Genomic DNA, 144,179 nt, shown 5'->3' with positions numbered 1-144,179 from the left:
GTTAACACTCTATATGAGTCATATTAACATTAACAATTTTATTGTATTTTGTTTATCACAATCCTAAATTCACATGCTCTAAACGATGTACTTTGCCCTTAACCTGGCCATTTTTCGGATTGTTAATTTACTGTAGATTTTACTGTAGATACATGGATGGCACGTTCATCCTCTGTAAAGATAATACGTCACCGCAAGAGGTTCTTCGGCGATTTAATGAAGTGCATCCAGCCATTCAGTTTATATCTGAAGAAGTGTGATGGCCGAATAGATTTTTGGACGTTCTCTTGACCAAGAGAGCGGATGGATCGTTAAAAAGGAACTTAAACAGAAAAAATACATAAACTGGGCAGTATACGAATTTCCTGAGCATTGTACCTCTACAGTACAAACTAAACTTGATCAAAACCCTTAGTTACCATATACGCGCTATATGTTCTGCTGATATAGTTGAACAAGAGCTTAACAGCTTGCATAATACTCTCAGGGAGAACGGCTACCTTAGAAAGTTTACAATTAAATATATGGTAACAAAAGCGAAAATAAGCGAAGTACAAACAGTGAAGAAGAAATCCCTGTTCATGAGTCTACAATTCAGAGACGATGCGGCTACTTACTTACTTACTTACTTACTTACTACTTACTTACTTACTTACTTACTTACTTACTTACTTACTTACTTACTTACTTACTACTCACTACTACTTACTCACTCTCACTCACTACTCACTCACTCACTCACTCACTCACTCACTCACTCACTCACTCACTCACTCACTCACTCACTCACTCACTCACTCACTCACTCACTCACTCACTCACTCACTCACTTCACTCACTCACTCACTCACTACCACTCACTCACTCACTCACTCACTCACTCACTCACTCACTACTCACTCACTCACTTCACTCACTCACTCACTCACTCACTTCTACTCACTCACTCACTCACTACTCACTTCACTTCACTTCACTCACTCACTCCTCACTCACTCTACACTCACTCACTCACTCACTCACTTCACTCACTCACTCACCACTCACTCACTCACTCACTCACTCACTCACTCACTCACTCACTCACTTCACTACTCTACTACTCACTACTTACTTACTTACTTACTTACTTACTTACTTACTTACTTACTTACTTACTTACTTACTTACTTACTTACTTACTTACTTACTTACTTACTTACTTACGCCTGTTACTCCTCGTGAAGGATCATAGGCCGCTCACCAGCATTCTCCATCCAACCCTGTCCAGGGCAATCCTTTCTAGCTCCGTCCAGTTGTAATTCATCTTTTTCATATCTGCTTCTATTATCCGACGCAATGTGTTCTTTGGCCTTCCTCTTTTTCGCTTCCCTTCAGGATTCCAAGTTAGAGTTTGCCTCGTGATGCAGTTTGACGATTTGCGTAATGTATGTCCTATCCATTTCCATCGTTTTTTCCTAATTTCTTCTTCAGCTGGAAGTTGGTTTGTTCTCTCCCACAGAAGGCTATTGCTGATGGTATCCGGCCAATAGATGTTGAGTATCTTGCGTAGACAGTTATTTATAAATACTTGTACTTTCTTGATTGTGGTTGTTGTAGTTCTCCAAGTTTCAGCTCCGTACAGTAGAACTGCCTCGACATTCGTATTGAAGATTCTGACTTTGATATTGGTTGAAAGTTGTTTTGAGTTCCATATGTTCTTCAATTGTAGGAAAGCGGCCCTTGCTTTGCCGATCCTCGCCTTTACGTCTGCATCGGATCCTCCTTGTTCATCGATGATGCTTCCCAGGTATGTGAAGGACTCTACATCTTCCAGAGTTTCGCCATCAAGTGTGATTGGATTGCTGTTCTCAGCTTTGAATTTGAGGACCTTAGTTTTCCCTTTGTGTATTCTGAGGCCTACTGATGCAGAGACTGCTGCTACACTGGCTGTCTTCATCTGCATCTGTTCGTGTGTACGTGATAGGAGGGCTAGGTCATCTGCGAAGTCCAAATCGTCTAATTTATTCTGAGCTGTCCATTGTATTCCGTGTTTTCCTTCAGATGTTGAGGTCTTCATAATCCAGTCGACCACCGGAAGAAAGAGGAAGGGAGAGAGTAAACAGCCTTGTCTGACTCCGGTCCTTACTTGGAATGCATCTGTCAGCTGTCCTCCATGCACTACTTTGCACTGTAGTCCGTCGTATGAGTTCCGGATAATATTGACAATCTTTTCAGGAACTCCGTAGTGTCGAAGAAGTTTCCATAATGTCCTCCTATCTACACTGTCGAATGCCTTTTCATAATCAATGAAGTTGATGTATAGTGATGAGTTCCACTCAACTGATTGTTCGACGATGATCCGTAGTGTTGCAATTTGGTCTGTGCACGACCGATCCTTACGGAATCCAGCTTGTTGATCTCGAAGTTGGGCGTCTACTGCATCCTTCATCCGGTTCAGCAACAATCTGTTGAAGACTTTCCCTGGTATTGACAGTAGTGTTATGCCTCTGTAGTTTTCACATTTGCTCAGATCTCCTTTCTTTGGAATCTTGACGAGGTGTCCTTCTTTCCAGTCCATCGGCACTTGTTCCTCCTTCCAAATCTTTTTGAATAGAAGATAAAGCATGCTTGTGGTTGCTTCGATGTCTGATTTCAGTGCTTCAGCTGGTATGTTGTCGGGTCCCGCTGCTTTCCCGGTCTTGATTTGTCTGACGGCCATTCTAATTTCTTCCGTAGTTGGTGGATTGACATCTATAGGAAGATCTATGTGTGCTGCTTCGATGTTCGGTGGATTCAGGATGCGGCTAGTGAAATATTAATTCAGAGATTACTTAGGGAAATACAAAAATCTTTTAACGCCGGAGAACTACGATTAGTATTTTCTACGCGCTCAATATTTACACCGAGGCTCAAAGATGAATTACCTAGAATGACCACCTCATTTTGTATTTATCAGTTCGACTGCTCCTGTGGAGCGAGTTATATTGGTCGAAGTTCTAGGAATTCACATTTTCGTGCTCGTGAACACTTTCCAGCGTGGGTAAACAAAGGTTTGATAAAGAAAGTGAACGGTTCAATATTGGCCCATTTAGTACAAACCGGTCACAGTGCCAGTATAAACCAATCTTTTTCAATTAATTATAAGGTCAGTAATTTTTGCCAAAACTAGTCTGACTTAAAGTCCTTCAAACGGCTGAAGCAGTAGCCATCGGGATGAAGAAACCGGAGCTATGCGTACAGAAGAAATATTTCTAACCACTCCTCCTCCCCTGGCTAATATCAGCGCCAATTAATCAATCGTAATCTTAACTATTGAATGATCTAATTTGACTACTACCTTCCGCAGTCAATTGTAATTGTCTCTGTTATCTTTTTTCATAAATCTTTGTATTATTATTATTATTATTATTATTATTATTATTATTATTATTATTATTATTATTGGTTAAACATCATTAATCTCCCCTATACATGATTCATTCACTTCGCATTCATCCCTCCGTATTACGTCTTACTTATTTGATCGAATTGTAATTGCACCATTATTTCTCTCTCACCCTATTTGACCCATATTTATTCTGATCATGGATCTTAAAATTTCACTTAATATATACGCAGATTCAAGTTAACACTCTATATGAGTCATATTAACATTAACAATTTTATTGTATTTTGTTTATCACAATCCTAAATTCACATGCTCTAAACGATGTATTTTGCCCTTAACCTGGCCATTTTTTCGGATTATTAATTTGGATATATAACTGTAGAACCTGATAAGAATTTATCGAAAAGAATATTCTTCGTTCAAATACTAGTCCTTTAATATACGAAATTATTAAACCAATCAAGGTAGTTTATGAGTCAATGATAACAATGGAAATTACATAATATTAAAGATTTCCATTGTGAAAATTAGAACAACACATATAAGCGAACAATCGTTTTCAATTAGATCGTCATCAGGCTTTACTCTAATATACATGATAAGTGAAAAGTACAAATTGATAGTGTGATGACAAGTGTACTAGTTTTTATAAGAATAATAAAGGCTTGAATCAATGTTACATAATCGGAAATAGGTCAACGATCAGAACAATATAGATAGTGAGATAACATTTATAAAAATTATAAGATAAGGTAACAAGAAGTGTCCAGAAGATTATACCGTGGAGCGTATATTTAAGAAAAAGACATTTTTGTGTTGTATGTATTACTCATGAGTTCAGTGCTTGTTATTCGTTCTTCCAGGCTACTTATAGAATTATATCTTTTCCCGTTGACTCGGTCTTCTTCCTCTAATTAGCAGGGCAGGACCTCAGAAGAATAGCCTAGCTTCGTCCTGTTATTGTGTTGCTTGTACCAAGGTTATAAGATAATATTTCAAACACAGCAATCAAGTACATCTTTATATTAGATAGATGAATATAATATTAATAGAACCATATTAGCTGCTACAATTTGTGTAAAACATTTGCCTCCTTTTAACAAACTATTCTAAAGTGGATTGAAAAAATACGGACCAGTTGAGTCTTTAATGAATGTCTTAAGTTTATTGTGTTCATTGTAAAGATTGATGATTTTCAATGTGTAGTATACTTCGAAGTATCGAAATAAGACGAGACAACTCTCTGATACTTTATGGAATTTGAGTGTTTTCTAAGTGTGCATTTATGCTACTAGTCTATTAAATGTCTCATTATTACGAATACATTACATTGTAGCGTGGTGTCGAGTTGAGGTTAACTATGAATACCGCTACCAAGAAACACGTGCCAAATAAATCAGAAGGCGAAGGTTGGACGTAACCAAGTAGATCCATAAAAATCCCCGAGAAGCCAAATATCAGAAGGCAATTAATGGACCAAGTCGAGGTTTATTAGCTGGCGATCTCGTGGCATCGAAAGGATACCGAGATCGTGCCAGGATACAACCTTGGTTACAGAAGATAACCGAATTCGCGCGAAGTTACAATCAAAGTGTAAGTATAAGAATGGAAGCACAAAATAGCTGTCATTAGCACAGTCAAACAAAAGCACATTAAAACAGTCACTGGTACACTTGGTTATAATAATAAGCGTTTTTATTAAACCAGTCGTGTTCTCGTGGTAAATGTGAGTCACTACAACATGTTCAGTTAACATCGAAGATAAAATTACTCGTCCTAATGTTCTTCTATCTAAATTATTTTGTGTTGTGCACTTAGTATTGATATTGTACTGTAAAGAAGAGTGTTGTCTCTTTATTTTTAATAAAATGTCTGCTATATTGTGTTGTTCGTACCTCTTAATTACCAGTGCTGGTCAGCATTATAATCACTTTTTATCCAGACCACATCATAAGCAAATGCATACGTGTTTACTCATAACAATTGATCATAACTTCAATTTAGTACTATTCATGTTGCATTCATCATCCAGTTTTATATTACATGACAAGACTCTTCTTTCACTCCACCTACAAACAACTACTGGTGAACAATAAATGTTTGCCTGTTTATATACATTTGTTTGATCTAGTTATAATTAGGATTTACGTCATTATCTTCTATTTGATATGCATGTTTTGAATTTACCTATCTCTAATTCTCCCGAAATACATATTTTGTATTAACGAGTACTTTTCGTTTATCATAATCCTTCAACCTTATTACATCTTAAATGACAGACTGTTCGATAAAACCAAAATCCATTATGAGTCATGAAATTAAAATTTTGCTCTAGACAACGTACAAACTACGATTCATATCAATTTTAAACTTAGTTTTTTATCAAGCCTAGGCGAGCCCATCGAATAATATTTATTAACAGTGGTGTCTAGATGAAATTTTATGGTAAAGTGATCTGACCAATCTACATGACTGTGTATACGTTTTTTGGCAGAGTATTCACATCTGACACTTTTAAGCATAGTCTAGGGAAAATCGTATTCACAATTCGTCCCGAGTGTTTTAAACTAATGCCAAAATAAAGTGTTAAACGCTTTTATTGGTGAGATTCTAACACAGCTAGTGTTAGAATGCTCATATTCAGTCTATCTTTTAGTCATTTTCAGACGACCTTGAATATATCATTCTGTACAGTCAATTATAACCCAACAACACAGGTCATCTATAATTAAGAGGCCAATTAACCGAAACCAAATGCTAACTTATTTAATATTTAATACGTTTGGCTTAGCACCGAGTAGTGAACTATGAGTATTGCGAAAATCATTTTTATGAATTGAAGGCAGTTTTCCTCACAATCAGACAGATATTTTGGCAGTTTATGACTATGGATTAGAAGTTTCTTAATTGGCTACTAACCACATATATTAGTAAAGTTTGATTATTAGAATTCATTTTATGTTAGGATAGTTTGAAACAAGGGGCCTTGTGGATATATATTAGCTAATACTTTATATACCAAGGCATATATTCAATTTCGAAAGAACTGGGAGTACCAAAGAGGACGGAATCCGTGTCTTTCAAATATCCAATGTAAGGGATATTAACATCGAGTTACTGTGGTCTCAAATGACATCTTGCAAAACTAGGATGTTTACACTGATCTATTTGTGGGTAGTGATCAACATCCAGCGATTTAGTCCTTAGTAGAGATCTAAATAAGTAGATAAATAAAAACAATACGCTATGACGGTAAATCGTTTAAATTGATAGCTATATTGTAACTTGGTCAATAGAATACGACCAACAGTTCGGAGTAGATAACATTGTTTATTATTCAGTAATATATCTATTTGAATTTGTGTTCTAGTCCAATTGTGTTGCAATTTGTTTGGTTTGATTCTTTTCATTTAGTTACAAATCTACTCTGTCCATTACAAATTCCAGTCAATACATTTATAAAACTTGTGTAGGTAGAACGAAATATTTATCCAGGTATCTGTGGTATAGAGAAACTATGTAGTATAATACTGAAGATAAATTTATTTGTTCACCGATGAGAACCTTGAGCTAAGGGTCGTCCACTGCATGAACATGTAAATTAACTTGAGTTTATTCCTTAATTTTGTTCATTCACTTGTCAGCTGAAACTGAATATTTCTTAAATATGCATTTGTTTAAATGATTGAAAAATTATGAATAATCACTGTTTTTCATACAGTATTTATAGTGTCATTATTTCATGCGCAGTTTTAATCGTCATAATTAAACTTATTAGACAGTAATCGGTTACAACATGAATTATCACAAATACACAAACAGCTATCCGTTCGTCAAATTACGTATACTATGGATACGGGTTCTGTTACTGCATTCGTTCCATATTATTTATATAATTATTCATATTCTTACCTTCTCAAATATCCAGTCAGAAAAACAAGAGGTTGGTTGAGTGGGTTGCAGCTGTTATTTAATATTTAAACTGACTAGTAGTTAACCAAGTAAAAAATCATGGTAAAATGAAGGGTAAAACTACATGAAGCTGTATAGAAGTACCACTAAATCAAAGGTATATAAACTAGCTTATCAAAGGCATATAAACAAGTTTATCAAAGGAATAAATACCAAAATTTCAAAACATAATCTTTTTTGACTCTTCTCAGAAGTCATTACCATTATTGATTAGCATTATGTTGTTACTCTGTCGTAAATTTTTAAATTTAAAAATGTAGATTAGCGAATCCTAAGTTGATGGTTTAGGGTAAGATTTAGAAGTTGTGTCATTAGTCCCTAACGAAATCGCGTTACTCGTTGTTATGATGGCCAGTAACTTCCCAACTGGTGTCGACCTCAGCACAAACCTTTCAATTTTAACATTCCAACAATTATTTCAACAGTCAAAATACTTTTCCATAACTATAAACAGATGTTCTCAGAAAAAATATTTCAAGGAATGTTAAACATAGGGGAGATGATCACGAGATCAACTGCTGTGCTTACATCTGTTTGTGGCATTAAACAAGAACGTACAAATTTCAGTATGGGGTATAATAATAATAATAATAATAATAATAATAATAATAATAACCTTTAAGTGGGGGAATAACTAAATATTAATCGAAATATTTAATAGGTGATAATGACTACTTATTATCAAAGGATTATTTTAAAATTTTATTTTTTTTTCATCTAATTTTGTTCTGATTGTCGTGTGAATAGTTAATTTCAACTTTAAACACTTTAAGTGGCTTAATAATAAGTTGATAAATTAGTTGTCACTAATGAAAGTCATCGAAACTGACTAGTGAACACTTGAGATACACATTTCCCAAATGAATTGCAAACTTCCCTAATTCTTGACTATCTAACAATAAAGAAGTAGACAATGACAGATTGAAGATTAACAATAACCGATGAAGATCGAGGTCGATAGGACAAGCTACGAATCATATGTGGAGAAATTTAAACACTTCACTTCTACCTGAAGTTTGGGCTGGTAATGTCGTTCAGAAGAACGGCGAAAGTTCAACAACCACATCATCCAACTAAGAGGACGAAACTTCACCGAAATCACCCTCCAGAGCTACAAATCTTCTCCAGCACCTTAAAAAGTCAATGATTATACAACTGGAGCCTTATACTTTAAAGTTATTAAAAAAAACTAAAGCATACCTATACATTTGCAAATGAGTTTGATGTTTTGAAATTTTCCACTAAAAATATTAAGATTGTTAGAGATTTATATATTTGATCATTCAATCTAGGTAGAAATGACACACAATGCATGCTAATTTTCAAGATTTGCCGGGATTATTAACAATCATCCACAGTAGTCATCAGCTAAATATATATACTCTTCAATTACTTTTTTGAAGATGAGATTTTCTAAAAGGAAATTTATCCAGTGTTGTCACATATTCAATAAAGATTTAACTGAATTAATTCATTAATACTGATTGTTGAATTTGATTATGTAGCGTGAGTCTATTACACTTTTGTGTTTCAGTTATTAGTCGAAGAGCTGATGTCAGCTGGATAGCACTGAATTACTGAAAGGTCATAACGCTAGCATTACGCAGATTTGTTTTCATATGATATCAATTCCTTACATAATGTATTGTTAGAAATAATTATTTTTAAGTGGGCCTCAAGTAGATATTTATCGAAGTAATAAAAAGTGATCTTACCTACTGAAAATGAAGGAAATCATAGAATAGTTGTAAAATAAACTTATACAAATCTAGAGGTAGGGGAATCGACAAATGAACTATTCGGGTTTAATCAGTTTGAACAAATATTGACAATATGATTACTGTATAAAGTATTGAACATTAAACTGCATTAATAATAACATGAGGAGCAGCATTAGTAGTGTCAGTTAGTCATCCATTAGTTCGTCCGGGCGGTAATTCAATCAGAGGAAATGAAGGACTTAGTATAAATGAGAATCTGTCCAATCTGCCATACCAAATCCCCATAAAGAGACCAAATTAGCAGGCTGAATATAATTAATGGTAAACTAAGGTTTAAGAAGATCAGGGAAGAAAGAATAAATTCGTGGAATAAAACTTACTAAATGATATAATGAAAGTATAGTTTATGCTATGCCACCCAACTTCTGCAACCATTGACAACCATTGTTAACGTTATTGACGGTAGTTGTTATTACATTCTGAAGTGAATAATCATTAACTATCTTGTAACTGTTATTTTCATTCATGATTATCTATCCATTAACTGAGAATTTGCGTATAGTCACGTTGATTCCCTTAAATATTCTGTACATAAATAACGGCTTTCATTTTTGTAGCATAATGATTCTGTTTTTTTGTAGCTTATTCAAATAAAATTTGACTATCTGTCGCATGAATAAATTGTGAACGTAACTGTTTTATTGGTATTGGTTTGTCACCAAATAGACTGATTTTTTAAAACCATTGTATATACAGTAGTCGTTGTAATTAAATTCTACTGAGTGGTGGGGGATATTGCAAATCTTACTACAAATTAGTGTTGTTATTGCTTCCAACCTCATTTAAAATTATGGTATCGTTTATTATCAGCAACATTGTTATTATCGCCAGAAAACTATGATGGTAATCATATTTTACAGACTAAGTTGGAATGTTTTGGTATAATCTAAATGAACAGAGTGACTGTGTACCATATGGTCAACTTTATCATAGAATTTTCTACCATAAGTGTACACTTATACTCCAAACAAAGAATATATTATTGTTATTACTGTCATTGAGGTTGTAAATTACTCCTTCTTCTGCTACAATTATAAGTACTAATGCACTAATATCCATGTTTTGTTACATCTGTTCATTGTAACTGGAAACGAACAAACGATAATTAACAGCTGTCTTAAATTTTCAATCTTTACAGTGGATGAATATCTTTATAAGTAATTTTCGGGTAAAAGAAAACAAAACTGGAAAATAGATCGCTTAAAAGCACAGTCATTCAGCAAGCAACATATTATCACTTCATAGCTGGTACTTTCATAGTACTTTAAAATCAAAATGAAAAGGTTAATTTATCCTCTAAAGTTAATAATATCCACCCACCTACTACGCTTTAGGGAGAACGGAGCAACAGCGTATCATTCCCAGATGCCTGACTAACAAGAAGATTAGATCAAACAGCAAATAGAAGGATACGTAGAAAATCCATAACCCGATAATCTATTCATTTCTATGGTTCTGTACCAATCAAAATCCCAAAAGAAATTCCAACTGACTATGCCTAGATGATTTACTCTAACGATTTGTTGAAGATGAATTAATAATAGTCTCAACGTTCTTAGTAGAAATGGATAACCAACTTAATTCATCAGCAAACACATAAGTGAAACGAAAATGAAACGAAAGGTAACAATAGCTACTCTTCTTGAAGTTACAGTAGCTAAATGACTCGACCGACGAAATAATAACACTAAGATTAGAGAAAATACTCACCGGGGCCAAACTGAGTGCGGTTCTCTATAATCGTCCGATAATGAGAACCGCCAATAAAACCAGACTTCCTACATTCACCAAATGCACGTGCATTTGTCAATCCAACAATTTCTGTGGAGGTGTTAACATAGGACACATGGTTCGAAAAGTTCGTCATTGTTTAGCAGAATACCATTCATCTTAGATCAGCAAAGTACAGGTAGGAGTGTCTAGAATATTTATTCTTGCTCACTAGCTGGACACAGAATATCAGTTTGACTAGAATAAAGCTTTTAAAGTGATCCACGATATCACATTAAATGTCCCACATGATTTATAAGTTCGTCTTTTGCACACCACCGAAGTTACCGCAATCCACATGCAGAAGCCCAACCTCTTTACTCCAAAAGAGTTTGTACAACCCCTCTCTCTTTTTCGGTCATTACAATAAAAATTTGTTTTAGCTGCTTTAAATTCTTATGAATAATTACTTGGATTATTATAATTCTCCTTCTTCGAATTACTCAATCAATCATTTGATATCATTTTTATGATCGTTTTGAAATTATATCATTATTATGTCACACCACTACTCCATTAGTATTAGTTTATTGTAGTAAGTCGTATATGTATCAGAAACCAATTGAAAAGAAAAGAAAAAAATAATGTCTTGTTGTTATCGTTGTAATATGCTTCTCATCATGAACATTACAATGACTGATACACTTGCAATTAAACTATCATTTATTTGAAAAGAATTCATTTATTGAACATCGACAAGTTTCTGTTTCAAGTTGTTCATTATGTATATAAAAATTGTTAGTGTTTACTTTGTCGCTTAAAAAATTTAACTACTACACAAAATCAATATAAAATAGCTTTTTTGGTGAATCAGTGATGAATCACTGAAAAAAGTCCTCGTAAATCGTGTTCACTTCGTATCAGTCATTTTAAGGATATAAGAGATTAATAACAGGAGGGGTTTTTGTGGATATTATAGTAATTTCAGTAGTTGAGATCATGAGTCAATTGAAGCTAGACCACAATGGAAAACCTGGAAGCAGTGGACGACCGTTCTGTCCTATTGTGGGACTCCTCAGCAGTGCATATCCTCGATCCCGCACGCGTGACTCGAACACAGGACCTTCGATCTCGCGAGTGAACGCTCAACTGTGTTAATGTCCATCCACCATTGTCTTCAGCGACTAGCTGCCTCTATAAAAGACACGGTTGAACTAACACTGTTGGATCCCGGCTCAGTGGTCTAGAGTTTAAGAGTTGACCCGCGAGAACGAAGGTCTGTGTTTGAGTCACGCGTGCGGGGTTGTGGATGCGCACTGCTGAGGAGTTCCACACTAGGACGAAACGGTCGTCCAGTGCTTCTAGGTTTTCAATGGTCGTTTAACATTCATCTACTCATGACATTAATTAAAACTCAACAATCTCCATCACCCCATAAAATTGTCCAAGGTCATCCTGCTTCTAATCGCAGACCAATCAATCTTTAGTAATCAGTTATTATATTTCGTTGCTCTGTTTTTCACTGTAGTTTTCTATAAGAATGAATATTTATATAAATTTTGTGATATTAAAGAAGTACATTTTTCCAATTGATACTTTATTCATAATGCATTTATAATACATTTTCACAATTAGTTTGTTCAATAAACGAAACAGTTGATACTATTGAAACTGTACAAAATTTATTCAGGTGAACAAATTCAGATTATGAGAATTAATTCACTGATATGTAATTGTAGGTTTTTGAAAGTCTAAAAATTCAACATAGGATAAAGATCTAGCTCGATCACTAATATGTAATATTCTTTAAAATGTATTGAAATAGCCTTGGTATACCATGAAAAGTGGCTTTGATAGGCTAAATTCATCCTATCAAAATGACATATGTTTGTATCATATTAACTGAAAACATTGTGAATAATACTCTTACCATTGCAATATTAACTACTATAACTACTATTACTACTACATCACCTTAAAAAAAACATAATGAAGTGATAGTTATGTTGTCATACAGGTGTGGTCGATTTCGAGGACTTTCTCACGCCAGTCTTAGTTCTCGTCTTTTCTCCGTCCCCATCCCCCATCTCTATATTTTTTTGGTGAATACAGAAAAGGACATTACCTCTTGGGAAAAAAGGTGTAAATTTTGAAAAGAAATAAAATATTTTTTTCTTATCACATCAACGTGGATATAAATATTTCTTTTCTTGTCCAATTTTGTTTTACAATGAGAAAATTAGTAAAGACTTGATCACATGTTGTGAATTTCGACACGTGTGTTTGTATGGTGATGAAAATGATTATTATTATTATGATGATGATGTTGATGTTGAAGGATAAATTAAGCAGAATAAAAAAGTATCACAATGATGTAGTTGTTTAAGTAGAGTATTGAAACTATGCTCCTTGTTTCCTTCACTCTGTTTTCTCACTAGTCACTTACGCACAGTATATCCCTTTCTCTTTCTCACTCTTTCACTCTAACTTCATTACCCTTGTCTATTTGGTAACTAAACATAAATAACAGTAATGGCAAAAATGATAATTGCACCAGCTGTTGGTCAGGATTATTGGATCCCAGGCTTAATTTGACCACTATACCGGATCACATTTTTAATCGGGCAAAATAAGTATTCATTTTTTCATGTCTATATGCGTGCACAATGATAAAGAATTATACAGCTGCATGTAGATGTATAAAATTCCCGTCTTAACAACAACTAAAACAGAAAATAAACTAAAATTGTCAGAGCTAACAAAATTATGCTTTACTAGTAAATTATTTTTATGTTCACTTTCGTTTTCCCCCTTCCTTACCCTTGGTTTTCCTTTTACCTAAACTATCACATAACAACTGATCTATGTAACCATGATGCAACAATACCCAAAATACTAGTAGTCTGTACTACGTATTTATCTACTCTGTGTGTTTGTGTGAGAGCAAATGTGTAAAGCATGAAAACACCTGAATATATGTTTGAAGGTAATAATAATAATAATAATAATGATAATAATAATAATAATAATAATAATAATAATAATTCTTGTCAGTCAGATGAATGGATCTCAAAGAAGGTGTGAAGATGAAATACATTTCAATAGGGAAAAAAGTGGGAAAACTAATGAATTAAGGTAGATGTAAATAAAAAAGTTTATGGGAATAAATTTTAAGCTGAACAGAAGATAAGATAAACTGAATCAGTCTTTGCATATTTCATGAGCAATCTAACTTCAACTAAAAATATTCTACCGTTCCAATGAGTTTTATACAACACTTATTTCAGTTAGATAATCGTTGAATTATTATTAGATAATGGGTTTTGTCCAGCAAGCTATATTCTATGACATTTATCTGTTGACAGCAATTATAACTGTCTTATTCCTAGAACCTTGACAATTATGCTCAAAGTCACTGGTCTACAATTAATTATACTATCGGAATGGAATGTTTATGACTGGTGCCTAAAAACTATTATAATATTGAATAACACTTTATAATATGCGATTGTAATTCTTATGATAATTTTGTTTAATGTTTAAAATAATAAAACCATGTATTTAGTTTAGTAATGTCTAAAGTAAGATATAATTATACCATGTAAAACTGACCAGTCACACCGATTTGTGTTCGAAATGTTCCTGTCATACATTTCCTCAAGGCAGTAAGTATTCATTTTGGTCTTTTTTTTAAAAATTGTATACCTCGTTTGCACCAGATCGTTCCATCACGGAGCTTACACTGCCTTCATGTAAGATCTCATAACAACATTGACATTCTCAACCATCCTCCGGTTTCTGTTATACGAATCATCTTTAAATCACTGTTGTCCTATGTATCTAATTGTTGTAGATTGCTCCCATAAAAGTATCTTATATGATTACTGAAACATCAGTTCACTTTTCCCCCTGATACGCTCTCAGAAACACTTATCTTCACACTTACCCCATCAATTCAAGCAGATCTTCAGACCAGACTCAAACTCATCTAAAAATGAACGTTAAAATACGGCCTTTTTAAATATTCTGTATACCAGGTTAAGAACAGTTTGTAATTAAACTGTGAAAATACTTTTTACTCTCCATTTTGATACTCATTATTATGTTGGATAACGGCTAAAGTTTACATTTAAAATGCAGATTCTGAATTTCCTGCTATGATTTTCTTACTAGTCTATAATATCCTAATTGTTGACTGATATGAGCTACTGGGCGGGAGTTCTTAAACTGCTACAGTGTGCCTGCTGATTACTTTCAGGTTTTTTCCTTTATATTTCCAGATGATATCAGTCAGTGAGTGACAATAACTATCTTCAAATTAAAGAAACGTGATCATGTCAGCATGTAATTAGTGATAAATAAGTTGCAAAGAGATAGAATTTATTGAGTTATTCGGGGAAACATCATGCATCAGTTTAGTGTCATTTGTTAGAGCTACATAGTTGTATTAATAGATATTTGTCTAGTTCTGTAGGTCGCCTCGTTGTATTTTTACGTACCACACACATACTTGCTTTATTGCTCTTGTTTCATAGAAATCAAATCCTTAGATGACCGATACGCTTTTCCATAAGAGTTTATTTAGTATTTTCATTACCTATAATAATTTAATAAACTTATAACCGTAACACTTAACGTTTCAAAATTAACTGTTACGTTACTATGATGACTTTCAACTTTTACGATAACATGCTTCATATTCGAGTTGATAAACATTATCAAATTAGATTACCTTGAATGAAAATAAATATTGATTCGGTTACACAAAACCCAAGATTTTATTTAATAAAACATTAGTTTATATATGACCGAACATTAGTGGGTAATTCATTTTGAGTCTAAACTTAATTATGACTAATCGAGTTTAATTTTGGTTAAGTTTATTCAGGAGGTGGAGGAACAAATTTCAACCGATAATTTTCTTCAATAATATACAGAGGTAAGAAGTGACTCAAATATAATTCAATTTGTTTATATTCATTGGTTGTAAAAAAGCTAGTCGTTCAATCTATCACTCTATAAGTGAATTAATTGTAGAGTAAGGAATGTTGCTTAACTTAATTACAATGATTGGAAGAAATATCTTATGATAAACATTATACAGATTAATAATTAAAGCGAGCGTGCACTTATGGTCAATGTGATATAGTTGGAAATACTTTAAAGTGAACATAAACAAAATTTCACATGCTCATCCTAGCCTGAAGTTAACCCACAAAAAAAATTCATTTGAAAAATGTATTGGATGATGAAGTTTGAATTATCATAAGGGGTTTGTGGAGATTTTTAGAAATTTCACAGATCCTGGGTTCGAATCTCGAGGGGTGCGGGATCGTGGATTCGCATTGCTGAGGAGTCCCATACTAGGACGAAACGATCGTCCAGTGCTTCCAGGTTTTCCATGGTGGTCTGGCTTTAATTGACTCATGATTTCAATCTGTGAAGTTTGAATTGACAAAAAGACTCCCAAATTTAAAAAAAACATTGTTGGAAGCACGTGAAAGGAGTATTAATTGAAGTTTAGCTGTAACGTCAAAAGCGAATAAAACACATCAAGGAGATAATGATATTTCTGATATGTCTCAGTATAGATGGATTCCATAGTTCACAGCTCACCGACTAATGTTTGTCAACTTCCTATAGAATGCCTGAACTTTGAATTAATTGGTATAACATGTGATATGATAACAAAGTTTCAATCAACCTTGATTTTTGATTCATACTTTAATTACCAAGTAATAAGTGATAGTAGTCCACACTATAAAGGTCAATCAAATCCAGATAAATCTATTAAGTGAAATGACTTCTTTTATCATATTTTTGACCAGTCAACATAGAAGTTTCGATGACATGTATTAGTCCTAATGAAGGAATTTAACTCAACTGACTAAATGTGTATATAAAGTTTTCCCCCTTTTTATGCATGCTCATTAGCTTTTCGTCCTTAAACAGACGACAAATGCTGACATATTGCCCATGATATCACGAATAAATAATCTGGATATTGTGATCAAGTTATCTTGAATACTTCGGTATAATATGGACAATGAATTTAGTTCAAATAATCCAAGACCATGCTAGGATTTGAAAGTTTCTGGAATCTGTTCAGTGACGGTTTTTGCTGTAACCATTTTCCAGAACTTTATTTTTGATATAATATTTTCAGAAAATATTTTGGAAATATGAATCGGAATTCATGAACGAATGTTCAGTTATTCTCATGATTAATCTGTTCACATGTAACATCACTTTATGATAAAAACTAAATACGAAATATAGGAGTTTCATTAATGACACATCAGAAATGGATTTCTAAAATCTCTAATTCGTGACCTTAAAACTAATAAAGCTGGAAGTAAGGTAGTAATGATCGCTGAACTTTACACTTTCTATGACATTTGAAGCTAATAGGTTCATTTCCTCACTAATTCACAGGTGTGTATTGCTCATAAGTTTTGAATTTGGGATATATTTCTCTACATCACTCCTTAAATTTACGTGGTTTACTGGCTGATGAAATTTTGTATTGAAAGTTATCTCAATAGTAACTGGAAATCTGATGTATCTGGTTCAGTTTTAGTTCTAGTTAGTGTTTTAGAAAAAAATTCTGACCTAACAGAAACCCATGTGTGCATGCAACTGAAAATTTTTAGAATACAATGATAATATATATAATAATGTGTGGATTCACATGTGTTATATGTTATTCACTTTCTGACTGAATTTTTGTAGGAACCATATACAGACTCACTAGTAACCTCAGATAATCGATCTTAAAGAAACTTTCTATTTATATACCTAAGGATTGATAGACAGTAAATGTATAGCAACTCATTTAGGTGGTGTGTCAACAATTTTCTAACTAAAAAATAGTTTGGAAGCCCTCTCAAATGTGTTATTATTATCTTCTGTACAGAATCAACACAGGTGAAGGATTTTACTGACTGATCATAACTGATATTAAATAAATGTAACTTGGACACAGAAAAATGTTAACGTAGTTGTCCTGAGGCCTAGAAATACTTGAATTGTGTTCGAGGATGAACATATTTGATTAGATGAATTATAACGAAACAGGTGTGTTGTACAATTTGGTAGCCTGTTGTTCCTTATCTCTTATGTCAGTCTTAAATGTATAGTTGACGATGATTTAACAGGTGTTATAAATTCTTGAGGAAATTTTAAACTTCAAGTATTTTTATTTTAAAAAACCACACCTGTTTTAGTGAACTAATGTCAAGTTCAGTTGGTTAAATCAGACCTTCACTGGTGTACACACATAACATATGACATATTGATTAACGTCATCTTATCATTGTGATTACTTATGATAGATATGAAATCGTTTTGTGATCTATAATCACCTACACACATACATACCCAACACATATACAAATGAATTAAATCGTGTTTAAATGTATGGAATCTGAAAATGTCATAATCACTACAGGAAACATTATTTAATACAAAGTACCATTCATGTACACGTCAGAAAAATGTAAAGTATGGATCTCTCTATTTTACAAACATACAAGCACAGAATGAGTCTTGTTATTCACAAACATTGTAAATGGTTATGTTTTTGCAAAAAATCAATCGACGAAATAAAGTTTTACTTTTCGAATAAAAATTCGCATTTTTTAATGTAGTTCAAGTGTCTACTAGAACACTTGAATGAAATACGAACAAATTTCAGTTTATGATTCCTAATTTTAATGTAATATAGTGTAGTTGGCTGATGATTTAGAATCATTGGCTTCATGCGTCAAAACTTTTCATTTTATATTAAAGAGATAAAAAGTCTCTGACTGTATAACACGAAAATTCATAGTTTGAACTGTTTGTGGATTAGTAAATGAACACTACTAACGTTTACTGATAAACAGTTGTATGTAATACTGTTTAGGGATCTCGCAACAGTGAGCATGTAGTAATGAAGTACCTAGATGATCTAATCATAGGCCTCCCACCAGGATTCCTCATCGAATTTTGTCCTGGACAAGGCAGATTTATTATCATTCAAAAAGTGTAAAATAGGGAAAAGAAGTTTTATTGTTGTTCTTCTCTAGTAATCAAATATTAATGATCGAATGTAAAACACAAAACATCGATTTACTGAATAATGCATCAACAGTTATATTATTATTTTAAACAATTAAATATTTTTAGAATTACAATACACTTGAGAATGGATGATTCGCATTTACATACATCTGATTTTGTTTCGTTTGTGAAAAAAACTCTCAAGGGGAATGAATTTACTTAAGATTAATTTCTAATCTTAGGACTAAAGAATGAAAAATCATTGAATCTTAATGAGTATTATATATATAAACGGTAGAAAAAATTACGGTGGTTAATAAATCAAACAAGAGTTCCGAATTAGGACAGTATCAAGGTTTTATAAACCAATTTTTTAATGAACACACATTGTATATATAGATATATATACTGAATTCCAAGGGAATGTTTCAAGATTCCACGTTTTCACCCGTTTTACTCGGTCTTAATACAAACAAATTCGATTTTTCTCCTCAAATTAGCACTATTTAAAGGTGACTATCAGGTAAAAGCACACGACTTTTAAATAAATGAGTCACATGCTCAAATCCAGCTTCATCAAATTTGATTTTAAGTAGGTGAGTTCTGTCAAAATCTCTAGCTTCCAAAACGTGTCACTGTAATATGGGTTCACAAACAATATACCCTTGAACTAGCAAACTGTAAAATTACATCTAGGTTTTTTGAATAGTATTAACTATCTAAATGATATTTCAAATAATTCGAATAAAGAATACTTGATTGATTCTTAAAAAAAACTAGGTAATTTTCCTATTTTTTACAATCATCAATTCGTACTTAATACATTCACCATTCGCTAATGTTAAATAATTTATTCTAACGATATTAAATGTTGTGTTGTACTTTAAAAAAATTATTATTTCCTTTTCTAATCTCGATTGTCATACTATCTGGATTACACATTTGAGCAGTCATTCATATATATATCTGTTTTACATGATATATTTTGAGTAAATCCTGTAGGCATATTGAATCGTCGGTTTAGATTTACTCTTGTTCTTGTGTGTTTTGAATTTTTGAATGTATACATTTCATTACATTCCTCTTGAGCTAACAACAATATCTATCCAAGCTAATATGAATACCTATTAACAACTCAATGAACTTCAATTATGCAAATAAATGAGGTCTAGTATATCACTGTATTTATCACTGTCTCTTCTCTCGTATTAATAACACCTCCTTAATGATTTAATCTTATTTCATTTTTTAAAAAAATTCATATTAAAAAGGATTTTCACCACGAGTTGATATCAAATGGAAAATAATTGAAAATTAAACCGTTGAAGTTAAGCTATTCAAAATAGAATGAATTAACTTACTGGTCTTTAATGATTTTTGATTTTAAGTTAATTTACAATAAAATTTATCTGAGAAAACTAAGAGGATTTTGGTCTATTGGTTTCAGATTCGACTCCTGTTTCATCCATTTTGGTTTAGGGTCACAACTAATATCACAAGCCATTTCACACAAATAGTCTTCATATTTCAGAGATTAAATTGGAACTGAAAAGATAAAATCATGGAATCGACTAAATTGCTCATTCTTTCGGGTTGACATTTAGACGATTATGCTTTAATTGGTGTACCCCTACTGATGAATTTTAGGAGAACAATGATCAATATTCCAAAAATGGTGTATGGTAATTCTCACAAGAGTTTTGTCTGGAAATTATAAATCACTATCAAATTCTTCTTTATGTTACATCCTTAATCATTTTCTTATTGGGTATATTCATAGGCGATGAATAAAAAGATCTAGTTGAAATAGATATGAACAATTACCAGTGAGATATTCTTTGGACCTTGAAATTAACAGTTTGTCAGTAATCCCAGTCATCATCGTTCACTTTTACGAACAAACTTTTTATCAGTGAAGTTGTATTATGGCCGATTTCATAATAGTCGAAGTTATATATATACATATCAATTGTCATAGTGTCTAATCCAATTTACTACTGAATTTCTACCAGTCTAATTGTATGAAATCAATGAATTGTTTTATAACGCGAAATTTGTTTTTTAAAAGTTCTCTTTCATGTTGGAAATACGTCTACCTGGTGAGTATAAGTGGAAATATCCATCTGTTGCTTGGAATAATACAAATTTAAACGTACAATTCACTCTTCATAGTTGAAATCACGAGTCGATCTAAGCTAAACTACTACTGAAAACCTGGGAGCATTGAACTGCCGTTTCGTCCTAGTATGGGAGTCCACAAGTGTGAGTATCTACTACCCCACGCCCGGGACTCCAACTCAGAACTTTCAGTGTTGCGCGCGAACGCCTACTCTTTAGACCACTGGATCGGCATTCAACCGTAGCTTAGATTAACTTGCGACTTTAACTGTAAAAATACTACAATCGTCACAAATCTCTCATACATAATACACTATTGAGCCGGATCATTCAGAGAAATAATCAAATTTCGAAATCTATTTTGAGTTCTATAAATAAACTTGATGTAAGTCTCTAACTAGTTCACGTAAACGGTATTTGATCACATTTTTCTGCATAAGAATTGTCTATCCTTTTTGGCTGCCCAAGACCTAAGTAAGTTTATCAGGATTAGGAACTGTGATCAGATAGTGTCAATGACTTAAAACCTTTGTTAAACTACTGCTTCCCAATTACAACTTATTTACTTACGCCTGTTACCTCTCGTGGAGAAGCATAGGCAGCCCACCAGCACTTATCATCCAACTCTATCCTGGATGATCATTTCCAGTTCTTTTCAGTTACTATTTATCCTTTTCAAGTCTGCTTCCAATTCTTGACGCAATCTGTTCTTTGTTCTCCTTTTTCTCAGTTTCCCTTCGGAATTCCAAGTTAGTGCTTGCCTCGTGATGCAGCTTGGTGATTTCCATAATGCATGTCCTATGCACGTACCAAGTCTTTTCTTAATTCCCTCTTCAGTCGGAAGCCGATCCAATTACAAGTGATGCACTTATTTCACACTATTTCATTCTGATATATCCTATTAATAAATATTTAGTATAAGATTTGCTTAAAATCTTTAGTATGAAATCAAGGATTTGAGACGGAACAATGCTAAAACATACAGGGAATTTTCTTTTTGGGATTAAAATTCGATTAGTTTCTGTTTCGAAAAATCGGTCTAATATAATTTTATCTACCTAAGGCTATATTATTATTATTATTATTATTATTATTATTATTATTATTATTATTATTATTATTATTATTAAACTAGAGGCTTGTCCAATGTGTGCTAATCAATCACTTCAAATATTTGCACATAATTACTGACAAACAGAGTGGAGCTATGGTCTTAAGTGGTGGGGTAGACTGGACATGTGATGAGTGGGATAAAAAGAAAACTATTACAGAATAATTCATACTCGTATTTTGCTGTTGTTGTAAGTACTTCTTTTCATTTAGCTATTCTTATGCTTCTTCCATTATAGACTAGGTTTATATTCTTAGGATTCGTTCCCTTTTTTCTTAGAGATGGAGAGGAAAATGTGGCTAATTTATTTTTCGGAAAAAAACATTTCATATTTTTTGTACATATTCTACTCAATAGACTGAATGGATTAGAGAAAAAAAATCTCAAATTTCCAATAAGACATTGATATTTGAAAGATGGTTGAATAATGCAATGACTCATCCAAGCATAATAAATAATGGTAGTAGACAGATACATAATGTAATCTGAAGTTACTTAATAATTTTGCCTTCCTCTCCATTTCTCATTTCACTGTCCAACAGGTGTTAACACTTGACAATTTAACCGCTTCAATATAACCGCTCCAAGTATTTATGTAGTTTTTTTTGGACGAAGAAGGGATTGGATGTGCACATATAACCATATTTCAACAATTTTTAAAGTCATTATTTGTGATGATCATTATACTGATGATGATGTTTGTCTTTTCAACTTCGTTTTATTCGTTAATGTTTAGAATTATTGCCAAAAGAGATTGGACTTTAACTTCATCCTCATTTCATAATTATAATTGTTAATATGTTTATGATTAGTCAGAGATTTGGCGAAACTTTAGTCACTTATCGAATATACTAGTCATTTTGAAAACTTCATGTATATGTGAAACATTTTAAATAACCACAGACAAACTAATTAATACTCGAAGCCATTGAACAGATGTTTCTCCACAGTTTTAAAATTATATTAATGACCAGAATCTATCACAAAATTATGTGATAGGTACTGTAATATAAAAACACCGCACTAAATTTCATTGGTTAGTCATTAATATTTCGTTGTCTGGTCTTCATGTATTCTGATGTCAGGATGTTCTAGTTACAGTTCACTCTAAGAGTATAAAAACTTAAGGAAGAAGACATAAAATATGCCGATAACTCAGTATAGTATTTACAGATTAATGAATTTCCAATTTATTTTCGATAGGGAACTTCTTTTCTTTCAGATATAGTGTACTCCATAACTGATAGGTTTTTAGTTTAACATTACATTATTGGTTTATCGGACATTACTGCACGACTAATGATCAATAGATATGAAATTATTTATCTGATATGCCTACAGTCTTTAGTAAAATACTGGTTATAATAAAACTTTAAACATGACATTTTAGTCTTGTAAATCTATGTATGAATTCTATGTATAGCTTACACACAGTTATTGAGTTTATATCTATGATGAATAACTTTTAACCATTAGACCCTTTAATTACTTCCTTATAGTTTATTTCAGTTTTCGATATATATAAGTCAGAAGGGGTTTTGTGGAGATTTTAATAATTTCAATTATTGAAATCATGAGTCAATTGAAGCTAGACCACCACTGAAGATCTAGAAGCACGGGACGACCGTTTCGTTCGAGTATGGGACTTCTCAACAGTGCGCACCCACGATCCCACGTGCAGGCCTCAAACCCAGGGCCTTCGGTCTCGCGCGCGAGCGCTTAACCTCAAGACCACTGAGCCGGTATCTAATGGTGTTAATGTTTAAATTCAGCTGGTCCACGATCTTTCATAACCATTCATCCATTGTCTGAGGTAGATACCTGTCTCTACCCGACATACAAGAGTGTAGTTTTTACTGGAGATTTCACTTCAAGCCATAACTTCATTTTATTTGCTTTTTTTCATCCGGTAATTTCGGATGCCTTATAGTGAGTTGTTTTTGGAGGATGTTTGTGGATACCTTCAGTTAATTGAAATGAAATCTCCTGGAAAAAATTATACTCTTCTATAGAGTACTAAATAAATAAATAAATAAATTCTAGCAAATGCTAGGTTTTGCACTTTCATTAAACACTAGAAAAAGAATCACTAGCCTCACAATGAATAAAAATAAAGTGTTTATATATTTATTTATCTTCATAAATTGTTCAGTAAATAATACTTATCTTCCTTCTGAATTCATTTATAGTTGTGGGTCATCTAAGTTGTTGTGATATTGGTCAAATACTGGTGCCGATCTATCATTAACAATAACCTTCTTCATACACATAGTTCCCTTCATCATTTTAAATAGAGCAAGGACAAAGGTTTGAGTAGAATAAAATGAATTCATTTTATTTCGTTAGGTTCTAATCAGCTACTTACAACCTATCATATCTAATGATCAAAATCGGTTTAAACTACTAACATGAAACAGTTTAATTGGAAGTCACTTAATAGATACATCAGTATAGTATGGCAAAGGTGTAAATACATTTAATAATCTGAATAAAATATTGTATATATATATATCTTATATAAAAGAACATTAAAAAACATTGATAGTAAAAAAAATTCAAGGGTCTGGAAACTTGGTTGCGTAATGAATAACCGCTGATAATGAGTGAGAATAAAATGAATAAAGCTCAGTTAACAAAATAAAATTACTAATCTCGAAGATAGTTGAAATAAAAAGACTTAACGATGTAACTTGTTGAAAGGAATAGTTGAACAAAAATTTTATGATGTAATGAAAGAATATGTGTCACAAAGGCAAAGGAAGATTAACAACCATTCCTTTTTTTAACATAAATCAGGTTTCTGTCGCCTAAAAGCAAGTTTCAGCAAACTTCAGAAAACTGGAGCTTGAATGCTTATTAATCACCTTGAAAGATTTCAAGGCATTGACCCAAGGTCCTGTATACGAGAATTGTTTAGTAATTGGGCTTTTTGGAGCGCGTCCAAAAATCTAAGATATGTCTTCTGTTTTGCCAATGTAACTTCTTTGTTAGGTACACGTAAATTTATAAATATATTAATTTATAAACTCAGTTTTCCTAACCGAATTTCTGGAATTTTTAAATTTTATATAGTATGTAAAACCAAATAAGTTTTTAGTTTTAACGTGTCTAATTTATGATTTTTTTAATTCTTATTGCTGAGATGAGTACAGAAATATTCACAATGACCCTTTTCTCAAGCACAATATCGACTACATGGTCAGTCATGTTAGAACATGTAGTTTTTTTCCATTTTTGGATTTGAGATTATTTCTCAAATACGTGACTGGCTTGATTATTATAATGATTATATATATATATATATATATATAATGATTGAAATAAACTGTAAGTCATCTCTGTTCTGTTTGAAAAGTTGTATGGACACAGGTGTATTATGTATGTATATTTATACATTCATGTATTGTATGTGAACAAAAAGTGGTGTATTCCACTTATCGTCAAAACATCAATGAGACGCTTTGTTTTTGATTAGACCGGTATGTATATCAAATGTTTAACATAAAATCAATTTGTTTAGCACGTTCCCATTAATTTAACGTCATTGTTTTTATTTATTTATTCAATCATAATGATTTATTGGATACTTATATTACCAATATGAGAAGTAGGTTTTTTCAAATAGTGATTAATCGAGTTAATGTTTAAGAGTTGTACAATTTTTTACTGTCATGATTATTCAGTCTTTTATATGTATATTTATATGTATTTAGAAAAGATTGTCTAATGTCAGTTGTTAAATAGTAAATGACAGTTGTTGATTTCCTCATTCATATACAAACATCTATGTTGTATATCTTTTTGATTTTAATAAACAGTAAACAACATGAATTAGCTCCATCTTTCATTTTCGTCTATTGTTTTAATCAGAATACTGTGCTTTGTACATTCATATATACCTAGTTCATGTCATACTTGTCAAAAGATCGTGTTGTTGTTAAACAAAGGCTCAGATTTAATGAAGATCAATTTTTCATTTTCTGTTCTGCATAATATTTACAATTTTTTTTTTTCTTTTCTTTTCTTTTTTTTGCTAATGAATGACTTATTAAATGATACTCCATTTTAAGTACGAAATTAGAATGAATGAGAATGAACTCAAGTTTAATCTATATTTATCGATTATTAATTAATGACAAGTCATTCAGATCATACATTGAATATATTGTGAGGTCTCTTCACTTGATTTAATTGATTTTAAATATTGTAATTATGTAGTCTACATACTATTTATTACTGGTGTATATCTTGTATATATTGACAAATTTGCCTAAACAATTGAAAATATACCTTAGCAGGTGTTGTTTATTATTGTGTAGAGCTAATCGAAATAGTAGTACTGACTGGAAGAAGGGGATGGATAAACAATCACCAATTTTACAAAAAAAAATATGTTAATTTCTTACCTCTCCGTCTAATGTATATATGTTCATTGTATACTCAGGATGATAATCTAAGGTTAAAACAATTCGATTTATTATTGTCCTTCTGTGATTCATACTTAACGTGTTTATAGATATTCCCAAGATGACTATGATTCACCTCTTTTTTTTGTTTACTTTTCAAGTTTTACTCGTTTATTTTGTCAGATTGTTATTCTTTAAACTTTTTTTCATCTATGCAATTCATGACAAAATCTGTTTGTAAGAAGACAGTAGTATGGCAAATCAATTCTTATAAAATGAAGTAGATTGATAAATAGTCGCATCAAATTTTTTGTCCTGGATAAACAGCACAAATATTTTAAAGGTGATTGCTTAAAGAATCTTTGAAAATTAATATCTCTGCACTTATGTTTTTTTGTGCCTTGTTAAATCCAACTTCCATCATTCAATCTTTAAGGCAAGTAGGAGTACTCTGCAAACTATTGAATCAGATTTGTTTCAAGATTTTGCATACTAATTATCTAACTTCATAAATAGGTGCTCGTTACCATCACACACGACTTGGTCAAATAAACAAATGATGATATTTCATTAAGATTCCTAAGATACATATTTTGAAGTACTGCGTTATTAATAAATGAAGTGATTCGTGAATATTAAATAAGTACTTTGTAGAAGAATTGAAGACAAAACAGAGATTTTCAATTCACTTGGTATTGTTTATTTGTATCTTCCTACTGTTATTTAGAACTGCAATTGATCAGTCTCTTACTGGCATATGTGCATCCTGTGAGTATTGCCTCTATATTGCCTTAGTTTGCAAGCATTATAAAGAAAGATGATGGTGGCTAGCAGTGGAATACAAGACGCATTTTCGTCCTACTTGGGACTCCTCAGGTGGATGCACATGCATCTCTGGACTCGAACCCAGTACCGTTCGCTTCAAACGCCATCGCGTTATCCACTTAGCTTGTGAATTGAGGCAATATCGATGTAATACACAGAGTATGCACATATGCCAATAAGGAACTGATCAGTTGCAGTCCTAAACATCAATGAGAAGATTTAAGTAAACAATACCAAGTGAATTTAAACTTCACCCAATCGCACAAACAAGTGTCTATCAGGACTCAGTAGCTAAGTGGATAACACGACGGTGTGTGAAGCGAACACCACTGGTTTCAAGTCTCGGAGTGAACATCAACTCTGAGATGCAGGTACATCCATCTGACGAGTCCTAAATAAGACGAAACACGCTCCTTGGATTCCACTGTTAGCCACTATCCATCCTTGCTTATAGAGATTTTCTTTTTGAATTAAAATGTACAACCTTATTTATAATGATTTAATAAACACATTAGCCTATAAATGAATAGAAAGAAATTGAATCATATAAATGTTCAGAGATTTCATGTATTACGATAAGGTCGTTGAATGCTCTGTAGTTTAAAGACAAACAGTAACACGAGGATCATTTACGGATCAGACATGAGAGACAATTGTACACTTGATAGATATGAAGAAAAAAATGAAGAATACGGAGGTGATAGTAGTAACTGAATAGTACTCACTAAAAATTAGAAGAGGATAATAACAAATATTTACTGAATTAAAATAAAAATCTAACTAGAAGGGGTGTTCGGGTTATGGAAGAATGAGAAGTTGTACGTGGTGGTTCTTCATTCAGAATTCAGTCTTAAATCTCTGAATTGTGAGTCTTTGCGGTAGATAGTTTAGGATTTAACCTACTGTGAGTTAGCCTGCTTGACTGCAGATTATTTTGAAAGACGATTCTGGTAAGGTAATGTGACTAAAATTGATATGTTGCTGTATTAAGCAGCTGATTGTTTTCCATTCATTTTATGTATTCACTAGGAAATCCATTTCGTTGATATATTTATTTAGAGTAATTCAATTCAAAGATCTATTTACTTTTCGATAATGCAATGAGAAGACGAAGTTTATCAAAATTATGTAATATATTTGCGCAATACATTTCGAACAATCTGATCACACATATACTTGTTAATCACATTTGTATGTGAAAATTAAAAGGTCAACTAGACAGGTTAAGGGTAAGTCATAACAAATCGATACCAACCAGAGAGCCACTGGAAACCAAGTAGTGACTTTTTATTAGTCTCGGATCCCTCAAAAAATAGACTCACAATTTTATGGTGGACCAAGTTCATGGTTCTACTGGTCTCGTTATGAGCATGATATTATTTAGATCACCAAGTTAAAGTTCAACAGTTGGTTAGTTCGCTATGCAAACTACAAATGCACCGGTCTCCGCATATCTTCTCCATTCATATAGAAATAATGATCATAATTCAGTTTTAAATTTTCAAGTTGATAGAAACATGATATTAATTCACTTTATAAATCTATCATCATATCGACTCCAGATAAAACTTTAGAATAGATAAATACATAGTTAAAATTGACTAATCTTTTAATTTGTGCAATCCTTTACTATTAACTGTAAATTATGACGACGGAGTCGTGGTTATTTATTAGTACTCTAGATATATAATAACAGATAAATAATAATATTTCCAAGTTGTATAAAATTTTCACAAAACCATTTCAGTAAATCTACTATTGTAATCATTATAGCTGCAATAACGAGTTTGTCTTAACAATTACCAACACTAACAATAGCCATTTTGACCTTCAATATGTACTAATAACATTTGTAAATAATTTATCTTATGTATATTCGCTACTGACTATGTATGACATTTAGTTTGTACTTTTTACAACCTAAATTTATGGTAACTGATGACTTAAGTAGCACCTGTTTTAAGGTCATTGAAAAAGAACTATGATTGAACTTTAATAAAATTGGTGACAAATACATGTCATTTTTGTCAACATGATAGCTGATTAAACTTTTGAAATATTCCCATATTGTAAATTTAGAATAACATAACAATATTAAACTTTTGACAAACCACTTTCCATATCATTCATATTTTATGTAAAGAGTAGTATTAACTTTGTACTATAACGGTGAATAACTCGGTAAAATAAGTAGGTTTGTCGACATAAAACATAGATGTTGACCTTACTAATTTAATGAATACCATTAACGAAAGGCATTTTTCTAAACTGTCCTCTGAAGAAAGGCTGGAAAGCCCTAATCTATTCCCACTATCTAACCATAGGTTAAGAGGTGGTCTGATACTAGTTTCCGATATAATAAGTAATGATTTTAATATTAATAATATCGATTTCTTCCGTCTAGGATTAATCATCTGAGACAGAGTGGGTTGGAGAATGCTGGTCGGCGGAATAAGTAAGTAAGTATGCTATCTAAATGTAAGACGAAATGCAGGTTTCTTTCTTGGACTAAAAAGTGGAATTTCTCAAGTGGAATTCATCACCATTATTTATAATTAATGAACCAAAAATATCTGAATCTCTTTATTAACAAATGACAGGACTCTTGACATGTGAAAGGCTGCTCAAAAGTTTGAAGAATCTGTATTCTGACTGTGCGAACCTTTCTTTTTTAAATTTCCCAGGAATGAATAATTATGAACTCTATATGTACTCGAGATCTGCTACCACAAATTATTACTAAAATCCAGTAAATCAACTGGTTATCAACCAGTTGGTTTATTCTCATTCCGTTACCTAGCAAATATCTAAAGATAGTAATGATTATTATAGAGGACTGTTCTTTTTTTTAATAGTTATATTATAACGAAATGCAATGGAAAACTGTATTGATAAGTGTTATCCTGAAGAAGAAATAAGACTTCTGACCTTTAGTAAAAAAAATTAATGGACATTGTTAGGATTGTTGTAACTTTACTTATATTTACTCTAATCATTTACTTATGGTATTATTTCCATTGTACCGTTTCCTTTTGCTTTTATACGGCCTACAGAATGATAAATTCAAACACAGAATTTAAAGTACAACAATCTGAAGTTGGGATTTATTGTTGTCAGTGACGTCATGATATTAGTTTGCACAAAGTAAAAACGGAAATCAGTGAGCATATTTGGTTGTTGGAGAGAATCTTCAGGAATTACCAGCCGCAGTTTTCATACGACTTGGCAGTCATCTGCTAGGCAGATATGAACTCTCAAAGGGACTCATGTTTCCAATAAGTCATGTACTTACAGTCAGAGGTGTTAACAGTGAAAGATTTAAGGAGTGACTGATCTTCGTATTGATTGAAATCTACCTATTAATCAAACATTTTTCTCAGTAAGTTATAAGATGATAAGTTAATAAGTATTGAATAGTATTTACATTTGTCTACTAAAATAAGGAATCAAGTCTTATTTCAAATTTTATTTACCCATTATTATTATTTAATTGTTATTTAATTAAAGACTGGTATACTACTGCTTTGTAATTTAGTAGCTAACGTAAATAACACCATTTTTGAACTCTTGGTGAAGTTGGTATCACTAGTATATATATAAGCCACGTTTAAGTCAATCAATTCTTCCTAAAATTTCTTAGCTGGATAATGACTTGGTTTTCATCATGGTATTTGTTTGGATTAATACGTTGTTACAATTATGTGACCTGTAGAGGGACAAAATAGTAATTTACTGATAAATGTGTATGAGGGAAGCCCCATATTGCAAGTCGGCTGATGATGAAAATAATAAGTATTGATTGTTAACGGAACTACGGAATCCTCGAGGACTTCACTCCAATGAGTGCCTCTGCCCGGAAACTAGCGATGTGTTCTAAATCAAGTTTATGCAGCTATTCTGTGATACCTCTATTTGTATATTAATTGGTCATAGAATATTAACCAAAATTATATTGTCTCTTCTATAGTACTATGGGTGGTAGGCGGTTGTTCAGAATCTCGTAATTCCTGAAAGTGTAGTAAGACAACTGAAGACTGCAGGTTTGAACTGACGTTCATGGTCTGTAGTAATAGTTGAAAGGCCTCCGAAGTTTGCAACTCATCGTTTGACAAATGCTTGTGCAAAGTATTAAAGACGTTGTTTCGATAATGTTGTGGCACGATTGGAAGATCCCTGACAGTAGACTTGACACACAGTAAAGTTTTTTTTACCTGTTTTTATCTGTCTGATTCGTAGTTTCAGCGTTGCCGAAGATAACTCATGCTGAATATCAGTGTCTTCTTTTTGAAGTTGGTAGAGTTTAAGAAGGTCGATTCCTTAGGAACAGTTCAAGGAAGTTATACGAGACAAGGCGTCTGCCACTACATTGTTTGCCCCAGAAATATGATATATGTCTGAAGTAAACTGACCGATGTAGTCCAGTTTTCGAGACTCATGAGGGAAGCACTTATCTGAAGACGAGCTTAGAGAAAACGTGAGAGGTTTATGGTCAGTAAACAGAGTGAGTCCTCGGCCTTTGCTTTTCAGAGGGCGGATGCCTTGAGCATTAGTAATATGTCCGAGAAAATCTAGGTAGCCGGTTCTGACTTGACATTTCTGAATGTTTGCAGAAATGCCATGTTTTTGGAGTCACTTAAAAATAAGGTCCTGATGTTGGAGATGAGATTATCTATCCGGGATTGCTATCGAGCAGTCATCTACACAAGACTTCAAGAGCTTAAGATCTCTGAATACGTCAACGATGAGTTACTGAAAAGTTTGGGCAACATTTCTTTAGCCGAAGAGCATGCGTATAAATCTGTGGAGTCCGAAGGGAGTGGTGATATCCGTTTAGAAATGATGTCTGCAGCCATGGGAATCAGGTTATATGCTTTAACCAGATTGATTTTCGAGAAAGAGTTGTACCATTTAAGGTAGCTGTCAAGTCATGGATATGTAGTAATGGGTAACTATTGGGAGCGGATAACGTGTTAAATCACCTATAAGCACCCCTTGTTGCTGTCCATTTTAGGGAAATGCTCATGGCCTGTTTAATGGTCGGTTAATTCTCAAGTCTGTCATTTGCTCGAACTCGTTTTTGGCCAATCTTAGCTTTTCGGGAGCTAGTCAAGAATATAGATGGTCCTGTAGTCGTGATGTGGTGTGCAGCATTGCTGGTTACACACGGTAGTTTTGGTCGCGTTTTGCAAAGTTCGGGGTACTTGTAGAGTATGAACCGATTATATGCCTAACCGTAGCTGGGCATAACCTACAATCAATAAATGAAGTTGCACGAGTAGATAATTTAGTGTTCCTGTCTATTAACCTCCGTCTGCTCGAGTCGATGAGTAGATTATAATGTTTTAGTAGGTGTATAACAATGACTGGGGTAGAAGAGTTTGCAACAACAAAAATCCAGTAAGTGTGTTTGCGTAAACACACGCTTAGATAAACATACCTCTTATCATATATGGCAGTCGGTTTTCCATTTGCTGCACATAGACTGAAGGCCTGTTCTTGTAGACAGTCATTAGTATTCACGGGAAGCGTGCTTACTTCTGCTCCGGTGTCGATGAGTTAACGAACTTTCGTCACCACGGCAGTGATGTGTAACAGACGGATATGACTGCCGGCCACGGTTGCCGGTGACGCGTGCTGGCGGGGGAGTTTCCCGGAAAGGTTTTCGTATCAGACAGTCTGAAGATTGAGAAATAGTGGGGTCTTCTGCAATTTCTAGAAGACCTACCATGAGTGTTGTGGTACCAACACCAATCAGGGTTATGTCTCTCTCGTAGTCTCGAGACAGATCTTTTTCGTGATAGGCTTCTTCGGGGTGTTTGGGAGCGTTTGCACTTATGATGAATGCGAAGATAAGAGTGAGACTATTACAAAGATCTGCCATGTCATTATGAGGCTTTTCTTTGACAGAATGAATCTCGGTGCTTGGGATTCTGGTAATCTTCAGAATTCGATTGGCAGATGCAGCCAGTTCGTCTACAGCGATATTTTAAAATGCACCTATTGGGAAAGCTTAAACAAGAAGTGCTGTCTAAAAAGGCCCTCGTTAAAGGTTCGTTGACCAGCGACCTCTCGCATGCGTAGAAACATTTCTGTTGCTGAGTTTTGTTACAACTCGATGTTGTGAAAGAGGTAATTTAATCTTTATCGGTCTGTTAGGTCTCCACGTTTAAGGATGGCTTTCTTTAGAGTGTCGTAAGGTTCCAAAACATCACTAGTAAACGTACTAGGTGTGGCGTATCTGTTAAAATCACGTGGTAGTGCCTTCGCTACTGAGAGGAATCGCGCACGTGTATCTGTCATGCCGTGCTCGTGGAAGTCAGCTTCTGTGTAGCAGAACCAAACTAGATTTTAGCGTTGAGTTATTTAATGCTAGTTAAAGTATTACAAAATTTAGGATTAAGTGATAATGCTTGTAGTTGAATGGTCGATAATGTTACACAAGAGAAACTGAACACAACTTTTTCTGGTGTTTCGGGGAAGGAAGCGTGGGTCTCTGTTAGTGGGATTCCATTAGGTCCTAAACATTGAGACGAATCAAGTGACTGGAGATATTTTCAGACATCAGTTTCAGTGAAAATAGGAACACAACTATTATTCAGACCTGTGGATACAGGGTGCATCAGATGACTGACGTACAAAAGACTTAAGTCACAAACATTCAGATGGTTATCGCTTTTGATTTGCCTGTCACCTGCAAGTTCTTTAACGAGTTTCCACATACTTGGAGAGTTTTTACAAGACAGGAGCTTTTGGGTAAAAATAGAGTTGAGACGTGTAATCTGTAGGTTTATTAGACCATTTAGCTTACGAACTTCATTAGAGTTTTTCTTCTTGTACATTCCTTCTCTCACCCTCCGTAACTGTTTTAGTTGTGAAGATGTAAATCAGTCAAAACTTGCAAAAATGGTTTCAGTGGGACAACACATATCAAAACAGAATTTAAGGTAACAAGTGATAACATCAGTAGTGTTTTCCAGTGAGTCATCTGTAAATCATTACCAGTTAGTCGTATGAAACATGTTTTTCAAATTTCCTTCTGAGCAATTCCTATATTTGAGTTGGTTTGATGTAAGAGTGTACTCTTTCCATGCTTTCCATATACTTTAAGTAGAACACGAATTATACAGTGATCCGAGCTAGACAATTGAGCACGTTTACGAGTCACATATATACTCACATCATTAATGAAAACTAAGTCTACATGAGCATCCAAACGGGTAGGAAAATTTACTACATTTCGGTGACCTAGTGACGTAAAGAAGCTACAGTCACATGAACTGAAATCACCACATGCAACTGAAAGTGAACCACTGAAGACACGAACGGCGAACTCAGTGAATTCATCAGCGAAAACAGATAGCGCAGATGATGTGCAGTCTGGAGTCACGTAGATATTGGTAACATAAACATATTTGTATTTATTCAGATGTTTTGGACGGCATCTTAGAGTTAGACAGTCGACAAAGTCATTTGAAAACTTGAAACACACATACGAAGATCGACACCAGTTCACGTTTACAAACGTGGCTAGACCACCGCCACACCTCTTTTTATTGTTTGATCGATCCTAACGATAAATTTTGAAATCACGTAGTAATACTAAGCAATCGTCCTGTATATCATTTAACCAAGATTCTTGGATTGTGATGACACCACAATTACGATATATATTTTGACTTAGTAGGAATTAAAGATAGGTCTCTCTCATGAACGTTTAACCTACAAACTACTGAACCGGGATCTAATGGTGCACAAGTTTGACTAATGAATCCACGATGTCGTGTGACCATCTTCCACTTTTTCCGTAGGTAAATTCTCCACACCCAACACGGCTAATGAATTCTCACTCGAACTTTGGAAATTTCCTCTCGAAGCTTATCACTAGTGAGTACATGATAATTGTCAGCATAAGGTTGTGGTTGTTTAACTTAAACTGGTTTGTGATTTCAATGAGAGGAACTTGGTTTCAACAACTAAACCAAGTTTTCTTGTCGTTACCAAAAGAATGAACTGAACTGGCTTCTGATCTCTTGTAGGTCTGAGATAGTTACACTGACTGGTCGGTCTAAGTCTGTCATCTTAATGTTAGGAACATCTGTGATTAAAAAATTTAAATAAATGACTAAACAAACAGGAATGTTGTTAGCGAAGATTTTGTTAAGAAACTAATTCATAAACTCTCAAAAATTCTGGCTTTTTTAATTTGTACACAAACTAATATCTATTCATGTGGTTACCGGTATCTCTAGGACATTGGTAGGTTTAATATCAGATTCTAAAATGGGAGTAGATTACAAGTTTTCTGAGTTGATAATTTCCATGGAAGCTACCATAGTTACTAACTAACTAGCAAATGTTTGTTTTGGTAGAGATTTAAGAGATGATTATTTGCACGATTTGATAGGGTCATCATAAAATATTTTCTACTCGCAAACCACTTGTTTATTTATTTAGAACACGGAATGGTGAGTTGTTCTTATATGTAAAGTCAATTGATCTTATCTGTGTAGGTTACCAATGTTTTCGAAAGGGATTGACTTTATTCTGAAATCTTGGTTTGCTCACACTGATAGTTGATAATCAGAATTATAATCAGATATATTTTTTAGTATAATTAGATAAATAAACCACAGTTAACATTTTAATTTCAGCACTATGAAATAAATGGACCTTATATGAACTTCAATCCAAACAGAAGAAAGCATACTGACTATTGATTGTAAGACTTTGGGATAAAAAAGTTATTGTTGGGTGTTGTGGAGTTTGTTGGAACCGAGGTTTTACATTACGAACTAAGTTTGATGAAACAGACACTGAACACTACGTTAAATCCGTAATATAACACTTCAAAATCAACAATATCTGCAATAATCTAGAGTAAAAATCCTCATATTTGTACTGGTGACCAACTATGAGAGGCGTTTCTAGGAGTCCTATTGCGAGGCCATGACTAGTATAGTTCATATGTGCTAAACATGAGACAGGTATTACCAGTGATAATTGATAATGATCACATAGTATAGCAAACTGGTAGAGGTTGAACATTTAAGCCTCCAGAGGTCTGAAGGTTAAGAGCTCGCTTGGAAGTCTAGTGATCTTGGGCTTGGCCGCCTGTGTGGTAGTAAATGAGATCTCTTGAGGGGTCCCATTCTAGGACGAAGTAGATGTCAAGTGCTTCTTGGTTTTAAATGATTACCTAACCAAAATCAGTTTATAATGTGGAACTTCAAAGCGTTTGAAAAAAAAATTATCTTGGAATAACGCCTAACCGAACTATAATGCTGTAGGTTACTGATTAAAGCTATTATTAATGGGATTTTGCGACAGGATAATTGTAATAACTTGACAAAAAGCTGATACTGGTACTTGTTATACTTTTGAAAAAAGCTTTACCTGCCAGTGTATAACGTGGACCAAGACTGATATTTCACGATGCAAGGACGAAAAGTAAAGCTGTAGATGAAAGGTTTATTTATGCACTAACCAATAGTCCATGACTATTCAAAACACTAATATTTACAGTGAGATACAACTCATTTTCAAATATCCCCTTAATAGTTTAATCTGAATGTACCGAAATGGTAATAGTTGATATTAACTATTCAGTAATTTAAGTATATAACTGATAAGAACAATAACTTAATTAGTATAACTGAGAAATGTAACCAATCACGAGATTACATATTTGTTTTCTTCGCGTCAATATACGCTGTTTGAATCTCCCCATCGATGTTTAGGACTGCAACTGATCAGTCTCTTAATGGCATGTGTACAACCTGTGAGGTTTACCTCGATATTGCCTTAATTCACAAGAACTATAAGCAGAGATGATGGTGGCTAGCAGCAGAATCCAGGATGCGCGTTTCGTCCCATTTGGGACTCATCAGATGGATGTACCTGCAGCCCAGAATTAGTGTTCACTAAGTGGTTAACATGATGGCGTTTGAAGCGAGTGTTAAGAGGTTCGTAGTCCCGAGGTGAACATCAACTGAAGTGCAGGTGCATCCACATGCGCGCCCTGAATTTCACTGCTAGCCACCATTATTTCTGTGTATAAAGTAGTTTAATACCTAAAACAATAAATTCTCATTTTGTTTTCGCTTGTTTCTGAAATCGACTCCGATTCCATCAAAATTGGATACGAAAACATGCCAATGAAATCAAACAACATAGAGAATACAATCTGTTTAGCTTTAATCCCATGAAATACTTCGTTACTTTTACGATCAATAAAATATGTCAGGAGGTTACCATGCTCATATGGATAATTAATATTCTTTGATGTAATTACAATCAGCAGAAAAGTTATTTCTCTATTAAAGTGCACTTATTGTTGATTTAAATATATAGGTCAAAAAGATTCTCTTCTTGTTTTAACGATTCCCTTTTCTTAGGGAGTCATAAACAAATAACTGCCTTTCATTTAGAAGAATCAAACATAATAAGTAAAGGTCAAGACAAGAATGAAATAACTAATCAAATCTTTCTGATTTTCCGGTGTATTTCGTTTTCCTAAATTGATGAAACAGGAAATTTCAAACTTAAGTGAAATAAATCACGTCTCACCAGATATACTGTAGTTTAGTCCGAAAAATATTAAATTTTGACAGGTTTTTGTTTTACAGAGAATTACCTAATTTGCAGATAATTGTCGTCATCTTTGGATATCAGCTAGACTGTCAATCAAAGCCATAGAGTACTCGGGATCTATTTCGTCCTAGTATGAAACACATTTCTTTCCATGATTGAAGTTGAAATTATAAACCACTGGATTCCTCTACTCAGTCCGTTTCCTCGTAATGAGTGACACTGTTTAAGAATGCTATACTAGAATGAAATAGAGATTCATTGCATCTTGACTTTCAATCGTACCTTAACTGATGTTATACTGTAATGAAAACCATATGGGAATGAATGATTTCATTAACAAATTCTATTTCTAAGAGTAAATCTTAAAGGATACAAATCATCTGTGATCGTTTTTTCTAAAGAAAGAATTAACTATAAACATTTAAGGATTTGAAGATAATTAAGCAATTTCAAAATATTGGCAAATGAGGATATTTTCATTAGTGTATCTACTATGATGACAAAACCTCTTAATATTGTACATTATTTCTGGTTACTGAATAATTTTCTGTCATACTTTAGTCGGCAATGGACAACAATGTCGTTTTGATTTTAGTTTCGAATTAAGTTTTCTACCCATTTAACCTCATTTTTTGGAGCTGTATCATGTGCTTTATGCTTGATTCTAATAGTTCTAGAATATATTTCAAAAAGGGAAAATATTTTTCAGATTATTCAACGATTAGTAAACCAAAAAATGGATAGTCAACTATCAAGACGCAGAATTTGATTTAACTTCGGGTGCCTAGAGGTTAATTTGAATATACTCTCTTTTACGAACTATTGTTATGTGGTCATGGGTCGAAAATTTGTTTTACAGAAGTTCTAATCACTACCTTCGCGTAATAAGTGTTTTTCCATGGCTATAAAACTATGAAAGGAAGTATACTGTCCTAGACAGATGAAGAGGATAAGGAAGGTCATCCAAGAAGAGTTGCAATAAGCAGTGGTGAACATGGGCTAAAAAATTCTCTATCAATAAATGACATAAGAAATATCTCCAATTAGATGATATCTTGGAGTTGAGTCAGTTAACATTAGTCTATTGATTTGTGGATTATACATTCAACTGGAGGAGGACCGTAAAATTGTCCCAACTAAGCACCAAACTCACCATGTCCTAATTCATCAGGGGTGTCTCTTGTTATCAGTAAGGAATAAAATCCTAGAAGTTACTTATAATTCCGTTAATTAGGAGAGTAGAAATAATGACAAATTTGATATGCTCAATAAATACATTCAACTGAATATTTAGCAATATTGTACAACTTATTGATTCATAAGATGGTCAATCTATGAATATTCTATTAAAAAGAACTGAAGACTAAAACAAAGTAAAACAGTCTCGTTAAAATCCAGTACAATGGTATTTGGGACATTGCACCCCAAGGTCACCCAATTTTAGAATTTAACCGATAGATTTTTATTTACTAATTAATGGACAGAGTCATTCTAAGTGATACGGCAATTTGTTTTTTCTTTTCAAATAAAAGAAAACACAATCCAAAATTATGCATTAAGTTTTATGCCAAGAAATATAAATGTAAAGAGCTAAAAGAAATTGTAAGTGCTTTTTAAAAATTATTATTATTTCATAGTTAGTAATGAAAGCAGGAAATATGGTCACTAACGCAACGTATATTATTCTATGAGAACAAGTGAAAAAGTGTCAAGTTCATCTCTTAAAACCCATTTTACTTTGGCGCGTCATTGGTGACAGGAAATTGCTAATGAGTAAATTCTTTTCTGACAGTTTCTTACCTAGTTAAACAAAAAATGTTTGTTGTACTGAATTTTTTTAAAAATATGTAGAAATAAGGAAGAATAAAAGTTATGAAATGCTAAAAGATGATTTAATATTTCTGTGGATAAAGACTGTTTTATCATCTTTGAAAAAGAGGTTCACTGGTCAAACCTACATAACTTTTATGGTGCATTGGTGCTTCCAGGTTTCTAATGGTAGTTTAACATCGATCGATTCATGATCTCAATCAAAAAATTTTATGGATTAGTTTAGGCGCAAAGTTTTGTTCTTAATTTCATCTATACTACTTACGAGTAGCTTATGATGTATTGTGAAATTCTGGAGTGAAATGTTTCACTCTTTTAGATTGGTACCAGTTCCTGGCTTACTGATTGCAAAGTAATAACAAAATGATTTTTAAATAAGGCAATTAATATTTGAAACTAAACAGACGATTTAAGTTGATTAGCAGTTATTGGGATAATCTGTTTAAAGTTTTGGTACGTATTTGCCAACTATTCAAAATTCAAACTTCATAGGCTATCGACTGTATAGTAGACTATTTCGCTTGTCTTAAATGTCGTTTCTAATAGTCAAAATCTACATTGATGATGATTTTGACTAAGCTTATTTAATTTGTATAGGCTATCGTACTATAAAAACCCTAGGATACTATCTCTACAGATAGTACTGAATTGATATATTAATTGAACGGTCCTAGTTAAGTACAGTAATCATAACTCTTAGTCGGGATTTCTAATTTTCTACAATATAATTAAACATTATCCTATAGTCCTCTGCACTGTTCACTTGGGTTTGTTTGTTTGATGTGATACATCTGTATGTCAGTGGGAAGTTTTAATCTTATCAAAAAGTAATACATTCCTAACAAGTTTCTGTTTTGGTCTTTTCTGGAAAATGCATCATTTATCAAAAATTTAAACTGAACCACCCAAAAAACGAATTTTTTGAAGCCTTCACTTGTAATTAAACAAAGCTTCATGAAACTCGTATCTTGAATGGCTTGCAATCTGGGATACAGAAGAACTCCTGCAGATACCCTTATTTTTCTCCGTGTATCATTATTGATTTAAACCAGAATAAAACTTTCGGTTTCTGTTGTCTTTTCAATAGCTAGGAGCTGAGTCAAGAGTCGTTCAGGGCAAGATACACGAACAACAAAAACAACAACAACTACTACTGTTACTATCATGTTTGTTGTCACCGTCGCCATTGATTGCATAAATTGTTTCTATGTTCGAATTTTCTTTCTCCTATTTATTTTGGTGAAGTTTTTGGATTTTTTTTCACAAGTTTCTTCAGTCGCAAGTTTGTTGTTTGTTCATATACCTTTACCTACTCTGCATGCGTATGTGGAAATGAATGAACATATTACGAGTCAAGTCGCTTTCCCGTTCTTTACAATTGGGTGAGATAGGTTAATAGATAGAAAAAAGAAAAGATTATTGAAAATGTTAATAATGCTACTAATCATTAAAATAATGGTGATTAAGAATTATTGTAAGGAATTATGAAGAAGATAATGGGCGTGTTATATTTATAGTGGCAATATTGTTTCCTTCTCTTTCTCCTTCTTCTCCCTCATATTTCTCCTCTTCTTCTCCTTCTACAATAATTAACATTATACGACAAATTTAGATTTATGAATATTTTACTGAATAGTAATCAGAAATTCGTCTCACATCGTGTTTGTATGTATACTATGCCATGTATGTATGCAATTATGTTTGTATGTGTTTGTACTAGCTATTTTCAGAGGATTTAAAAAGTATTTTAATAAAATACTCTAAAGTGATCATCTATTGGAAATATAATTTGAAAAAAAGATATCGTTGTCATAGAATTCACAAATGTGTTGGAACACAACTAGAGAGAAATTGGAAATTCGTGAGTAATGGATTAATTCTTCATTCTTGTTTTGAACTCTTCTATAGCATGCATTCACCACCCTGTTAGGGATCGAAGTTGGAATCTTTAAACTTCGTGGTGTTAGCGTTTCCACTAATTTACTGAGTTGAAATCCAGAGGTGCACATTTTTAGCTCAAGTTAGTTCATATTATTACGCTACTGTCATCAAGTGCATCAGTCCTTGGATGGTTAAACTTTATCTGTAACAGATTCTTACTAGAACTTCAGGAATTTTCTCTTAAATTCAATGACTATTGATTATATGATTATTTATAGAATCGGAGACTGTGGGAATTTTATTTGATTTAAGGTTGACCGAATGATTTAAATGTCGAAATTTTTGTTGTCGTTCTGTACAACATCAACGCCGTTGGATATAACTCAGTCTTTTGAAGGTTAAGAGACTGAAGTCATTGGGGAGGGGACCGTGGATGGCCATTAACGAAGAGTCACACACTAGGACGAAAGAGGTGTCCGGTACTTTCTAGTTTTCAGTAGTTATTCAGTCACAGTCAGTTTATGATACAAACTACGGAAAAAGTAACTGTTCAATACGGTCATCCAGACCATATAGGAATCCGAATATTAAAAAAAATTAACTGGATAAACCGTAAAACATAAAATCAACCCATTATATTTAGGTAATCGATGTTAACAGAATCCAGAACGCGCGTTTTGTTCTATTCAGGACTGATCATCTGAATATGTTACCGCTGGGAAATGCTTAAAATATATCTTAACTTGTAGCTTTATGTTGATAAAGACTTTATGTCAACTTAGATCAATAAAATTCCAGTTCTAAATATTAACAATATGGAAGAATGCAAATCTTTAAGAATAATTTAAAAAAAGATTTGTTGGGTAATGAAACAGTTTAACTTTTTAACTACAATAGGATTGTCACTTACTAATCATAAAACATATATACAAAGGAAAATATAATCAGGATAAAAAGAATTCCCGATGAATTTATATGTACATATCCGTCTATACATAATTATCATCAGATAATGTGATTTAATGAACTAAAGATGATCAACACGTAAATCATTCAAAAATAGTTAATAAATAATATTGTGTATTCAATGATTAAATCTTTACATAATTTCAATAGTTGAAATTTCTAGAAATCTCCACAAAACCCCTTCTTTACATAATTGTTAATGTGTTTTGGAAATGGTAAAAAAAAGCTTAAATCTATTCCATGGAAGATGTCAGCTGGATTTCCTGTTTTAAATCTGAATCCAGAAATAATAACAATCGGCATTTATGAATTTGTTAACCAAAAGATGAATATTGAGAAAATTAATATATACAATAGGATCAGTATAGACACTAACACCAGCAATAATATTGACGATAACAACAAATCTGTCATTTGTATACATCTTTGTGAATCTTTGAATACATAATGTTCATGACAAAGTTTAAACCGAATGATACAATGTAGGTGAATTTTCTATCTTTACCAAATGTCTTTTATTACCAATGGGACTATCAGTGAATTAATGTCACATGAAATTATACACTCAATTGCTGTCATATTGATTCAGTTCTACTTAACGACAATCGATTTAAAAAAGTTAAATTCTGGTTAGTTCTCTTATGGGTAAAGCAAAATAGATCTCAGATGATGCCATAAAGAAGGAGTCAGGATTCATCCATAACATGTTGACCGAAGTAGGGTACCCAGAAAGTTTTCTAAAAAATATATGTATTCATGGAATAAGAAGTCAGAGAGGTGGACTGCTCGGAAGAAACCCTATTTATAACAATAATGTAGCTATTGGTAGGCTAATGAGAACGGTTAAAAGAAATTCCAATGCATTTAATTTTACTTTGTCATTTTATGGTCAAACAGTGGTGTCTGTTCAAAAAAGATAAACTACTTGATTTAAACTCTTCTATGTGAATCTACCAGTTCAGCTGCTCCTGTTGAGAAATGTATATCGAGTGTACCATTAAGTAACTTAGCAAACGAATGAATGAAAAACAGTTTGGGGTTGTGAGGATTGTTGAATTCCATCGAAATCATGAACCGATCAATGTTAGATCACCATCAAAAAAATAGAAGCACTAGAGGACGGTTTCGTCCCGGTATGGGATTCCTCAGAAGTGCCCACTAGTGGTTCCACGCGCAGGAACCGAACTCAGGGTCTCTGGTTTGTAATTTTTAGTGACTGTCAATGTAATGTTTATTTTGAAAACTTCTGAATTGCTTTCTATGCTGAGACTTCTTTATCCAAGCTGTCACTGTTCTAATAACTACCAGTACAACTTTTACCTTAATATGAATTTGTACTTTTTACTGATTATGTTTAATTATGTAATTGTTCTTCATTGTTATCATCGACTCATAAGATACTTTGGTGGATTTAATAATTTATAAGATATATTTGATACACATATGTGATATATATATTAAAAGTATTCAGTTTCTCTACTAAGAACCAAAGCATTGTAAAGGCTGACTTGACAAACGTTTTACAGTAATGTTAAATTTTTTATGATTCAGAAGTTATGCAAATATAGAAATGTCCGCTTATTTATTGACCATTTTTTATTTTAAAAATAAAGAATAATCTCTAAGTGGTTAATATTTGACAAGTAATAAAATTGTTCTATTTATAACTTGTAGGTCCGTCAGAAAAGTATATATATAGAATGGTTTATTTATATCCACTTATTAACAAGATACTATATATATATATATATATATATATATATATATATATCAGCCCAATATTCTAGAGATTAAGTGATCGCTATGAGACCTAAAGGTCCTGAGTTCGATCCTTGGTAGAGTTAGGGGTGCACAGTAATGGATTCTCACACTAGGACTAAACAACTATCCTATGCTTCCTATTTTCCAATGATTGTCTAACGTAGATCTTTTCGTGATTTCACTAAAATTCAACCATCTCCACAAACTTCACATTCTGATATGTTCTTCTAGTTGGAAGAATTGATATGAAAATAGAATGCTATGATATCGCTTAAATGCAGTGGTATAGAGAATCCTACTGACTAATGAAAACTAGTGAAAAAGGGTAGTAGTCTCTATCATCTGTCCGGTTATAGATGAGCATTGATGAATAGCTTCGAACTGAGGCTACAACCAATAGTTTGCAGCTCCGTTTTACTTGTCAGGTGATTTTTCAATTCTGATAACAGATGCCATAAGGAACATAATATCATTTTTTGATAAGTTAAGATCGTGTGGTTCATATTTATCAATCTCTAGTTATCTTTTGCGGTAATAGTAGTGTCATTTCTAATCAACATCATCCGCAAAGTCTTGCCCCAACCATGATTGAAATTGATTTCACAAACTACAGTTTACAATGAAAATAGAAAAAATGTACTTTATTTTTTCTCGATTTAACGTAATTTAGAAAAGTCGCCCTCTACAATATTAAAGAATGAAAACTCAACAACGAACATTCATTTATCAAATGTCAATAATACTAATCCCAATTTCATTTAGCTTCGATATGTGAACGGTATGGATCACATGATTGGGATTAGTGAAAAAGAGCAGACAATGGTAACCAGAACCAGTGGGATTAAAATTGAAACGGTCGAAAAAATCACCATTTTGTTTTTCACGACAAAGAAATAAATAGATTTCAGTCAGATATTTTCTAAATCATACACTTATGATTTATAGATTTATGTTTGGCTTGTCCTCAGTCAGAGATATCAAATAGGTGCTTTAGTTCAAGTTGTCCTACTAATAGATGATTGAGACATGCGGGTAGATTAACCAATTGTCAAAAATATGGAGTGAATTTTTATAAAGACTATTGATTTTAAGTACATTAAAGTGAAACATGGTATGCTTGTTTATTTGATGCATGTGTGTGTGTGTGTGCATGGGCTTAACTACGTGTCTATATCCAACTAAAGACTCATCAATTCCCAACCGTAAGCAAATTAGAAGTTTTAAATATCGTGAAGAAAGTAGTGGCAATTTAAGCGAAAGTGAACATTAGAACAAAGTGAAAACAGTTCAAATGTCAATATGTATTAGAAGAATTAGAAAAAAGGTACATGAAACAATTCAACAAGAAATATTTTATTATTATTCAATGATAGTGATTTAGATGTAATATACGTTCGCATTTTATGTACGCAGATTGATAATAAACAGATGAACTAGTGGACAGTTATTGTATGAAAATAATAAATTTGATCTTCATTTCTACTGAGTTTCAAAGGAAACTTGGGATGTTTTTTAGAATTATTCTGATTGATTAAGAAAATTTTATATACACATAGTTTATATACACATAAGTAACTTGAAAATACAGTGAGAAAAATGATTTGGACAAAAAATACAAATTTATCTTTATGTTGTTTGAATCTCTTATCAGCTGATTATAGCCTGTAGTATTTCCAAAACCCAAATCACAAAAGAATTTGCAAATGCTTGCATATGTGAATTTTACTGAACTCTAATGAGAAAAATTATCAGTATAATGTATTTCAAGGATCCAATTAAAATTAAATGACTGAACACAATATTGTAAGCAAAGATGGATGGTGACTATTAATGGAAACCAGGATGCGCGTCTCGACCTATTTGGAACTTGAAAGCTGAGCGTGCCTACATCTTCGAGTTGATGTTCACCCCAGGGCTCAAACTGAGTCCTGACAGATACCTGTTTGTACGACTAGGTGAAGTTTAAATTCACTTGGTATTGTTTACTTGAACCTTCCCATTGATGTTTAGGACTGCAATTGATCCGTCTCTTATAGAAGGAAATGTGTGTTCTGGATTCCACTGTTAGCCACCATCCATCTTTGCTTATAATGCTTGTGACTTAAGGCAATATCGAGGTTATCGGCACAGGATGCACATATGTCAATAAGCGATTGATCATTTGCAGTCCTAAACATCAATGGGAAGATTCAAACAAGCAACAAAAGATGAATGAATACAATTAGATTAATAATGGATAATTCTGAATTCTAGAGGTTAAGCGTTCGCATGCGAGACTGATAGGTCCTGGATTCGGATCCTGCGAGGCGGGGTCGTGGATGCGCACTGCTGAAGAGTCCCATACTGGGACGAAACGGCTGCCCATTGCTTCCAGGTTTTCCATGATGGTCTAGCTTCAATTGACTCATGAATTGAATTATAAAAATTACTAAAATCTCCAAAAAACCTCCTTTTGATAGTTCTGAATTCATTGTGATTTATTTGAAGACTATAATACTTTACATTTTTGTTATAAGTTATACAATATTTTTATGATATTTCTTTATCAAATAACAGTGAATAGAAATGTGACCAAAAACAATTGGTTAACGTTAACCACACGGACAATTTTGAACGACTGTTAAAATTGCCTGAAGTAATATTTCATCGCTTTTCTAATCAATCATAATAATGGTTGTATGAAACAAGAATTTATAACAATAAAAGAAAGAAACCAACAAGTATTTATTGTTTTTTCTCATATGGTTACTGTATATTTCGCGGTTGGTTATTGATTCTTTCTCGATAAAGAAACTCATCTACATAATCCTAATGCATTTTTCTTTATAGGAATTTATACAGTTATAAATAGATTTTTAAATGAACCGCATATTCATTTCAACAACTTTTTGTACATCGTCAAGGAACAGTCGAGTTTGTTTTAAATTTTGAAAGAGAATTTCTACGGAGTACTCAAACGATTGTGCAGCAGACTGTCCTATCTTATATTGATAGATCGTTCACAACTTTAAGTCATTGTCTCGGATTGTCGTTGGTTGAACTGTATTATTCAACCTAACTAATTAATTTATATTCCAATAATTCTTTAGGTAAGGAATCATCTAAGGTTTTTAAAAAGGCAAACAAAAAGCATTAATCTCGTAGAAAATTTCCTTAATCTTCAAATATTGATTGTGTGAAAAGAAATTAAAAATTGCTGATCATGCTGAAAGTCTACTTGCGTTGATTTTATTTTTGGTTAGATAAAAATGGAAAGATGTATTTGATGTTTGAGACTGAACACTGAGTTGATTGAAGTTGGAAATATTTTAATTTTGTATAAAAAAAGGAGATTAGTAAGATATCGAAGCTTCTACCAATATTCAGAATAGAAGAATTGCTAACTGTTTAATGGTTTATAATTTTCAGTGTTTCATTAAACCGTCTTTTATCATGAACTGGCTACAGTTTGAAAATCTTTGAAAATGACAAAGAACGGAATGAGTTTTTAGTCCCAAAAATGATATAATACTAATTCATTGTGATAGTTAAGGGTTCTGGACCACACCTTGTGTGAGTTTTTGGGATAATGACTTTCTATTACTGATTAACCAAAAAGCATCATAGGACAGTTGTTCACTGCTGTGTGAATAATATTATTTCTGAATAAGATCAGTTTGACCCGTATTGGATGACGATAGCATTTCATACCACATGAAGTTTTCTAGAAAAACGTAGTTATCATTATTAAACTGCCATGTTTATGGAAGCATTAAATGATTGTTTTGAATGTAAATTTCTCTCTAAAATGTTTTAGGGGAAAAATAAATTTTAATAATTTACACAACACTTAGGACTCAAATTACTGGTTATGAGTAATGTTTTATACGTGAAAGTTATTTAGATGCACCTGTTACGTAACAGATAGAGATTTTTCCCCTGAATGAACTTATTATGTAGACATAAATTGCTAATGTAAAGTAGTATATATCTGATAGCAGATTTTATCTAGAAATGAAATCAGCTGGACTCAGATCGAATAGAACCAACGTAATTTAGACCCATTGATGAGTATGATACCTTTGAAACTACTGATTGGGAGCACAATTTCATTAATAGCCTTACTCTTTACCTTTAACAGATATTTTTTCGTTGTCTGGCTTTTAACGCTTTATCCAACTAACGTTATTTCATGAAGAAAAATTATTTTTTTAAATTGACAAAAATCTTCGTATAGCTGAATATGCCACTTCACTATTAAACAGACTTACCTCTTTCTGTTACATTAATCCAGTGTTCATCTATCTAGATTTTCTGAACATTCAACGAACATCAGTTACTGTTTTACTTCGAAATCATTATTTATCAGGCGACAAATAATTATGTTGTCTCAAATTATTAATACTTAAGGAGCGGTCACTAGATAATTTTTCTGTTTACTTTTGTTGTTAAACTGCAGGTGACTTCAGTAACAACAATATCAGTCAGTTTCTTGTGTAATTATCACAGACCTATATTGGATCACTTGGGCCTGTCATTAAACCCCATACAAAAAGCATAGTATTTTATTTAAATATTCAGTTCATAACTCAAATAAATGCTTCTAAGATGTGCATTAAATTACATAAATGATTGCAAATACTACCCGAACAGGTAGTGCTTTTTTAAAAATTTGTCCAACTTAAGTTTATTTTTCATAGACTTATCTCTCTGTGGAAACTGAGAAAGAACTAGACACTGGGTGATGTTTGATCTGATTAATTCGTTAACTGACATTGAATATATAGATAAATAAATTGCAAATCACTATCATGTCCGCCGCCAAACTTGAAGGTATAAGATTCAGTCCTGTAGGGGATCGTCAATGCACGATTTTCGGAGTTCAAAACGAAGATGAATAAATTTCAAGTGCTTTTATTTTTTCAATAGTTCTCTAGTTCATTCCATGGGGTTTATTTTCAAATTCCATGAAAATCTTCATCATAGTTTCATATATTTAAAATATTTAAAATGGACAATTTAAATAAAAGAACACTTATTCGTTTAGTATTATTATCAGTTAAGATTTGAATTTATTCGACCGCTAACATTCAGGGTTGGATTTTGATCAGTTTTTGTTGACATATGTAGCCTTTTTTCAAAAGTTCAAAATTTGATCCTGAATATCGGGAACGGGATAATTCGAACCCTTACTTGTAATGGTACAAAAATTATACTCGTTGAACAAGTTAGTGGCTAACCGAACTCAGTAAATCAGTGGATAAATCGTTGGAGTTCGAAGAGATATGAACTAGGTTCGAGTCCCAGTATGGAAGTTAACACCGGAATCCAGGCAAGTCTGAGTAATGAATCCTGAATAGGTCAGAACATGCATCCTGAATTCCGCTACCAGTCACAATCTATCTATTGTATAAATAAAAAAAAACTATTAAATGTTTATAAAATCTATGTTTGAACATGTGGATTAATACAAAGTAAGGACAAATTTATGTGACCTTTTAGTAATTAGAAAAAAACATTAAAATAAATTTATAAGGTATAAACGTTTTTTAGATTTTGAAAAATATTTTAACCGAAAAAATCTAATGGAGTCATAGTGATGCTTACTTCATCAAATGATATAAATATCAGTAGAAATCAAAGTGAAATAACCTTCATTGTAAAACATTGGGGTTAATATTTAAAAAAAAATTATAACATTCAATATCAACTTAGTGGACTAATGGTTAAATACTTGCTACGAGGCCCATACTTCCCGGGTTAAATCTTTAATAGGTTGGCGGGTGAACATCGTCGAACACTCTTATGCTAAGACTAAACAACTGTCCAGTGCTATCAGTTTTCTATGGTATTCTAGCTCAGGTCAATCTATGATGGCTGACACCTTGAAATCAAACTACTTTCCATAAAATTCATTCAGTTAGTTCTAATGTCCTTTGAAATTCCTTATGAATTTCTTTATCTAACAGAATGAGTTTTTACCAAGTAGTTTCGTAAATGTTTTAGTGTATTTTATAGACACCTTTCATTAAGAGCTAATCACGGCCTAAGGTGAAAAGTAAAACAGAGATTATTAGACAATTTTTCACCTCGATTTTTGGTTTCTTAACAATGTATACCCACACCACTTACACGATATCAAACCTAAGGGCTTCAAATATCGATAACCAGTGACATCTTAGTTACGAATTTCAACTAGTTTTTGAAATAGTGCAATAGTCAGTCAATGTCATTGGTTAGTTACAATCTCACTCAGACTAGTTGATTTAACAGACCACATATTTTCACTACAACTATGAAGTAGTAGTGAGGATACGATTATTTCTTAATTCAGTGTTTGGGTAGAGATTTACACACTAGTAACAAGTAGAGGCGGTTTTATACATTGGTTTATGATTACTAATTGGTTACTCACTATAAATATGGGTTTTAAAGCTAGTTTGAAGCAAATTAAGAGGTTATTATTTCTGAGAAAATATCGGCCCCAGATAATTGGTGTTATAATAGAATGTGAACAAATAGTGTAGTAGAATTGTTAAACAATAAGATTTTATACTGAACCAACAGTAAATTAAAGGTCTTTGAATAGCTGACAGACAAATTCATCAGTTCTAATTGGTTACCCAAAGTCAATCACTTGATGAAACATTGTACACATATAATCTCAGTAAAAACGTCAATATATACTTCTATATATTTTTATTTTGTTGGCATATGATTGATTTAAAGTAGGTTATACAAGATTAGTAAAGCATGTTCAGAAAAATATTTAACTCTCCAAATTACTTAGAATTCTGTCTAAAAACAAAAGAAATTGCCATCTTATTTTGGTGATGTTTTTATTGTTCAGTAGTGAGTGACATTCACAAAAAGAAACAAAAGATGAAGATATTTGGTTTAGCCAGTGAATAATTTTCTTCAGGTTGTTAGATTACATCCATTGATGTAAGAATTTTCAACTTGAATGTTGTTAAAATGTAGGTGACAAAACACAATGAATTCATAGTATTCCCGTGAACTTGGTTAACTTCATAAGAAAAACTAATTACATAAAGGTACCTTATACACACTGAGTTTGATGTGAGTGGATACATTTCAATTAATTCATTTTAATGAAGCGCGTAGCTGTGAGGAAATAATATTAGCTGAAATCGAGCAAAGTGTACTAAGATGTCAAATTACTGTATTTAGGTTTAGAAGAACATAACAGCAGTTAGCATACAATCATCATTTAGCATGAATAACTCGGTCCTGCATGAAGTCTAGCATGAGGTTCCATTCTCATGGAAAACATCATTAAATTTTTCAAGATTGTTAACATAATGGTAGAAAACTTTGTACGAGACTTTCTAGTGAATGTTTACTTCTACTTAATGTTTTATTTATGACCAGTGGTTACTAGAAAGTGTTTTCCATTTATGAACCAGGGTAGTGAAAAACTCAGTTTTAGTGTACTGTATACATACAATGAGTCATAATTATATTGACTAGGTTCATATTGGTTATGGATTTATTTGGTAACTTTCAACCATCTAAGTTCGCTTCACATATCATACTGTGAAAACCTGTTGAATACTCGGGATATACTAGATTTTCACTTAACAATTATTCCGCCTTAAAAACTATAATTATACTTCTAAGTAGTATAACTTGACAAAAGTCAACTCTGTGAATATACGTATGCATATTAATGACTTTGTTGTTTTGACCTTACTGGTGAAAACAGTCAATTCATACAGCTGATCCAACCAAAAATCGATGTTCACTTGATTAGTTTTGAAAAGAAAACACTGAGTTCAATCACATGAAATTAACCTATGTTACACTTATTATTTGGGTGTTTTCTAATAATCAATAAACGTGCTAATGATCATAAGTTTTTTTAATTTTCGTAAGGAAGGCATTGGTTTTGATTTGGACATATATATATATATATATATATATATATATATATATATATATATATATATAATTTAACAACAGCCTATAAATGAAATTGTACATAGGATTAATTTTCGTGTGAAAACCAAGGTATTGTAACTGACTTAATGTAGTTAAATAGGGTTAATGTGTTCGTTCATTAAGACAGGCAAATCCACGAAGAGATTAAATGTGTTGATATTCGAATACTACATTAAACTTAATTCGAGTTAGTCGGTCGGTTATATTCGACCTAGGGCCTGGGTCAGGTTGTCACGTCACTTCTATACAGAAGGCAAGATGAATATCATAGGAGCTGGTTTATGACTAAACATAAAGAATCTAACTCGAAGAGAGGGAATGAAATGAGAGAATGTAAAGTATTAAATAGTATTGAAATTTAAGCAAGATCTATAGGAAGATAAAGAATGAATACATCTGCTTTGGTGGGAGCGACTTTGAACAATTTCTCCCAACATATTTAGTAACTGATTATAATTTACTGTTGTCCAGAATCGAACCACATACTCTACATCTGTCACCACGGTTATCACCAGCAGTCAGTGATGCTATCAACCGATGTCAAAAGTTGACTTGATAACTCCTAGCTTTCATCTGAATTACTCCGACACCGGCTAGGTGGTTGGGTAAACGTAACATAGTATCTAGATAATGCAGCTGAGTAAGATTCATAACCTGATGAATCAATTTTCCATCTTCAACCAACTTTCTTACGGTTAAGTTAAGAATGCTGAAGTAGATAGTTGGATATCTTAATACTTTTTAAATAGATGAAAGAATACTTGAGTCAACACGGATTGCTTAGGGACGTTAGTATTGAATGGAAATGTAACTAGTTTATCAACTTATGACATTTTGTCAAATAATTTATTTTCAATTAAAATCAGTCGTGGGGTCAAAGAAGAAATATTCTAAAAAATTTGTATACTATATTGCTTAAAATCCCCTTATTTTACATTATAAACGGTAAAATAACAGGTCTAATTCGATTCCCCACAGTTTGTGAAACTTGGCAATTAGTTCTTATCAGATCTATTTGTTTTACTTTCAAAGATTCTGAAATGTTTTGACATGAATCATTTCTATGGTCTATTCAAATAATATTAATATGTAGCACAGAAATAGTTACTGAAGTTCTTTCATAAAACATTCCAATAATTGAACAGCTATAAGTTAACTTGATTACAAGTATACTATGAAGTGAAGTATAATTTTATAATTCATCCCCTATAGACTATCTAAATTTTGAAATGAAAGTATCTAAAAAATAGTGAATAAAAATGAATTTGGTAAACTATTAAATGTACCTAACTTTCATTGATTTAATATAAAAGAAAACAGTAGTACAAATCAGATGAAATGCAATCAGCATCAATTAGCTGATTCAATGTAACTTAGATATAGAGAGTTTATCAAAATATCACATCCCTCCTGTTAATTTTATATTGTTTAGAAATGATTCTTGTAGAATATTCTCAACGATTTGTACACATACGTTATGGATATTCTGTGAAATAATAAACTTTTAGATTAACATGAGCTTCCTTTTTCCTTTTTTTTATCACATTGTACAAATGTGTTGCACATCGTCATCATTCTGTTAAATGGTTTTTATCTAGATGTCGTCTAGTATGCTACAGGAAATAGTGTGATTTCTCATATTGTGAATAAAAATAACTGATAATTACGAATTCCAAACGTATAAAACATTAAAATTTACATCTTAAGATAGTCTATATAGCCAAATAATGTCGGGTAGAGAATAGTTAATGGATTAAAACAAAGGGGTTTTTATCCATAAAGTGGGGTGAAATTCAACTATCCAAAATTTCAAATATTGTAAGTTCCTGATACAGAATGATCCTCATTCAGTCTTATCAGTGGGTTTGCAGGTTACTACTTTTAACATGAATGACATTTACTGTTCATAACTTCTTACTATGATTACCTGATTCCATCTAAACTCTGGTCACTAATATACATGTATACTAATATAAAACAGTCTAGACAAACATAATTTCTGACAGTTGTCAATACAATGAAGATGTAAACGTTAACAAAATATGTTGACGTCTACGTTACGTAGACTCTTAGGAAAAACAATTACAAATGCGTTCAATACCAGACCAACAATCTATACGCCTTTTCATGATCATGATATCATTTAATTATTATTTCAGAGTTCAAAAGTTCATGGTTTCAATTTCCATTGGTTTCTTATCTGATTTTATGTAAGATTTTAGAGCAAAAACTATTGCAAAGTTTCAAAACAATTAGAACTAATAATCCATTCAACACTCCCAACTTTCATTAATTCTGTAGTTAATATCAGTTTCTAATACAAAGTGTTGTTAGGTTAAGCGATATTTTGTCAAGCTGTTAACATTAAATAGTCAGTATTACAGTTCAAATAAATTTTCGATTATATTTCAATAACTTACTAACTAATGAAATATTCAAAGTCTGAAAAAGAAAACTGTCTTCATATCATAAAATAAATGTTTTTTAAACAGTTGAGATCATAAGTCAGTTGAAACTAGGCCGCCATGGAAAACCTGGAGGCACTGGACGGCCGTTTCGTCCGATTGTGGGACTCCTCAGCGGTGCGCATCCACGACCCCGCCTCGCAGGATCCGAACCCACGACCTATCAGTCTCGCGCCAGGCGCTTAACCAACTAGACCACTGAGCCGGCATCCAACTGTGTTAATGTCTAACTTCAACTAATCCACGAAATTTAGTGACACATCCACCATTGTCGTCAGTGAGTTACTACCTCACAACTGACCCGGTTGAACTCCACTGGTCACTGCTTCTCACTGGAACTCCAGGATATATATCTTGAAGCCAGTCACTAGTGAGCATATGCTTGTTTAACAAAAAAAAACAAGCAAATTCATATAAATTTAGAAATGGAAATCCGTAGTCGGTTCAATATGTTTACATGAAAACTAAAAAAAAGAAAGCAAACAAAGAAAAATTATCAGCCTTCAAATGATAATTAACTTATTTGCTTGTTTATCATTGATAAGATGGAGTACAGTGAAAGAAACTCATTAGTTCCCTATGCACATGATCAAAGCAAATAATATCCAATATAATTTTAAATAGAAACATTAATAATTTATATGCATTTTTATTTATTACTAATTATGCATGTAATCACATGATTAACACATGCTTATTTATGATAATCAGTACTTATTATTATTATTATTGAAGGAGATATACGAAATGTTATTTATTCCATTCCTCAGATCTAACAAAATCAAGATCAAAATTATACGGTAGTTATAAGTGGAAAACAAAAACAATTCTGTTCATGAATTGATTCAGATTAGTTTGCTAATAGCAGTTATCAGAATCACCAGCATAATGTTACGAACAAAACATTAATTATTCAACTGACTATTCTAAAACAAAACGCTTAAGTTTAATTGGTCACCTGATCCATGACCTTGGATTACGACATTCAGTTTATATGTTGTTAGCATGTTATCAATATAATTTTGGATGAGCCCACGTTTGTATAGTTGGACATTGGAAAATAGATAAACAAATATACCAGAACAATTATTTTCATTTGAATTTCTGTCATCATCATGGTTGCCGTTATTTTAGAATACAACCAGTGAAAAATAATTAACGTTAGATGTTTTAAAATTTGTTTCGATCATGTGCTTTATCAGTTAAATTATAACTCGTATAGTCGTTTCCGTTCAATTAACACGGTTTACTAAAATTAGAACTAAACAACACTAATTAAATTTTCAATAGTGATTAACTCTGAATTTTAGAAAGAGAGTTTTGCTTTATTTGGGACTTATCAGTCAGACAAATCGTTTCAAACACTAGAGCTCAAGTTAATAAACCATTGATTCGTTGTAGCCACAAACAAATTCAAATGGTAGGACATTATCCACACGAACTGATGAAAACTAGATCTGAGTATTGACAACAGAAAAATACACGCATTCACAGTTGTTAACAGAATAAACTTATTTATCAAAACCTATTTATTTATAAATACATAACAGCAACTGTTCTCGATTCAGCCTTCCTGACATTAATCCTAACTAGTTATCATATCCTAGAGTTTTTTGTTGGACATTCTCATTGAATTATCCGATGAATGAGAAAGTAACTGTCTACTGACCGGGCCTATCATTTGGACAGATTTACTTATATCAAATAAGATCTAGGCAAATTCAGTTGACTAAGTGGTCTGTCTTTGATAAATGTAATTGGTCATGTAGAAATAAGAAAATATAATTTATTATCTGAAGTCAAATTCTGACTGTTTACTTTCAAATTAATAGAATTTCTTCTCCTCTGGATTTCGTTACTGAATATTTACACTGAATATATATATATATATATATATATATATATATATATGAGTGAAAAAAGATCTATTATATGCTTCATTCATTATAACAAGTAGGTTATTCACTTGACATGAAGTGTTAAGTGTTCTTCTGACCAATCATTTTTACTTTAAAAAAATATAATTCATACGTGTTTAATAAGCAATAACATTGTTAAATAACTTAGAAAAGTAATTTTGTTCTAATTGAGTTTGCCTACAGAGTAATAATAATAATGAAAATATTAATAATCCTAATATTGGTAAATAGGATATAGAGAAGTCTGCTTAGGATAACTGACACTTAGAAGTAAGTTTGAATATATATATGGCACACAAAATTTCAGTAAGAGGATCTTTGACTATACCGCTTCAATTCAGAGTAAACAAGTCTGCACTAAAGCAACAATAACATACTGAAAATAGATTAACAGAAAATATAAATTATTCACTCAAAATTATTAACTAATCAAGTATATTAAATAGTTTCAACTGTTATCTCATAATTACTTTCTTTATTAATACAATTACTGTCGTTGTTACAGTCGCCATTATTATTGTTGTTAGCTACACTACATACACTAAAACTATTGTCTAGTTCATTAATTAATAAGGGGAGAGTAAATTAAGCGTAGGATGAATAGGGAAATAAAAAAATCTTGTAAATGATTCATTATTTCTGTCTATCATTTACGTATACTGTAGTTATTTCTAATAAAATCTTTAAAAAATTAAAAAAACTTTAAAGTAAACCCAAACTTTACGCTGTTTGTTTTGAAAAAAAAGGGACTCAATAAAACAGACTGATAAATTCTGGAAAAAAATACTGTAAAATAGAAAGGCTTCCTTTGGGGAAAAGTAACAAAGGGATTAGTTGAGTAATTGACTTATCTGGAAATATTATGTACATTTTCCATAAAATATTCATTGCGAAAATTTATATGACGTATTTAAGTGAGAATGGGAATAGTTGTTCTTTCTTTTTAATGGATTGTTGCAATAATTGTTGCCAATATATCCTACTCATTTTGTCTTTTGAATCGGTTAGTAGTATTTTCTAGTGCTGCGGTTATTCCGTGCACAAAAAAACATGTTTAGGAAAAGATAAAAAATTGCAATTGTGACTAGTTGAAACGAAATGGGTGAGTTTATAATTATAATTCATAGACGCATTGCATGACGTAAGACTCTATTTAGAAGTTTTAAAAATCCCTCTATAGATTAAAAGCAGATTGATATTGGTAAAATATCTCTTAGGAATAAAATAATAGGCCAGATTGTCGAATTCGGAGACCACTTTACTAACGCAGTGTTATTCAAGATTTAAAAAATGATAGATCAATGTTTTTCTACTTTGGGAATTGCTAACAGTTTTCACTTATAACATCATAATAGATCGATTTGTAGTCATTAAGTTTTACTATAGAGGTATTACATTTGGATCACTTTTTTTTCGTCGTTTGAACAGTTTTAAACCGGAACAAAACAGCAAACAAATGCATTTTGGGTTTCATTAACTTTCTAGGGAATGTCACAACCTCTGAGAAAGTCGTCTTCAAATTAATGTGAACAAATCATATAAGTAACCTGTCATGTTCTATGTAGAATACAATTGATTGTTCTCGCTTTTGAAGTGAATGCGACTCACATTATCTATAGCATAAATGTTATTCACATCCTTGGCAGATTAGTATCATTTATATTGTATATTAGAAACTGACAAGAACTAGTTTGTCAATTGATAACTTTGTCGTAAATTCATAGTTATTATTCTTTTCTGAGTTAAAAATTAAGAATGTTTCTTCAGTTCATGTAACATTCATTGACTTCGTGTTAAGTGTAACGCCGTAACTTTATAATATTGTATTGATAAACCGTACTTAGATGAGTGATACTGAAAAATTTCCACAAACCGTCTAAACAACATTATTCTCACTATCACTAAGATCAGTAAAGAATCCTGTTAATTAAATATAACATTTGTACTGTAACAGACGACTACTTGTCTTTATTTTGTTAGAATTCTATAAATACATCCTGTTTTCGTTGACCAAGTTGTGATGTTTATTTAATTCCTCTAAATAGTTCAATACAAAATAATTATTTGTGTTAATGAACACTTCATAAAAAGATGAACGTAGAAATGATGAGCAAACTTCTATTTGGTGTTCATTATGGGTTATATCCCCCATACATGTGTATATTAATGTATGTAGTGGATGCACTTGAACAAGTGACCGTAAAGATCATTTTAACATTCATACTCATTTGAAGCAAATATGGTAGTCTCTTGTGGAAGTAAAGTATCACAACATCTAAATGAATTTTAAATTAAACATACTATTTCCTTGAGAAATTAATTTTTCTTGGAAAAAGGTAGTGAATAATCCCAAAATAGAAAAAATCGACTATTTTCTACATCCTAGTTTTTAATGGCCCTTCAGTTGATGTCACCATCTTGTGTTGAAAATCGATTGCAAATCATTGATACGTTTCACAAAACCACTTGACTTAGTAATACCTCAGTGCTCATTAATGACTAGTTCTGATGTGAATTTCTCAAAGTTTTATTGGGAAGCCCCAGCTTGTGTGCACACTCTAATCAAGAGTGCGGTAGTAAGTAACTCGTCGACTACATTTTATGTGGATCATGATACGTCAGGAATTTACTAAAAAAGAAAATGTAAAATATCGGATTACAACTCAGTGACTCGGATCGTAATATAATTAAAGGAAGAATCTTTGGTCTGAGGAGTCCTATATTTAAGAGTGATTGGTATGATAACGAACCAGTTCAAACTGATCAATCTAGTCCCCTTTAGTCAGTACAATTTACCTGTGAACGTAATAAACTTATTTCATTGGTCATAGAAGAAAGCAACAATTATTTATATAGAAAATAAACAATACTAAGTAAATATGGTTACAAACAATTTGTAACACATTTTATATTACACATGAAAGTTATTAGACAGTTTGTAATCTTCAGGAATCGGATATCAAAAAGGTTTTCTAAATTTCTTAGATCATTGATTATCAAAGTGATCACTAGTCACTAATTACTTGACAGTTAGATGAGATGGTATTTGGGCTTTCCTGAACATTGTATACAAGTAGATGTCTGAATTATTATTTAACGATTTTAGATGATTTCATGTTTTAATCTTTAGTAAAGATCTAAAATATATGACAATGTGCAGTGTACATGTAAGCCTTTTGTTAACATGATTTATTTTAATGTTTTGATTAGTCCTGTGTTAAATTCAGGATTGCGAGTATATATTACACTGTAGAGTGATATTAAACTGGAGATTATGGCAAAAATAGATGATATGTAACGAGTGTTTTATTGTAATAATAATATAAGAAAATACGGCGGGAAAACCATCTAGTATTCGTAGTTAGTTTAGTGTATATCTATTGATCTATAAAGTCAACATCCGAATAAAATAGTATGACTAAAAGGAAGCAATGATAAACAAATGTTGAATATTTTCACTACAGTTAGTGAATTTATTTAAACGAAGTATATTTTATCTTGTTAATGCAGTATTTTCTTAATCTATTCAACAACTGGTCAGTTTCATGTTAATGCATCTATAGTCGTAATAAAATTACTAAAATTCACTTCACTTGCAAAACACTTTTGTATACTAATATGAATCGGTAACGAAGTTTGATTTTCTGTGAATATGCATACAAATAAACTTTATTTTGCTTAAACAAAAAGCAAGCTGTGGTTATGATTAGATGGACATATTCACAGTTCGTCAAAATATTTATTCATTTTTCATTTTTAAGTATTTTTCCCCGGGTGGTTTGTTGAATTTGAAAATAATTCTCATTATCACAGGAACACAAAAGTATGAAGAAACGGTTTTCCATCTATTCTACGAATTCATAATGATGTCAAGTTCTTGCCATATGAATACTTGAATATAGAACTCTTTAAGCTTGATAACAAAAAAACATTAGTCTTCAAATGAATAACATTGATCGAATCCCATCTATTAAACAGTAATTCAGCTACCAGTTTAAGTTAATCGGTACATACCGTCTTGATATTAGGTGTTTGGAGCCAATCAACACGAACTACCAAACCTAGGTTTCTGACGAATCCGTAGTCCTGAGGAAACCCATGCTGTTCTGAGGGTATAAACTTGCGTCATGCAGTTTCATAGTCAAAAGTGTTATCACTGTGACATTTACGCTGAAACTGACTTCTTTTAGGAATGAGATACTTACTCTGGTTGGTCACCATATGATAAATACGTTCAACCAAAGAAGAAATCTCTAACCGAGTTATCAATATATTTATATACATATAATTTCATATTAATATATGTAATGGACTCGGTTTAGCTTAAAAAATGTAAATAAATAACCAGACAGATCACTTTTACATGTAAAAAGCTCTGAATATACTACCAAGGGCGGCAATCAAAGTTTAAGAATGAAATCAAAGAACAAAACACACTCTAAACTATCCTCCTGAGCTGCAAAGAAAGTATATGAAATGCCAATTTATAGCTTGATAAGTTATAATAACTATATGTTAACTAAATTGTAATAAGATTAAGGACAGAGTACATAGAATTTCATAAGCAAGAAGTAGAATGGATAATTATTAGCTTTCATTGCTGTTTCAATAAGACAGTTACTCAGATTTGAACAAATTAAGTTAAGATTTTAAAACTAATAACTGTTTTTTTAAAAAAGGAAATGCTTCTCTAGAGATGAGAAACACTAGTAATTGATAAATTAAATTCAATAATGTAAGTCCTTCAAGTTTTTGACCAATTAATTGATTACTTAGACAAATCTCATGGAATATATAAGTTTAATTGTTGAGATCATGAGTCAATTGAAGCTGGACCACCATGGAAACCTGAAAACAGTGGACGGTCGTTTCGGCCTGCTGTCGAACGAAACGGCCATCCAGTGCTTCCAGGTTTCCATGGTGGTCTAGCTTCAATTGACTCATGATCTCAACAATTAAAATTACCATAATATCCACAAAACCCCTTCTGATACGAATATATAATTCTTAGAATTTCCCACTATTCTTTCAGTGTGCTAACGTGATTCGAATAGATAAAGTTAGGAAAACGTCGGATGTTACAGTGAATAAAACATGTCATGAAATTTATTATTAAGCATTGGTTTCTTTTTCAGTGAGAATTAATTTAGGAGATCCATTAGTTCAAAGTCTTCAGGCGCTTGATCATTCCGTATAAGAGCCAAAATTCATCAAATTAGTTCAATATATTTTTTTCCGTGAGATTTCTAAAATCAAAAAGTAAAGAACATCCATTAATTGTACGAGGTCCATTAAAGATTTATTGAGAAGTATTATGTTACTAAGACAAAACTGCTTTTCCAAAATGTAAGCATCTGATTTACAGAATAATAGTGTCTTTCTTTAAACTACTATTCAGTCAATAGTGTCAGAACCAGAGCAGACTGAATCTGATAAGTTATTTCAACTAACTGTAAATAATAGAAATAAAATATACAGAATAAAAATGGAAAAAATGTTGCTCCTATGAGGGGGATTAGGATAAAATTGTTCTTTTTACACAGAGAAACACAAGCTTGATTTCAATGTATTTTATTAACAACAAAAAATTTATGACTAGATTCCTACATCAAACGTGTTAACCTTAGTTTATCTCCTGCTTCTACAAATCAAGCTGTTTCGAATCATCTATGGAGCGAATAATTAAATTAATTTGTGGTAATATCTGATCAGAGGCGGACTGGCGATTAAAATATCCAACACGTAGGCATTAGGTGAAAGGTTTGAACTCTGTTCATTTTATTACAGTTTAGTAAGTTAATATTGTTAGATCTCAGTCAAAATATATAACTCAGAGGTGAAAAGTGATCAAGAGTGTGGAAAATAGTAAAAGTTTGTAAATGTTTCGGTCATACTAATGAAGGATCCTTAAAGTTTCTACTCTATGTTTATGGTTGATGTATCTTATGTTAAATAACGGGATTCGACACGATTAGAATATAAATGAAGATCTTATTACTTTATCACTTACACCTTCTCCCTCTTTTTGAGTTCTCACTCTCATTTATTGACAATTGATATTCATGGTCTTGATGTGTGCCTCAGAATCCTAGTTTTATGTGTTGTTTAATCTATCTCCTTCTTTTTATTCTTCAAAATTTCAAGTCGAGGCTTATCTTGTGATGAAGATCTTGTATTTGTAAGTCTTAACTGTTAGTATGAGATTATCCGTAAGTAGAAAATGATTAGGCATTTAGGAAGTTGTATTGACAAGTTATACAAAAAGAAACTGCCACTCAGAGGACATAAAAATGTAACAGCCTTGCTTTCATCGTCATCATCATCATCATCATTTTAATGATCATAAATATGTATCTAGTTGTACATTGTTTAATAAAAAAGAACCCTACTATGTGGATTTTCTGTATTTCTTTTTAGCTGGCGCAATACATGCAGCATATAGTAGTTTATTTACATTTCTGTCAACATTTAAGCAATTGGTTTCATAAAATAACTGAATTTCTACTACATAGAAAGCACTAAATACAAAGTCCCATTTTGAAAAATGATTTCAACTGAAAGTCTCATCCTAAATTCCTTGGAAAAAAAGAACATTTAAATATTTGCAAACATAATTTGATATTTAATCATGTACTCAAATAATACGGAAATTCTAAATGAATTAAAAGTTGATGCTATTTCCATTCTGGTTAACAAAAAAGCCTTATCATTAAACCCATTTAGCTCAGAAAATACAATACTAGCAAAGTGGAATACTTTGTTATTATGAAACGGGAATAAAAGCAATGACTAAATAAAATTGTATTCTATTTGACTACTCCATTTACGTAAAAAGTGCTGATATTATCGGAAACAAATCATATATGATATTATTGAAAATGAAATATGAATTAAGAGAAATTAACTGTATTTTCTAGAAATAGGGCTGCGAAGAATGGCTTTTATTAGATTTTTACTTTACAAAACTTTGGAAATTCCCAGGTTGTAACAATAAATAGTAAGAGTTTGAATCGTTTGTTAACTCAATAGTCTGGATTTTAAACAATCCGTTTGAGGTTTGGAAGTCTATGGTTCGAGCTCTAGAAGTTTTATATGTCGGCTGTTGAAAAATCTCACACTATAACAGGACAGTTTTCCAGTGGTCCCTAATTTTCAACAATTGTCTAAATGGCCTCAATCCGTGAGTAAGCCAAAAGTCTATTTAGCACGAGAAACGAATGTACATATGTGTATATGATATATATGTCATACATGAACTAATACTTATAAAAAAAGGTAACCTTTAATATAATTTATGCTGTGATGATTGCAGCTTGTTTACCATTGCATGTTATGAATGTGGTAAGTTGAATTCAAGGTCATGGTTAATTAATTTAATGTTACACTGTTTGAAGCAAAGATATTAGGGATGAAGTGTTTCTGGTCGTAGTTAATACGAACTTAAAATATGGTGCTGATCTCATGTCTGTTGATATAAATTCTTGATGGAGGTCAGAAGTCAGAAAATTAAATTAAATTCCCAGGGTTTCCTACAGATAAACTATTTCTCTGTTTAATAATTTCATAAATTATCAAGCAAAAATACATAAAAGGAATCTATCCAATGCTTGCTTAATCACTGGAAAATAATAATATCCATTATTGTTCAACGGTTATATTCAATATGAATCACATTAGTGGTTATGCAAAACTAGTGATTATTTAATATTTTGAACATACTGAAGAAATAATTACATTTGTTAAAGTGTATTTTCGAAAATTTAAGCAATCTAAGTACGGTCTACTTACAGCAAAACTTGAACGTATTGGGTTCAATCTCATGTGGATTGTAATTTCCAAATTAGGGGTAATTAGATTCACTTGGTATTGTTTACTTGAATCTTCCCATTGATGTTTAGGACTGCAATTGATCAGTCTATTATTGGCGTATGTGCATACAGTGCGTATTACCTCGATTGGCTGATAGTTTGCTTAAGGTCATCAGCATAACATACTTTATAAGCAAAGATGCATAGTGGCTAGCAGTGGAATCCAGAACGCGCGTTTCGTCCTATTTGGGACTCGTCAGCTGGATGTACCTGCATCTCATAGTTCATGTCCACTCCGGGGTAATTAGTTTTAAATAATGTATCAGGTGATGACAGCTTGAGATAAAAAAACATCTTTAAATTTCATACACATAGTTCCCTTTATCATTTTGAAAAGAGCAAGAACAAACATTCTAGCAGAATAACATGAATTCATTTTTATTTCGCTGGTTCTCGTCAGCTGCTTATAACCTGTGATATTTAAAATCATAATTACATAATGGGTTTAAATTGCTTACATGAAAGAGTTTGATTGGAAGTTATATTGAAGACATATTCGTATAGTATAGCAAGGGTGTAAATAAATTTAATAGACTGAATATTGTAAATATATACCTTATGTGATGAAAGAACACTGTGACAACAGTTCAAAGGGATAGAAACAAGTAAACATTGATAGGAATAAAATGAGTAGAGTTCAGTTGATAAAATAAGATAGTTGGAATAAAACTCACTGGTGTGATAAATGCAAGAAAGAGTTTAAGGAAAAAGAAAAAAAAATTAATAAGATATAACGAAGGAATATTAATCACCAAGGCAAGGAAAGATTATTAACCATCTCCTTTTGAACACATAAATCAGGCTTTTGGCGCCTGATAGCAACTGCTTCAGCAAACTTCAGAAGACTGGAGTTTGGCTGCTTACTGATCACTTTGAATGATTGTAGGGTATCGACTTGATGTCCTGTATCAAGAAGATGTTTGGTGATTGCACTATTTAGAGTCTTTCTTTCTCTTGCTCTGAGGCTTTTTGGAACATGTTCAAAAAAATCTGAGATATGCCCTCCTTTCTGTCCGGCCAACGTAGCTGCTTTGGCAGGTACACGTAAATTTATAAATACAATTGGCGGTAACACGAAAAGGATGCTTATCAACATTTGATTGAGTTATTGCGCATGTTGTTTTATACAGAATTTGAAGTTTGGCCGCCGGATAAGTTCTGGCTAGCGCAGTTTGACTTATTAGTTGAATGATTCATTGGTTAAATTGCTAATAATATTGGCCATTGAATTAAGGATAATCAATTTGATATGAATGAGTAATTAACAAGAATGCATGTAATGCTAAAGCGTCTTAATCGACGAGAAAATAAACAAGAAATTTGAAATGAAACCTTGTTCGCTGTTAGACTTGAGTGACTGTTGTACTGATTCATATGCTGATTTATAATATTAAGTGCCAATCACAGAATACTTCATGTAACCAACTCATTAATACAACTTTTGTGTTTTTAATTTTTTCCTTATACCTGTTAAGCGGACAATTATCTCTCATATTTCTAATCCGTCAATCATCCTCATCCCTTTATTACTGAGTTGTTTATTTCAGTAATGATTTAGCTTTGTTATCTGTACATTTGTTTAGATACCGAGAAAAAGTGATAAACGGATGAATTATCTTCCTGCAAAATAATTTCTGTTGTAATGTTATATTTTAGAAAAGATTACAATTAAATTCTGAAGGAAGAGTTCATTGTGGCTGATGTTAATTGGTTTACACCTTTGTGTCAAACTAGCACGATTGTATAAGTTTATATGCCGACATTAAAAAAATGACATTCTTAGACATACTAAATATAAAAATAAACTTTTAAGTAAACAGTTTGAATATGCTAACGGCGGAAGATTGTCTATTGATAATAGTAGATGTTCTTTTTCATTTTATTTAACATTAATCTTGAAAATTGACGTTTATTTGTTTATCTCGTTGTCGTTAAATAATAATCGTCCTCCCATCTTCATGTCTTATGTTCCTACTTATACGTACTTTTTCACATGTACTTGTCTTAAACTCTTGATTTCACTATGTTTAAAAGAACCCGTAGATGACCGATATTTGAGGTGTTAATTAGTCCAAAACTCATTAAGTGAATGAGCCGAATGATTTACAAGACACCATTAATCAATCAAACAAATCGATATGTGATTATTTTATAGATTGTAGATGATCAGTTTACTACAAATCATAAATCTTAAAAATATTTTTGAAGTTATTCAGTGTTTAGTTACATTTACTTGTTTAAGGAGTGCCCGATTTTATCAGCGATATTCCATAATTACTAGTACGTTTCAAACAGTTAAATAACGCACTGCTCAGTTCACAATTGTGAAAACCTAGAATTTGTGCCTAGTATTCTTTTTTAAAGACATTTGTTTAGCTGTGTAGCTTTCTGATTAACTTTTGCGTGAGTGCTATTTTATTTTTGTGTACCTCAATCCTTATCAAACTTCTCCATTATCAACTGCATGCATCTTGAAACTGAAGGGAAGGAAGAGTATATTGTGAAAACTGTTCAGTTTGGCTTTTGTTTTCAGCACAAATTGACATTTTGATGATAATGATAATAATACTTATGTGCTTACTAATATCTTCGAGAAGAATTTTCAAGGTTTTAATGAGAAGTCATAGTCAATAATAATTGGAATGAGACAGTTCTGCCGATAACAACGAATCATGGTCACAATGCATTGGAAATGATATTTAGGCCAATGCGTTTCAACTTCATGGTCAGAATGTATCACGTTTACTGTGGAGCTTGATGGTCTTTGTTTCGATCCAGTCTAAGGTTAGGAAAGTAGACTGATAAGGACTGTCAAGCTAAAGAACAATAAATATTTAACGCTGTTTGACGACCTTAGATAGTTTGCTAGGTACTGTCAGTTTATGAAGATATAGTACTGAGATGTTTGCTCTTGAATATGATTGCAATATCGTTCCTTTCGTCGAACTATGGACTTAGTTAAGTGATGAAATAAAATTCTGAGGTACTTATTTGGATTAGTTTCAATAACCTTTTGATTGGAATTATGCTAATAATTATATACAAATATATTCTGAAGTTAACAGTTCTAAGTGTTTTTATAGTTAATTAGTTAATAGTGAATCATGTGCTTTGAATTAAAGGTATAAGTCTGTAGATTTACCTTAAGAATAACGTTTTTATTTGGCGCTCGTTTATAGATGACTCGTTTATTAATAATTATTTACTTCAAAATGTAAGAAGAATGAATATAAATATGTAACGGCACAATTTGAAATATACTTTTATCAACATAGTGAGATGAAGTTAACACTATATTAAAAAAAGGTTGAAGTAATAGTAATGTTCATGGTAGAAAGTACCAAATTTATTTGCTGGAAATTTCCCATTATATTAAAACACAATTGTATGAACGAAGAATATTCTTTAACAAAAACCAGGGAATAAAACGTATATGATAATATTGAAATACAAGATCCAGTAGAAAATAGGGAATGAATACATATAGGTCACTGGAGCTGATCCTAGAATAACACTACTTAACCATATTTCTGGATTATAGCCAGGAGTGAAATGTAGGTCATGCACTTCACTCTATCTGGAACTCATAAGCTGAATGTATGTGCGTTGTCGTGTTAATGTTTGTACTATTACTTAAACACATTTCCTAGCGCTTCAACCGTAGATGCATAATCTATTGAGCTACTGAGTTCAGATAGCTGTATATACTCCTACTGGCCACGATATTAAAATATAAAAAAAGTGGTCGCTATAAGGAATATTAAGACATTTTCTGAGGGTGGACTTACATCAACAGATACTGATCAAATTTCATTCTTAAATATAAAGAACAGCAAAGAATAAACACATAATACTTAGCTATTTCTTACATTTATCTTGCCGAAATCAACCGGAAAATCTGCTTTTTACAATATCTTACAAACGTACAGTTATTTACTTAGTGGATTGATACCAGTTTTTGGTTCGTCTTCCGTTTACCTTTACATAATCTACTTTTACTCTCACCAGCTTATCACATGAGTATGATCAGTTGCCGAACATTCCTGGTACGTATTCCAGTCGTTCAAGTCACAACCTCATCAGCTGATTCCCAATTCCCATTCTGACACTGCGACTATCATAGACTATGCGTTGCTACATTTGTAACCTATTCCTATTGACAAAGCAAACGATATCCAATAAACGAATCAAGATAATCTGAATCGTCAGTAAGAGAATATAATTAAATATTTTTTTGCTTAAAAGCAAGGAAAATTTATCAACTAATGAAGTAATGATATTCATTAAGTATTAACCGCAACAATTATAATGACTATGACAATTATCAACTCCGCCTGGAGTCCCCCGGGGGCTACTGTCGGGCCCCAGCCCGGATAAAGGAGGAGGGTTGGGCATGGGGTTAGCGTCCCCATCCCGTAGAAAACTAACTCTCTAAAAAACGCTAACCAGAAAAAATTATTCAAACCTTTTAAACTCTGCCCTGCGAGTCAGAAGGTCTTCTTTTAGAAGAACTATGACGCCTCATGATGAAAGCCGAGTTCCTCCGTACAATGTGGGAGACTGGGAGAGTATTCTAAATTACAACCTAGAGGTGCTTGGAATCAGTGAAACACATTGGACGCAAGTTGGACAACAACAACTAGCTTCAGGGGAGCTTCTGCTACACTCCGGCCATGAAGAAGAAAATGCTCCACATACACAAGGAGTTGCATTGATGCTGTCCAAACAAGCACAAAATGCACTTATAGGATGGGATTCTCATGGGCCAAGGATCATCAAAGCCTCCTTCAAAACAAAGAAAGAGGGCATTACAATGAACATCATCCAATGCCATGCGCCTACCAACGACTACAATGAAGACGCTAAAGATCAATTCTACAATAGGCTGCAGTCAATCGTCGAGAAGTGCCCAACAAAGGACCTGACCATTCTGATGGTAGATTTCAATGCCAAGGTTGGAGTGGACAACACTGGATATGAAGATGTCATGGGACAACACGGACTGGAAGAAAGGAACGAAAATGGTGAGAGATTTGCAAACCTATGTGCCTTCAATAAACTGGTCATAGGCAGCACCATATTCTCACATAAACGCATACACAAAACCACATGGACTCCACCGGATCACACTACACAAAACCAAATCGACCATATCTGCATCAACAAAAAGTTCAGGAGGACGATGGAAGACGTGAGAACCAAGAGAGGAGCTGATATAGCATCAGATCATCGCTTGCTGGTCGCCAAGATGAAATTGAAACTCGAGAAGTACCGGACAACGGGACGGACAATATCGCAAAAGTTCAATACGGCCTTTCTTCGGGATACTGACAGGCTCAACGAATTCAAGATAGTCCTCAGCAATAGATTCCAGGCCTTTCATGATCTACTCAATGGAGAAGGAACTACTGTGGAGAGCAACTGGAAGGGGATCAAAGAGGTAATCACTTCAACATGTCATGGGGTCCTGGGCCACAAGAAGCACCACCACAAGGAATGGATCACTGTTGATACACTGCATAAGATTCAAGAGAGGAGGAACAAGAAGGCAGCAATCAATACTAGCCGAACAAGAGCAGAGAAAGCCAAGGAACAAGGCGAATACACAGAAGTAAACAAACAAGTGAAGATGAGCATAAGAATCGACAAACGTAAATATGTGGAAGATTTAGCAACGACGGCGGAAAAGGCTGCAAGAGAAGGAAACATGAGACAATTGTATGACACGACAAAGAAACTCTCTGGAAATCACCGTAAACCAGAACGACCAGTGAAAAGCAAGGAAGGTAAGATAATCACCAATATTGAAGAACAACGAAACAGGTGGGTAGAACACTTCAAAGAACTCTTGATCGACCAGCCCCACAGAACCCACTCAACATCGAAGCAGCACCCACGGACCTCCCAATCGATGTTGACCCACCAACAATTGAAGAGATCAGCATGGCCATCAGACAAATCAAGAGTGGCAAAGCAACAGGACCAGACAACATTCCAGCAGAGGCACTGAAAGCAGATGTAGCAGTAACTGCAAGGGCACTCCACATTCTCTTCAATAAGATTTGGGATGAGGAACAAGTACCAACAGACTGGAAAGAACGACTTCTGATCAAACTACAAAATAAAGGTGAACTCAACAACCGTGATAACTACAGGGGCATCACTCTTCTCTTAATACCGGGAAAAGTCTTCAACAGGGTATTGTTAAACAGAATGAAGGACTGTGTAGACGCCCAACTTTGAGACCAACAGGCAGGATTCCGTAAGGATAGATCGTGTACAGACCAAATCGCAACTCTACGGATCATTGTGGAACAATCAATTGAATGGAATTCATCACTCTACATCAACTTCATTGACTACGAGAAAGCATTTGATAGCGTGGACAGAACAGCACTATGGAAACTTCTTCGACACTACGGCGTGCCTCAGAAGATAGTCAATATCATACCGAGTTCATATGATGGATTACACTGCAAAATCGTGCATGGAGGACAATTGACAAGGTCGTTCGAGGTAAAGACCGGTGTCAGGCAAGGTTGCTTACTCTCACCCTTTCTCTTCCTCCTGGTGATCGACTGGATCATGAAGACATCAACATCTGAAGGGAAACACGGGATACAGTGTATAGATAGGATGCAGTTGGACGATCTAGACCTCGCAGATGATCTGGCCCTTCTATCTCAAACGCAACAACAACTGCAGAAGAAGTTTACCAGTTTAGCATCAGCCTCAGCAGTAGCAGGTCTCAATATACACAAAGGGAAAAGCAAGATTCTCCGATACAACACAGAATGCACCAATCCAATCACAATTGACGGAGAAAATTTGGAAGATGTAAAAACCTTTACGTATTTGGGCAGCATCATTGATGAACATGGTGGGTCTGATGCAAATGTGAAGGCGCGGATCGGCAGATCAAGAGCAGCATATTTACAACTGAAGAACATCTGGAACTCAAAGCAACTGTCAACCACTACCAAGGTCGGGATTTTCAATACAAATGTCACGACAGTTCTACTGTATGGGGCGGAAACCTGGAGAACTACGAAAGCCATCATCCAGAAGATACAGGTGTTTACTAACAGTTGTCTACGCAAAATGATTCGGGTCCGTTGGCCGGACACTATTAGCAACAATGAACTGTGGGAAAGAACAAAGCAGATCCCAGCGGAGGAAGAAATCAGGAAGAACTGCTGGAAGTGGATAGGACACACATTGAGGAAAGCACCCAACTGCGTCACAAGACAAGCCCTCACATGGAATCCTGAAGGCCAAAGGACAAGAGGAAGACCAAAGAACACATTACGCCGGGAAATGGAAATAGACATGAGAAAAATGAACAAAAATTGGATTGAATTAGAAAGGAAGGCCTAGGACAGAGTGGGTTGGAGAATGCTGGTCGGCGGCCTATGCTCCATTAGGAGTAACAGGCGAAAGTAAGTAAGTAAGTATGACAATTATCAAATATCTATGTTATTAATTGATTATTATGTTTGAAAAATGAACGTGCAATCTTTGAAGTAGATTGCATTCATTTTATATGGAATATGATTAATCCTATAGACTGGGTGGCACAGGATCGAATCAGCCTCGGAGCGTCAGTTCCCCTAAGATTACTGGTAACCTCTGTGACGAGTGCCGAATAGTATGAAACTTAGGTTCAGGGTTCCCTACTGACTACCTCCAGGGAGCTAAGATAAATTCCATATTAATACCTATTGATAGAAGTTAATTACTTTATTCTATTCAACATACGATGAGCTTTGGTACAGTTTATTTTTTTATCCTTACCTATTGCATTCATTATTGTTACAGAATAATCTTATTATAAATTCAAAATAATCAATTAGAAGTCTTAGAAATTGTTCTTTATCTTGACTTACCTGTTTTCTTATCACAGAAAATATTCTTCTGAATAAAGATTTTCAGTGGTAGACATTCTTAGCCTCTCCCTTACCATCTCATTAAATATTTATTCTGATTGCTTAGAGACTATTGTTTAAAGGTTGGATTAAAATTTTAAAAATTCAGCTAATTAATAATACAGTAAGAAAGTTTTTCAGCGATACAGAAAAGTGTGTATTTAAATACTAAACTCATCTTTTCTCAAAGATTAACGACCAGTATTTGTATAACCGAAACGACACACTCTCCAGAATTAGCCTCATTTAAATACTCGAACTCAACTTTAATATATCAGTGCTAGTTTCTTCAAGTGTGTAGTTGAACTATATGTGTTGTTAGTTTTTCGGGGATTAAAGATACACTTTATTATCGAGTACGAGACTTGAGTCCTTAAAACATATACTTATTGTCTCAAACCAACAAACACAGTAGAAAATTTCCATTTGGTCTTACAGCATTGAAACCATTGGTGACTAAGAATACTTTATGTACTATTCTACCTGTTATAAAAGATTTTTACCATTATTAAACATTAGAAATCGTCTCTAACTTCAGTATTTCTTTCTGAGAATGTTTTAAAGTAAATAATTTGATAAACTAAATAAACTAGTCAGATATTTCAAATCATTCAAATTCCCATATTTCGTCTTGTTTAGTTTTATCAGCTGACTTGTTTCAAATATCACTTCTCTAACTTAGGTATTACGCTATAGTTAGGGTTATACATTTTATCATTTTTGTTATCAATTCTACTGACGGTTTAATAATCCTAATAATTAATTCATAAGCTTATACATTTTTTAATGAAAAAAGCTGTTTCTAGGATGCTGAAGTATTTGTTTAAGTGAGTGTACTTATATTGTTATACGTGCTTGTTGTGAATATCTATTACTAGCTTTGTGTATGGATGCGTGCATGGTTGTATACACTAATGAGTTTAGGTAGCCTTTTGGGAGAATCTGTATGGTAAAATAAAAATAAATAAAGTACAAATTATTCAGACATAAATACGCAAGAAGAATATTTGTTTCTTTTCAAAGTGTACATACTTATTATTCAGTTATATAGGCATACTAGTTATTGTATAGACAAAGAAGAAAGGTTTCACGTATAATAAGTCAAACGTATGACTATCGCCAAACTCAATGTTAGTTAATTCTGAACATTTTGTAAAATTGCTAAACAATTCCATTAGGAAATAATATACAAAAAAATTTGAATGACAATAAATTAAATATTATCATCTCGATATTAAAAACTATAGACTGTACGAAAAAAGATACTTCTCTTCAGTGAAACATTCATCATGACTGAATACTGATACATAAATTTTACGTTAGAATCTAAGATTGATACATTAGGCTAGTAACTAGGCAAGTTTCTGAACATTAACGTTACCCAGGTAAAGTTATCAAAGAAAAACAATTCCAATCGTCAACATATGAAATAAACAAGGGTTTTAAATATAGAAATATTTAAAATAAATTGATAGTAGTATTGTTGATAGCGTGGAAACTATCAAATTCAAAAATGTTGAACAATTTCAAGGATTTTTCTTCATTGCGAACTGAGACAAATTAGAGAATCCTTGAAAGTCACAGTTATAACAAAAAGCATATGAACACACTTTTCATATATAAATATTTAATTAAGATGAACTTAAGGTGGGAAAATTCATTGATATTTGCACAGTTGAAAAAATATGTGGTCCAGAAGTCTGAGCAGGTCTTACCTGCAATGGAGTTATGTTGATACTTAAATATTAAGTCGTTCAAAAATAGTGTATTTTATCTTCAATTGTGACATTTCATTGGAAGTCGTTTATTTAAAGTTCACAACCATGTTGTCAGTTAGTAACATTTGTCAATCATTTACCATTACATACAGCTGGTTGCTACTTTGGAATTTCAGTCTTGATGTATTCATATTCAATATTGGAGCTAATTGAGTTTCATACTTCAATGGAAAGTGTTCTTTATGATGAATACAACTAGTTTTTTGTTGAAGAACACTGTAAGTCATGAGATTTAGATCTGCGTCATTCTCTTGATCATCTTTGAAGATATGAGTTAAAAAATTTAAAAATGGATAGTGAATTTTATCTTTTGATATTCTTGATTACAGAAAGTGGAATCCGATAGATGCATTTGAACTTGGAGTTCACCAACAATGTGTAAAGCAGTCTTGATAGTAGATTATGCTGTTAACATTTACGTACACCGAAGACTCCGTATCCTTGAATATAGTGATGCACTTGGTATAGATTATATTCTTGGTAGAAATTTTATGATTTTATACCTTAGAGAAGTTATCTGCTAGAAATGCTTATGTAAAAATCTTTCACTTGTACTCTCGGGTTGCTTAATTTGTAAAGCAGGAATTTATTAGCCTTAGCTTAATGATTTAATAACTTCGAAAAATATAGTTTTCAATATCTGTCTATGGATTTTGTTATTAATTTTCCAGACCTTGCAGAAGTTTCCTGGTTTAATACATGGTATGGTACATTGGTATGGTAATTAACAAGCTAAATTAGTTTAGCAAACTAATAATCGTTCGGAAATCATACTTCTTTAAAATATTTTAATTAATTTGTATCCTGTAAATCAACTTTCAAATATGTATCCCTAATTCAGTTTTGTTTGTGCAGTCATGGAAAGTTTGTGGCATAATAGGTAATTCAACCAATCAAAATTAAGTTTAAAATATTATGAACATAAATTATCTGTCCACATTAGACAAATTTATAAATCATGTTGTTATTGGCCGAAGGAATGACCTTGAAACATGCACAATAAACTTATCTAGCAGGTTTCTATCATAAAAGTAGGACAAAAGCGAGAGAATTCAGCTCTACATTTCTTCAAGGTAAGCGTCCAATTTTCATCATATTTTTAAAAATCTCGTAAAACTTCTTGCAATTATAAACATTAAGTTTCATGAATTTCATCTTCACAAAAATAACTAATTTCCCTGTAGCTTTGAGATCCTAAAATTCTTTGATTAAAATCAATCTTACTGTATAAAAAATAAATAACTGATGTATCATTTAATAATGTATCCTATTACGTCTTTAGTGGGGTGTTTTACACAAGTTCATATAAGATAATGAGTCACAACTATTCTAAAAAATAATCATCATGTTAAAAGGTTTCTTCAATTTAAAGAAAATAATAGGATTACAGATACACTTTATATTGATTGCATCAACAAGCATAAATTGTCCAACTAATATTTCCCCATAAATTCTAGAATATATAGTGAATTTTCACTTTCACAGGTTAAGTAAAATCTATGGCCCTAAGTATTTACTAGTTCGAAATAGGTATATTTACTGTTTTTATTTAACATCAAAGGTTTATGTTCATTTTATTTGACTGTTCTTTATTCTGTGTTAAGTGAAATAGTAATAAAGTCAATAATCAATATACTAGGTGGATTATCCATTATAATGAACTCATCAAAATTCCCAAGTGAGAAGCTATAGGATTCCTCGATGATTATCTCTATCCACTCTACATGAAAACATACTGCATGCAATGAAAGGTTACTAAAACTAGTGTTCAAACCGCATTTTGGTTGATAACATTCGATAAGCGCTAACATGACTAGACAGACATGACACTGGTTACTGCCTGGCGATCAGTCGAATGAAAGCTTAAGATCATAAGTTGATTGAAATAAACATTCTGAACGAGTAAATATCGAATCACCTGTATAAAAGTGCCGTATCGGCTTTGGAGTCTGAAGATCTTTTGTTTAGTCTTATGTAGAATCTTGAGCCATCCTCACTCTATAGTTTTAATCTAGGATAAATTGTCTATCTAATAGTTCTCCATTGGTTTTCATTGATATACTAGTTAATGTCAGCTTCAAATGAAATTAACTTTTCAGCTATGTTCAACATTTAATCAGTTTTAATTATTTTATAGTTTATAAATTATCTCATAATAAAAAGGCAGCTATTTTAAAATTCATTTCAGTCATAAAAAAAACAATGTTAAAGAATCATAATATACGTGTATTTATTCACTTATCTACTTGCAAACGTCTAGTTATATTGACATAATTAAGCAATGTATATGAAACATGCAAAGTAAGAAGGCAACACTGACAAGATATGATTTAGTGTGAAGTATGATTTTCGTTCTATAGTAGCTTCCTTAGTTTTTACCATTTTACGTTTTACTTAAAATACATTAAAATTTGTTATTATTTTCTAGTGTAGGAGTTGTAGAAGCTGTTGAATGGCGAAACTTGACATCTCGAATTTTAAAGTACCTCTAGTTGACTGACGTTAGCAATATAAACCATAGGATGTAAATTGATTGGCCAGAAAGTTATGGATTGGCTATGAAGTTTTAAGGTCCTGAGTTTTATCACAAATAATATTGTAAATAGTCACTGCTGAGGGATCTCATAGTACGACAATCATACAGTTTAAATATTAATGACATAACTTTTGATTAGTGCTTTATGATACCAGAAAAATTCAGCTAAGGTAGGAATATTTTGGTCACCTCATTCATTCAAATACCTTAATGATGTTCAAAGTGTTAAAGTATTGAGTTTTGGAGTTTAAAAAAGAAGTTAATGATACGAAGATGAAGTAGTTATCATATTCATATACATGAAAATAATTTATGTGGTTACCAAGAAGTTATTATCATCAGCGACCTATGTAATAGCTCTATTTTAGTTGGTTGTGATGTTAAAATTCGATGAAACTGACAATTTTTTCGAACATAATGCAAACATTAAGCGACAAATTTCATAATGCTGCCGTTTCAAGAATATGGAGATTCGAAGTTCACCTAAAAGTGTAGTAATGTAACTCTAGGTATCCTAGAAAGTTATTGATTTATATTGAAGCATTTAGTTCAAGCTGAATTAGTTCTACAAGCATCACGCCATATAGATGTGCTGTTTTAATTAACAAGTATAGTTAATGCTCACTTCTATGAACTATTGATTATTTTACCAGGTTTTTCATCATGGAGACTAAGCATATGAACCGGAGTGTTCCATAAGCAAGCACTTTCTTGAAAATGTTTTGTCTGTCATTCTTATTATCTTTTCATTTACTATAATCTCGATCCAGCCTTAAATTCTTAAATGATTCAGCTATATCTTCTTAAACTACGTTTTCATTTAATTGTCTATTCGGTCACTTAGGCAGCAAGACACGAGCTTTTCTCATTAATCTTAACAACTATTACAATGAAACTGTGATCAATATGGTTTCATACCACTTCAGATATAGTCTATCGAGATGTTAAGTCACTTAATTTGGCTAACGAAATGCAGTCAGCGTTAACGACATGGCATTGATAATAATATCTAATAATTGATAAATATTTAGTTCAAGCCATTTAGTTGAATAACTGATAGTGCAAATTCATCTATGTTATGAATTTTTTAAATTACCATTTGAGAATAAACCTGAATATACCAGTATTTAGTAGTATAGGTGAAATCCGAATAGGTTTTCTGTAATAATTAAAAAATAATGTAATTACTGTCACCTCAGTTGTTTGATAAGTAGGAAGTATTCTGAATTATTAACAGTACAATAGTGTAGGAAGCCCGTTCCATCTTATTTGAAAGTCATCAACTCGAGGGAGGGTGAAGGGTACTTTAGTTTCAGTGTTGATATTCTCACTAAGATTTAAACCCAATATGCATTGATTTTTTAAACGTTGAATCATTCCGGATTTTACCCTCGTTTAATGTCCAAAATGTCATCAATATCGAATTTACAAGTAGGACAGCAAAACGCATTATCATGGATCCCATTAAGTAAAAGGCATCAATGAATTAAGTCTTGAAGGTCAATAACAAGAAGTTGAAAACCGTTATTATTAAAGTAAGAAAAATAGAATGTAAACTGTTTGGGATGTGTGTATAAAACTTTAGGTACTTGGGGATAGGCTTATTCGATAATATATTCTTACCGAATCCGATCAGTTACAAATAAAACATTTGGAAAGATTACTGAACAACCTATATGGGGAAAATTTAAAAGTTGTCAACAATTCTAGTGACCTTTTTATTCTGTAAACTTTTATTCATATTTAAAAAAAGTAATTACTATGTTTGCGTCTAACTAAACCTATCATTAGCATACTGAATTCTCAAATGAAATATGTTCTTCTCCCAACAACTAATTGTACTTTAGGTACTGAGACATTATAGTCATTTCATAAACTCATAAAATTGATGACAATATATATAAAGTTATTTCATAAAAACCAAGGCAAAACAGTTCCATTGATATTAAATGGATGGGTCTTTTGAAAATCTAAAAATACTGATCAGTTTTAAAAAAATGACCAAGCAATTAAATGTTCACCAGATATTTTATTCGAAGTAGAGTACTCGAAATTTGTATAAGATTATATAATCCATTTTGTTCCTCGAATAGACAATGATATTGTAACATAAGTCGGTAATAATTGTTGTGTTATACATTATGTTACTAACTGAACGAGGACGAATCAATGTGAATTACTGACTGTTGTAAATTGAAACTATGTTAGAGTCTTTGATTGGTTAGTACTGTTGATGAATACAATGCTAGAACTGATCGGGTAGTCGTTGCTTCTTACTTTTTTGAACAGTTTTACAGCTGTTTTTAGTTTAGAGCGAAGATGCCGTTTTTATATTATACAAGTATCTTTACGTTAGATTCATGTGGTTACAAGTTTTTCATATGTTGAACATTTTATATAATTTTGAAAATCAATCACTTTGATTGCCAAAATCCATTATATTATAACAGATCAAGTGTTAGATTAAAATGTTTTAAATGGTATTCACTCTGTAAATAGAACTATGTAGCAAACATATATCCTACCAATTTTAAAGAACAGTGAACTTATGAAAGACATACCAAGTAATGAATGTATATAGAAAAGACATGTAAAAAATCTCTGTTTAAGAACTTAGCTTATACGTTCGTTTCGTTCAAAAAATGTAAGGCACCTGGTTAAAATTATATACTGTCGTGTACAATTTGGATTTACATATGATTTGAAATTCATGAATCAGATTTAATGAAACCTGGAATATGTTGTTTACGTTTAAATGTTAAATAAGTATTTTGAAATGTAATAGCAGCCCAGATATTCATCTAGCTTGTAAACTCTGTAAAGTCTGAGAGACCACTTTCAAAACAAGTTAAACAAATTAGTTTTAAAGTTTACATCATGGATTGACGCTAGTTAGACAGGTAGTCAAAACTAGAAAGCACTGGACAACTGTTTTATTACTGTACGAAAATAATCAGCGGTGTACAATCCTGAGCTTATCAAGGAGCGAACTTAAGATTTTCAGGTCTATCGTGGAGTAAGTAAACTCCCGACTACTGAGTCTAAATGAAACTGTTTACAATTCTGACTTCAGTCAATTTGAGACCGATTTTCGTCAATTATTTTTTTAAAACAAATGTACAGATCAGTACATAAAGTGTTATTGGAATGATATTCTAATCTTTTCATTACACTGACAATTAAAAGAAACCCACTCATGATAGGTACCGAATAAAAGACAAAACTGATCGCAACTTTAACTAATGACTTTTCATAAGACAAATTGAAAATTCGGTTACTTCGTGAATTCCAGGAGACTTCGAAATACATTTTTGTAAATTAAACTACATATTTAATACAACTAGGTACTGATAATTGAATTTTAATATTTCATTCTGTTGATCAATGGTTAAAACTTTAGTCGATAGTTTGTTGTTGAAATCTTGAAGTCTTCTGAATAGAAATTGAATTTCTTCCAAACTTATCATCGAATGATTAGGAAATGATTAGTTGTTATAGCAAGAGTCTGAAAAAGAATTTGTCTAAAATTCAAATGATTCTCTTTCATTATATTTGCTCAAATGATCAATTAAGAATTGCATAGTTTTTATAAAGAACTAACTTATGTTGATGAATCAATAAAAATCAGGAAACGTTGTACAGTTGTTTGAGACTATATTTTGACCTTTCAACAACACGGATGTGCAAACCAACGTCGGGTAGGATTTATGGATCTACGTAATTTTCGGCTAATGATCATTTAGCTGTTGTTCTATGTTTATAAATAATAGTTACGTAAAAGAAAATGCATCAACTGTGGCCATTTAAACTCACTGATTTGTTCTTTTAATTATATTAAAGTATTTTCTTTCTCAGAAAATATATTACTGATTTGGTCATTTATATTCCTTTCCTAATAAATCATTAGACATATACATTATATTAATTTGTGCTTGAGTAGACAGAAAATTGTGAAAGAACCATTAAGTCCAATAACCATCATATTGCTGTCAATGTTTATGGTAAATTTTATTTCTTCTTGAATATATTTGATCCGTTTATATATATATAATACCTATTACGTCGTTAGTTTTAATTTGTTATTTTTGATGTTATTATTTACTTCAGAAAACTTGTCGACGCCATAGTTTATCGGTCATGAGATTTGTAAATATTTGGAATGTTTACATCTAAATAAACGGTTTGTTGAGAACTAATTATACATCATTACCAGTCATAAATGACATTATTAAGTGAATAATTATTACAATTAACTGTATATAACCTTATATGGTTAGAATATATTTTCAAGAAGTTTCACTTAACCTATATCAACTTTTATGCTTAACATAATGCTTGAAATCTGGCGAATCCTAATATTATTTTACAAGCTCAAACTTTCTTTCACTTATTTTTGACTGTAAAACTTGAAGGAAATCTAGGGTATCAGTGAGTTGATTTGTCTGTAGTGAAGTGAAAGAAACTAAGACTAGATAAAATAACATTTCAAAGATTTCTTTTATGAACATTTTTTTGTATTGATCAACATAATAGGACATTTGAATTTCAATAATAATAGTAATAATGATTAGTGTGTACAACTGAGTTAATTGATAAATTTTCATGTTACTAATGTTTGACTTTTCACTTTCTTAGTTTGTTATTTTCTCTATCAAGTCTTCAAACGTTTTGATAAAACGTTAATATCATCGTTATTTAAGACTTTTTGACAGTGCACAAAACCAAACGAAGGCTTTTCAAGTTTCTTAACTACGACTTGCAATACTCACCTAATATAATCAGTGACTTATTCTTTTACTTATGACTTATTTGACTTAATAGATTACAACTTTAAACCAGGATCATTAAAGATTTATTCATCATGCAGGAATCAACAAAACGTTAGATTAAGTGGTTTTGTGGAATTCTGAATGATACTTATTCACTTTCCAAATGTTATTGTGCTCTTCATGAAGCCTAAAGCTTTCTGGGAGAAGGGTAGTGTATATATACATCAGAGGAATCCTGAACGATAATGAAACACCTAGCCAGGTTTTTTTTTTATTTTAAATATTAGTTCATAACTTTACTTAATTTTAACTGAAACCGGAATTCCCAACAAACTAACACTTTACTAAATCGTACTGATTTTTGTCTTTTCAATCTACACTACGAATTTTTTTCTTAAGTTGTTTCTTTTTCTCTGTTTACGCTCAACAACACAAAAAATGTCGATAGCAAACAGAATAATGGACGTGATTTAGTTTTTTTTCATTCATATGAAAATTTCATTGACATCATCTATAACTGACAAAAGTTCGTGAATATGTACGGGAGGTAAATTTAAATTTCTCCCATTCTATATTCAAACAACAATAGATAGACACTATTAAACAGTTTAGTTTATTTTCCATAACAGGTTATCAAATGATAAACCATTCAAAGGCAAGAAGCATTAAACCGGTGGTTTGTATCAATGTAAGACACCTCAGAGGTTTGTAACCATGTCTAATCTACAGTTCAAACACTAAGCTTTTGGTCTCGAAAAAGTAGCTAAAAATTTAAACCTAAATCAAACAGCCTGAGATAATCGAATATTGTACTTTGTGAGCAGAGAGTATAGGACGAAGGGACTCTTTCACACCTTGTAAATAAACGCTACACAAAAGGAAAAATCCTCTTCAATGACTCTTTGACAGTTACTGTCAACTACCTGATGTATGTAATTTGGAAATATTTGTAATATTCATTTCTATTCTATTCATAATCAACTAAAATATGTGATCGACTAGTTTTCCATGATGTCTGTACGGAGAAATGAAATCATACTAATCAATAAACTTTACCTTGAACTTAAGGGTATTATACCAAATGTTATTTGAAAACTCAAGTTTTATTGGATAGCTACTGCTTCACAATGCACACAATCTATCATGTGCATTTCAGTTTCAACTGGCAATTGATCATGCGAATTATTTTTATCTATGGTATATGTTTTATTAAACAGTATAAATAAACAAATATCTATATTTGTTTCTGTAATAGATAAAACAAATATTTATTAAATTGTAGACAATAAGAACATATTACTCAGTAAACAAATGATTGTGTTTGTTTTGATAGCAAATAGTTAAATTACCACATAGTCGAAATACGTTTATCATAGAAATGAAAATTCAAAAGAAATATCCAAACATTATTCAAATACTTTAATCTATACTTATCACTATGTATATATCTATTTATCTATCATATAACCTTCATAAAAGTAAACACTAGATCGTTATGTAACTCTATTTAAATGAATAGAATTGATACTTGGTGCTAGTAGAATTGATTTAATATTTCCGAGTGTAGTCACAAATTGAAATCAAACTATTTTTTAAAAAAAAACTTTTTGTTTGAAAAATGAATAAACTTCATACGGTAGGTAGTTTGTCACATGATTGGTTGAAATTTTTCCTGTATAAAGAAAAACGACTAAAAAAATTTACAATCAGTGAATAAAATCCAAGGGCATTTATTATGCCCTTATAACCTTGAATACGCTAATGTTGTGCTTTCCTTATATATCTAATCACTTTCTTTCTATTTATTGTTGATAAATGACAATCATCAGAAACCCCACATCTATTAAATAAGTATGTAATAGAGGTATTGGACCGTTTTTGATATAGTGACCACCTGCATAGTCTACAGTCTTAAAAACTGATAAAGGAAAATAAATGCTTTATTTTTCTGATATTGTTTTATTTAACACGAGAATAACTTCTTATGACACTAGAATAAAAGTGAATAAAAAACGACCACATATTTATGGATGGATTATGTTGTTTAGGTATGACTGGGTTTTGATTGAATATTTTTTCGGGGTAGAGAAGATAAAAACTGCTCGTTACCTGGAAGTACTTTTGTTCGTTCACCTCATTACTATTATTTGTTCTAATAGTTGGTTGAAAACAGTTTTTAGACATGAAAATCCTTTTATAATTTTTAAGATATGTATCTAAATATTATCAAATACTCAACGATGTCATATGGACTTTTTTAATAGTGGCGCACTTGTGGAACAGGTTGAGTCGATTCAATCAAGTAGAGGAAAAATGAGGAAACAAGAGGAAGAGAATAATAATGGAATTGTTTGTCAGTTTTAGTTATTTTCTATTCACGAAATCAGTGATTTTTATTTCTGCCGATTCATTTTCCTCTATTTCAATTAATATTGACTTTTTTGAAGGTGTATCTATGTGCAAAATGCATACTTGATAGAACAGAAATTCAATGAAGCAAAATATTTTTAATAATCTAGCAAAACATTTCTATTTTTAGAAACTTATCCAAGGGGAGTCTGATTTTATGTCACCTTTAATGTTAACTATATACAGTTTTTTTCTCTCATTTAGATAATTTCTGTTATGCATAAAGAATTTAGATTAGTAAATCACCCACTGACACACACACACACACGTGTATTAGTACCATTATTATATCAAAAGTTATTCATGTGAAAAGTGATTTGGGCAGATTTTAGAATCTAAGCGTGCTCTTAGGACATGAAAACAACTTTAGGGAATTGCAAGTCTAAATATATATTTAATGTACGACGAAATTTGAGTTGTTTTGTTTTTGGTCAAGTTTATTTTCAGACATAACAATGATTAAAATTATGAGATAAACATTGTATTCAGTAGTCAATTTAAAAATAGTGCTAGATGGAGATTAACAGAAGTGTTACTTTTTTTTAAATTCAGGTTGTTCGACAAAATTTAAATGTATTCCAGCACAGTTTTTATAATTTTACAAATTAAAACTTGGCATCTATCCCTTCAAAGATTATCTCTTGACTGATTAATGAAGATTGATTCTGTTTCTACTATTTTGCTATTGGGATAGGTTATTAAATTAATAGACAGCTACTGAAGTTATGCGCTGCTTGTAAAGACATTTTAAAATTGGTTGAAAATACTTTACCCTAAAAGTCAACAGTAGTTAAATATTTAACTAGTTATCACTACAGAATGCAAAACGGAGGTTTATTTTAATTAAGCAGTACAGTACAACAGTGTAAAACTGACTCTAGTGCCATTATGTCTATTTCAAACGTGTATTTATCAGCTCCGCAGTTAACATATTTACCAGTCCATAGCTAAAGTTACTTTGATCGATCTCTGAATAGTAACTGACGTCATTACCCTTAGCCTGTCACCATTAAACATATGATGATGTTGCCTTGTTTTTATTTGAATTTCTTATTATAAATTTTTGTCAACTGTTATAAAACAATCTCTCACAACCGGGGAATAATACAAAGATTATCTGTTGTACAATGATTTTGTGTAAAGAATCAACTATTTTTTTGGGATATTTTGATATTACATAAAGTAATATTTTAAAGTTGTTTACGTGATTCCATGATTACTTCTTAACGATCAAATGACTACTAATAAAAAATCTATAATGTTTACCAGCTTTAACTATTCATATAGTTTTTGGTGTTAACCTTTAAGGATTGTGCCAACAGCAAAGGTCAAAATGTTTGATTAAAACAAGAAATTGTATCCTTTAGTTCATATGAGTTCTGGATAATTCTATCAGCTGATTGTTGAACTAATTCAAATTGTCAGTCTTTATCCAACAGAATAATGTCTTCTGTTTCAAGGGTACTAAAATGGATTTCAAACAATGTTTTATATTATAAAACACGTGACTCTTTATCTATTTTCTCTGGAAATAGATCAGATTATTCCTTATGACAATGAACTTTTTCCGGGTCTCTAAAACTTAATATGCAATCAAACTTAAGAGAGTATGCAGAAACCACTATTAAGTTTCATAGTTAATAGTTTGAAGTTACTTGATTTGATAATTGTTCATTAAGTATTCCATAAGTTTATTTCCGGTGTGAATCATATAATTAAATAACCGTTAACCACAAGTTGTAGAATAAAGCCGTTGGTTTGAAAATCATTATCATCCAAGATATAGATTGTTGTTCATCATTTCTTCGAAATAATCTCATATCTGAAAAATGTTCATAATACCAGGATCTGATGATTCTACTGCATAAGGATAATAATGTTGCTAGATATTAAATACTTTAGGATATCTATCAAATGATTACAAGCAGTAAAAAGGAAGAAACCACATTAGGAAAAATAAAACCTAAGAACTATATATCTCTACTGAATAATGAATAGATGTGATCATAGGGTAATCTGAATGCTTATAAATTAGTCATTCCTTAATAGACCTTGTGAAAGTTGCATTTTAACTCAGTGAATAAACACTTGAAGGTTCATCTATATTACCAGTTATTCAAATTATGAAATATGGAATAAAACCCTTTTTATTATAGATTTACGTAGATTTTAAAACTTTATATTTTTGACTGTTGGTTTATTAAATCGTAGCATGGAACAAAACTACTGAATTGCTGAAATTCCAGTTAGAATAAATCCATCAGTAAGCACAATTCTGTCACTTATGCTTGCTAAACTTATCGCTTCTCAAAAATTAAAAATAATTATCATCTCCATATATACTACATTTTAATAGTATTTAGTGCTGAGGGATTTTAAAACGCCTGTTCTGAGGATATTTAAACATTGATGTTCTAATACTGTAATGATTATCAATGTGATTTCAACACAGGAAGTATATATATATATATCTCAACAAAGTTTAATTACGTTGGTTTATGTAAGTAATAAAATCAAGATGATTGGCTTAAATATTGGCTAAAAATATTTTTGAATGTAAGACAGTTATAGAAAATCGTTTGATTATAGAATAATGATAAGTAACTGGTTTTATTCTCAATAGTAATAATGAAAAAAATGAATCCAGTTATGTGTATGTAACTGATAATATCTGGATTCAATATATTAATTGTTTTACACACTTCTAAACATTGTCAATTATTACCAAACAGTAAAACTTTAATTAGGCCATTTTCAATCGTTTAACTTAAACTATTCATAGTATTTATTTTACTGAAATTTGATCATAGTAATGCATAAAATGAATAGATTTATTAACGTTTACTACAACAGATTCTATGATTTGATATAAGTGGTTGATATCAGCTGCCTTTCTTTATTTAATGAATAAATTTGCCTTCCAAATAATACCTTTAAAAATTGTACAGTAGAGTTAGTTCCTCTTGTAGAACCATTTATTCCTTACAGAAACTTAACATTTAAGATTACATCTAAAGAGTCATAAAAGTCTAAATAAGTGCATTGTTTCTATAGAGATTTTCTGTATATAAGCTTAACGATAATTAAAACTGTAAAGCAACTAAGGTCTTATTATTTTCTCAGTAACATCCATAATGCTTTACTAAGTGATTAAAATATAAAGCCTGAGAGCTAATAAGTTATTACCCTATTCTTATGGACAGTATATAAATTATGGAATAAGACTCAAGTATAATACTATTAGTACTTTTAGCAAAAACATAATAATCCAACCAGTAAAATAAGACAAAAAATGTATCAGTATGTTACGTTACACTATCATTCGTTGTGCATGTCTCAGTAAGGTAATTAAAATGCTATGAGTCTATATGCCACTACCTATCCTAAATTCTGTAACCGTATGATTATTTCTTGTATCGTATAAATTGTAAAAAAGGAAACCTGATTATCGGTGTTTATTCTTGCTTTTACAAAGTATCACATTGGTAATGTGAAAGGTTATTGAATATTAGTTACCAAGTGAATATTCGTGTATTTAACTTAAGATCACATTTATAATGTATTAGTCTGTAGTAAATAAGAGAAGAATTTAAACTAATGACTCGATAATGAAGAATCAAAATGTTTTAGCCAACAAAATGCGTAATGGTAATACTTTGTTCTCTATTTATTTCAAATTTAAACACTAATGAGGAGTCCCACAATAGGACAAAACGGTTGTCCAGTTGTTCCAGGTTTTCCATGGTGGTCTAGCTTCAATTGACTCATGATCTCGACTATTAAAATTAGTTTGCGTTTAAATCTGAAGAAATAAAACAGGTCTATTGCTGTGCTAATCACAGCTACTAACATCCAGTTAATATACACAAAAGATGTAAATTTTCCATGAAAAATTATTTGAACGCAAACCTTTTCATTGAATGAAATTTATCGGACAGTGAGGAAATGTTTGCTATTCTTTTGCTTTTTATATGATCCTAGAAAGCTGAACTTCATTCAGATTATTAACGATGTCTAAAGTATGACGTAAACTTTTACTAGTAGACATTAATTTTAAAGCAAGATTGTGATAAGATTTAGCTTCTCTTTATAAACTATCTTTCTTTTAATATTGATTGAAATTCAGCATATAAAAATAACTATTGACAGATGAAATGAAACAGCTTTCTGTCCAATTAGTGAGCCAATTCAAAGATTTCAAATCACACATGATGCATGTTGTTTTTGGATGAAATTGAAAAGTTATTTTGTCAACGAAATTGCTAGTAAAACGAAAAAATCCACTTGTATATATGTATATAAGTATATTTGCAGAAAATCCCTATTTCGAGTTGTGTTATGTTTGTTATCTTTTTATTTTTATCTATTATATTGTGTTGAACGGGGATAAAGTTAAATGAACAATACAGAGGGACCAAGGAAAAGACAAATGTACGAAGAAAAAGCAACTTCAAAAACACAGAACACTGTTTTATCAATGTAGGACTAACTGAAAGTAAAACTCGTTATTTTATGAACAAATTATTGAAAACTAAAGAGTACTATTAGAAAGTTACTTTGTCTGCTTAAGCAGAGATGAAGAGCGGTAAGTAGTGGAATCCAGGACATGTGTCTCGTTCCATTTGGAACTCGTCACTTAGATATAACTTCATCCCAGAGTCTATGTTCAACCCGGGCTTCGGACCCAGCGCTGTTCGCTTCAAACACCATCGCATTATCCACTTAGAATTGGATATCAAATCTTGGATCCAAGTATATCCACTCGGTGAATCTCAAGTAGGACGAAACTGATGTCCTGAATTTCGTGTCCATCCACCACCTTTGTGCTTGAAAATACTTGTAATTTACAAGCGATATCGAAGCAGTCCACACACGATGCACATGTACCAAAAGGAGATTGATCAATTGTAGTCCTCATTATCAGTGGGAAGATTCGAACAAACAATTCATATAAATCATTTTTCCATAGTATGAAAATACTCAATAGTCCCTGCCAACAACCATTAATGGGTCCAACCTGGAGCTATTAGTTTTTTTAATATGAAGTCAAAATTTATTCGGTATTATTTGAACTTTAGTCAGTTCTAACTGGTCATCAAGTATGTAGAATACTGAACAACCTAAAAGTGACATAAAAATAATTCAAAGTGCTCTGTGATTTCTAATTTTGCTTGAAATAAAATCCTCTTCAAATTGGATTAATTTTTACCAACCACCCAACTGAGTTACATTTTTATATTTGATGTTCAATTTACCGATGATATGATATTATCATCTATCTCAATGACTATTTGTTGGTAAATCCATTTAGTCAGTATGTTTTTCTGCACATAAATTACCAAACGATAAAGAAAAATGTATAAGGAAAAAAAGAGCTTATCCATATTTGTCTAATTGCCTAAATGCTGATTGTAGGATGTATTTGGAGGGTTTAAAGAGAGACACTACTGATTTCAGTCAGAATACGCATTTTAGCAGCGATAAAATCTTAAATTTTTGATTTCATTAGAAATTAATGTCAAGTGGAGAATTACTGAAAACTGAGGAATACTAGATACCCATCATATTTTAGTCTGGAGCACCTCAATAATATATGTACACTAATAGAAACCAGCCTAAAACCCATGAGTTTTGAGCTTCACATTCTTTATGACGCAACTGATTATTGATTAAATAGTCCATACATTTTTATTATCTGATACTCTGTAATAATATCATTGTTGAACGAGTTGTCGAGGTGACAGATTGGTTATTATGAAAAAAAACAGTATTATAGATTAAAAATTATTCGTACGTTTTAATGAAGGAAATTGTATTTAATTGAATAATTTGTATAGCTGTGTATTATGGGATGGATTTCATTAGAATATATTTCCGGTCAGAATTGAACGTTCTTCTGATAGTCAGAATATACGAGATATAATTTAATACATAAGACTAGTATAGAATAAGGAAAGCGAACATATGATTATGAAATGAAACTTAGTCAGTTAATAACAATGGTAATCGAAAAATTCTGAGTAAAATGAAAGTATTTTTGGTAATGTAGGAGTGAAATATGAAAATAAATAAACTAATTAAAACCAACGTCATGATTATCATAGGGGTATATAACAAATTACTTTTATACCGATAACTCGAATTTTTAATTGTAGATGGATGAAGTAGCTTTAAGCATATACCTCGCAGAATTTAACCATGTTTTATAATTGTTGTCAGATGATGAATCAAGGACTGAGCGCTTTGTGTCCACTATATGATGAAGAACATGTTGTCTCTTGATAAATCATACTAGTAAACGCTTTCGAATATGACGAAGAAGCAGTTTTGACAAAAGACCTAAGTACTTGACTCCACAGGATAAAGTCAATACATTAAATTGAGCAGTCGTAGTAACTTATCTATCACGCGAAATTATATAAGATGATGATATTATATTGAAAAATGATTTTCTGCATTAAAATATCTTCTTTAATCTAACCTATTCAAACTAGTTTCAGTATATCATCAGTACTGTCTATCATAAACTGAAAGTTTGCTTGGTTTTGTTTTAGGAAATGGTGTGTCTAATTTGTTCATTGCTATAGTTAAATATTTCTCTCATTTCATAAATCCCCTTCGACGAAAAGTATTTATTCACTCCATTTAAAACTTATCCAAACAAATTTCAAATCACAACTCACCAAATTGAGAAACACAGTTATTCATTGATCAATAATTTGTCAAATATACCTAGTATTGTGTTGCTTTTAAAATAATTCCATAGAAACGAATTCTTCAGTTAAATAAATTGCTGTACTTTCTATATTTAATCACATCTAGATAACCAAAATTGTTTCTATGCAAACTGAATTTGTGAATTATAACAATGAAATCAATTTTAGAAAAGTTGATCTTATTTCCCAATTGTTATATATCCTAGATATTTCCCTATACTTAAGGCCAATAATTAAATAATAAAAAACTTTTTTATTCAAAGTAACATTTCGGTAAACTATAATGTTTTTTTTTTATTTATTTGAAAGGTAACACTCATTAGACATTACTATCAATTGATGAAGCATTGAATTACTATGTTTTTTTTAAGTTTAATAAATTGACTGAAAAAAAACAAAGGAACTTTTCATCAGTTTAAAACTTTGTACGGTCATTATTGTTACAAGGTGCAAATTTTAAACTAACATGAAATGAATACTAAATGCGTTCACTGTTTTTCAATGATTTTTTGTTCTTTAAAAAGATTTTAGTTCATGTTTGAAATTAGCTCAACATTTTTTTTTCTTTTTATTAGTTGAGATCATGAGTCAATTGAAGCTAGATCACTATGGAAAACCTGGAAGCACTGGATGGACGTTACGTCCTATTGTGTGACTTTTTCAGCATTCCATTGTGGTCTAGCTTTAATTGACTCATGATCTTAACTACTGAAAAAGTTACTATATTATCCACAAAAATCCCTTCTGATATTCATCACTATTTTTTGTTGGAAAATTACTTAGTTTAATTGGTTTTTTAATTGTATTATAAACTTTCAAATAAGACAATGAGAATCAAATTTAATTTTTGCGAGTATTTTTATTATTTATTTATCCCTGTGTAAATAAACTTTCCTTTCATTTAGACGGAACGATATATCAATAAATAAACTGTAAACTACAGAATACTTAGAAGTGAGTTTAATGTGTTTAGTATTCTCTGTTACTGTAAATTATTATATTTTCACGATTCAATTTTTCTTGAAGGGAATATGAAGAATTAAAATCGATCTTGTATTCTGCTTAGTAAAGATTTGTATTTGAAGTGGATGATTTAATGGTGAAGTTGTGTTTTTTTTACACGAATAGTTTACATTCTCAAACCTTACGTTAATGTTCTTGTAATAATGCTTAGAATGATAATCGAAGCTTCATAATCAAAACTACTCAACAGAAAGAATGCAAAACCACTGAAAAACCAGACGGTTTCTAAAGAAAACCAGGTGTACAATTTCAGAGTAGAGTTCGTCTTTTTTCATGTAATCGAAGCGTATGATCTCGCATTCAAATTTTAAGTATTTGACAGTAGTATTGGTATATATAAGCATTTATGTGTGCATAGTCTTAGGTTATCTTCAACCTTATTAAATGTATAATAAGTGTGTCGTATTGAGTACTTTTATTCAATTTCCTATTTACTTAGTGAATGGGTGCTTTGCACAAGTGTGATTTTGATTAGAGATTTGATTTCACGCCATATCTTTAGTCATATATGTGTTTTTTATTCCCACGCTAGGATGCGCTACAGTTATATCTTTTCGTTAACCAGATCAAGCTAGCTCTAGACAATTAGAATGAAGTTCTTAACGAAAATTACATTGTTATTTGCAGAACTTGCTTACTAAATAAACGGAAAGTGACCGAAAATGCACACCTAGTGTACATTGATAACGTTGTGGGTAACCTCAGACACGTAAATGTAGTCTATTTAATCACATTGTCTGACATTAAATATCATTATTTTACCAATACAAAGATGAATTAAAAGTTTTCCCCATTGCACTAACTAGTACCTATCTGGACTCAGTAGCTAAGTGGATATAGTGATGATGTTTGAAGCTAAAGGCAATAGATTTGAGTCCCAGAATGAACATCAAATGCGTGATGTATGTACACCCAGCTGATCAGTCCCAAATAGGTCGAGAAGCGCGTTCTGAATTTCACTGCTATCTACCATCTATCTCTTCCTGAAAATACCTGTGAATTAACGGCAATATCGAGGCAATCTGCACAGGATGCACATATGCCAATAAGAGACTGATTAATTTCAGTCCTAAACATCAGTAGAAACATTCAAATAACCAATACAAAAATGAATTGTCATTATTTTGGATTGTGTAAAACAATCATTTAGTAATATAAACGTCTGACTTCATTGTCTCATCCATTCTTTATTAATCTTTGCTAAACCAAAATTAGTAATTAATCAATTGGAATAACTATTTATAAGTATTCTGTACATAAATAAATTACAGAATTGTAGAAACAAATAATTTTACTGATTAATTCTGAGGGAGAAAACCGGTTCATTAATTAATCTAAGTCAAGTATATTTTTATTTCAACTGTTATGTTTGCATACAACTACTTATATGCTTTATTAAATTTTTCATGTATAGTATGTACAACACTCAATGTGTAGTTATGGCAACGTTTTATTCATTTTAAAAGGAATAAGGATATTAATTAACCATTGGGAAAAATGAGTTTTTTACTTACTTTTCTTATTTTATTATAATTTATATGAAGTTTTAATTGAATTTGTTTATAACATGAAAGAATAGTAACAATGGTATTTATTTCACGTGACACAATCCATATACAACTGGAAAAATATGTCACATACTGATTAATCTACTAAATGATTGTGGACTACCAGAGATAGATTACTGCTAGTCGGCAAACAAATGAATTCCATTCATTATATAGGACAGCGAAAGTGAAATATTTATTTTTAATATTACTTTTACATTTTTATAAAGAGATATTCGTCGGGATTGTTCCATTCTTATAAAATAGTTTATAGGATGAATTGACTAAAATTAAAACTTTTGATAATTGAATACCGTTTAAACGCTTTGAAAATCACACTCTCATTGTATTGTTTGGAAACGTTTTTTAATCGTTCTATAATGAAGGCTATAGAGGCTGACTATTTTAAAGTCATAAATTATTGCGGAACAGTTATCTAATAGTGTTCTCTGATTACTAATGGTTATCTAGATAAAACCAGTTTGTTGTTTAAACTATTTTCTTGTTTCTATTTGCCTACCATTCATTAACTAAAAAACAATCGTTCCGATAAACAGTAATGCTATATCCTTTTAACAATAAAGTTCATATCGAAACATCAGATGACTACTATCTTTGCTTTCAAAAGGTAACTTATTTAAAGAACTATTAACAGTTAGTAGTAAATGTAAACTGAATATTTATCTTAGGATTAAACACAGGATAAATTAGATGTTTGGATTATTCAATTTTAATTTTATTAGTGCCTATTTTATTGACGTAAATGAAGTATTTTACAGTAATTATTATGAATATTCACCTAATACTAAAAAAATCTGCAGCTTGCAGTATTTCGCGTGAAGGGCGTTCCGAAAGCCGTCTCATCGTATTTTGGAAATGTCGTACAGCATTCGAGGACTTGCTCTGCTTCTCACTTTCCCTATACGCGAGCCCAAATGGCTACTCCAGTGAGAAAGAAAGTTTATTGACTAGACCGAATTGGTATGTATGCATATATATATATCCTCTAGAAGATCAAGTCAACAATGGCCTGTGGCTCATTTCTTCTTGGATAGTCATGTGTACTTATCGTTTGCTCGACTTCTGATTGGCTTAACATGTCATAATTTTTTCAGCTCAATGAGCTTTTCGAGATGTATCCTATCCATTAATTTATTTACAAGATATCAGCTTTAAAGTTAAACTATGGTAACATCTAAAAATTGGTCAGTCGAATTCAATCAATAGATTTGAACCCAATTATTAAATGCAAGTTCATTCACTCGAACTTGTTCAACAAGTTTTATATGACGTCTATTAACGGTCTACTAGATCATCTTACCAAATTAAGTAAAACTGTATGATAGATTGATGACATAAAAGGTAATGCGTTCGCCTTTCAATTACTGACTTGATGCTTTCTATCCTACTGGCAACTGGACACAATCTGTGACTCAGAGCCGGTGTTAAAATTCAATAAACTGTTTTAAAGCAACTTTAAATCCAATAAGTTAGTTACTCTGGATTTGTTAAATAAAATTTTCATTTTAGGAATTAGTTAACAAAAACTTAAGTTATGCATTTTTCAAGTTTATGTAAATTTTTTTCATAATGAACTGTACATTATCAGCGAAAAGAATCGTTTTACAACGGTGAGTATGTAAACGAAGGGATGATCAAGTGTTAAACGTATATCAATATAGGGTTGTGGAGATTGTTGAGCCTTTATTGAGACCATGAACCAATCAATGTTAGATCACCATTGAAAACCTGAATGGAATTGGATGACCAGTGCTTCCAGGCTTACAGTGGTGGTCTGACATTGATTAACTCACGATTTCAGTGAAACTCAATAATTTCCACAACCCTATATCGATAATTATCATGTACTCACTAGTGACTAGCGTCGACAGAAAATTTCCGGAGTTCTAGTAAGAAGCCGTGACCAGTGGAGTTCAACCGTGTTGGTTGTGGGGCAGTTACCCACCAAAGACAATGGGAGATGGTCATGCAACATCGTGGGATGATTGAAGTTAGACAATAGCACCTTCGGATCCCGATTCAGTGGTCTAGAGTTTAAGAATTTGCGTGAGATCGAGGGTCCTAGGTTCGAGTCCACCGGGTGAAATTATAGATGGGCAGTGATGAGGTGTCATATACTAGGACCGGACGGCCGTCTAGTATTTCCAGGTTTCCGATAGTGGTCTAGCATTAATTGGTTCATGATCTCAATTAAGTGTACAACTTGTTTACGGTAGACTTCAGTGTATTGCGCAAAACTGATGGGTCTATAAATTGAGTATGATCAATTCATTAAGTAATTTGGTACGATAGTCTGTTGTATCTATTACCTGATTAAACAAATACCAGAAAATATTATACTTTGCTAAACTAAATTCACTTCTACAGTTTTTTACGTAAGTAAGCAATATGACCGTGTTTCATAAATCTGAAAACTAAAAGTCTATGGAATAAAATAGGAAGTGATTATTTAGTGACTAATAAGTCAATAATCCATAGGGTCAGTTACAGATTTAACGGCTGAATGTTAAGTAAAACTTAACAACATCAGGAGTCCATACCCCAGCGACATCCTTGATTTTCCTATATTTTCAAACACACCTTACGGATTCTTATCAAAAAACATCAAGAGTGACAAAGTCATTGATTTGCGTCATTCATTTTTGAATGTTTAACACACACAAAATTTATCGCTTCCTTTCTCATCGTTATTAAACAATCTAATAATGACTGGCGCCAAAATAAAGTAATGAATAGCTGGAAAAACATTTCCTGCACACAAATATGACCTTCAGATCAAGATTCAATATTTCTTAATATCTAGAACTAAATTATTCAGTTATTATTTAATAAACACCAGTGGAATTATTAATTGTTTTAATTGTCTAAAAGGCTGTTTTATCGTATTTGTGCAAATCAAAATAGAACTAAAACTCATCAATCAGACTTTACTGACTTTATGTTTCCGATTGTATAAATGTTAAATATTTTCATTTATTCCCCACTAGCTTCTCATTCGAACTGTATTAGTGTAAGTGTACACACATATACAAAAACTGTCAGTTATTGTGTCTATATTTTTCTCCATTTCCCCACATATATATATTGTCTGGCAAGTCAAATTTACCGCAATCAATAAATGTAGGTAACACGGATGAATTATGTTATTTGCTTGCTTGTTTAAATTAAAACCCACTCATTTTATTCGATTGAGGCAAAGATTTAACAATAAAATAATTGTAAGTATTGGAGATTGAGTATCGTTAGAATCATGAACCGATCAGTGTTAGACTACCATTGAAAGCCTGTCCAGCGCTCCCAGGTTTTCAATGGTAGCCTAACATTGGTTGGTTCATGATTTCAATGAGATGAAATAATTCTGATCGATAGCTCACATTTGTTGACGGATAGGATAGTTACTTTATTTGTAAGTTTGGCAATGTTTGTTAGTAGCACGTCCATAAACTCACATACATGTCAGAAACTGGAACTTACAGAGTAGAATATACCATTCATAACATAAATCATACACCAATAATTCACAGTATAACAATCTTCAGCTAAATTAATCAGTGAACTACTGTATTATTGCCACTATCAGGGATCATCACATCTCATAAGAGCTTTAAGCAATCAAACCTAAATAAAGTCACCAATGAGCATATAATTAGTATTAGTATGATTGCTAAAATAAATTTTAATGAGATAAGGGAGCTAAATTATTTCCCAACTGTTGAACTTTTAAAGGAAATTTCAAAATCGCCGGTCGGCTTAGTCAAAGATATTTGCGTGAAAAAAACAGTCTACTTTAAGACATATATGCAAAGAGTTTTAAGTATTTGTTGTCAAGTGTGTCAATCAAAACAGATAATACATAATAAAAAGATGACAGTACACAAGTAAGGAGATCCTGATCAAGTTTATTAAGATTTATACACAAATTACATACCTATAGTAAAATTGTTTGGACATAATATTTTGTATAATTTCACATTATATACAGTATTTAGTAAGTTCACTGGGTCGGCACTTGTAGACTTCTGCATTGATACAGATGTTTTTATGAACCTAAAATATTATAGTGTTAACAAAAACAGTGGCCCACTGTCTTTTCATTAAACGATATTCGTTGGTTGAAGTACTTCTTGCCACTGTCATTATTAGCTCCTCTCAGATTCAAATAAAATAAACTTCAAAAAATGAAGATACTATTGTTTTGTTTCCGAGCGGTCACCTTAATGCTTAAATTGGTTTAAAAACCCCATTATGTCATGTGATCTGGGACAACGTTATGGTTTTCAGAGACCGCATTAGGTTCACCAAGATTTGTCTATATGGCTTCCTGATGAGTGTCAACTAGCCTGAAATCTAGGGACAGGGTGTTTTGTCGACCTCTCCCAACTATCTAACAGCAAAAAATAGTACACATGATGTCCAGTCATTCACACTGACGGTCATATTGTGACTTGATTGGTGGGACTTGATCATCAGTAGAGCCTAGACAACCTGGAGTTGGTTACCACTAGGCGAGAATATCTCAGTCTTATGGAAGATAAGCCTGAGCCCAAATTTCTTAATAATAACATATTGAACACTAAGTGTAAATACCACGGAGAGCATCCGTCCCTTAAAGATTTTAGATATACCCTTTTAACAAATATCAACTCACACAAAAATTAATAAGTTACAGAAACCTCATTGTGATGCGAGGTCCAGTCGTTCATCAACGACAGTACAATTTAATCGACAAAATTTGGTCAATATTAAGTATCAGACAATATAAAAGTGGTTACGACTAAGTAATCATTTAGTGTAATTTACAGATGAATGATGATAAGTTCGTTCAATTGGAATGATTGATACCTTTTATTCACCAAATCAGTGTATAATGAATATCTTTTAACTGGTTTTAAGAAGCAACTTTTTACGACTGTACTTCGTTCCTATTAATCAGCTAAGATTACAACGAAAACGTTAGTTTTAGATTTTCAACATCATTCTAGTTGATCATATGTAACTAACTTCACAAACTAACCTTACTCTAGTGTCAAATTGAGTCAATTTGATTTATTTTGAATCATAATTGCAGGAAAAACTTGTGTACACTGTTAAGCAGTATGAAGAGAGTTTCATTTCACAGTAAGTTAGTTTAAAACAATGTGTCTGAACTTCACTCAACGATCATGTTATAATTTGTCGTTTGAATGCTTATTGTCCTGGCTCTTTTAATGCTACTTTTTGTATCTGGTCGTCGCTGATTGTTATGTCGGAAACGCTTATCACTTATGCTCGGACCTCTGCGATTCCCACGATGCGAAAGTAAGAACACAAAGACTGGTATAAGTGGTGATTTATTAACCCCAAAACACGACGACTCTAGTAGAAAATACACTCATTTATATATTGATTGTACACAGACTTTGATTAATAATTAGGATGAAATCAAACATATGAAAAATACTTAGAGTTATAACAAATCACAGACTGATTATAGTTCATGTCAATGGAATACAAGAATATCGTATATTATACAGAAGATAATATCATACGAGAAAAGAAAACAAATATTACATCGAATCAAAACGGAAGTAATCTTGAACAAAACTCATAATGAGTAAATCAGTCGAAAACTGACTTTTCTTTCCATCATATCAGATCACATCACCCATCCCTAATGTTTTTTGACTCCAATTCTTTACATTCACTTATGTCAACTGCTCCACACTACATCTTACCTTAATGTAAAATTCTAATACATATTTGGCTATAAGCAGCTGATGAGAAACCGTGAAAACATAATGAATTCATATTATTCTGCATCAATATTCGTTCTGGCTTTATTTAAATTCATAAAGAGAACTAGTTGCATGAAACGATATGTCATTTTAAACGAATCTATGTAGAATTGGTCTATAACAGAATACCTTTGAGTTATGTTAGTTTTATTAACATAAGACAAGTTATCACTCAATACCATCAATGCTATACATGCATTGATTTCCCACCAATTCGATTTCACAAGATCTAGCATTATGTCTAAGATACTTTTTTTCTCATCTTATCATAATTAATTACAATGATAGTGTATTCTCATCTAATAAGGCAAATCCCACCTATAATTTAATCCATAAACTGAAAACTAGTGATACAAAATGTAAACATATATAATTAATTAGTATTAGTTTATACGTACACATCGTCAGGTGAAATGACATTTTAGATATTACGAATGTACAATAAAAATGTTTTTCCGTATTCAATATAATATTAAATTTGTATAGTTAAAATACCTCCTAATTCGATTAACAAATTTCATTAACTGAAATCTTTAACATAAACAAAAATCTCCATAAAGCCATTTCATACATTAAAGATCTGATATTTATTCATAACCCTCTTTGGAACCGACTACTTAGAAACTTCTTATTGAAGGTCATGACCTGTTCAGTCGAGTAGTTCAGAATGATATTGACGGGTGATTATACTATATTGAGTATTAATAAATTTAAAATGTAAATCATTTAATTCCAGCACATATTGTAGATGATATCATGGTCTTTATAACACCTGAAGGCCTTACACTGAACACTACTGCGGTAATTTATGCCTACTTATATGGAGTTGTAAACTAGAATAACACTACTATTCACTTGTTATGAATAATTCTCATACTGACGTCACTTTCCAAAACTAATTTCATTCTAATTCACATTAATTAACACTGTGCAACTATTTTTTTTCTTGAGAACATAATTAAGTTAGAAGATAAGTATTTGTGTCTGCTCATTTGCTGGTATTGTTGTAATCGAAAACCTAAAACTCATTGGTTTGCATCAGAAATCAATTATTTAACCTTTATGACTCAATTACTTCCATAAAACTTCCTCTTCTTAATATTTAGATCACGAATATGAAAAGTGATAAAGATTTTTTTTAAACGAAGAGGACATTTTCACTATTTAAATCACGGACTGATCTTAGACAACCATTGAAAATCAGGAAGCACTGAGTGCTGGCTTGGTGATCTGGATGTTAAGCTGTCACCGCGAAATTGAGGGTCTTGGGTTCGATCCCTGGCGGGATAGTAAATGTACACCACTGTGGAGTCCCACACCAAGATGAAACGGCTATCAAGTATTTCCTAGTTTTTAATGACCCGTAATGCAATCTTTGAAAATTTAAGAATAAAAAAACCTGTACACTAAAGAACTTTTATTTCAGTAGATGTTTAAAAGTATTACATCATAATAGATGTTTTGCAAATTCGTTATAAATTAAATACGTTACTTACAAACAGATATTTTTATAATAATCAAGTGGATAAAACGTAGTTTAAATAAAGCCAAAAATACAGTTACAGGATATATATGACGCTTAAAATGTCATACCTATTGAATCACATGTTAATTTTAACATTGAAAATATTCTTTAGATGTTACAGTCAACTAGGTTACATTTCAACAACAGATTATATATGGTCAATGCACATTTTCTGTAGGTAAAGACGAAATTTTGTCTAATTTAATTCTAAAGTGTCAATTAATCAAAACTAAAATTACTTTTATTTTCTGGACATTTTAAAAAGAGTATTGTGGTTTTCTAGTTCACAACACGGACTGACCCTATATTGATTTTATCAATAAGCTGTTGAAATTCCACTAGTTATACATGGTTGTTTCATCATTATTTCTAGCGATTTTCTTAATATTCTCTATGTATTTAACGGTATTGCCATGTAAAAGTCTTATTGGTGTATAACAGATGTGACATGTTCCACTCCCAAAAATCGGTTAGTTTATGTAATCGAATAGTGGAAAATAACATTTTCTTTACTCGTAGTCAATACTATAGGTGTGGCTTTGTGAAACTAATTTAGCCTGATTTTGACACAGATGATGGTTTTATTTTTTCCATTATGATTGAGAATACGTATATTGATAATTCAGGTTGGTTGTTAACATGGTACAATTCTAGACCCCGATGTTAGTTGATTAGAGATAGTCGACAGGAAATCTTGGACTTGGGTTTCAGACTAACTGGGATTCTTCAGCAAGATGTGTTGGTTAATTGAATTCATAGTGATACTATGTCACTAAACGGTGATAAATATTCATGTAAAAGAACTAATGATCGTCTCAAACAAATGATAACAGTTTATACTACTTCGACGTTGAATAGTTATCAAAAGACATAGCAAACAAGTAACCTAAATTTGTTAAACAAAGCAATAAAAGTTTAATGAAAAACTATCAACTCGGAATCGATTTAGTGATTTAATGACTACTTACCATGAGCGTTCCAGTAAATCACAAACTGATAAAACTAAGAGAACATCAGACATTGTATTCCGATATAATATTATAAGCGCAGGCGTATATCACTCAGGAGTTTAAAAACAGAACAAAATAGATCCATAGTGCTTATCCTTTCTCACTGGTTGCTCAGTTTATATCGCTTAGCCATTAGATTAGCTTTCTTGTTTAATAAAACTTTCACAGAACCACTTATCTAAGACTTTGATTATGCAATTATTAAACTATGTTAGATTCAGCACTATAGTGTATTGTAATTGGTATAAACTTTTTTGATAGTTATTAAGAAAGGTGAAAACTTATTTTGTGTATCCCCAGTATTAAATCAAAAGTAAATTAGACTAATCTGTCGATATATATTCAGCAACCAAATTAAATGTCTTCGTTTAATGTTATCAGTAAAATCCATAGATACACATCTCTTTTTCGTTTTGATACTCTTATTAGAAAATTATTTAAAACTTCATGAGTGGTGTTAAGTAACTGTTCTATTCTAGTTTCAGTCTTTTCAACAATGTACACATACACTCCTACAAGGGATTAAATTCAGGATCGTTAGGTCCCTTGGTGATAAAAATACCTTAAGACTATTGTATAGTGATAAAGTGGGCAACAGATGAGCCTGATAATAAAGTCTTACTTTTACAAATTTGTAAATGACCTATGAGACTAATATCTAACATACGTTAACGAGTTAAATCAACTTTAATCATGCTTGTTCTTTACATAAGTACGTAATTTTTTATACTAAATAACTGATATTTTCCCGGCAAGTTTTTCGTTTACTGGGACATTGAGTAAATTATTCGGGTTTGTAAGTAGTTATCACTCGGTCAGGCTGAAGCTATCTGCAGCATTGTCATTGTTCAGTGACAGTATTACATCAAGTACTTTATCTGGTTCCGTTTATTTAGCCGCTGAGTGCTGCTATATTATAGTGTAATTTTCACCGTAAATTTTAAGTATCTGGAGTTATTCGCAACTGTTTGTTATGAACGTATCACTGTGCCACCGTCTAATAAGCCGTATGTAAAGCATAAAAACAATGAAAGTTAGGATCTGACATAAAATCTCTAATAAGAACCACATTCTAATATACAACATATTATTAAATCAACGGAAAAACGAATAAAACGCTGGATAAAATATACTTATTGGATATTGAAAATGTTGAGAATGACGTCAGCCCTCAATTATAATCAGTTCAAATGATCAGTCACATTATTAGCACAGTCAAACTATCTTTTGTTTGCCGCAACAAATGTCCACATTTCTAATGGATGATAAGTAATCGTCATTTAATGCTATCAATGATATCTTATGAGATCTATAAATTAACTTGAAATGTTTAATTATAAAATCTTCATTTTTTAAACGTCGATCGATTGAAATTCTTGCAGATTTATTCTTATCACAGTTGAATTGTCATTATAGTTAAGCTATATATATATATATATATATATATATATATATATATATATATATATATATATATATATATATATATATATATATTTGTCAATGGTTAAGGATACGTAATTAATATTGGCAGTACAACATTTTGTTGACAGCTTTTCCTTTAAATAAACAATTCGATTGAATTATTTGTTTCACTAGTATTATTTAGTATAGTGATGTAGTGACTAGTTCTAATATTAAGTGTAGACTTGTCGTAAAGAAATCTTCTTTAGTTTGAAATTCCTGAGCCATTGAAAAGCTGTTTTGCACTAGGTAAATGGATTTTACACCAATCTGGGGATGGAGATAAACTAGGATTGTACGCATATTCATTGTCCGTTGATCTCAACAATTCGTTAGATGTCTTAACAGGCAAGTTGTATTGTGCAAATGTATCACATAATTCTGATAACCTTCGTCTTCTCATTGCATTGTCGAAACTGCCATCAGTTGTTGGTGTGAACTTTCTTTAACCATAAATCACAGTATTTGCAAATTAATAATGACATCCGTTCTGCATTCGTGATGATGAATCATAAAAATCCAGGTCAAAATAACCGGGAAATGAGTATTAAATCTCATTGAACAAGATATAACACTTGTATTATTTCATCAATCGTTTGACATCTGCCTTGAAATTTTCCTGTGGTTAGGATTTCAAGAAAACTAAGAATACTCAGGTGATAGTTTCTGTACAAAGATTCAAAATCTTTCTTTTTCAAGGCTATACTTATGATCTGTTTTAATCATATATAAGGTTATAGAAGAATGTAGTTATCTGCGTCTGAGATTTTGACTGTGTGATCAGAACCTCTTCGGAAAATCTACCAGCCTTCATCCCATGTCTCGGTTAATCTTCTCGGTATATGTGTAGATATTTATCCATGTAAAGATACGTGAACCAGTAAAAGCAACGGTTTGTGACATAACGAATGATGAGATGTTAAATCCTTTGTGGAACTAAAGATTTCGCTTTCTTAGTGACGATAAGCTTGGGTGTATTATGTCTTTCTGAACAGTGTTTGCAGTCTTATAAAAAAGATGGATAATGGCTAACAGCGGAATCCAGGATATACCTGCACCTCAGAGTTGATGTTCACCCTGGGACTCGAACACAATACCGTTCGCTTTAAACGCCATCGCGTTATTCACTTAGCTACTGAGTCCTTCTTTACTTAGAATGCTTGTGAATTAAGGCAATATAGAGGCATTACGCATAGTATGCACATATGCCAATAAGAGACCGATCAGGTGCAGTCCTAAACATCAATGGCAAGATTCAAGTAAACAATATTAAAACAATTAGTCCCTTTGATAAATTTCGATAATGCAATGAGAAGACGAAGTTTATCAGAATTATGTGATATATTTGCGCAATACATTTCGAACAATCTGATCACACACATACTTACTAAGAACATTTGTTTTTGGTGGTGTTTTGTTCTCTGAGCTGGATGGTTTGGTCGTGGAGCTTTCATCGTTCTTCTGAACGACATCATCAGCACAAACTTCAGATAGAAGTGAAGTGTTCGGATTTCTCCATATGTGTTTCACAGCTTGTTCTGTGCACCTCGATGTTGATTGGTTCTTGTTGACCTTAAATTTATCATTGTTTACTTCTTTGTTTTGGTTGTGTCTCCCATTGGTTTGATTTTTGTTCCTATATTTATGCATGATTTTCCTGATTGGTTGATAAATTGGATTGATTTCAATATGTTTGTTGATTGCTGATTGACCTGAGTGCCAAGCTTCTAAAAATTCTCTGGTGTTTTTGGAGTTTCCTCTGTCTAAGATTTCTACATTATCCCAATCGAATGAATGTCCGTAGTTACACGTGGAAGCTTGGCACTCAGGTCAATCAGCAATCAACAAACATATTGAAATCAATCCAATTTATCAACCAATCAGGAAAATCATGCATAAATATAGGAACAAAAATCAAACCAATGGGAGACACAACCAAAACAAAGAAGTAAACAATGATAAATTTAAGGTCAACAAGAACCAATCAACATCGAGGTGCACAGAACAAGCTGTGAAACACATATGGAGAAATTCGAACACTTCACTTCTATCTGAAGTTTGTGCTGATGATGTCGTTCAGAAGAACGATGAAAGCTCCACGACCAAACCATCCAGCTCAGAGAACAAAACACCACCAAAATCATCCACCTGAGCTACAAATCTTCTCCACCATCTCAAGAACATTTGTATATGAAAATTAAAAGGTCAACTAGACAGGTTAAGGGTAAGTCATAACAAAGGAAAAATATTAAAATACACAAAAACAAATGTGATTACCACTCTGGATAATAAATCAGTATTACCAGGGTAGGTTAAGTGTAAGGACAAATTGTTTTTGAACACATAAAAGGGGTTTCAATTTCCGTGTAGCCAAGGCTTCAATAAACCTTAGTATATGTCCTTGAAGGCTTTTGTATAACTCTACAAATACTGAATTGACGTCGACCTTATGACCCGTCTCAATCAAATGTTTCGCAATGGAGGATGATGTCTGTTTATCATGTGATCTTATTTGACCATTGGAATCCATTTGTTTCTGCAACCATTTTGGTATCTGTTCACCCACCCTTAATTGCAAATCACAATATTAAGTGAATTTACAATCTTAGTTTCAATTTCATGTTGTCTAACTTATGGCACAGTAGAGTAATGTGAAATTTTCATACATCCACTACATTTCTCATATTCGATGATAGAAAACTGTGACCAGTTTTGCACCAGATTTTATTGCTCCTCTTCATATATTTACTCATCTAAATCAGTTTTATTTAGTCTTCTATACGGAAGTTTCTTTTAGGACGATATTATTATTGTTGTTATCACTTATTATTACATATATTTCAACCCTTAATCATGTGTAAACTGTGTTTAAAATTTACACAAACAACAACCAGTAAACATCGTATAAATATTGGCTACCAACAAGTAAAGTACAAATTTTCATCTTCTTTAGAAATGTTTGTTTATGTACATTGAAAGTGTGTTAAACAGTCCAATCTATGTAGTATTTATTCTCTCGACAAAGTGGGAATGTTTTCTAGGATAATAAACAAAAATTTGTTTTTCCCACTTAAACAAAGAATAAACAAACAACTGGTATTCAAATTTCTTTAAAGTTAGCATAAACTGATAAACTTTAAGATCACATGAATCATAGATTACATCAAGTGGGAATCGTAAAACTCAATTCCATATGGTTGTACAGCATAAAGTTCAAGTAGCAAGAAATCTAGGTCTGTGGTTCCCTACGGACTACCTCTAACCAACGAACATCATGACCAGTAGTCACCTAGACAGAATGTTACATTGGATATCAATTCAGAGAATTTAGTCTGTATGTATTGTTTATTTCGAATAGTCACTTTGATGTTTAGGACTTTAATTGATCAGTCTCTTTTAGGCTTATGTGCACCCTGTGCGTATATCCTCAATATTACCGTTGATTCAAAAGTATTTTCAAGAAAAGATAGATGGCAGATAGCAGTGGAATCCAAGGCACCTTTTTTTGTCCTATTTAGGACTCGTCAGATGTATGTACCTTCATACCGCAGTTGATGTTCGTTCCGGGACTCAAACCTCAGATCAAGATCTAAGCAACTTTACAGAAAGGACATAATACTGGTAAAATTTCAAAAATTGATTAGCATTAATTCAGATTAATACGATAATGGCTTCCATACAGGCAAACTTGACATAAGCAAATCAATCAAATTAAAGTGTTTAATATTAGTCATAGGATAATACTTTTTAATGACAGCGATCATAGATAAGAATTTATCCATGAAATCCTAGATCGTTTTCCAACAGACTGAAAACCTACTCAACTTACTTTCCCTTGTCTCATATTACGTTCAAACAATAAATTATTCGGTCATTAATTCATTAGTTCATTCACTTTTTATCATTTTTGTCTTTTACTACTCATAAACTACTCATGAAATATTTCACTAATATGGTATACAATAAATTAGTACATAAATATGATTCCTAATTCATGTAACATGAATTTATTTTGAAATATCAATTAACAGTTTACCATAGTAACGGGTGGTTTGCTTTTAAAATATTTACGGAAATTTTTGAATATGACTCAGTCACACTTCATTAAAGCGGTCTGATAGAGAAAGTTGGTTCCATTCAATAAAGTAGAGATCTTTGCGGTAGTCTAATTCCGACTCGACTTTCCATGACATCAAATCAGTTCTGCACTTTATTCTGCCGTAACGCACTAATATTGTAATCTCTTTGACTGGCAGAACTTTTTTGATTATTCTTTTGAAATTCATAATTTGGTCGATTGTGTTAATTTTCCGACAGATAAAAGCAGTTAATGTAGAAAGTACTGGGTTTCAGATTTTATACTCGTTAACACATATCGATAGTTTGACACTTTCAACTTAAAAATCCCGTCATTTTTATTTACTTGTACGCTTGATATTCGGTGCTGTGATTGAGGAAAGCTTTCAATGAATAACATTCCTATAGCCTCGGGTTGAAGAACTAAGTAACATTAATTACTATCCTGATTTCTTTCTTTTAAAATGCAGATGATCCTTCTTAATAATCTTTGGCAGTCATCTGGGTTCGATTTCTTTAGGAATTAGCATTCCAATCAGGGGTAAAGATAATGTCTTCTGAAGAACGTTCTAATCAGTATGAATTCTGGATTATTGGCAGATATCTTCAACCACTTAACACGGATTCAATCTGTTAGGAATTTTATTTATCCAACACATATTTTTATTTATGCACAAGTACTTTATCTGTTACGTGACTAAGTTTAATTAAACCTATTAACTCAATCCCTCTCACGAGCATAGGCTGCCGACTAGAGATCTACGAAAAACTCTTACATAGGCTGGCCTTTCTAGTTGTTATCAAGTTGTCATCATGGTCATGATGCTTGCCTCCAATTCCCAGAACTACCTGTTTTTTGGTCTGCCTCTTTTCTTTTTGCCTTAAGGATTCCAAATTAGTGCTCTACTAACTATAGTACTTGATGGTACCCTCAAAATGTTTCCTATCCACTCCAGCATCGTTTTCTGATTTCCTCTTCAGATAGAAGCTGGTTTGTTCTCTGCCATATTAGGATGTTCCTGATGGTCTCTGATCAATGGATCAAGAGTATCGTGCTCGGATACCTGTTTATACGTATCTGTACTTTCTCAATGATGTTGGTGGTGCTCTGAAAATTCCGATTTTAATCTTGAATTTCAGATATCCTTCAGATGTAAGGGCGTTGCCTTTGATATGCTAATCTGTGCCTTCACATCTACGTCACGTTCTCCTTGCTTATCGCTGATACTGCCCCAGTGCGTAAAAGTTCCCAATCTCTTCCTAAGCTTCTAAATTAAGTGTGATTTGGTCGTTGCTCACTGCGTTGTATTTCAGGATCTTGTTTCTTCCTTGTGAATGTTGAGGCCTATGACTGTGGAGGCCGCCGCCACACTAGCTGTCTTCTTCTGAATTTGTTGCTGTATGCGATAGTAGGGCTGTCACCTCCAAAGTCGAAACCATCTAGCTGCATCTAAGCTTTCCGTTGTATTCTATGCCTCCCCTCAGTCATCACTGTCTTCATAATCTAGTCAGAAACCAGACGAAAGTGAGCAACCTTATCTGACACAGGTTTTTACTTAGAATGCACCTGTCAGCTATCCTTCATGTACTGCTTTAAAGTATGAATTCTGGATGATGTCGATCTTCTCAGGTACACCATAGTATCGAAGGTTTCATAGGTTTCTGCTATCCACATTGCCAAACGCTTACTCATAGTCAATGAAGTTGATGTATTGTGACGAGTTCCACTCAACTGATCGCTCAACAATGATCCGTAGTGTCGCAATTTCGGTCTGTACACGACCGATCATTACGGAATCCAGCCTGTTGATCTCGAAGTTGGGCGTCTACTGTATCTTTCATCCGGTTCAACAACGCTCTGTTGAAAACTTTTCCTGGTACCGATAGTGGTGTAATCCTCTGTAGTCTTTACACTTACCAAGATCTCGTTTCTTTGGTATCTTGATGAGGTATCCTGCTTTCTAGTCTATTGATACTTGTTCTTCGTTTAAATCTTTCTAAACAAGACATGAAGCACCTTTCCAGTTGTAACTATATCTGATTTCAGTGCCTGGCATCCTATCCAATTTGCTGCCTTATCATTGTTCATTTGTTTGATGGTCGTTCTGATTTTTTTCGATCGTTGGTGGAGTGACATCTATAGGAAGGTCTGTGTGTGCTGCTTCGATGTCCGGTGGATTCAATGGGGATATATTTATTCATAATATCTTCAAAGTACTCTATCCACCTATTTCTCTGTTTTTGAATCTCAATGATTGGCTTGTCTTCTTTGTTCTCGACTGGTCACTCAGCTTTATTTTGTATTTCCCTGCCACCTTCCTCGTTGTATCATATCGTTCTCTCATATTTCCTTGTCTTGCAACGTTTGATAATTTCTTTCCATATGTTCTACATATTGTTGTAAATGAGCTCTAATACTCCTCTTCACTCGCTTGTTTGCTTCTGTGTATTCGGCCTACGTTTTGGTTTTCGCTGCTTTCCCTCAAGTGTCTTTAACTGCTAATTTCTTGTTTTAAATTGAAGAACCTTATCCAGACTGTCTGCAGAGATCCGTAGTCTGTACTGGTACTTTTTGAGATTCAACAGCCCCCTGGAATGTTGGAGTTATTTCCTTTATACTCCCTTTCCAGTTAGTCTACATGATAATTTCCTCTTCTTCTGGTAAATCCTGTAAGACTTGGAACTTATTGCTGAGAGCTATCACGAATTCTCTGGTTTTTAACATCTAGAAGGAAGGTTGTATCGAAGTTTGCATTGTTGCTTGTCCGGTTGTCCAATGCTCATTTAGCTCCATTTTCAGCCCGATCAACGCTTCAGTGAGCCATACTTGGTATACCATTTAACTAAGAAACGTACCAATGCTTAACAATTTTATTTGGTACATTCCTATCTCATCAATTACGCAAACTATCTCTCGCATCACATAACCATTCCCATTCACTAAAATCAGAACAAATATGGAATTTTATTGAAACTAACTTTTGAACTCCAACTTCTATGGCAAAATAAATTAAATGTATATTAAAATGGAGTTATGTAGTTTGAACGTTATTTCACTGAAAAAAAAACACCCCGTCAGTTATTTTTTTCCACCGAAATTCAACTACACTTTTAAACCTTACTGGTTAATAATTCAACAAGGTGAATCATTTTGTAAGTATTAGCGTAACTTGTTTATCAGTTAGTCTACGATTTTTCTTTAGAATAACACTTATTTTTTTCTAAAATGAAGATATGTCTCTGAAAGTTGCTTTTTTTATCGGTATGGTATATTAGTTAGAATTCACTTCTTTTCCATTTAAAATACTATTGAATAGCTTCAAATTCAAATCATCCTAGGATGACTGGTGAAAATAGAGAATCCCTCTAACTCCATTCATTCATTCATACATTGTATATTTCTTTCTTTACGTGAATATTCTAAAATATTTTCATGTTTTCATTTCTAAATTTATTTGAGGTTTCATTTGTTTGTTTGCCCGTCATTTATTTAAAATCGACAATAACTTACTTTAACTATTACGACTATTGCTATCAACAACGAAATTGAAACATGAGTTCCATATTGGTTATTGAATATTTTGACAGAGAAATATCATGTGTTAAGAAGTTTTATATATATATATATATATATATATATATATATATATTTCTTCTATGAAAAGAAGTGTCTAGTATTGTCTGTCGTTTTAAAAGAAGAAAATATTCTAAAAGGTTGGTAGATAGTTTTAAGAAAAAAATTTAACATTTTGTTTTGATGAAGAAAGTGAATTCCATCCGTTTCTTTCCTTTTTTCGTTTTTTTTTGTTGACAATTGAAAGAACATCAATAGAATGAATAAAGTTTGAATTTACGAAAATCAAAAGTAGACTGTATGAAATATCCTCTCTATTTGTCGTATATAATACTAAATTATTTTAGTGTTTTATGTGATTTGCTATTGAAGAAAAGTTTCAAAATGTTAGTAAAATGTCAGGAGAATTTGTTATGCAGATTGTTTTTTTTGTTTTTTTTTCTTGTATTCAGACTTCATATCTATTTAGTAAAGATCTGTTGTTCATCCCCAAATTGCTTATTCAGTCTTATAGCAATTTAAGTTGGTCAGTTATATTGTAACTGACCTAAATAAGAGACTGTACATATTGATAAATAAGTATATGAGCTCAAGTTTTACCCAAAATTTTGTTTAATCTTATGGATGAACTATTAAGATCTTAATCTTCTGTCAGATTATTTAAACTGGGAAAAATCAGAGTTTTTCAATAGAATTGAAGTTAGTTAAGATATACAAATTAAAGCTTTGTCATCTGGATACAAGTGATGTTGGGGTTTTGAAAACCTCTGGAAAATTAAACAAAAAATTATCAACCATTAGTGAATTTGACTAACCAAATTACTGAACAACATACATACTTCAACTTTAGAAATTTAAAAAAAAGCTACTGATCAGTTTAACATGTTTTAGATACTAGAACATTTCTGCAGAGGTTGTAGAAATAGCTATTCCTATCTCATAATACTTTTATGTGTTGATGAAAATCCATCTGTGTACGGATGCTAAGTGACTGAGAACAATGATCACTTCATTCTGAAATAAGATCAAGGTAGTACACATTCATAGAGAGATAATATTTGAATAATCAGTTTAAAAAAAGCCGAGATTGAAGTGAATAATTAATTTATTCAATCTTTTTTATTGTTCTGTAATATTTATGCTTTCGAACACTCTCTGGTCGGTATATTACTGAATAATGAAGACTACTCTTAAAATAATCTGATTTGTAAAATTAATAATGTAGAATAAACGCTTTAATTTACATGATCTATATCTAAACTCGATTCTAATATTATAAACGGTCATTTTTCTTTAGATAGAGTAATATTGCCAATTTTTTGATCTAAAATGAAGGACTTGAAAAACTATCCTAATATTTACTGAATACAGTAAAATATATACACCTAGTGTAATACTTATATCATTGTCAGTAAGGGTTTGAGTTATCGTCTTGTTGATATTTGTGAGTGAATCTTGATCAGTCTTTGTTAATGGAATAACTCAAACCCTTACCAGTAATGATTCAAACATCATATCCATTAAACAAGTTATTGGTTATCTGGATTCAATAGCTCAGTGGATAACGTCTTAGTATATGAAGTGAAAAGTTGTGGATTCTAGCCTAAACGTGAACACCAATCCAGAGACCTCAATACATCCAGCTGACAAATCTCTCATTGGACAAAACGACCTTGTTGGATTTCATTGATCACCGTGTTTCATTTACTCTAAAGAAATAATATAACGCTGTTATCTAAGTGTAAATCCACTTCTCTGGGAATAATTCGGGTTTTTTTCCTTCCTGCATTTCCTTTTACAAATTTATCTCTAGTATTTTTATTCGTATCTCTAAAGTAAAACTCTGTATCTATCTCGTTTTGTTCCACGTGTTCTTTTCTCCACTCTTTTTTTCAAAAAACGTTTCTTAACTTCTACCTTTTAAATTGCTTTATTTCTAACAGGAAGAGTTCTTCGAAATCTACACATCATTATTGTGACCGGAATTAGTAGAATCATTTCTCTTCAATTGAAATATGTTAATTTCAGTAATCATTTTTAATGATAATTTAATTTCAATTCTATAAAATGTATTTACTTTAGTTTTTATTATTTAACTTCATTTGTATATTCAAAAAAAAGAAGAAAAATTAATCAACCAACTGTTCAAAGAATAAACACTCATATCTACATATGCAATTGTGTTTGTGTATGAAAATTGGTTGGAGAGATTACAGTTAATGGGTACAAAATTATATATATATATATATATATATATATATAGAGAGAGAGAGAGAGAAAGAAATTGCTTTAATTGATTTCGTTTGTGTTTAATTTCTTTCTATCCACTTTTTCGCCTTGTTTATTTTTGTGAAGGGAACCAGTTGTTTGAAAAGTCTTTATAATGAATTGACATCAATTGGAGAATTGCCGGAAATAATGGAATATTGAATTTATCTCGTCAGTAGTATATTATCACAGATGTATACACATGGATTAAAACTTAAGAAGCCAAGTCTAACAGTAAACATGATATTGTCAGACCAACTAATTGAAATTTCAAAGATCAACCTATTTGATTTCTTCCAGTTTGTGAAATAGAAGAATGATCCTTTTCTAAGATCACTGGTGAATATTTTGATCTACTTCTAAACGTTGATTCTATCTGTCATTGATTCCTGTCTCTGGGGTGCCTCATAAACAACTATCTGGACATTAATAGTTCTTCAATTGATGTCATTTCAAGATGAAGGTTGACATTTTTTCGTACAAATTCATTTTAAAATTTTATCAGTGTTATGGCTTTTAGAAACCTTATCCACTATATCTACTCTTTTTCAATTATAATTATTTATTACAAAAATGAGAACTCATTTCACCATATTTTGTTAATTAAAAAATTTGATTATTAAAAACAAGACCTATTAAAGTAATTTTCTACATTGGCTTATCACTCCATTATGAATTTAGTTAGTATCAAACAATAAACAGAATACAAAATTGATTATCATTCCATAACCAATTGGTGTGGTCGTTTCATTTGTATTTGAAGTCAGTTGTTATTCACACTATCTATGGGCAATATACTTGATTGAGATATCGAGTGGTGAATGTTTAAGCCCTCCCTCTCTCCAAAAAATCGAAACAATGTATAAAACTACTGCCTACTATTCATTGACTTTCAATAATTCTCTAGCTGATATGAGTATATATGATGGAAAATGTATTGAAACAGTGTTCGTCTGTAAGATTCTTTCTTATTCATATGATCTTTAAGTATGATATAGCTATGTATAATGTCAGTTCAGTAATCTTATAAAACATTTTGGCAAAAAACTCCGAACTGTTTTTAGTAATCTTCGATTTGCCTAAATGAGGTGTTTTAGTAAAATATGAAAATTATGAATTAAATATTTCATTTGCACATCTTCAATCAGTTGTCTGTTACGAACTTCATCATTCCTTCATTCCTGTTGTTATTACACTTACCCTTCGTTTATATTCCTGTTCCCCTCAATTTGGTCTTCTTAATCTTGTGCTGTTAGGCATTTCATTTCTGATCGGTGTTACATACTACTTATATCTGTCAACATATGTAGCATACACCACAATACCATCGTTGACTTAATATCATAATTTTTTTTCTATTTTAAGATGTGTGTATTTTCTTTCATTAGTTAAATGATTAAAAACAATACGGCTTTTATTGTCATTCTAGTTAACTTTGAATTGGGATAAATTATGAAATCACAAACTTTTTGTTTATTTATATTAGTAAGAGTCATATTATTCAACATGACTTTATTAAATATTAAACAATTAACTGACACTGAAAGCTTGACTTGTAAGAAAATAATCTTTGAAAGTCATGAAACTATAAGAAAATCTATTCATGTGGTGAAAGAGAAATGTAACTTCTAAAGAGCTGTATATATACTTCAGGTTTATATCTTTCTGCCTGGATACTGTAAACTGAAAGTTGTTATTCTCTACTGTCGATTTCAAGTTAAGCATTTTAATCGATTTTATAAATCGGTAAGTAAATATTAACAGAAGTCATTATTTATTAATTATTTGACGGTTAGATACGAGGAGAGAAAACTCTGATTTTTTATAACTTAATAAATTTTATACACTGTTTTTGTGTTTATCATGATGATTTGTACGTTTGTATGTGTATACATAATGAAATACTGTCATACATTGTCAGTAATTCCAAATGACCTGTTTGTGTCATAACCTCAAAACAAACAAATAATGAGATTTTATTGATTTAATGACAATGAACTGAAGATGGAGGATGTTGTAAGGATATAACATTCTATTTTTATTATACGGTCAATTAAAATTGCTACGATGAGGTACTCTCTGTGTAAATAATTCCTTTGTAAATGTTTGGATAATTCTTGATGTGACTTCATAATAATATTAAGTGATAAAAGCTTTCTCAATACTAATTTTTAGTACAGAGCTGTTTAACTCCAGTCAACTAATAAAATACATTGAGTTTTTTTTCGTATGCCTTATTACAATCTCATTGAAATAGATTTTTCTAGTCACACAAACTATATGCAACTTCACATGATAGACAAGAAATAAATATCAACAATGAATTAGCATTCCATATGCTTTGAAATCTCGAAGAAAATAACTCAACTGAATAGTAAATGTAATCACATTATGTCAACAAGTATATCTGAAATTATTCTTATGGTAATTAATGAAAGTTAGTAGAAAACCCTAAACTTAGTGTTGACATTCGTCAGTAAGAAGTAAATTGTGCTTCAAAACAGATAAGTTACTTTTTTTTTTCGAAACAACAGAGTATAAAATGAAACCAAATGTCATGTAAAAACCAATAAATAAGCTATAGAATAATGGTGAGTGATTTTTTTCTGTTCAAATATGTCGTCTTGAAAAGTGACAAGTTTCTTGTTAACTTCATTTAACCAATCATCAACGTATCTTATTATATAAGTTTCATTTATTTGTGTTGTACATTTTCTTTTTAAATACTTAACAAATAAAAATCTTATGTAATAGGTTCCATTTTCTCTTTAATTTCCTCTCTTTTCTTTCAGAGTTTGTCTACTGGCTAAAAAATTAAATACAAGAATCATTTAAAAGAAGGTAAAGTTACACTTTGAATTTTCAATCTTAAATCATTCTCTTAATTCAATATTTAGTCTTTTATTAGTGTACAAAAAATAAATTGAGATTTTGTTCAGTCAATCAATCTTCCGGAGCACTGACCTTCTTGGCAATAGAATAATATTCAGTTACTTGCTTTAACACCGATTTTCGTGTTCTGTTGTTGTTTTATCTTAATTTCTGTTCAAAATTCATTTTCGTATTCTTTAAAATAAAATGTCAGATGAGGTCATTGTAAATGCGAATGAACAATTCAATTGTTCCAATTGTAATCTATCATTAATTGGACAAAAATATATACTGAATGATGAGAAACCATACTGTGTTGCCTGTTATGAAAGTAAATTCAGTCATACATGTGAATTATGCAAAGAGAAAATTACCTGTGATTCTAAAGTGAGTATTATCTTTTTTTTGTTAAACTATATAGTTAATTCAAAATGTTTCGCATTATCGAACAATATACAAAAGAAAAAAGCCCTTGAAATGTACTGAGTATTTCATTGATACATCATTTTACTTTGAAACTAATCTACAATATTCAACTTCCACTTTATACAAAATCAATTCATAAGACTTTTGGATCCTGATGGAAGTATGTTAATATTCATGTGGTGATTTTCGGTTCATTCGTCTACACTTCCCAAGGTCAAGTAGTTTTTAATATATCATTAGTAGTCAAGACTTATTACTTCTCGATGATTAAATCTACATTGAGTACACGACACAGGGATCATGCTATACTCTTGATCGACAGATTTAGGTCAGTATTTGTTGACTATGGAGAACAAATAGTTATTATTCATTTACGTAGTACCTATAACATTTTGATATAATGTTATTAGGAGTAAAATGACCTCGCAGTCAGTTCATCAATTTTACTGATTATTTGAGTCAGTTAAGAACAAAATTGTTCGAAAAGTAAAATGCATCCATTGAGTATTTTACTATTATACACAACCTAATAAGTTTATTTAATTCGCAATATTCGTATGAATAAGTATCACCTATTTTTGTCATTTGTCAAACTCTCTGGCTCAGCAGCTTGAAGTTCAGTATTTAAACAATGTGTTTCAAACCAGTTTACTAAAATCCGTCAAGAAAGTTAGTTCTCATACCCTAAACGTGGTAGGTAGCCTAATATGTCAATTTATATCTAGTCAGAAAGACCTATTTAGCTATTATCATCGTAATCATGCATTGTTGATATATATGAAGTATATTAGGACTTTCAGTCTTATCCGACCTTGTCAGTCATAGAAAAAATTACGAATGGCTAATAACACTTTGTCACTTCAAAAGACATCTGTTTTGAAAGTCTGGCTTACAAACCCCTAAAGGATTATACAAAGCTTTTTCATAATAGTAATGGTAGTAATTTGTATTATTATTGTCTGGACAATAACTTCACATCTGGATTTGTTGAAATGGTGACTTTTTCAAAAACTATCTACTTCTCTTTAAAGTATCAGTGTAATTGTATGTTCTTTGTCCTATTTCTATTATCTTGTCTCATAGAATTAATTTTTTTCAAATACATTTCTGTTACTTAAAATCTCAAAAACTTTTAAATAAATCATAAAATAATTTAGTGAAATTGAGAAAACTTCATTGGAAAATGACCATTATGTGCCCATTATATTGGTTTAAATCTCCTAAATGATTTTCGTAATGTTTTCATTGAAAATAATAAAGAAGAAACCATTTGATAACTTCCGACAACCACTTAACGTGAAAAATATGGTGTATTCTATTGTAGTGAACGAGAACACAAGTGCGGGGACAACCAAATGTATTACAACACAAAATTACAGAATCTCTTAGTAAAATCCGAGAACCATACAGTAAATTCTTTATTTGGAAAATATCAATCAATTGTCTCAGACTTCATTGTTCTTTCAGTTCCACATCAATCATTCTCTGTTCTCGTCCTCTTTCCTTCGATCTTCTAAACGTTCTGCGGCCGGACATTTCACTTTTGATTGATGATACATACCATTTATATCTGCCGATATCAGTAGCACACACCGCACTATGTTGAGTTACTTAGGCTAAGAACCGCATTGAAATTTAATCGATAGAATTCGATCAGCACTAAAATAGAACTAGACATTGTGCTGGTCACTATTCAATAGTTTGTCAATTTTAAATATTTCAGTTCTTGTTACATAGAAATAAAAGTTTACCGGACAAATAATTTGTTCAGTTCTATGATTAATCAGTGGAACTCGCAATTCCTTACAAAATCTTACATCTACACTTTCGGATTTTATAATTTGTTTAATTTGCTGGGTAGTTTTTTCATTAGCATTAACTTTTGTAGTGTTGTAAATTGACAAGGTATAAAAGTATTGGTCGTTGAAACTCTCAGCAAATACATTAATTGATTAATTATTTACTGTTTAATCCCGGGTACATCTGAAGTTGAATTATACACGCGAGACTTGTGAAACTGAGTTGTTTTCTGAATGATTATTCAACTGATAATGAAATATGATGAGAAATGTTATCAGTCACAGTGAAAAGTTCCCTTCTCGGTTATATGAAATTTTACGTTACCAATGAAATAGTTACTCAATTATCTTAAATGTACTAAAATTGCAAAATATGGGCTGTTAGATAGTGACAGGCCGAGTGTATCATTTTCTCCTCGAAAAGTGAGTATTCAGAGTTCGATTGTATTAGAAGTGCCTAGTGTAAACCACCAGAAAGTCTCTTATTAGAACAAGAAAGTTGTTCAGTCCTCCTCAGCTTTTCAATATTTATCCAGTCAGTGGTACTCCGAACTATAAACTATCCATAAATTAAGCTATCTTTACAAACAACTCATTTAAATATCGATTAATTTGACGTATTGACTGAGAAAGATATTTTTAAGGCTAGAAAATAAATTTGACAAACTGTTGTTTATATCGGATATACAAACTATTATATTGATAGCAGGAATATTTTAAAGATAGTCTTTCTGCACTGATATCAATCACAAAGCAGCTGAAAGTTATGGGAAATTTAAATAAATATCTAACTTTAATTATTTAAGAATATTCCTACCACTCTGGAATTTGTCTTGAAATAATTTCATCTCACTGTATTAATGGGGTATAGCAACATAAACTGATGTATATATGTACTAGGTTCTCCGTTACTTATGATGTTGATGGTTTGAAACTATTCATGACCTTCAGTGTTTTAACCAACAAGCAAGTATTTCATCTGTCTTATTTAAGGGTGATAAATTCTGTTAAGCTGTTATTAAAAAACTGAGATAGTTCGAAAGACTACGAATAGTATATACAAGATTTTGGTAAAATGAAAACTATTCACCGCTAACAATACTTTTTAGATGAACAGCAATCTGATATCTTAACGATTGCTAATGTTGTCAGCAATAGTAAAATTGTACATGTTTTGATAAGTTTTAAAATATGTAATATAGCTACTCAGTAGTCAGAAACATATCTTTAGGTTTTTGTTATATAATCAACGTATCATTTATAAAAATAAGCGGATAGCTTACTTGTTAATGTAAAAGTCAAAGATTTACAAAGATCTATTTAATTTGATGACGATTCTCATCCTAGACTGATGTCATCTAGTTAAGTATTGAAAATCGAACGAACACTGACTGAACTGTATCACGAATCGACTGATGTTGGAATTATGAACTAATGGGTATCAGCTTAGTAGGCTAAAGATTTTGTAGTTATCTCAAGGCCTGAATGTTCTGAGCTTTTTTGGACATAGGATACACACAATTGATCTCCCCTCCCAAAAAATAAATAAATAAAAACAACTGACTACTACTTTTTTAAGTTTAAATGGTTCTTCAGCTGGAATTAGTTAGTAATATAGAAGAGACTTCAAATTGTGTTATTTATTTTTAAAAATGTTTAATTTCTTCAATTTCTTGTTATAAAATCAGCTACAAGGTCGAACTCATTAATTCCAAAGTATTGTAATCTGTTTACAAGAAAATGAATAAATTATTAAATATACTTTTGTTTTTTCACATTTGCTATTTATTATCATCTTATATAAGTTGTATTTTTCCAAACAAAACAAAGATAGGGAAGATAGTACAATCACAAATAAATTTTCAATCATGTTCTCTCCTCCCATGTTATAGAAACTTATATCTTTGGTGGTTTAATAATTACTTCGTAATCTTTATCTTATGCTCATTTCATCTTTCCGGTTGACTGGATTCCTTTCGTTGTATGAGGTGTCCAGTTTCATCACATCTTTATGCAAATGTGAGTTCGTATATGTAAGTATGTGTATCTATATAAGTAAGTGAGGGGTATGCTTGTAGGTACTTCCTGTTGTCAACATAGAAAGTCCTAAGCAAATTTACATATTTATGTTGATTCTGTTCTGTACTTTTTTATATAGTTTAACAATGAATTTCTAGATGAGCACATACATACAGATAACAGTAGATTGTTAATCAGTATTATTTTTGTAGCTATAGGTGTTAGTAAAAAGATATAAATGATTATTTTTAAAAAGGAGGAAATTAATCAGATTTTTTTCAAGAAAAGACCAACAAGAGGAAAATGTTTCAAAACAATAGATTAACCTCTTATTATTATCATTGTTAAGGTTTATGTTGAACAAAGACAGAGTATGAAAGAAGAGCTATTTTGACCTTTTTCAAAAAGTCCAACTGAATTTATTGTTTCTACTCTGTCTGTTAGTAGAACGAAAATGAAACAAAAATACATCTGCTATTATTATTTAATAACGATCACTATCCAATATGATGGGCAACAATGATGATATTCATTGTTTATGTTGTTTTCTTTAAATAAGCTGGAATAAAATTCTGATTCATACAAATAAATAAAATCCTATTTGAATGATATATATGAGAATAAGTATAAATAATCCGGAAATCAGGAATTCTAGTTAATGTGTATCTGAAGCCAGAAAGAACTTTTTCCGTACAAGTTGGTACCATCAGTGGAGTAATAATCTTCCCAAAGTTTATTTTATGTCTCCTGACTGACTCTCTGACTGATCGATTGACCGAAACCCAGTGAAATCTTGCATCATAGTTTGCCATATCGACTGATTAATATAGTCATAATAAAAATTATTGACCATAATAAGAAGTGGTGTCATTAGATATCAGCAATTCAAACTGTTGACCGATGCGATAGATATCTCTCCATCTTTGATTTTCACTGATGTTAGTACATGATTTAAATATTTCTACGAAATCGTTTATTTTGTTTTGAAATCAATCAGTTCGAACCATTCATTTGTTTTACTGAATGTAATTTTAACTTGGTTCAAAATGTAATATAAAACCTTGGTAATCTCGTTAAACAATTAATTCATCAGTTACAGACTAGGGGTATGATCTTCTAACATCCATGCAGCTTGATAAGACAAAGCACTAGGTGGAAAATTGCATTCGTTTTTTTGTTTCTAATGTTCAGATGAGTTTTTTCTTAAAGATTTCTGTACTGATATACTTGAACAAGTCTCACAGTATAAATATCCATATTATAGAAATCGAATGAAACATTATTTTGAGATATCAAATATTCCCATTTGCTACGATTAAGTATAATGTATTACTAGGTTAGGGCTCATCGACATACAGTAATGTGGAAGCTGGGGACCTGAAATTCCTAGATCCAGTTTCACGCTTTGTTATAGATGTCCTTTAATAAGGATGTCATTGTTTGGTATCATCCCTGACATCGTCGTACTACTAATACTAATTAGGATATGAATTTTTATTTATATTAGCTAAACCATCATTAGATTATACATACATAGTAGCATTTTAAAGTGTTTCCCTACAGATACCAATAATCATATAATACTTGAGAGCATGATTTAGTTCCCTTTTTCAAATAAGTATAGGCTCATTATAAGGGACTAACATATCTATGCAAAGCTATATCCATAACGATTGATAACATTCATTATTCACGTAATGTCAAACTTGATGCTGTTCACAGCTTTATTTGTCAATTATTGTGTATATGATACCAGTACATGGGACTGTTTATTTGCAGATTCAAAGCTATTGGCTCAAAAGTGTGATTCACCAACAGATTTTAATTTACGTAAAGTGACTTTTTAAAAAGTCACTTCGAATACATTGCATTCGTGGAATATGAATGCTAATCATCTACTAGTTATGGCTATACTATCTATTTTCATTCTAACCTTTTAACTGTTATCATCAAGAGAAATTTTAGCTAAAATATGCCAATGTACAGAGGCAGCCACGTTTATGGAGTAATAAAGAGGAAAATACATCCATTTAGTATATATAATCTCTGAATCTTTTAAACTAATTTCTGTACATAAGTACAGGTGCTTTTTTCAATCTGTAAAATTATTTGAATTACCGTCTTGTAAAATTCTATTCTTACCTTAAACAAGTAGCTTTAAACAATGAGAATATTTGTTTATTTTTTGCCTACTTATTAGTAGTTTAAATGTTTTACAAAATCTTCGAAGTTATAAACTGCTTCCACTTCTAGAAAGTCATGCAATACTACTTTTAGTTCACAAACCGATCATCCGAGAATTTAGGATTGAGCATGTTATGTTTACTACTATGCGCAAACTGATACCACCTTAGATGTTTGAACTTGGCTTATCTATCGTCTCAATCAATTAAGCCGTTCTGATCCACAATAAAACAGAGTTTACACTAACTTATTGCTTTTTACTATCTAACATCGAACAGTGTCATTTAACTTCTATGAGTATATATATATATATATATATATATATATATATATATATATATATTATGGGTGCACATTCCAATGGATAGCTATAATGAATTGAAATTTCCAAAAGCTTAAACCTTTACAAAAGTGGGTGAAATAAATCTATACTTTATTCTGAATTCGCTGGATTACGGCAAAAGGATTCACGGAAGATCTTTTCCTAGTTGATTTTTCTTATTATTATTGATACATGAGTCATTGTACCCACTAAAATGATCTTATTATTTTTCCTCTAAAATGTTATGAAAATGTGAAGATTTTTTAACTGTTTTGTTAAAACTGATGTTAAAAATTTATCGTTAGACTACTTCAATAAAACAGTATAATAAAGGAATGTAATAAACACTAACAAATAAAAATTGCTATGATTTCAATATTAAGTCAAAGAACCAAAACATCAGAAAGTGTGGCGGTATTAATCAGATATTTTCATGTGACCTTGAATACAGGGCACAAAGAATGTCCACATCAAATTATTGGATTCAAATTTCACTGGTTTGTTTGAATGTTCTGAAACAGCTAATTAGAATAAATTAAGATGTCTTGGTAAGTAGTCAGTTTAAAGTTGATTCACTTATATTTTAATAGTAACAGTCTTAACTGATGAGTCATCATGGGAGCCAGTGTGGTTATAACAGTTTACTAATAAACAAACAACTGTTCTACTGAGGTAGAAGTCAATCCAAGTATTTTATTTCACCAACAAAAATAATATTGTAAGTAAACTATCATTAACCTAGCCAACAAGTATTTTTAAAAACATGTAAACATGGTGGAAAATCTTGTTTAAGAAACTTTTACCAAAAACTCAACGAAGATGGAAAGTCACTGATAACTTGCAACCCCTAGATAGCATTTTCGAACTTTTTCATATCATAAACTAAAGTTTGCACCTCTGATTATATCTAAAACAGATGAACACGTGAATCCATAACTTATGTTTCACACTTTCTAACTACGTACACATGCTTCTGTAGTGGTTCTCCTGTCCGGTAATCGAACTTATATTCCATTACTGTGGAGTTATTTAATGGTGAAAGTGGTGTGGTAAAGCCAATTTACATTTTACTGTTGTCGTGTAATAAATATTTGTTCTTTTCTTCTCATCACACGAGAAAATATTTAAAGTGTCAACCTTGTGCAATAACGATGAATTATTGAATGACCAATTAGTATGCATAAAACAACATTTTGGAAGCCGGTAATGGTCAGAATAAGTCAGTTGTAAATAGCCAAACTATAGCCTCAAGCACAATGGTTAGAAACTTTGGGGAGAAAACATAAGTTTAGATGCAGTTTGTTGATGAATTTCACTAAATTTGAGATCCAATCTCTCTTGGTTTTATATCATTCAGCGAGTGTAATAGGCTGTCTTGGAAAGATTAGATTAATAGTTTTAAGCAGTATATTTGGTGACTACATTATGTATAACAATTTTGTAAGATTACTGTTCTACTTTTTCATGACAAAAGTATGATTCTCACCAAAAATTGTTGATTACTTCAGCATAACCTCGAGCACTTACATAGTCTAAAACGTATAATGATTTATGACTTGGCAGTTTTTCAGAAACCCCGGAAAGCTGTTATATGGGAAAAATTTCATCATTTAGTCCACTCAAATATGTTTCCAGTTTTCTTTGTTAGCAATAATAGTTTCACAATACAATTAAACTACTGTTTAACCAAAGATAGTAAATTTTAAAAAGACATAGTATCTTAATCGTTTGCTTGTTGCTGACACGGATAATTATAGCCTATTTCTTGTACCCATTTGTTATTTTAGAAGTATGAGGTAGCTGAATATTTCCAATATATTTTATCAACAAAAATCAACAAGGAACTATGACACTACAATTTGAGAAGTCAAGCTAGCTGATTTTAATGATATTGCTCTTTGTAGTTTGGAAAATCTGCAGTAGTGGCTACCGTATATTCTTTTATTAATTAATCTTGAAGATTATTACAGCTTATTATTTTGAGAACAGTTCATGTAAATGTCAACTTAACAACTTTTCTAGAGATATACTAATGACGATTCTTGTTAGTTACAACAAAATATGTAATGTTGCATAGGAAAACTAAGATTTGTTATCTCTTCTGCACAACCACAATCTCTGTATTAATACTGTACATGTGTAAGGAATCCTATGATACAAAGGGAATCGAAACTAAGTATAACATCTTGAAATGGAATAGTTCTCTCATTTGTAATAAATAGGAAGAAAACATTTTTCTGAAGTAGAAAATTAACGACATTCATATCAGTAGACAACAAAAACACGTCATAGAAAGATTATAAGTAGATCTATCAACTTTATAATGATTGGTACACTTAAACATCATCTTAGAGCCTAAACCATCTGAAGATTATTTTGTGGATTGTTTATACCTTTATCATCAAACTATTATGTCATTGTTCCTGTTTTAATGCTTATTAACATGCTAACCACTGTTGTTAGTCGGTTTCAAAAGAAACTCAGAATACACCATAAATATTTAGTTATTACGTTTATATGGGCTCATAACTAACTTTTTTCATTGAAAACGATTATTTGATTAGAATAGTACATACAACCAAACAATATTGTTTTCAATTAGGTATTCATCAGGATTTATTCTAATATACATGAATACTTAAAGTCGATGCTCACAATGTAATATATTACATAACTAAAAATTGGTGGTAATAAGATAAGAATAATAAAATAAGATTCTATTAACATATGAAATAGGTCAAACTTGGGTAAATGGACTTTAAAATAATAATCACAAAACATTATGTAATAAGAATATAAATGGAAGGTGAGAAATGACAAACATATACAGGATGTGAAAAAAATCAATAAAATTGTTCATTAAGTCATTCACAGGTAAGGATGGGGCAGGAATGTGACGAATTTCTTTTCACTATATAAATTAACTTTCTAAACTAGGTTATGATTTAAAGTTAGGTGAACTTAATTTATTTATTTATTCTCTGAAAAACTGGCTTACGCTGAGTCATGAAAAGTAAGAAAATTTAATTTCTCTACTCATTGTGATACTATAAATATATTATTTCTATTGGCAACAGTTTACCCAATGCTCAATTTATTTGAAATTGTCAATTCAAACCTTGATAATAATACCTATAAGGTTATAGGTTCGGACCCCTATAACTTCTGGTATATATAGAAGATGGGATCAAATCTCATTGGGAAATGACGATGGTGTACGAGGGATCACTAGAAACGATTTGCTTCTATCTGCCATATAATTACTATCAACCAGATGTGGCATAATAAAGATATGTATTGTCTTCATCTGGTCCCTTCATAGTCAAGGTAGTAGATGCTCACTTGTTCGTTGGTTAAGTTGTCTGGTAATATATTCGATATAGTCATTTCTGTAGAACCAGCTGAATCTGTAGATGAACATCGAAGAGGGGAACATAAGTAAATTACCCTTACTTTAAGTAGACATCACTGGTCTAACAGAACATGTTCATCTTAAATTAGGTGCGTAAAATATCCTCTTAACTGACCTCGCTTATCTATCATCTGATTGTAGGTTTATGATCAGATAAGGAACTGATTATTCATATCAGTAATGCATGCCACCATCTACAGCGGTAATATTATGAGAAAGTACTTCGTTTGTTTTCACTGTTCGCCGTTTGTTTTTCTCAATTCAACTTTTTTCATTTGTTCCATCTCAGAAGTTCAGTAAATTGGATAATAAAAAAATTTCCTCTGCTAGAATGTGTAGACCGAAGTATAGATTTTAGATTCTACAGACGTATTTTAGATAGTCCATAAACCAAATTTTTTAAATGAATAACACGTCTGTTTAATTTGTTTCAACCTCCTAACTACCTTTCAAATCCTATTGGTTTTATCACTAATTGGTTTGATTTACACTGAGTTGGTTATTCGATAGGAACTACTAGTTACAGTGGGTTTTTTCATAAGTGGCTGTTCCAAATTTTAGCGATGTATTTTTTTACGGAATTGAAATTATTCTGAGTAAAGTTGTAGAAAATAAACGAACATATCATGTTTATATTGCTTGTTGTGAAAAATTATTGAAGCGGGAAACAGGACTCCAAAAATTTATCAACTCACAAACCGCCTGTCTAAATCATAGTCGTCTGTTCATTAATGACATGCCTTGAGATGGATTTCTGGGACTTCTAATGAAGACCTGAGAGCTATGGGAACATCTAGAAAGGAGATGAGAGAGTAGCTCACCGATTACATCGAATGATTTTCTACTTATATCGTAAACTGATGGAAGTTTGAAACGTGAACTGTTAGATCTGAACTCAACAGTTTAAAATTATTGTTGCCTCTCAGTAAGCGAATAATCTGAATGTAAATCCCGTATGAGTTTTCGGGCGCTCAACAGTAACTAGTCTTAAGCCAAATGGACACTTTATTTCTATTATTTATTACTATGACTGAGTCACTCGGTGTTAAACTACTGATGAGATTTACAAATCCAATAAATACCGAGTAGGTAGTTAAATACTAATATGAAATCTGTCATGTATAAAGTATTAGAATGCAACCAGAATTTTAAGTCCAAGAAATTCAAAAAAGAGGAGAAACATTGTTATAATCCTTTCATGTTCATAGTCTTACTTCACTTGTAAATTCTCTAAAATTGACAGATAATTCCCATTTAAACATTAAAAATTAAAAACACCAAGTTCGGCGAAGGAATCTTTTTTTCTCTAAAAATCTAAACAATTTTGATGGAATCTACCTGTTTATAAAATGTATTTCTACTTCATAAAGTTCTTAAAAATATTTTTTGTGGAATTGATGGAACAGGTGATAATAGAAATCAGTCATAAATCAGTTTCCTTTCATTCCATTCGCTATTTTCATAGGATCTTTCATTCAAGGATAAACATTGGCATGAAAGGTGTTTCTTCTGTAGTGTTTGTCAAGCATCGTTAGCTGATAAACCATTCGCCACAAAAGACAATGATTTATACTGTCCAGAATGTTATGATGAGAAATTTTCACCGCGTTGTGATGGTTGCAAAAAGATATTCAGGGCTGGTTCGCGTAAATACGAATATAAAGGATCAACATGGCATGAAGAGTGTTTTACTTGCATAGAATGCAAACAACCGATTGGAGCTAAAAGTTTCGTACCAAAAGATGATGGTGTAGTATGTGTACCGTGTTATGAAGAGAAATATTCACAAAAATGCTGTAAATGTAATAAGGTCAGTGAAATTAATTTACTCTCTTGTTCCACTTAATAAATCAAAGTTTAAGTCAATTGATTTTTCTGTGGTGAGTATGGTTTATGTAAAATGTATTACCACAACTAATAGGTTGTTGTCTTAGGCAATAAATATTTTCGGTTTCAGTGAAACTACTAAAACGTTTCGGATTAGTCGCTCGTGGTATGCAAGGTAGTTCTACTAATTTTATGGTATTTCTGCTTGTTTCTACTGTACTAGTAATGATTTAGGTAGTCGTTCAGTTGAATAACTCATCCAGTTCACTTTATCAGTAATCGAATGTTAGCGAAAATCATAAGGGATTCTGATATATTAGATCAAGGATTCTGTTCAGCTGTTTCCACTTACAAGTTGGTGTTCACCGAACCACAAGTTAAAACTGATGGGTAATGAACAGCCGTTTCAATCTAATAATTACTTACAATTGATTATTTGTCAGATATAAATCATATATTTTAGTGTATAGCAATAACTTTGGTTCTCAACCTACCAATAATTTTATCACTAACTGACTCATGCCATGAAGTAATCTCTCTTTCTATAACATATATGCATACACCACTATAGAGCATTCATCAGAATACGATTTGAGTTCTCAATAAAAATTGATGACTTCATGAGCTTGGGATAAGCATTTTAGAATAGTAGATTCAAGCCAAATCATTGATCTCTTATTTGTAAATTGCACGAAAATAGCTTTTGTGAAGGAGGAGAAAAAGTGAATTAGAGACATTGAAACAATATACAATAAGGTTTTATTGATGGATTTATACTAGCATAAACATAGTATAAAATTTGTATTCATCTAATTGACATCTAATGTACATAATTTCCTTCAAGAAATTGTCATCAGTAACATAATAATTGTAATAATAACCAAAACAAAAGTTCAAAACCTAGACGCCTTCTTCTGGTAAAAAACGTATATTCAGCTTCAAGAATTAGTAAACCTACTTCAACTACTTAATTCCATACCAGTTGTTTATTTTGATTGCATGAATGTCAACTCATGAGTCTCAACCATAAGAAGCGTTGTCCATCGGTCAGTGAATAGGAACCAATATAATTCCGTTCGATGTGTTTACTGACCTAGATGACTGAATATTGGATTAGAGTATGAGCAGATTTCATATAATGACAGAAATTTTATTTGATCTTGTTTCGTACTTGTCGATACGTATCATCAAGGCAAAGTTCTACTTCAGAGCTCTATTCTGTATCACTCATACTTAATCTAACCACTGATCCCTTATAGAATTGAACAAATAATACTAAGCGGTCACTGGGAACAACTAGAAACAATCACCTCAAACTAAATCTTAGCTGTAAAATTATGCACTATAATAATATCATAAATCTGACTGTGTCAGACTGAAGAATTTAAAACTATGATTAATAGTTTCAGTTCATTTAATTGTGAACAATAAATGTCCTAAAAGTAGGATTATATACCGAAGGAAATCGGAACATATTAAACAATATTTCATTCATATACATGCACATATGTATTTGGCTAAAAGCCTATGCCATAGATCATTACAAAAAAGTTGTCACTAATCAATAGTCTTTTTGTTTTTAATATTTTTTTCCTTAAAAATAAGCTTGAATTCTTTGCTTTGATCAATGAACATGAATTATTCGTTTGTTTTAACATTTATCTTATGGTTGTTGAATAAAAAGTATCTCCGAGTTGCACCTTTAGATGAAATCAATTTGGTCGGTAGATATTTGGATAGTACAGTAAAGTAAAATTTTTGTATATATATTATTGCCTGGTGAAATAAAGACGAAAATAATAAACAAATCGGATCGTATTGTTTGAATTCATTCGTAATAGGTTTTGTGATTAATTTCATTTTAGACAAAATGATTAAAAAGCTTGTGACTTAAGGCTATATTGAGGCAATCTACACAGGATGCATATATGTCAACATGAGACTGATCAATTACAGTCCTAAGTAACAATGGGACGATACAAGTAAAACAACACCAAGTAAATTGAACAATGATTTTTTGTTTCATTTAACCAACTCTCCAATATAAAACACAAGTATTAAGATTTGTTAGTATCACCATAAATCGTTTAAATTGGAATAATGTCAAAAAATAATTTAAAAGGGTTTCAATGATTAAACAATGATGTATGAACTAAATAGTACAGAATACAACCGTCGTTCATGATAGTCAGAGATTTTCACTAATCAGATCCTAGTGATATGAAAACTAAATACTTGATTTATTCTTCTGGGTTTGAATTCATCAGACGATGTATAAAGTACTTTTGCATTGGGCCAGTTGATTTGGATCGAGTTTAACAACCTTCAGTTAGGAAATACTGATTTAGACCTATCGAAATGGTGGTTATCAAATATCTGAGTAATTTTAATGAGTAAATATAGTAACTCATCTTCTAAATACATTACAGTGACGCACAGAATTCTTAAGAAGGTATTCATCTATTATAGCAGATAACCTTCAGATAAATTCTTTCTCTCTAAATAAATAAAATTTGTCATTTATTTAAGTGTATTGAATTGTATCTGAATCAGAATAAATATTATCTGATCACTTCATTTGATAGCAATTGAAGTAATATGGGGTAACATTATATATATTACTTGGTTGAATGCAGTGGCGATTACAAAGTTAAGATGGTTTTCCACATGATTGGACTCATCTTCAAAATAAACCGATAAACCAAATAACAGTTATGTAAGCCTTAGTAAATAAGTTTGACCTAAATCTTCAAAATTCTAGCGAGAATCCGCAACTCATAGAGTTCAGTCATACTGAAAGTTAAATAAGTATCTTTCATAACATTTTTTGATTGTCATATTATTTCAGAAATTAATAGTTGGGAACATGAACCACTGAATTCCTACTTAGTAATCTAAAAGTAACATCTTCATTACAAAGCCTAAATTTCCCCTGGTTATACTCCTTGCGCCGTCATAAATATGCACTACTGGATGGTTCTAGATTAAGAATAAACAGATGTTCAGTTGTAACCTTTTTTATTAATGGTTCTTCGGCTAACATTAATCTATGATCAAATGTATTTCAAAATTTATTTATTTATCTCATTCTTATGAGACCTTTCAAAAAAGACATTAGAATGCAGTTAAGCAAAGTGTATTCAGGTAAGCACCAATTACATAACAATAAACGTAATACAAGACAGTTTCTTAACTGATATATTGAAAATATGATTGCTGTGTATTGGTAATAATAATTATTATTATGAAACAGGAGTTGAATCTACTAACAACTTAGTGCATGTGATGTTTGTGAAGTATTTTTCAGCGTGGAATAGTTCTTTTTCCTTTCTTTTTGTAACTTGAATTGAAATATCATGAAAATGTTAACTCAAAGGAATGACACATGCGAAAAGCGATATGTTTACATTGATAACATCATACAAACATTTTTCAGTAGTAAGATTTTGACGTATCCTATTTTAAAGATGCACATAATCACCATTAATTGAAAATAAACAAACAAATTATCCTTAGATTGAGATTTTAAGTATGGTTCTGATGACCAACTTTCAAAATCTGATTTATATTTTCATAATCTCGCGATTTTTGAGATCTCGATCTCTTTTCTTAAACAATAAGAAAGAAAGTAAAAGAAATTAAGAATATATCATGAAAAGAATGTACAATTAAGCAGCTGTGGAACTAACTTTCACATGACCCATAAATCCTTTAATGTTCACAATCATGTCTACTATTTTCTTTATACTGAGATATTTTTAGTAGGTAGACTTGTGTATTAGGTCCTAGTCCATTTTGTCATTTGATCTTTTGTATAATTGATAATAGTTATTTGGTTTGACTTATGTTATTGTGGGGGTTTTATTGTGTTAGTTTACAACGATTCAGTGATATTTCAAACTGTACACTGAGCACGTTCACACATGCTAATAATACATGCTTATAACTCTTCCAAGTTGTACACATTTTTCTTAGAAGATTATTTCAACAAAGATTGAATTTTTTTGACTCAATACCATTTTAAAGTATTCGTCTAGCTCTACATTCATAGGGTGTTATTATTTTCCCTGTAACACTGAAACTATCTATGATAAGACAACTTTCCTACCATTTTGTATGACAACACTTTTTCTATGAATAATTAAATTGAATTAATGGGAGTAATTTTTCGTCGACTTATTTTTTTCATTCCCGACATAATAGGCCATTCAAAAAGGTGGGGTAACTTATAAAGGTCAACCATGGCATAAAACGTGTTTCTTATGCACAAATTGCAGTTGTGAATTAGCTGGTCAAAAGTTTACATCACGTGATGAGAAACCTTATTGTGCAGATTGTTATACACAATTATTTGCAAAACATTGTGCAAAGTGTACAAAACCAATTAGTGGTAAGTTACTCTTTTTCGGTGGCAGCAGGGTGGGTAAAAATTTCATAATTATATTTCGTTGAGCTTCATGAACCAAAGGTAGTATGAGATGAGACGTTTGAAAGGATAGGTAAAAACTCATTAATCTTATTTTATTCACTCGATTTTTTTAAATTTCTTTTTGGTGAGGTAAATTCATTCATATGTTGATTGTTGTAACGGGTGAATGCAGGTTTTGATAAGCAGCGTTTTATTGATCGATTCGGTGACAGTGACACGTAAAACACGTAGTGGACGACCTAGTGCCCTGATTGGCCCTGCTTCGCTGTCTGTCCTAGCCAGTTGAGTCAAGAACACAAGTCACAGCCTCTGAGTTATGAATCATTGTACTTCAGACATACTCTATTTATATACTAACCAAAAAAACCACATCGTACCATGAAATAGAGAACAACATTTACACAATATTTAACAAGTGAAATAAACATCGACCAATGGGAAATGTCCATTTAAGGTCCAAGGCCACCATAAACTTAACATGATAATTATTGGTATATTTTTCCTCAGCATCCATAACATTGATAAACAATGAAAGGTACCAGTCTTTAATTTACACTTGGGAATAATCTCAGTATACGTAAAATACACATATCTTTTATTTACTGAGCTACATAGTTTAGTAATAAATTTGTAATTTTTTCACCAAATGAAATCTGTTAGATGTGAATGGATTAGAAAACTTTAGCACCTACAGTTCGAGAATATGTGGATAATCAAGTATTCATCCCTTAAAAACTAGCTAACCCACAATATTCCTATGGTTATTTACAACTACGTTTAAACACAGTTATACATAACTAACCATGCACTGTTTTCTGTCAAAGTAAATCCACTAATAGTTTTTCATTTATTTTAAACATTTAATACATTTGCGTTACTGAATCAGTAGATGATTTCTAGATTTTCACAAACTTCAATTATTGAGTGGTGAATAAACTAAAGGGTGGAGATGGGAGGACATCTTGGCTTCCAAGATTGGCCGATTTACGGGAATCAATGGATGGTTATAAACTTACGAGTAGACCATGGGACTAAAGAGACTTCTAAAAAAGATACGGAAATCAATGGAATACTCGGCACTTGATTAATTAGGGTAGAGAGAAGCATAATGTACAGATTTTTAGCTTTCTTAAAACGTTTCTAATAAACAATTTTAGAAATTTTCCTGGAGTCTTGGAGAACTTTCAAAGTAATTATAGGTATCTCTTTATACTATATATATTAAAGATTTCTTGACTTCACCATAAAATTTGGATTATTTTGTTTGCTTCTGTTTTTTTCCTCGAAAAATATCTTCTGTCATGGGAAACATACACCTCATATTAAAACAAATGAATAAAATCCAGGTTTTGGCGGCTGCAAATTTGTAACATTTGAAGAAAAACATTGGCATTCTGATTGTTTCAATTGTAGTAAATGTCAAAATAGTCTGGTAGGCAAAGGATTCCTTGTTTCGGATGATGGAGTTGTTTGTCCTGAATGTGCAAGATAATGAAGTGAACACATGCAAATAAGCACAAAATCACAAAGAAAATAGTAAAAAGTCCAAATGATATAATTAAGAATGAGAATAAAACTTTCAATACAATTATAAAAATACACAGAAAGTTAATATACATGATTATGTTTTGTGGTTTTCCTCATTAATATACATTTATGTATTTATTTATTGTAAGCTGAGTTCACCTTTTTGGTAGCTGCTTTCCTTTTATTTATTCATTAGTTTATTAACGATCCCAACTGTTCTTCATCTGAATGTTGCATAAACAATTTTTTTATTTTCAGTCATTTTATTGATTATATTTATAGTACTTATATCGTTTATAAGTAGTGTCTGCTCTCTTTTAACTTTTATCTGCTTACTTTTAATAACCTACATTTCACTCCGAAATTAAATTGTCTCTGATCGATTCCAAAGTTGCTTAAACATTTACCTAGATATTTGCCCTTTATGGTATCTTTTCACTTAATCACACATGAACGCAGCAAATAATTTCTCTATGCAATTTATATATCAGATCATTTTTGTGGATCGACATGAAGAAAAGTTGATCTGTTGACATGTAATGCTTAACTTCTTAAATTCAACTTTCACTATTGTTTGTTATCAAGGCCTTTCCTAATTACCCGGAAGGAAAAAGAGGGGAAGAGAAAGCAGTAATGAGAGTGACTAATAAATAAGAAACATCAATTATCCTATTTATTAAAACAATATCCTTTCATTATCATATTCATTTATATTTGATTTATGTTTATTATCACCGTCATATTTCTATGATTGTGTTTTCCTACTATTTTTCTCTTAATAATGTTATTATCATTGTAATAGTGGTTTGGTAACTGTGATGGTATGATAAAGATAATTTCAAACATTACAATACTTCCGCTAGTCAAACATTTGTTTTTGTGTGTGAGTTTGTAATCCTCTTTATTTCGACTTTATTGCTTGTGCTTTTATTGACCTTTTTATTGGGTCAAAGTAAGAAAGATAATACTTATCAATGTAATATTATAAATCTTTTTTTCCAAATGAATATCACTCATGGTAAAGAAAAACAAATGTCTTCTACTGCAATGAATGATATTTTAATTTTTCTTGAATACTTAGTTTTTATCATTATATGTTAAGTTATAAAGTTCAGTGGAATCATTACTGTTATAGTCTCTATGAGGTACAGTGAGTATTATGCCGATAAGTGTTAAAGAGAAGTAATGATAACGTTCCATAAAATATGACGAAATAACTGTTCAGAGCTGTGAAATGTGTATTGCGTTTCTTGGTTCATATAAACACTATATATATTGAAAATGCATAGCAAAATAGATGTTAGATTACATGAACACCAGTGATGATATCTGACCACTCAAGATATATTCACATACACGAAGCTTTCTAAATGACTCCCTTTAAAACTTAGAACTCGTTGGTTGGTGGCATTTTTATCCTCGTGTTGGTGTTCCAACTAAAACGAAAACTGGTACCATTATGTAATGGGCTACCGTTTGAAAATGACTATCTTTTTTATACTGAACATTTAATATATGTTAGAACCTTTAATTTCTTTGTATCTTGATATATTTGGTTGCACTAAAATACCCTCTACTTGTGGTGACGTGATTCTGGCATTTGAAACAACGTTAAAATTGTATGAGTCATTGACTGTGATATATTTAAATCCAAGTGATATGAAAATTGATGTGACAAGCTTCTTGTTTTTTCTCTAAGCTAATTTGGATGAAGTTATGTTCTCTGAATAGGACCCTTGAATTTAGAAGCTTACATTGACTCCTATATGTTAAAGATTTTGTCCAGAACATTAAAAATCCTTAAATAAACCATTCAACTCAGAGTTGAAAATATCACCATAAGTATTCTTCTGTGGCACAAGTCTATCTAATCATTCCATACACTATTATATACGTAGACTCCATATGATAATATATATTCATTGTTCACATAAATAAATACAAACTCAATTTACCAAGCACCGATAAACACACATAATCAGTGCAACTTTATCTGAATTCAATGTAGATTAAGAAAAAAAGAATCACATGTAAGTAACTTTGTAATTTTTCGCACAAACTACCTAAATTTTCTGCGATTAAAAAATAAAAATTCAAACAATTATCTCAACCAAAAATGATTAATTGAATAACAGGAAATCAAGGATGAGAGATTAACAATGAGAATTAAGTAAAAGCGATCAAAATAATAATTACGGTTTTGAATGCAAGTTTAAATCATATCTTTTTTTGTTTCTGTTCATTATTCAGAAATTTTCAGTTTGGGGCTGTGGAGATTATTGAATTTCATCAAAATCATGAACCGATTAGTGTTAGACCACCATTGAAAACCTCGAAGTACTGGACAGTTGTTTCATCCCCGTATGAGACTCCTCAGTATTGCCCGTCCGCAACCTCGAACACAGGACCTTCGGTCTCATGCAAATGCTTAACATCTAGATCACTAAGTCGGAACCCAACGGTGTTATTGTCTAACTCCAGTTAGTCCACGACAGTGCGCAACCATCTTCCATTTAGAAATTTATTGAATAGAATTCTCATCGTGAACTATTGAAAATCCTAAGAGCATTGACATGGTTGTCTACAATCTGTTTTTGGACTTGATCTAATGGATATTGCGAATGGATTACAATCGATTGTCTTAATTGATTATGATCGAATGATGAGTGCTAACAAAGCCAGAGTTATCAACCTATTGTCCACACGGAATGAATATCAAGAAAAAAATAACTTGTCAGCAAAATGTTAGTCGTTTTATGTAGCAAAAATGTACATAAATTGGAAAATACTCGACCTAAAGTAAACATTATTGGAATCCATTCGAGCTGAAAACGATTGCTAAATTGTTATTTTGTAGGTCATTTGCCAACCAACGAGATTAGGGACTATAATGCTTACCTATAACTAACCACATCACCTCTCCTAAAAATCTGTTGAGCTCACTTGCCAAACAAAAATATTAATATGTCAGGCTATTTAGAATCTTCCTCACTACATTATTCCATCTTCTGATTTTGCGTTTCTGTATTTCTAAACAGCAGAAACTGAGATATTGAGAAGTTTTAAATTCTTTCCTGTTATTGTATGGATTTGCTGTGATTAATTAGTCTTTATTATACATCATTGCATCCTTTTTGAATATGAATGGGTTCTACCTTATGTATTGTATCAGTTTGGGAAGTTACTTTGTGTTCGCTCACGTCCAATTAGTGTTTTGTGCAAGTTCAATAAGCCACTATTTCATTGCAAACTCATTAAGCAGACGAATTAAGTGAATTTACGAAACTACATTCTCAAGTTAATGATCCTGGTATTACTGATTTATTGGGACGCGGCCTAATGATTAACATTATTTGTTGCATTCAGTTCACCAAATAAGTTAAGACTAATATATGTTCAATTTATTAAAAAATCGCTACGTAATACCTCTTTAGTAGATAATAAGAATGTGTTCATTCACTAATCACTGACACCTTAGCACGTTTTACGAAATTCTATTAGGACGTTGCGATTTGCAAAGTTGACCAAGTTGACAATGTGGTTATAGACTGATGATAACATTCAAAACAGCCTACAGTACATGTCAAAGTTAATTTGTTCAGAATAAGGGACTTAATCTTGTAGAAACAAATAAACCATCAGAAAGGAGTTTTGTGGAGATTGTAGTAGTTTAATAGTTAATTCATGAATCGATTAAAGTTAGATAACCTTGAGAAACTTGGAAGCACTGGACAGCCGTTTCGTCCTTAGCAGTGCACGTCCACGATCCCGCTTTCTGGATTAGAACCCAGGACCTTCGGTCTTGCGCGAGAACGCTTAACCTCTAGATCAGTGAGCATAATAACTATTACCTTTTCTAAACAAAAAGATCATGTAATCTTTTCGATATGAACGAAATCGGCATCTAACCGTATTAATATTTTCTTTGCAAAATAAACTATTGAAGACGAAAGAGAAAATGGTTTTCTTTATCTCATTAATATCTTCTTTCCTTAACACAAACTTCTTAGAATACAACAATAAATTTCTTTCTCCTAAATTTGTCAAAAGCATAAGGACTTTAAAGCTTCAGATTATCCCCTTTTTGTCATTAGGACAAAATTCGTACATGGATTATGCTACGTTAAAAATTGGGGATAACTATTAGTTTGGACCATTGAATTTCAAATTGGTGATCTAAAACTAACGTACTAGTCATGGGACCTAAGGGTTCTGAGTTTAATTTTGTGTATACTGATTGTGAATAGATATAAGAGAAGAAACCATTGAGAAGCATGGCGAACTGAACACTCCAATCAACTCACAAATTAGACAGTGCCCTTGAACTTCTGTCTCATAAAGAGTAAGAAAACTTTGGATCTCTGGGTTGCGATTCACAGTTTCACATCTCCGAAGTCAACTTGTGCACTTTCCTGACAAAAACCATCTCCAAACTATACAAAACATCTTAGTATGTATACATTCATATTCAGTTTTGAACAATAGTTAACTTCTCTGAATTTAATTAAACAGTTATTTTCTTGTCATTAATAATCATTAAATAGCTTCACCCTGAAGTAAGCATCATTCTTAAATGATGGTTTAGATGTTTTATAACTTGTTTCGGTAGAAAAATAACAATTTTCTGCATACCTGGTTTGTGGTTAGTAGTGGAATATAGGACAGGTATTCTCTTCTATTTCGAACTTGTCAGCCTAATGTACATGAATCATAATGCCGGTTTTCGTACTGAAAGTTGAACTCAATTAAATACCATTTCAAATGTCAAATTAAAGCCGCCATAGCTTCATGAACATCCTAGATTAGAGTAAACAAACGTGTGTTCTTTTAAGGATTAACGATCCGGAAAGTAATAATAACTTTAGGCTTTGATGCATTCATATTTCTAGTGAGTTTGTACTACCTTATTGCTGAATGACAATGAGTAAATCATCCTTCTTTTGTTTGGCAAAAATCACATTGGTGTTGGATTGGAATTAATCACTTGATACCACTTGACTGATCACAATGAATGCCATCATCTCCTAACGTATGGACACATAAATTAAATCTATAACTATCGGAAATGTCAGAATATAAGCCACTAAACCATCAAGTTAGTATGATAGAAAGTGTGATATGTACATTCTAAGGAGCAGAGTATATCTTATAATTCAATTTTTATGAATAAATGATTAGGTTGGGCAGCACTTTGAAGATAGGTAGATTGATTTTTAAAGGACGTTAAACCGACCAATCAGAATTCAGGGGACGAAAATGTTAGGATTTTTGAGGTAATCTTGAAGGCTATGAGTTAAAGACCAAATTTAAAGGTTTGGCGTATGGGGTGAAGGTTAAGGGTCAAGGTCATTTGTCAGGGTTACGGCGTAGGCCTACTCTAAATTTCTAACAATGAAATTGGGTATGTTACAAAGACTGATTTTCAGTAAACATAACTCATCCTAATAACATCCATTATCTTTCTTACAACGTGTATATTTATATATTCAACCGTCTACTTTACTTATGCTTGATACATTCACTGTGTTGTGTGACTACATTCATATTCCAAATAGCCTATATCGACAAAAACAAATCCTCACCTCTTGAGTAGTCTAGACAGTAACTACTGAGAGTTCAATACTAGAATGAAACAGCTGTCAGGTGCATCCTGATTTCCAATGGTTTTATAACTAAGGACGGTTGGTGGTCGAATAAAACTCATTAATCTTCACAAACCCCTCATACTGACAACGAATAAGTCACTGACTCCACGAAATGATTACCGATCTCAATATAACTTAAAATAATCATCGTTTATACTCTTAAAGAGCACTCCCATCAATGCATTGGGTATAAATAGTCTATTAACCGTCATTACAAAGTAATAAAGTAGGAAGTGCTGCAAGATTATTGTTATTTGTATTACAAGTTTATCAGTTCTGAAATATCAATAGTCAAATCGATGTTAATCAGTGGGGAGGGAGTTTGAGAGATATACCCAAGTAACTGTTAGATTATATGTGTAGATAATTCGGGACACTTATGTAAAGTAGAAATGTTGACAGTTTTAAAATAACACTACTAAACTAAAAGATTCATTGAATTTAGAAAGTAAGCGTCTGTGTAAGTCACATATTTGAAATCGTTAGGGAAAAAAAGATAAAAATAGACAAATTCATTCATTGATATTATAAACTAATTTTGATAAATCTACTGACTACTTTTGATAAGTCTTTCTAACTGAACGCCAATTGTTGTATCTGGTCGAAGTTGTAAAAAAAAAGAGGAACCACCGCTGTTCCCACGACGCGAAAGTAAGAACACAAAGACTGGCACAAATAAATATTTATTAACCTCATAACAGGGCGACGACGACCCTAGTCGAAAATACACTCGATATATATTGATTTGTACATCCATCTTAATTATTGATTAGTGCAAATCACATATATCCCACGCTACATGTCATGCTGAGAATAGTTCATGTCCACCGAATACAAGAATATCGTATGTTATACCGAATAAAATATCATACGGGAAAATGAAACTGAATGTTACACTTATTAATTATCACGTTGAATTAAAACGGAAGTAAAGTTTAACAAAAATCATAATTTTGACTTTTCATACCGTTATATCACTTTTATAAGACTATTAGCATTAATTAGTGAAACGTCGTTAAAAATAATGCATTCACCGAAACAATATTTTCTTTTATTTTGTGTCTTGATGGGTATAATCCGTTTACTTAAAAATAATTTTATTTTGTTTTTCCCCTTGTTGGAAAATTTTAAAAAATTTCTAATAACAATGAATATCATTTACTTAATGCCTAAATTTTCCCGAACCATCAAATTCGATAGACCTACTTTCAAGATTTAGATATTTATTGAGTTGATGTATGCCAGATCTGTATTTAGATTTTTGGCTTTTGTGCTAGTTACAAGAGCTAAATGTTCTGGATATGATGTTGTTTAAAGTCGTCCAATGGACACAACTGAGGAGATGGAAACTAGATCTACTCAACTGTTCAATGTTTCTTGGTTTCCAAAGGTCCACTAACCAGTAGAACTGTGTGGCAAAATAAAAAATCGTTAAAATAACATCAATGCATACTGAATTTTGAATGTGCTGAATTTATCAATCTCGGTTGATTTCCATTCAATTTACCGGTGGTATATATATATATATATTTCCACTCCAACAAGAGATTTAGGAGTGAAAAACCAGCTTCCAGCTGAAGACAAAATCAGGAAACGATGCTGGAGTGAATAGGGAACACTTTGAGGGTACCATAAAGTACTATAGTTAGTAGAGCGCTAATTTGGAATCCTTAAGGCAAAAAGAAAAGAGGCAGACCAAAAAACAGGTAGTTCTGGGAATTGGAGGCTAGCATCATGACCATGAAGACAACTTGGTAACAACTAGAAAGGCCAATCTATGTAAGAGTTTTTCGTAGATCTCTAGTCGGCAGTCTATGCTCTTGCGAGGGATTGCGGTAACAGGCTTAAATGAACTAACCTAATCACGTGACGAATAAAGTACTCGTGCATAAATAAGGAAATGTAGACATCATTTGTTTTAATTAGATGTCGTAAAAGCATGTTACATCAGTTTTCTATGTGGTCATTTTGTTTTCGATTTCTTATGTTAGTTTTCTTACTTTTATGATTTCGTTGGTGGTGATGCTCATCTTCGCTTGGTAATTAATCATGTTATTTTTTTTACTTTTCATCTGCCGATCAATTTCACAGGCATACACACATATACTGACAAGCATTCTATGGTGAAATTGTCGAATATTTACTCTTGTGTGGTAGTATGTAATGTAAAATGTAGCAAATAAACTTATTTCAGCACACATAACATTTTTGCTTGTTATTGTGCAGCATATATAATACAGAATCATTGTTTGCAAGTTCGATGACAAAAAATTGGCAATTATTTATCTCAGTGACAGAATCTGTAATTGATACGTTCTGTTCCAAAAGAAAAACGAAGAGATTATGACTTTCCTCATGATTCAAACTGATGAGATTGATGCATAAAAGTACATATTCGCACGCTTACAAGCACGAAAGGGTTTTATTGTAATATTTTCCTGAATTTTTATTGTCTATTAAGCGAGTTTTGTCATTTTTCTAAAACTAGAATTTTCATACTTTTATGACAAGAAAATCTAAGTTAATTATCATATATTCTATTTCTATTTATGACTGTGTACCCATATGAGTGAGAATGATGATTTCTTTTTATGATTATCTTTTGCGTCAAGAATAAATTATTCTCTAAAGTAATAATTAATTGTCTCTCTCGTTCAAAAAATATAATTTTAGTGCTAAATCTCCAACCAAATTTCATAAATAGATTATCTGCATTTTTTTAAAATTTATAATTATATCTATCCGAAGTAAAGGTTGCTTCTATGACTATAGTAAGTTACTATTACCCATGATTTAAAGATTAAAGGAGATATTAAGAAATGCTTGTTTTAATTTACAACCTTAGGAAATTCGACCTATTTAAAAATAGCCCATTTGGATATAATTGTAATACTCTTTTGCTGGGTATAGATTAAACTTCAACTCCTATCAACTTTGATAGAGTGAAAATAACGTGTACCAACTTTCTGGGGACTCTTATAAAACTGACAACTTACACTATGTGTATACTAATTCCCCTTTCCTTTTAAGGGCGTTTTTCTAAAAATAGATTCAGAGATGAAAGTGAATTATCACAGATCAAATAGAACGTAAACTAAATATAATACAAGATCATGTAGTTGAATATCAGTGCTTCATCAATCGATATGAGTTTGTAGTGTATGCTATCTTTATCATTTATTTTTAACAGAAATTTATGAAATAAGAAATGAAGTCATATACTTATTTAGTCCTTGCGCTTGGCATAACTAATTCGTTTTAGAGGAGTACTAAAACTAGTGTTGACAGATATAGTAGCTCATATCACTGAACAATATTAGTTGGACAACTGTTAAAAACTAGAAAATAGTGAAGAGTTGCTTCATCCTGGTGTCGGACCCCTCAGCAATGCTAATCCACAGCCCTGTAGCCTCAAATAGAACCCAAAAGTTTCAGGTCTCATTGGTTAGGGTTTGCCTCTTACACTACTGAGTCAGCGCACAACGACTGATATCACTAACTAACTAAGGTCAGTTCTTAATGTAAATTATAAGATCCAATAACCTCCACAAACATACATATATTATCACTGAATGCTATGTAGAATACGTTTATGTGCAATCCAAAAACATTATTATTATTATTATTATTATTATTATTATTATTATTATTATTATTATTATTATTATTATTATTGTTAATTACAACTCAACAATCACAACAATTGTTAATTACAAACTAAACGTGTTTTTTTAACATCAGCATAGTAACTTGATCAATCACTTGACACAGATAATGAGTACAGAATCAAACAAATACTTTATATTCATGTAGAAAAGATTAACCATAATAATAAGTAACATGGATTCTAAAGAACAGTTCATAGTTTCAACCATATTTATGCTTAATATTGTTTGTGAAATGGTTTCAGTGTACAACATGTAAACGTTAGATTTTGTTATCCACCCCAGTTTACTGCTGTTATTACACAATTGTTAAAAAAGTAACTCTCTTTTTCATAATTTGAATCACGAACTGAAGTTAAACACGTAAAACACTGGATGTCAGCTCAGTAGTCTGTAGGTTAATCTTTCGTGCACGGAACCGAAGATCTTGTGTTCGATTCCCAGTTGTAGGGTCGCGGATGTGCACTGTTGAGAAGTCCTACACTGGGAAGAAACAGCTGTTCGATGCTTCCAGATTTTCAGTGACAGTCTAGCTGAGATCAGTTCGTTATTCAAACTGAGAAAATTCTATAATTTACACAAGTCCCCCTATACTAATTTTCTTATTTATGATAATTTTTATGGTATCAATTGTTCTATTCTAAAAAACATGAATTCAGAGATCATTTCTCTAAATAATGATAAAATAAATTATTCTAATCGCCTATATATCGATAACTTTGAAATCGGACTTAAACTCAAATGCATCTTCAAATTGAACTTGATTCTATGACCTTGAAATATAAATATTTAATGGGACTGATAAAAAATATTTTGTTTTCTTTTCTACTCCACAGTGCTGTTTGTATTCCAATGGCTGCATTTACAAAATGGCCTGTCAACTGGAAGATTGAATAGTGAGACACATTTTAGTTCATGTTAATCATCCGAAACTAATGAATATCCTTCTGTCCACCAATATTTCATATCCATTTGTTAGTTTTCAACTAATCACATTTCATTAGTTCAGGAAACTTGTGTATTTAAAAAGATTTGGAACATATCAGTCAATATCGCTGTCATAAACACCATAAATATGAC

The 144,179-nt window shown here is 31.8% G+C and overlaps 1 protein-coding gene across 2 annotated transcripts; it reads left to right on the top strand.

Moving 5' to 3' along the window:
• The first annotated feature begins 75,173 nt into the window (after positions 1-75,173).
• On the top strand, positions 75,174-135,756 carry FHL2_2 (Four and a half LIM domains protein 2). 2 transcript variants are annotated; one of them, XM_051211456.1, is made up of 7 exons: positions 75,174-75,333; positions 91,596-91,644; positions 115,766-115,814; positions 115,871-116,231; positions 127,472-127,816; positions 132,037-132,223; positions 133,609-135,756. In XM_051211456.1, exons 4-7 carry the CDS (start codon positions 116,052-116,054, stop codon positions 133,752-133,754), a joined length of 858 nt encoding a protein of 285 aa, XP_051071519.1. In that variant the 5' UTR covers positions 75,174-75,333; positions 91,596-91,644; positions 115,766-115,814; positions 115,871-116,051; the 3' UTR covers positions 133,755-135,756. The 2 variants fall into 2 exon arrangements, with proteins under 2 accessions (XP_051071519.1, XP_051071520.1); XM_051211457.1 differs by lacking the exons at positions 91,596-91,644; positions 132,037-132,223; positions 133,609-135,756 and having other exon boundaries at positions 127,472-129,360.
• The last annotated feature ends 8,423 nt before the right edge of the window (positions 135,757-144,179 follow it).

Source organism: Schistosoma haematobium, chromosome ZW, assembly GCF_000699445.3.
Source record: "Schistosoma haematobium chromosome ZW, whole genome shotgun sequence".
Classification (NCBI taxonomy): domain Eukaryota; kingdom Metazoa; phylum Platyhelminthes; class Trematoda; order Strigeidida; family Schistosomatidae; genus Schistosoma; species Schistosoma haematobium.
The sequence above is the reverse complement of the archived record's forward strand: the minus strand, read 5'-3'. Positions and strand labels throughout refer to the sequence as shown.

Bases quoted from the DNA above. Each gene is read 5' to 3' on its own strand.
- FHL2_2 (XM_051211456.1), top strand. From the start codon at position 116,052: ATGTCAGATGAGGTCATTGTAAATGCGAATGAACAATTCAATTGTTCC. The intron at 127,817-132,036 runs GTCAGTGAAATT...CCGACATAATAG, and splicing joins AATGCTGTAAATGTAATAAG to GCCATTCAAAAAGGTGGGGT. The intron at 132,224-133,608 runs GTAAGTTACTCT...AATAAAATCCAG, and splicing joins GTGTACAAAACCAATTAGTG to GTTTTGGCGGCTGCAAATTT.